The sequence below is a fragment of the Bos indicus genome, chromosome 6, assembly GCF_029378745.1.
Source record: "Bos indicus isolate NIAB-ARS_2022 breed Sahiwal x Tharparkar chromosome 6, NIAB-ARS_B.indTharparkar_mat_pri_1.0, whole genome shotgun sequence".
NCBI lineage: Eukaryota > Metazoa > Chordata > Mammalia > Artiodactyla > Bovidae > Bos > Bos indicus.
Genome location: NC_091765.1, coordinates 11,739,340 through 11,883,518, shown reverse-complemented (window position 1 = coordinate 11,883,518; position 144,179 = coordinate 11,739,340). Strand labels below are relative to the sequence as shown.

The 144,179-nt window shown below is 40.0% G+C and overlaps 2 protein-coding genes across 2 annotated transcripts; both read left to right on the top strand.

Moving 5' to 3' along the window:
- Positions 1–30,298: 30,298 nt before the first annotated feature.
- LOC139183575 (putative uncharacterized protein WWC2-AS2) lies at positions 30,299–32,134 on the top strand. The gene is made up of 2 exons (XM_070790988.1): positions 30,299–30,311; positions 31,554–32,134. The coding sequence occupies exons 1-2, from the start codon at positions 30,299–30,301 to the stop codon at positions 32,132–32,134; spliced, it is 594 nt and encodes a 197-aa protein (XP_070647089.1).
- On the top strand, positions 31,591–140,487 carry UGT8 (UDP glycosyltransferase 8). Its single transcript, XM_019962276.2, has 6 exons — positions 31,591–32,288; positions 65,935–66,758; positions 120,750–120,892; positions 123,333–123,409; positions 135,915–136,134; positions 137,869–140,487. The coding sequence occupies exons 2-6, from the start codon at positions 65,937–65,939 to the stop codon at positions 138,230–138,232; spliced, it is 1,626 nt and encodes a 541-aa protein (XP_019817835.1). The 5' UTR covers positions 31,591–32,288; positions 65,935–65,936; the 3' UTR covers positions 138,233–140,487.
- Positions 140,488–144,179: the final 3,692 nt, after the last annotated feature.

Genomic DNA, 144,179 nt, shown 5'->3' with positions numbered 1-144,179 from the left:
TGGGCGGGAAGACGGAGAGAGCAGAATGGAGACCAGAGGCTGCTTAGTGTCCAGTGAGCCACAGGCTGACCGTGTAAGAGTGTAAGATGAAATAAGGAATGTCATGGACACTTCTTAACTGTCATTGCTGCCACTGCTCCCACTTCTGCCTGTGCCTCCCTTGTCTCTACTTCTAGGAGCCTGACTATCTCCACTACTCTACTCAAATGCCATTCCTGCAAAAATTTCTGCCTTTTGCACCATCACTGGCATTTTGGAATTACCTCAAGCTATGAAGAGAACCAGAATCAACTTATAGGTGATGCAAATCCCCATAATTATTATCATTTTGCTTCCATTCTCTGCTATGTACATTCTTTATAAATGCAAAGTTCTTTCCCATCATGGTGGAAATGTGAGCCCATTGTCACTAAGGTCACATTAAATACAGACCCAGCATTTGTTGCCGCTTTCTAAATGTTGAATAGTAATGAGAAGAGATTAGTAGGAGGAGGAACAAGAAAGTATTTAAAATAGATCCCAACTGGTTCCAGCTGCAATAGAATGTTATCAAAATATAAAACTGAAAATATTTCTAGGAAATTATAGGCCGTTTAAACTCATTAGATAGTTTTAACTGAAATCCTTTAAATCTACACAGCAAAAAAGTATTTTCCAGATGTCCTTTATACTGATACAGAGAATGTAAAATATGCTTCCCTTACAATTTGGATTTTTAAACATTTATTTATGCTTATTTTAAAATGTGACGTTTCATTCGTTGTTTTAGCTATTTAGTCAGGTGAAAGCTGCCTAATGAATAGCAGATGGTACAGGAAAATATATATATATACATTTTAATTTTAGCTTTATCTGAAGTCCATTGTTCATTTCAGGCTGCCTTACTGAGAGTCCTTGCACTAAACGCCTCTGGTTGCATTCCATTCAAGACAAAGGCATGTTTTAGGGATGTACCTCTCACAAAGAGGTATTGATGGACCAGGAATCAGAGTTTGGACAAATGAACATTTCATTATAACACAGCCTAATTGTTAAAGCTCTTCTTATTGAAAAGAATAAAAATTTCATTAGTCATCACAGTAGCTCACCACGAACTCCTCCTCTTTTTCTGACAATGCAGAGAAACAATGGCAGTTTTAAGCTTATCATTGAACATTTTGGAACAGTTGGTTCTTCCTTCCTTTTGCTCTAAATACACTAAGAAGTATTTTAGTAACAATTATGAAAAAATCTTTGGTAATAATTTTAAGCTAAATTTTAATACATGGAATTGTGGGGAAAAAAAATCTCACGGATCACAGGCAAATGCAATTTAAGATAAGAGCAGCCTGATTTTTCATTTTAGGGCCTAAGGATTGTTTTATGGGTTTATTAAAGATTCATAGGGCCATCCTAAAGCTCAAAGAAGGGATAAAGACAAAAGTGCTTTAGAAGCGGTAAAGGTTTTATAGGTCTAAGGGAGTAAAATTTGCATTGGCAATTCTCATCTCTATTCAGCTTTCAATTTCAGTATCTTTTCAGCTTCTTCAGAAAAGATACATACTGATCATTGCCCTAAGTGTAAAACCTGAAACAAGGAAGGGCCAAGATACAATGAAGATCACAATCTGGCACTCAGAATTCCTGTCATTAATTAGATGGTAATGTTGAGGATGCCATGTAAATTGTTGGGAACTCCGGGTGTCCTAGAGGTGAAATGTTGTGGGCAGACTAGATGAAGAACACAAATGTAGAACAACCACTACCCTCACCCCTGAACACATATTGCTAATTGATCATGTAAGTGATTCTGGCTAAGACAGAATGCGGTCTTAGAGCAGTACTCAACAGTATGCCAATCAAAGCTGGCTTTCTGAGTTGAAGCCTATTGGACAGGCAAGAACTAGAGAATCTCTTGGGGTTTCCTTCTGCAGGTCTAAGAGCCTATGGTTGTCACCGTGATTGTAGATCAATTGTGTTATCCATTCTCATCTTTATTGCTCCTCCTCCTTCATCTCCTGCCTCTCTCTCTCACTCAGCTTGCTCTGGCACACTGGAGGCATGTCTTTGTCTCACAAACTCTGCAGTGACTGTACCCTCTGCCTAGAATACTCTACTCTTACCTGTCCCCATGCTCACTCTGTTATCTTCCCCATGTCTTCACTAATCTCAGCTTCTCAGTGGTGTACAAAGGGTTGGCAAACTATCATCCGTGGGCCAAATCTGGCCTCCTGCCTGTGTGTGTGTGGCCCACAAAGTAAGAATAGCACTTAGATTTGTATTTAAAAACATATAAGTCAGAAGAAGAATTATGTTCTATGGCACATGGAAATCACATGATATTCAAATTTCAGGGCTCATGAATAAAGTTTTATTGAAACACAGGCTGCTTTTGTGCTAAAATGGTCAAGTTAGATGGTTATGGCAGCGACCATGTGGCCCTGAAAGTCTAAAGTATTTAATATCTGCTCATTTACAGAACAAGTTTGCCCACCCCTGAGGATAAGCTTAACATTTTGTTAATTACTGGAAGCACTCACTGGCAATCCTGATGCCTTCGCCTTCTCAATTTTTAAAAATAACATTTATCACATTGTACCATACACTGTCTTTGTAAATTATGTATATTGTATCTCTATAAGAGCACAAATTCCACTAAGTCAGAGAATTTTGTCCACTTTATTTTCTGATATATCCCCAGTGCCCTGAACAATGTCTGATACACAGCAAATATTCAATAAAAATATTTCTGGAATGAATGAATTATATGGAAGATACCTGCAATTAAGCAGAAACATATTAAATGGAGTAAGAAGATTTCAGGGGAAGATGATATTTCAGGGTTGTTCGTTGCTAAATTGTGTCCAATTCCTTGCACACCTGGCTTCCCTGTCCATCACCAACTCCCTGAGTTTGCTGAAACTCATGTCCATTGTGTCAATGATGCCATCCAACCATCTCATCCTCTGTCACTCCATTTTCTTCCTGCTCTCAATCTTTCCCAACATCAGGGTCTTTTCCAATGAGCCAACTTTATTTTAGTGTTAAAAGGTACTAAGGATTCGGACAGCATGTCTCCTGAATGAAAGAACTCTGTGTACAGTAGCCTGGATGTAACACAGAGCCCATGAGGTTGAGAGAATCTGGAGAATCCATAGAGTCCAGGTTGTGAAAGACTTGGAATGTCTGATTAAGATGCTTGGATATGATCTTATAAAAAATTGGATATTTCAGAAATATCTATCTGATGATTGCTATATACAGCATGAGTTGGAGTGGATAAGATATATGTGAGAATTGTAATAGCCTGGGCTCAGATTTCTAACACTGGACAGAGGTAGATGGAGTGAAAGAGAAAGGATGCAGAGCGTAAGGGAGGAGGAACCATTGGTACCTTCAATAACATGAGTCTTGATGAAAACACGTCATTGTCAAAAGTTGAAAGGCAGCAGAAAAGAGAAAGCATTAAAAAATAAAAACCAGTCTGCTTCAGTTCTTTGTAGTTTATTGAATAAATATGAATACAGTTCCCAGTTTAAGACTTCTGTAGATTTTCTGCCTCAGAGAAGGCATATGTGATGGTAAACCTGACAAACTAAACCAATTAGACTGAGCGACTTCACATTCACTTTTCACTTTCATGCACTGGAGAAGGCGATGGCACCCCACTCCAGTACTCTTGCCTGGAAAATCCCATGGACGGAGGAGCCTGCTGGGCTCCAGTCCATGGGGTCGCTAAGAGTCGGACACGACTGAGTGACTTCACTTTCACTTTTCACTTTCATGCATTGGAGAAGGAAATGGCAACCCACTCCAGTGTTCTTGCCTGGAGAATCCCAGGGACGGGGGAGCCTGGTGGGCTGCCGTCTATGGAGTTGCACAGAGTTGGACACGATGGAAACGACTTAGCAGCAGCAGTAGCAGAGTTAGATTAGTAGTACTTCAGAAGTCAGAATAGGTTTCACTCAGCTAGATTTTAAGTCACCTGTGCCATCTATGTTGAATAGAGACAATAAATCCAAATGTCCATGATAGTGCCTAAACGTTTTTTTGTGAAAGTAGTAGCATGATATAATTCTAAGTGAAAGACAAGAAAAAAATATCATATACAATTTGATTCTATTTACATAAAATTTTATACATATTTAGGATGGACTTTCCCAGGTGGCTCAGTGGTAAAAGAATCTGCTTGCCAATGCAGAAGAATCAGGTTTGATCCCTGGGTTGGGAAGATCCCTTGGTGTAGGAAATGGCAACTCACTCCAGTATTCTTGCTTGGAAAATTCCATGGATGCAGGAGGCTGGGCTACATTAGGAGTGGGCTACAGTCAGTCCATAGGTGAAAAAGAGTCAAACATGACTGAGCAACTGAGCCCACACAAGATGGGATTTTAGTCTGTATATTCTTCTCCATATTTTCTGTATTATTTGACTTTTTGCAATGACAATATTATTTTTTACAATCATAACAAAATTATTTTTATGTTAAACTATTAAAAATGACAGGCTAGATGTATAGCAAAAATCTCCATAGATTTGTTTATATATTAAGAACAGATTCATGCTACAAAGTACTTATTTGCTATGAAGACTATTAGGAATTAGTCAGCAAAGTCTGAGATAGTAGTTAATGTTCAAATAAACTGTCTGTCAAGTATATTTGAATTTCTTTTAGTCTAATAAGAACAGGCAATTGACTGATTGAACTAAGATTATGAATTTTGGAAACTAGACCTGTGTCCAATGCCAAAGAATCATTTGTTGCTTAAGTTTTAAAAATGGATTATGGTAATCCTTTCTTAAATGGTTATTTAAGTGAATTGATATGATAAAGAATACAAAATACCTATCTAATGAGTAGCTGTTCCAAAAATGATAGTTATTATTCTTGAAAAATGGGTAAGTACTAAGGTAAAATAAGAGTTTGAGAATCAAGCCACATTTACTTAACCCATTACTCAATTTGTTCCACTTAATGTCATGAACTGTGTCAAGCACTGGCATAAAAATGTAACAGCAAGAGCCTGCCTGCTCTCTCTTTAAGGTATGACCAATAAGGTGTTTAATAAGGTGTTACAGATGCTATGACTCAAGTTCCTACGGAGCAGAAAATTTAAACCAGGCTACCTCCCCAGTGAAAGTTAAGCATATAAAGTCATGTGCTTTTGTGTGCCCCGAGGCTTTTCACTGAAAATATATGTAAAAGCACTTTTATTTGGAAGCTGTTCTTTTATTCATCCATTCATTCAACAGTTACATGTTCAGCATCTTCCATTTTCATACATTCTTCTTGGAGCTGGCCCTATATAAACAAAGACAAACCAGATTTCTTCTCCTATAAAGTTCCAATCTTATGAAGGCAGAAAAATAAACTAGGCAAAAATAGACACAATAAACTCAGTTAATACTAGAAAGAAAATCAAACATGGTGGAATGTTGGACTAGGGTAATTTAGCTTAGATGATTGAGCAAGGCTTCTCTGAGCAAGGGGTATCTGACCTGAGACTTGAAAGATGAAGCTTCCATCATGTAGAGAGAGAATCTTTGGCAGAAGGGAATTATAGTTTCAGGAAATGGCTAGTACAAATCACGTAAGGCAGGAGCAAATTTAGCCAGTTTTATAAACAGGAGTGTTTAAAACTATGGTTGAAGAAACAGGGGAAGGAGGAGGAAGCTGTGAAGTCAAAGAAGTGATCTCTTCATCACTTGAATATGAGCTTCTCTAAGTAGGAGAAAGGGCTTCCCAGAACACTACTGGTAAAGAACCTGCCTGCCAACACAGGAGACATGGGTTCGATCCCTGGGTTAGAGATATCCCAGAGAAGGGAATGGCAACCCACTCCAGTATTCTTGCCTGGAGAATCCCATGAACAAGGGAGCCTGGTAGGCTATAGTCCATAGGGTCCCAAAGAGTTGGACATGACTGAAGAGACTTAGCATGCATGCATGGATGTAGCAGAAAGTTACAGAGAATGCTGATGTCTTGAAATGCAAGAAATTAATTCAATATTCTAGTACACAAGATCATCAACTCTACCTTACTATGTAAATAATTTATTCAGTCAACTAATATTTGACTGTGTGGATCACAATAAACTGTGGAAAATTCTTAAAGAGATGGGAATACCAGACCACCTGACCTGCCTCCTGAGAAATCTGTATGCAGGTCAAGAAGCAATAGTTAGAACTGGACATGGAACAACAGACTGGTTCCAAATCAGGATATGAGTATGTCAAGGCTGTATATTGTCACCCTGCTTATTTAATTTATATGCAGAGTACATCATGTGAAATGCTGGGCTGGATGAAGCACAAGCTGGAATCAAGATTGCCAGGAGAAATATCAATAACCTCAGATATGCACATGACACCACCCTTATGGCAGAAAGTGAAGAGGAACTAAAGAGCCTCTTGATGAAAGTGAAAGAGGAGAGTGAAAAAGTTGGCTTAAAGCTCAACATTCAGAAAACGAAGATCATGGCATCTGGTCCCATCATTTTATTGCAAATAGATGGGGAAACAATGTAAACAGTGAGAGACTTTATTTTTTTGGACTCCAAAATCACTGCAGATGGTGACTGCAGCCATGAAATTAAAAGACACTTGCTCCTTGGAAGAAAAGCTATGCCCAACCTAGACAACATATTGAAAAGCAGAGACATTATTTTACCAAAAAAGGTCTATCTAGTCAAAGCTATGGTTTTTCCAGTTGTCATATATGGATGTGAGAGTTGGTCTATAAAGAAAGATGAGCGTGGAAGAATTGATGCTTTTGAACTGTGGCATTGGAGAAGAATCTCGAGAGTCCCTTGGACTGCAAGGAGATCCAACTTGTCAATCCTAAAGGAAATGAGTCCTTCATATTTATTGGAAGGACTGATGCTGACGCTGAAACTCCAATAATTTGGCCACCTGATGTGAAGAACCGACTCATTGGAAAAGAACCTGATGCTGGGAAAGATTGAAGGCGGGAGGAGAAGGTGACGGCAGAGGATGAGATGGTTAGATGGAATCAACGATGCAATGGACATGAGTTTGAGTAAATTTCGGGAGTTGCTGATAGACAGGGAGGCCTGGCGTGCTGCAGTCCATGGGGTCGCAAAGAGTCGGACACGACTGAGTGACTGAACTGAACTGAATCGAATATAAAGCCTTCAAGAAATTTAACCCATACAAAAGCTTTTTCATGGGCTGCAGTAGATAAAATCGTTGATGGTACAACAAGGTCATATTTTTAATAAAGACACCTATGTCCTAAGTAATGACTCTTTTAGATCTATCTATTTTTTCAACTTGAAATCATCTATCCTCCTGCAATTGTCAGGCACTTGTCATATATTAGTATAAATAGGGCTGGTGTTTGGGTAAATTGGACAAGAGAAAGATTTTAAGATTTAATCCTAGTTAAAATCCTAAGATTTTAACATGTAATCCTAATGTACTTTCTGTCAGAAGTTAATGTCTCCTGCAGATAGGGAGGGGTCATTTCTTGCTGTGTGAATCTGGAATTTTTATGGTTGGCATTTGAGTGAGGTTAGGTGGGTAGTATTTAGACATAAAATACAATGGTGCTGAGGGACACCAGAAGGCATTCTAGGAAACAACATGGATAAAGGCATAGAGATTTGTTTAGATAATAATAGTATGCTATTTTAAATTCCTCTTATAAAACACCTTGAGTTCTAAAATTCAAGAGATCATTGTGAAACCTTAACTTGACCTTGTCACATTTGTCTCCCACTTTTCTTTGCAAGAAATTATGTGTGTGTGTCAACAGGAATTCTGTGAGCTACACCACAGATCTTCTACATGCATTGAGCAGTAAGGAGAGATGAGGTGGAAGGGCCATTCCTCCTAACTTCACTGTATAGTCATGCTGGGTCTTGTAATAAACAGTAAAATGAAGGAGGAAAGGCCAGAAGGTGATGCTCATCAGCTATGCGGTTCCACAAGGACGGGTGATCACCAAGGCTACGAGTTGTTTGGGCAGCCCAGTGCCCACCAGGTCTGGTATAGTGATGTTAAAACTTCAGCTCAGCCCTCCTTCTTAATTTGCTTAAATTTAACACCCAAACAAGATCAAACCAGTCAATCCTAAAGGAAAGCAAACCTGAATATTCATTGGAAAGACTGATGCTGAAGCTGAAGCTCTAATGTTTTGGCCACCTGAGTCAAAGACGGCCAAAGTGGGCTGATGCAAAGAGCTGACTCATTGGAAAAGACCTTGATACTGGGAAAGATTGAAGGCAAAAAAGAGAATGAGATGCTTAGATAACATCATTGAATCAATGGACATAAGTTTGAGCAAACTCTGGGAGACAATGGAGGGCAGAGGAGCCTTTGCACAAAAAGTGGGTCCAAACCAACAGATTACCAATTACAATAGAGTCTGACTGCCATGGGGTCTATCCTACTGTGTGGTCTGTAATGACTCCATTCTGCCACATTTTTTAACTTAAACTAATGAAAAACTTTCCTTCCTAAAGCATCTTATGCTGTTACCTGGGTTTCATTTGATGAGAACACACCTGTGACACAAACTCAAATGTGAACACTCAAATTACAGATTGTCTTCCAAAAGTTACAGAATGCACTCAAATTAATTTTGATTTCACATAGAGAATTCTAGAACGTCAAAGAGTACATACCAGTTGGAGAAATTCTGACCTAAATGAAAAACAGGCCATTTCCATGAACACATACCCTGTTCATGCAGTGTTAACATCACAGCAGCTACAGTAGAATTAAGATGAGGGAGACATAAGGAAACAAGGGCCAAAAGAAAATGAAATCTCTTTAAAGGCTACGATACAGTTTAATAAACTGCTCATGTAATTATCTTCCTGACTCAGGCCTTGTTCTTACCCCTAAAAGACTAAAGGGAATGGAAAGATGGAAAATCTATTGAAAAGTCACTATACAGAGGCTTATTGAATCACAGTCAAAGCTCCATCTTCCTAAGAGAATATTGCTTGTTTTTTACTCCTCAGAGGTGAATGAGGAAGAGTGTTAGATCTCCCCAGATTGTGCTTGTTTTTTACTCCTCAGAGGTGAATGAGGAAGAGTGTTAGATCTCCCCAGATTGCTAGAGTTTAGAGTGTTTAATAACAGCTAGTCTAAAGGTGCATGATTTAGAGGAGAACACAGACAGCATCTGGGGCATTTAAGAGTTCTGGGATTCCACTCAGGAGATACGGAAACCAGGCATTAGTAGTGTTGACTTGACGCAAATCAGTTCATTTTTTTGTTCATCATTTTCCTTTCCTTTCAAACAGAGCAGCTAGACTACACCGAGGTTTCTGCAGTGCAGCTCAGAGTTGAGGTCTTATGGCTCTATGAGATGGTTGTATAACATGATGGAGGAAACCATAGTCAAGGTTTCATGGACTCGAGCCATGGTGCTACCCTGGTGTCTGTTTTGTAGGATATCATTGAGATGTTTTAATAAATAATCTTCTGCCTGGTTGGTTACAGTTTAAGACATATTCTCTGTTCTGCTATACTCAGAGGGACATACATTGTGTTCCAGTTTATGTTTCTGGAAGGTAGGGTGGAACTTTCCTTCTTGGGAACAAGTTGCTCCACTCTGACTTTTAAAAGGATTGATAGAAATCAACGTTAAGTTATCCAGGAAAAGCAATTTCAACACCATACCCTAAAACACATTTAAGGAAATAATATTTCATCACATTAGTCAAGAAACAATCAATCTTATTAAGGTCCTGACTTGTCATCTGTGTATTTAGTCCTTATTTCACAATGTAAGGGTGATAATGCTACAGTGTGTGTGTTTAAAGCAGTCATCAATTGCAACTAAAGGCAGGCATGTTGAACTAAGAAATGGCAGAATCAATTCCAAAAAGAAAGACTTTATGTATATTATGAACTGTATATTATAAAGTTAGTCATTTGTGGATGGCTATTTCTTTAAATAACTTGAAATATATCCTTGTATATCAAATTTAATAACTTCCAAACTTTGTCTTCATAAGAACCACCTGTAGCTTTTGCGAAAAAATACTGATTCTTGGTCACCATCCCTGACTTCTGGGATCATTCTCTAATCACTCCAACCTTGGTTGCACATTGAAATCACTGGAGAGCTTTACAAAATACTCATGCCTGTGAAATAAGCCAGACAGAGGAAGGCAAATACCATCTAATCTCACTTATATGTGGATTCTAAACAAACAAATGAAAAATAACTCATAGATACAAAGAACAGATTGGCAGTTATCTAAGTTCAGAAGTAGGGAGTGAGTTGAAATGGTGAAGCAGGTCAAAAGGTACAAACTTCCAGTTATAAAATCAATAAGTCATGAGGATGGATGGTATGGCATGGTGACTATAGTTAATAGTACCATATTGTATTCTTGCCTGGGAAATCACATGGACAGAGGAGCCTGGTGGGCTATAGTCCATGAGGTCACAAAAGAGTTGGATGCAACTTAGCGACTAAACAACAAAACAGCAAATCACATATTAAAATTTTCTGAGAGTAAACCTTAAAAGTTCTCTTCACAAGGAAACCAGCGTTTGTTAACTATGCACGTTGATGGTTGTTAAGTAGACTTATTGTGGTGATCATTTCATAAGAACAACAACAAATATTGAATCATTGTGTTGTCCACATGAAACTGACATCAATTATATTCCAAGAACAAATACTCAGGCTTGGACGAAGCCCTAGAGATTTTGTGTGACCTGGATATCTGGATTTTAAAATATTCCCCCAGGTGATTCTATGGAGCAGGAGAAATTGGGAACCGCTGCCCTAGGAGATAAAGCTAGGAAGGATCTGCTTCACTAAGTTCCCTAATCATCAGGTAAGTGTGTAGAACTTCAGATGATCATCTTCCCAAGATGTTTTCAGAACCCAGGTGGATTTACTTTACATTGTGTTCCAGGTCCTGAATCCATATCACACTTTTCTAGCTTACTCTCATTCCAGTGCACCTAGCTAACATTTGAAGCAATGACTCTTTTGCATCAGCAATTCTCAACTAGTAGTTGTTCTTAAAAATGTAGTGAGCCACACTCCAGACCTTTTTCTTTTTTAAAATTATTTTATTTTAATTGGAGGCTAATTACTTTACAATATTGTGGTAGTTTCTGCCATACATTCACATGAATCATCCATGGGTGTACATGTGTCCTCTGATCCCCAAACCCCTCCCATCTCCCTCCCCATCAAATCCCTCTGGGTTGTCCCAGTGCACCAGCTTTGAGAACCTTGTTTCATGCATCAAACTTGGACTGGTCATCTATTTCATATATGGTAATAAACATGTTTCAATGCTATTCTCTCAGGTCATCCAACCCTTGCCTTCTCCCACAGAGTCCAAAAGTCTGTTCTTTATATCTGTGTCTCTTTTGCTGTGTCACATATAGGGTCATCTTTACCATCTTTCTAAATTCCATATATATGTGTTAGTATGCTGTATTGGTGTTTTTCTTTCTGACTTACTTACTTCACTTTATATAATAGGCTCCAGTTTTATCCACCTCATCAGAACTGACTCAAATATGATCTTTTTAATAGCTGAGTAATATTCATACTGTATATGTACCACAACTTTCTTATCCATTCATCTGTCAATGGACATCTAGTTTGCTTCCATGTCCTAGCTGTTGTAACATTGGGGTACATATGTCTCTTTCAGTTCTGGTTTCCTCAGTGTGTATGCCCAGCAGTGGGATTGCTGAATCATAAGGCAGTTCTATTTCCAGTTTTTTAAGGAATCTCCACACTGTTCTCCATAGTGGCTGTACTAGTTTGCATTCCTACCAACAGTGTAAGAGGGTTCCCTTTTCTCCACACCCTCTCCAGCATTCATTGCTTGTAGACTTTTGGATAGCAGCTATTCTGATGGGTATTAGATGGTACCTCATTGTGGTTTTGATTTGCATTACTCTGATAATGAGTGATGTTGAGCATCTTTTCATGTGTTTGTTAGCCATCTGTATGTCTTCTTTGGAAAAAATGTCAGTTTAGTTCTTTGGCCCATTTCTTTCATTGGGTCATTTATTTTTCTGGTATTGAGCTGCTTATATATTTTTGAGATTAATTCTTTGCTAATTGCTTCATTTGCTATTCAGTTCAGTTCAGTTCAGTTGCTCAGTTGTGTCCAACTCTTTGTGACTCCATGAATTGCAGCACGCCAGGCCTCCCTGTCCATCACCAACTCCCGGAGTTCACTCAGACTCACGTCCATCGAGTCAGTGATGCCATCCAGCCATCTCATCCTCTGTTGTCCCCTTCTCCTCTTGCCCCCAATCCCTTCCAGCATCAGAGTCTTTTCCAAGGAGTCAACTCTTCGCGTGAGGTGGCCAAAGTACTGGAGTTTCAGCTTTAGCATCATCCTTCCAAAGAAGTCCCAGGGCTGATCTCCTTCAGAATGGACTGGTTGGATCTCCTTGCAGTCCAAGGGACTCTCAAGAGTCTTCTCCAACACCACAGTTCAAAAGCATCAATTCTTCGGCACTCAGCCTTCTTCACAGTCCAACTCTCACATCCATACATGACCACAGGAAAAACCATAGCCTTGACTAGACGGACCTTTGTTGGCAAAGTAATCCCATTCTGAAGGCTGTCTTTTCACCTTGCTTAAAGTTTCCTTTGTCCTGCAAAAGCTTTTAAGTTTAATTAGGTCCCATTTGTTTATTTTTGTTTTTATTTCCATTACTCTGAAAGGTGGATCATAGAGGATCTTGCTGTGATTTATGTCAGAGTGTTCTGCCTATGTTTTCCTTTAGGAGTTTTATAGTTTCTGGTCTTACATTTAGATCTTTAATCCATTCTGAGTTTATTTTTGTGTATGGTGTTAGAAAGTGTTCTAGTTTCATTCTTTTACAGGTGGTTGACCAGTTTTACCAGAGCCACTTGTTAGAGATTGTCTTTTCTCCATTGTATATTCTTGCCTCCTTTGTCAAAGATAAAGTGTTCATAGGTGCATGGATTTATCTCCGGGCTTTCTATTTTGTTCCATTGATCTATATTCCTGTCTTTGAGCCAGTACTGTACTGTCTTGATGACTGCAGCTTTGTAGTATAGTCTGAAGTCAGGCAGGTTGATTCCTCTGGTTCCATTATTCTTTCTCAAGATTGCTTTGGCTATTCGAGGTTTTTTTGTGATTCCGTATGAAGTGTGAAATTATTTGTTCTAGTTCTGTGGAAAGTACCATTGGAAGCTTGATAAGGATTGCATTGAATCTATAGATTGCTTTGGGTAGTATACCCATTTTCACTAGATTGATTCTTCTGATCCATGAACATGGTATATTTCTCCATCTATTTGTGTCATCTTTGATTTCTTTAATCAGTGTTTTATATATAGGTCTTTTGTTTATTTAGTAAATTTATTCCTAAGTATTTTATTCTTTTCATTGCAATGGTGAATGGGATTGTTTCCTTAATTTCTCTTTCTGTTTTCTCATTGTTTTAGTGTATATGAATGCAAGGGATTTCTGTGTATTCATTTTACATCCTGCAACTTTACTGTATTTATTGATTAACTTTAGTAATTTTCTGGTGATGTCTTTAGGGTTTTCTATATAGAGAATCATGTCATCTGCAAACAGTGAGAGTTTTACTTCTTTTTTCCCCAACCTAGATTACTTTTATATCATTTTCTTTTCTGATTGCTGTGGCTAAAACTTCCAAAACTATGTTGAATAGCAGTGATGAGAGTGGGCACCTTTGTCTTGATCCTGACTTTAGAGGAAATGCTTTTAATTTTTCACCATTGAGGATAATGTTTGCTGTGGGTTTATCATATGTGCCTTTTATTATGTTGAGGTATGTTCCTTCTATGCCTGCTTTCTGGAGAACTTTTAGCATAAATGGGTGCTGAATTTCATCAAAGGCTTTCTTTGCATCTATTGAGATAATAATATGGTTTTAGCTTTCAATTTGTTAATGTGGTGTATCACATTGATTGATTTGTTAATATTGAAGAATCCTTGCAACCCTAGGATAAAGCCCATTTGGTCATGATGTATGACCAGTTAGACCTCATTGATATCTATAGGACATTTCACCCCCCAAAAATGAATTTCATCTTTTTCTCCAGGGTATGTGGAACATTCTCCAGGAGAGATAACATCCTGGGCCATAAATCTAGCCTTGGTAAATTCAAAAAAATTGAAATCATTTCAAGCATCTTTTCTAATCTCAATGCAGTAAGATTAGATGTCAACTACAGGAAAAAAAAAAAAAAAAAACTATTAAAAATACAAACATATGGAGGCTAAACAACACACTTCTGAATAACTGACAGATCATGGTAGAAATCCAAACGTGCACAGAAACAAAAGAAAATGAAGACACGACAACCCAAAATGATGGGACTCAGTGAAAGCAGTGCTCAGGGGAAGGTTCACAGCACTACAGGCCTACCTCAAGAAACAAGAGAAAAGTCAAATAAATAACCTAACTTTACGCCTAAAGCAACTAGAAAAAGAATACAGGAGGAACCCCAGTTAGTAGAAGGGAAGACATCATAAAAATGGGAGCAGAAATAATTGAAAAAGAAACAAAGGAGACTACAGCAAAAATCAACAAAACTAAGAGCTGGTTCTTTGAGAAGATAAATAAAACAGACACACCATTAGCCAGACTCATCAAGAAAAAAAGGGAGAAGAATCAAATTAACAAAATTAGAAATGAAAATGGAGAAATCACAACAGACAACACAGAAATACAAAGGATCATAAGAGACTACTATCAGCAACTATATGCCAATAAAATGGACAACTTGGAAGAAAGAGATGAATTCTTAGAAAAGTATAACTTTCTAAAAGGGAACCAGGAAGAAATAGAAGATCATAACAGACCCATAACAAGCACAGAAATCGAAACTGTAATAAAAAATCTTCCAACAAACCAAAGCCCAGGACCAGATGGCTTCATAGGTGAATTCTACCAAAAATTTAGAGAAGAGCTAACACCTAACCTACTCAAACTCTTTCAGAAAATTGCAGAGGAAGGTAAACTCCAAAAATCATTCTCTGAGGCCACCATAATACCGAAACCAGACAAAGATGACACAAAAAAAGAAAACTTTAGGCCAGTATCACTGATGAACATAGACGCAAAAGTCCTCAACAAAATTCTAGCAAACAGAATCCAACAACATATTAAAAAGATCATACATCATGACCAAGTGGGCTTTCACCCCAGACCTTTTGCATGAATCTGGAAAATTGCAGTTCAAAAATCTATACACTAACAACTCAGAAATTTGCATTTCTAAGCCTCCTGGGTGATGTCTGGGTATAGCAAAAGTTGCAGACTATAGGATTAAAACTTGCTTGGCATGGGATAGCAAAGAGTCAGACACAACTTAGCAACTGAGCATGCCCACATGGCATGGAGAACAGGAGAAGACAATGAGTTATGGGAGCACAAGAGGCAAATAATACCCTGCTCTCATTTCCTCTAGTCACAGCATCTTTCCCACAGTCCAACTCAGCCACTCTCTAGTAACACTAAAGAAAGCTTTTCAAAGCATTTGGTGTGTGGGTTGTGAGAACTGTACATATTTACAGTGAAAGGTAAATATGACTCAAGAGGCAATGAAATTGCACCTTATAAACAGAGTACATCATGTGAAATCCTGGGCTGGATGAACCACAATCTGGAATCAAGATTGTCTGGAGAAATATCAGCAATCTCACATATGTAGATGATACCAATCTAATGGCAGAAAGTGAAGAGAAACTAAAGAGCCTCTTGATAAGGGCAAAAGACAAAAGTGAAAAATATGACTTTAAACTCAACATACAAAAAACCAAGATCATGGCATCTGGTCCCATCACTTCATGGCAAACAAAAGGGGAAAAAGTGGGAGCAGTGACAGATTTTGTTTTCTTGGGTGCCAAAATCACTGCAGTGTCTTCAGCCACGAAATTAAAAAAACATTTGCTCCTTAAAAGAAAAGCTATGACAAACTTAGATACCATATTAAAAAGAAGAGACATCACTTTGCTGACAAAGGTCCAAATAGTCAAAGCTAGGGTTTTTTCCAGTAATTATGTATGGATGTGAGAGTTGGACCATAAAGAAGGCAGAGTGCTGAAAGCCAGTACTTTGGCCACCTGATGCAAAGAGCCAACTTTAAAAAGATGCTGATGTTGGGAAAGACTGAGGGGAAAAGGAGAAGGGGTCAGCTAAGGATGAGATGGTTAGATAGTATCCCCATCACTGTCTCAATGGACATGAATTTGAGCAAAATCTGGGAGATAGTGGAGGACAGAGGAGCCTGGTGGGCTACAGCCTAAGGGGTCCCAGAGTCGGACACAACTTAGTGACTGAAAACAACCTGGCAAATATGCTTAACTATGTATTTGCTTGGACACTTAGGTTTTGGAACATGGCCTAAAATTAGGGAAAGTAAGGATGTCAGTGGGCTTCCCTGGTAAAGTAGGCTTAGCAGTAAAGAATCCGCCTGCCTATGCAGGAGATGCAGGTTCGATTCCTGGAGAAGAAAATGGTATCCCACTTCAATATTCTTGCCTGAGAAATACCATGGATGGAGGAGCCTGGCAGGCTACAGTCCATGGGGTCGTAAAAAGTCACACAGGACTTAGTGACTAAACAACAGCAAACAAGGGTTATCAACACATTGTCACTTTGTAGCTCCTTAATCTTGCAAAGTTTCTGTGTAATACAAACTTGATTGAGATAATAAATTCATTTCCTAGAAAAAAATCTAAAAGTTTTGATTCTTTACCATCCAGTTGTACATTAAGAGGTATTTTATTATTTCCACCAAAGACCTCCCTCAAAAAACACTCAGAAATAAGCAACCTAAAGTTACATACTTTTCATAGAGTACCCACTTGTTTAACCTCAGTTTACCCTGCCAGAATGTGGGCAGTGCAGGAACTGTATATTCAGTCTAGTTCCTGACCATCACTTAATAACTGTACATATGACCTTGTACGGGTCAAGTTTCAGTCAGGACAGAAGCTTGAATGTTACATAAGGGTAAAGTTGTTATTTAAGTTACAGGAAGTAGAATTCTAAATTTCTTAGAGGTTGCAAGTACTGTAAGCATCCCTCATCTCTAATACATACTTGGGAGGAAAAGAGACAAAGTTATTGAAATTTAGAACCACAGACGGAGAAGGCAATGGCAACCCACTCCAGTACTCTTGCCTGGAAAATCCCATGGACAGAAGAACCTGGTAGGCTGCATTCCATGGGGTCGCTAGGAGTCGGACACAACTGAACGACTTCACTTTCATTTTTCACTTTCATGCATTGGAGAAGGAAATGGCAACCCATTCCAGTGTTCTTGCCTGGAGAATCCCAGGGACGGGGAGCCTGGTGGGCTGCCATCTATGGGGTCGCACAGAGTTGGATATGACTGAAGCGACTTAGCAGCAGCAGCAGCAGCAGCAGAACCATAGAAGAAAGGACCTCATGAGCATGGGACCAGGATCTCTGAGGAGAGGGGCTTAATGAATCTAGTTCTATTAGAGTTGGACAATTACAAACTGGATTTTCATGCAGATAGAGAATGTACTTCTGATGGAGTGAGAAACCTTCAAGGCAAAAGAGCCTCTTAATGAAGTTAAAGAGGAGAGAGAAAAAGCTGGCTTAAAACTCAACATTCAGAAAACTAAGATCATGGCATCCGATCTCTTCACTTCATGGCAAATAGATGGGGAAACAATGGGAACACTGATAGACTTTATTTTCTTGGGCTCCAAATCACTGCAGATGGTGACTGCAGCCATGAAATTAAAAAAACGCTTGCTCCTTAGAAGAAAAGCTATGACCACCCTAAACAGCATATTAAAAAGCAGAGACATTACTTTGCCGACAAAGGTCTGTCTAGTCTAAGCTATGGTTTTTCCAATAGTCATTTATGGATGTGAGAGTTGGGCCATAAAGAAAACTGAGTACCGAAGAATTGATGCTTTTGAACTGTGGTGTTGGAGAAGACTCTTGAGAGTCCCTTGGACTGCAAGAAGATCAAATCTGTCAATCCTAACGGAAATCAGTCCTTAATATTCATTGGAAGGACTGATGCTGAAGCTGAAGCTCCAATACTTTGGCCACCTGATGCGAAGGACTGATTCATTTGAAAAGACCCTAATGCTGGGCAAAATTGAAGGGAGGAGGAGCAGAGGATGACAGAGGATGAGGTGGTTGGATGGCATCACCGACTCAATGGATATGAGTTTGAGCAAACTCCGGGAGGTGGTGATGGACAGGGAGGCCTGGCGTGCTTCAGTCCATGGGGTCTCAGAGTCGGACACAACTGTGTGACTGAACTGAACTGAAAGTCCATAGCACATACAAGCAGACAAGAAGCCTGTAGGAATCCCACAGAAAACAGGAAAACACATTCCCCTTCCTCCAACTTTCCAGTCACCCTCACACACCCTTCTTGGCAGAGATTAACATAGATCCAGACAGAGATACAAAAACATTCTCAGGTTCTCAGCCTGAGAATCACAAAGCACAGGGAACAAAGATCAAGAGATAAGTTAATAACTGGTGAAAGAAGCATAATGATAGGCTGGGCTCCCTGGGTAATATATCAACTTCTCACCAGCCATCTGTTTTACATATGGTAGAGTATGTATGTCTATGCTGCTTTCTCCATTCATCCCACTCTCATCCCCTACTGTGTCCGTAAGTTTATTCTCTATATCAATGTCTCCATTCCTTCCCTGCAAATATGACCTAGAGGGGAGGGGTGGGGGGAGGGCAGGGAAGCTCAGGAGAGAAGTGATAAATGTATAATTATGGCTGAATTGCCTTGTTGTATGGCAGAAACCAACACAACATTGTAAAACAATTTTCCTCCAATTAAAGAATAAATTAAAAAAAAAAAAAAAGCACAACATTAAGTGTTGCATGGTAGATGAGAGGAGACAGGTAGGTTGCCCTAATTTGGTTCCTGGCCCCATCACTTAAAAGCTATGTGATCTTTGGTTCCTTACACTTGATGGATTAATTTGCCCTAGGTATAAAACAGGAACAGTGTTAACATCTAGGAACTGTTGTGAGAAGTGAATTCAATAATGAGGTTAACTGCTTATCATACAAGCACAGATGAGTATGTGACAAACGTTAGCTATTATGAATTTTATTTGTATTATACAGCAAGATATATAATGGTATATTCCAAGTAAAAACTTCTGATGTACACTACAGATTAGTGGTTTTCAATGGTTTATGAGTCTTCAATACCTGGGAAAGCTTGTGTTTGTAGTAACATACCTGGAAATTGGACTTCCCTTGTGGCTCTTGGCAAACAATCTGCTTGCAATGCAGGAGATACAGGATATGCAGATTCTTTCTGTGAGTTGGGAAGATCCCCTGGAGGAGGGCATGGCAAACCACTCCAGTATTCTTGCTGGAAAAATTCCATGGACAGAGGAGCCTAGCAGACTACAGTCCATGGGGTCACAAAGAGTTAGGCACAACTGAAGTGACTGAGTATACATGCACCTGGAAATTAATACGCATATTTCAAGAAGTAAGATTCTGAATATGTATCTACTGTCATTCATTAATTTGTAACCTTCCCATTATGTGCCATGTCCCCGTCATTGTAGCATTTATAGTTTAGCAGATGACAGAGACAGCTGAACAATTACAATAAAGTAGCATAAAGGCCAGGAGAGGGGAAGTATAGGGATATGACAGAGATGGGTAATGAACCTCAATAAAGTCTCAGAGGATGTTCTCTAAGCAAGAGAAACCTGAGGCCCGAGTAGGTTAGCTAGGCAAAGTTTTCAGGGAACATGGCAATCCATGTACTTTATAAAGTTAAAAATAAAGAACTTACAAGCAAAAGGTTTCACACCAATGGAAAAGCTAGCATTTGGAATATAATGAGATTTTCAGATTGCACAGTGAAAATGTTTAATCCTGTATCTTGAAAGGTTTAAGACAATGCCATATATTTTATTCAGTCTTTCTAGAGAATTTAGTGCCGTGCTGAGTAAATAAAGCTCAATATGTATTTGTTAGAAAGTACAGTTCTATGGTTTTGTACTGTTATGGCTCAGGGTCTGTCTGGTGAGATTAGTACCCACCCTGATAGCTCAGCTGGCAAATCTGCCTGCAATGGAGGAGACCCTGTTTCAGGGTTGGGAAGGTCCGCTGGAGAAGAGATAGGCTACCCACAACAGTATTCTTAAGTTTCCCTGGTGGCTCAGCTGGTAAAGAATCCATGTGTAATGCAGGAGATCTGGGTTCAATCTCTGGGTTGGGAAGGTCCCATGGAGAAGCGAAAGGCTCCAGTATTCTAGCCTGGAGAATTCCATGGACTGTATAGACACGACTAAGTGACTTGCGCTTTTACTTTTCCATTGGGGCCTTGAATTATTAACTGAGTATCTTGACATACTAGAACAGAATTACAAACTGGGGAAGGAAGTGGACTGTATTCTGTTAATCCATTTAATAATAATCCAGTTCATATCTCTGTTATGTATATGCATACATTATTCTTTCAGAATTCTATTATATATGAAAAAGTGAAAGTGTTAGTTGCTCAGTTGTATCTGACTCTTTGCGACCGCATGGCCCATAGCCCACCAGGCTCCTCTGTCCATGGAATTGTCCAGGCAAGAATACTGGAATGTGTTGCCTTACCTTTCTCCAGGAGATCTTCCCAACCCCGGGATGGAACCCAGGTCTCTTGCATTGCAGGCGGATTCTTTACTGTCTGAGCCATCTATGTATGGATAGCTGTGTATTTCTACTTACAACAGTGATACAGTGATGCAGCCAAGGCTGTTGCATCACATTTTTTTCCTTCTTGGTCCCTGGTTTTGATTGCACATCCATCGTGTGACAGAGATCAAAGCACTGTTGCTATGAACATCTTGGTGGAGTTATTGTCTCAATGTGAAATGACCCTAGACATCCTGACTTCTTTTTACAGTCAAAACAACACCTTGATTATAAAAGATAATTTTTTGTTTTTAGTTTTCATGTATGATGTTATTTGTTGTACAATATCATTAGCCATAAAACCTAGATCTCTTAGTTCCCTTGCAGATACGCCTTTAATGATCTCTTATGCTCTCAGCTAATAGTCATACCTTGTGCTAGACCATTATTTCTTTACAAAATACATGTGATGTTTATCATCAACTACCTCTAAGAATTCTACAAATGATTAGTGAAACAATGATTTCAAATCTGTCTAGTATTCTCTGGTGGAAAAGTACCTTGCATGAAATTAGTATTAAATAGAAGAATGCATCCATATACAAATGAGAAATAATGATAATCCTTACATTTTGTGTACTCAAACTTTATTTAGAGTCATCAGACTATTTTTATAATACTCTCTATCAATAGGGAAAGGATAATGAAATATAGATGTCTCTATATATGTGTGTATGTGTGTTTTGAGGAGAAACTCACTCTAGGGAGAATAATTGGAAAACACAGAGATTCTTGATGCCTTAATTTCAGTACAGAGTATGTCCTTACATGCAAAATGACCCTAATTATAGGATACACAAAATAACCATACACTGTTCAATAATCAAATGAGGAAAAAAAGACTGAGAAAGGGAAAGTTATTTTTACAAAGTCACACAAATAGATGGCCAAGAGAACATACTTTTTCCCCTTCCAGATTAAATCAATAAATAATAAGCATGTGCCAAGCATCCTTTTTGAGAAATGTAGGAGTAAAGAACAGTTCCTCAGGAATATACAATTTAGTATGGTTTCCAGCTCTTCATACATTTATATGGTATTAAATGTATTGTGTTAAGCAATTTGAAGAAAGGCATGAACCGGTGGTGGGGAGTGGGGGGGGCGGTCCTTGTGATAAAAATACATCATTTTGACACATCCAGAGCAATGTGTTATATATATATACACACACACATACATATATTCCTGCAGATGATACCACTGTAATGTTAGAAAGTGAAGAGAAACTGAAGAGCCTATTGATAAGGGTGAAAGAGGAGAGTGAAAAACTTGACTTAAAACTCAACATTCAAAAAACTAAGTTCATGGCATACGGTCCCATCACTTCATGGCAAATAGATAGGGAAAATGTGAAAGAAGTGACAGATATTATTTTCTTGGGCTCTAAAGTCACTGTGGATAGTGACTGCAGCCATAAAATTAAAAGACACTTATCCTTGGAATAAAAGCTATGGCAAACCTAGACAGTGTATTAAAAGCAGCAATATCACTTTGCAGACAAAGTCTGTATGGTCAAAGCTATGGTGTTTCCAGTAGTCATGTATAGATGCGAGAGCTGGACCATAAAGAAGGCTGAGCACCGAAGAATTAATGCTTTTGGACTGTGGTGCTGGAGAAGACTCTTGTAGAGTCCTTTGGACAGCAAGGAGATCAAGCCAGTCAATCCTAAAGGACATAAATTCAGCTTTATACATATGAATAAGGTTTGCCTGGTGGCTCAGCAGTGAAAAGAACCTGCCTGAAATGCAGGACATGCAGGTCTGATCCCTCAGTAGAGAAGATCCCCAGGAGAAGGAAATGGCATCTTACTCTGGTATTCTTGCCTGGGAAATCCCATGGACAGAGGAGCCTGGAGGGCTACAGTCCACGGGGTCGTGAAGAGTTGGACATGACATCAACTAAACCACCATGACAACATATGATTAAAATGAACATCAGCACAACTTTGTGCAATATACTTAAAGATTATTAGTTTTCACATATGAATATTCTATGTCCATTCTTTCAGATGGACTTTAGAATAATTTTCTTGAGTGCCAACACTCTTAAAAAAAGGATAATATGCATCTGTTGTAATTAGCTACAATTATTATATTGTTACTATTTCATTTTAATTACAGAATTCAAATCAAGGTTAATTCTAAGATATTTCATAGAAACTTATAATCACAATTTATGATAATTTCAAAGCTTCTATTCTCTCTAAAATTACTAGAACTATACAAATGCGTACAATCAAATTGCCTCAGTTTTCTCATCTGTACTATAAAACAGTGAAATAATCGATTAATTCTGAATCCAGCTGGTGATCAAAATACAATTGGAGGTACTTCCTTGATGGTCCAATGGTTAAGACTTCACCTTCCAATGAAGTGGGTGCCGGTTTGACCCCTAGTCAGCTGAGATCCAATGCCTCGTGGCCAAAAATCCAAAACACAAAACAGAAACAATATTGTAAAAAATTCAATAGAGGCTTTAAAAATGATTCACATCAAAATTAAATCTTTAAAATAATAAAATTGGAATCTTTTTAAGTTTTCTTATTTTTTATCTAATGTCCTTTTTCTGTTTCAGGACTCTATCCAGCATACATTACATTTAAACATCATATTTCCATAGGCTCCTCTCTTCTATAGTAGTTTCTTAGGTTATTTTTTCCAAGACCTTTACAGTTTTGAGAAATGCCAAGTATGTTGTAGAATGTCCCTCTATTGGAGGTTACTTCATGATCCTTACTAATGTGTTATTCCTGATTAAACTGGGGTTATAAGCTTTGAAAATAAGACTGAAGATTTTCTAAAATATACATTTCTGTATTTATTTATAATTGTGTGGATCATGCATGAGAATTTTTCAAAACCTCTTCAGGATTCAATCACTGCTTAAGTTGTCTCTTCTCTCAGGTGCTATTTGCTCTGTTTAGTAACAATCAGACACCAGTTAAGGATTAAGATCTGAGAATCTATTTTCTTCAGCTTTTGGAAAACTCTACAGTTCAGTTCAGTTCAGTCACTCAGTCGCGTCCGACTCTTTGCAACTCCATGAATTGCAGCATGCCAGGCCTCCCTGTCCATCACCAACTCCTGGAGTTCACTCAGACTCAACGTCCATCGAGTCAGTGACGCCATCCAGCCATCTCTTCCTCTGTCGTCCCCTTCTCCTCCTGCCCCCAATCCCTCCCAGCATCAGAGTCTTTTCCAATGAGTCAACTCTTCTCATGAGGTGGCCAAAGTACTGGAAAACTCTTAGCTATATTATGTCTTATTTCTTTTTATAGTTCCTCCTTTCTTTTCTTCTGAAACTCCACTTACAGGTAAAATTGAGTTAATATATCCTCCCGGTCTCTTCATGTTGGCATGCACGTTATGTGTGTCTGTTTTTTCTCCTCCATCCTGAATTTCTCAGAACAATCTTTAGATTTACTAATCGCTCTTCACAAATGTGTAGAATTTATTCCTCACAATGAACTTTCAAGATTTCTTTTCCTTTCTCATTTTCAAACTTTTTTTGAGATATTTTTGCCTTATAAATTTGAAATGAATTTGTAATTTTGATTTTAAAAGCTTTGTCAAGTAATTCCATTAATATAATTTACAAAGAATCCGTGCTTGGAGCACTGAGGTTTTTGTTTGCTTTTCTTAGAGTTCTTCCTGTGACTTTAGTATACATTTTATCTTGACTGGAGAAGGACAGCTTTTTCCCTTGGCCTGGCCTTTCTGCTCTAAGTTTTCAGGTGCCTGTGACTGCCTTCACCTGGCACTCTTGAACCACCAATCCAGAACCAAGTTTGATAACAGCACTTTAAGGTTCTTGCTCTAGGGAGATATTGGGGGTACAAGCTTTATGCAACTAGAGTTAGTGAGCAGCTTGATTTGATTCCTAGTTTGGAGTCCACACCCCCTTTAGCTACTGTTTTCTATGTAGCCGGGTTTTTAGCCTTTCATTCAGATTCCATTCACATGGGTGGGAGTCCTGGCCTCGCCCTTAGTTTCTCTTCCCGAATGGAGTACTGAACTAGTTATCTATTGCTGGATCACACATTATCACAAACTCAGCAGACTGAAACAAGATACACTTACTATCTAACAGTCGTGGGTCACAGGAATGTGAGGACCGATTACCTGGGTCTTATGACCAGGGATTCTCAAGGCTACACACCAGGCGTTGGCCAGGTAGCCTTTTGGCTGGGAAAGAAGACTTTAAAGTGCATTCAAAAGCAACTATACTCCAGTTAAAATAATCTAAAATAAATAAATAGGTAAAATCAGTTTCTTTAGACTGCGTTAAAACAAAGGGGGAGCATTAGGTTGTTTGCAGAGTTCATTCCTCCACAGCCTTATGACTGAGGACCCTGGCTTCTTGCTGGCTGCTGGTTGGAAGCCACTCTTAGGTCCGTGAAGCTGCCTTCAGCTGTTTGCCACAAGGATTTCCTCCACATGGCCCATTATTTCATCAAGCTTGCAGGCAGGGTCTCTCCTCTCAAGAAGGACCTTCTACTTCTTTTAAGAGTTTTCCCCTGATACCTTTAAAGTCATACACACAGAGAATAATATCCCTTTTGATTAATTCAACATCACCGGATTTGGGACCTTAACTACATTTAAAAAATCCCTTTACCTTTGCCATTTATGGGCTTGCCTTGTGGCTCAGCTGGTAAAGAACCTGCCTGCAATGCAGGAGACCTGGGTTCAATCCCTGGGTTTGGAAGATCCCCTGGAGAAGGGAAAGGCTACCCACTCCAGTATTCTGGCCTGGAGAATTCCCTGGACTGTACAGTCCATGGGGTCACAAAGAGTTGGACATGACTGAGCACCTTTCACTTTCACTTTCTTTGCCATATTATAGGGACCAGAAGCAAGTCAAGGTCCCACCCATACACGAAGGGAAAGAATTACAGACAGCATGTCAGGAGGTGAGAATCATGGGTCACCCTGGAGTCTATTTACTACAAGCACCTTCAGCTCCCAAACCACCATTGATGTCCGGTCCCAGAAGACACAACTCTTGGCCCCAGCTTGGCTCTCTGCTTTGCATTTCTGTTCTTTCACTAGCTCAGGAAGATGTTTTCCTTGTTCCTTACTTCTTCTATGTCTATCAAGTATTTTATCCTTTTATATTCTATCAAGTGTTAAGTTTTTGTTTGTTACAGAGAGGTTTTGCAAAAGCATAACCATACAAAGCCAACTTACCCCATCAAAAATGTCTACGTTATCAGGGTTAGGACAGGTTTTTGAAACCTTGGTGTGTTTTAATGGTAAAGGACATGCAAGCAACCTAGATGTCCATCAGCAGATGAATGGATAAGAAAGCTGTGGTACATATTCACAATGGAGTATTACTCAGCCATTAAAAAGAATACATTTGAATCAGTTATTATGAGGTGGGTGAAACTGGAGCCTATTATACAGAGTGAAGTAAGCCAGAAAGAAAAACACGAATACAGTATACTAATGCATATACATGGAATTTAGAAAGATGGTAACGATAACCCTGTATGGGAGACAGCAAAAGAGACACAGATGTATAGAACAGTCTTTTGGACTCTGTGGGAGAGGGGGGGGACGGGATGGTTTGGGAGAATGGCATTGAAACATGTATAATATCATATAAGAAACGAATCACCAGTCCAGGTTCGATGCACGATACTGGATGCTTGGGGCTGGTGCACTAGGATGACCCAGAGGGATGGTACAGGGAGGGAGGTGGGAAGGGGGTTCAGGATGGGGAACACATGCACACTCGTGGCAGATTCATGTTGATGTATGGCAAAACCAATACAATATTGTAAAGTAAAAAAAAAAAAAGACGTATTTAACTAAATGGCTTGGGGAAGATGGCTAAAGAAGAGGATTATTTTTAGTGTGAAAGGATAGGGAATTGGTCAATACAACTGGGGGCATTTAAAACTTTGCCATCACATTTTAAAAACAATTTTAAAAGTAGTCTATCTCTGCTTTACAGCAACAGCCTCAATTTCTAATTATACTCTGGAAAGACCCACACAATCTTCATATCTTCACCCTATAGAAATAGCACTGTCAATGACTAGGTTTTTCCCTACCTGTCTTTGTAAGGGATACTTCATCAGACAATTTATTACACCATAGTTCTTTATGACACAAAAGTAAGGGAGGCAATGAATGAAAAATAAGGCAAGAAAAGAGATACTCAGAACAGGATTCCAACCATAAAATAAAATACACACGATAATTTAATGATTTGAACACTAGGGGCAAAGTCCTTAGTGTTTCTTGTTTTTCATTGATACAGAAACCCTCTTTCTTTGCAGACCTTGGGAGAGTTACACTTAGGGCTGACACTTATGAACAAAAATATACTTAATAGTTTCACCTGAGAGTTAAAGCCTGACCTGAGAAAGTGACAATTTAAACACTGTGATTTTAAGATAACCGTATGAAATAAAGGTCACAAAATATTGTTTATATCAATCTGCCAGGGCAAGTCCGCTATTTCTTTTCTGAAAATAATTGGTTCTTTATGTTAAAAGGCAGAGGATATAATCCTTAAAAAAATGTGGATTCTGGGGTTCTTTAACCTTCTCAATAAATGCAAGTTGACTAGGCAGATAAGTTAATGTTTACTTTGGGAAGCTCACAGACTGTGGTACCAGGGGGATATATTTTAGACATATTCAGAATGGCTGTAAAAATTAATGCCTGCAAGATGAATGGGGAAGGAAGCTGCTGTGGCACAGGCTTAGCTTGGCTGTCATGTAGTACCACCTGATTCTCTCTCTTAAATCTTGGTTGGTATAACTGACAGAGACTCAATACAGGGCTCCACAGGACATGACTGAACGACTTCATTTTCACTTTTCACTTTTCACTTTCATGCATTGGAGAAGGAAGTGGCAACCCACTCCAGTGTTCTTGCCTGGAGAATCCCAGGGACGGGGGAGCCTGGTGGGCTGCCGTCTATGGGGTCACACAGAGTCGGACACGACAGAAGCGACTTAGCAGCAGCAGCAGCAGCACAATAGAGATACAGAATAGCAAACTTCCCAGTTCTGAAAGGCCAAAGGCCTTAAAAGAGATGTTCTGTCTCCATACGTTTTCCACAACTAACTTTGAACGGAGTTTATCATGAAGTGTTAGAAATTATTTTAAAAGATTTTAACTGACTGGTATAGATTAGAGAGGGTTTCCCTGGTGGCTCAGTAGTAAAGAACCCACCTGCCAATGCAGGAGCTGTGGGTTCTATCCCTGGATCAGGAGGATTCCCTGGAGAAGGAATGGCAACCCACTCCAGTATTCTTGCCTGGGGAATCCTATGGACAGAGTTCATGGGATCGCAAAAGAGTCAGATACAACTGAATGACTAAAACAACAATAAACATAGATGATAAAGCAAAGTCTTATTGAAGCCATTTTCTAATCATGAAAATAAATACTGCTTTAGAAAGACATAGAATAAACAATAAATAAGGACATACAGAATCAGTTACATGATGTCTATCTGCTGCTGTTGCTGCTAAGTCGCTTCAGTTGTGTCTGACTCTGTGCGACCCCATAGATGGCAGCCCACCAGGCTCCCCCGTCCCTGGGATTCTCCAGGCAAGAACACTGGAGTGGGTTGCCACTGCCTTCTCCGATGATGTCTATCATGTAACCAAAATTACTAAAAGTATAAGATTTTTTTTTGGCTTGTCCTTATATCAGATATTCCTTTAGACAATTTAAAGATATATTTTTTTATGAGAATAGAAGTTCCCCATCACTTCCACAGTTCTAGAAATCTCTCTTTGTTTCTTCAATCATTCTTTGTTACAATTTGACCCACAGATCAGCATTTTTTAAAGAAGCCTATAATGCATAATAAAACAGAATTAAGTTGAAAATTGCATGTATTAAGCTTATAAAAAATGTAAAAATGTACATATTTTAAAAATGGGATATGACACTAAGTAGAGTGTATAGTTAAACCTGAAAGCAGGAAGCAGATGTTTGCAAGAAAATAGGAGATGATGAGAAAGGAAAAAGGAAAGAGCCAAGAGGAGAAGGTGAAGATGTGGTAGTGTGCCTGTTTTTGTCATATGGACTCTGCATGATCTTCATTCTGTTTGCCCTCAGGCTTAGTGTTTTTACAGAGAGTCAGAGTCCATAGGAAATAGGAATTAAACAAAATAATGGCCACAGTTTTAAAGCAGATACACAGAAAATTAAGCCTCTCTCATCACTAGGTATGTTTGCAGTGTGATTGCATATTAGCAGCTGTTTGGGGGTGAAAGAGAGGCAGCAAGACAGACTGGGTTTACAGGTTTCTTGAATTCCGAGATTTCCCCAAATGGCCAGGCTGCCTTTATGTACTTCAATGTTTTCCCCGACCAAGTCTTAAAACTGTACTATGAGATAGTCTGAGTAGACATAGTGACTCAGGGCATGATCTTTGATTCAGAATTCAATTCCCAGTTTTGTCAATTTCCCTCTGTGAGCTTGCATGTTTGACTCTCCAACGTTCTACTACTCTACCTTCCACAAGGAAAATGATGTTATCTACCTCCAGGATTTTTATGAGGATTACATGAGATCAGTCTTGTTAACTTAGCATTGTGCCTGAAATTACACTTTAGAAACTCAAGTAGAAACCATAATAATCACTATTATTATTAATATTATGGAGTGCAGGATCAAATTAGGCCTAAAGAGTTTTTATGTACCTTCAGACTCTCTGAATTCCTCAGAGCTCTAAAATAGATAGTCACATTTCTTAGGAACTCAGCAGAGCTCAAACATCTAATTTGCAAAGTCAGTGATATTTTCACTCATATGATACCCCACTGTGATATATTCAGATATTTGAGACAATTAGCAAGGGAGTGTTGGAATGTATAGCCATGATTAAACTTATTCCCATTCTTTTATAGTCTACATTATATCATCTACATTACAAGGACAAATGATATAAAACTGTACCATTCATAACTGATTAAAATTCCATAGTTCATGGTTAATAATCACCAGGCTAAGCTAGCATCCTTCATAAGTTATTTTTTTTTGACTGTCCCAATAAAATCATATGGACCCAACTGGTTGAAGAATCATGAACATTAAAAAAAAAAATTAACAACTGAGTATACTGATACACTTTGTCTACTGAAATAATGAGGGAATTTTAATAACATACTTCAGGGTGGCTGGAACTTCCTTACTACAGATGTGCTATTCAACATTCTATAAACTAAAGCTAATGAGCAGAATTTCATGTGAATCTGGATGGGAACTTGGAAAATGGATTTATGAGACATATGCATTCATCCTTGAAGAGAAGTAGCAAATGCTTTCATCATTTACTTTATCCAGCCATTTAGTCAATAATATTAAGTGTTAAATGCTGGTAGATCCTTAAAAAGTATAGAAAGAGACTCACTGATTTTTTTGAATAATTTCAAGCTCCAAAAATGCAATTCAAGTATGTATACAATGACTGACTTAATATATTTTAAGTTATGGGATGTCCTTTGTGTGCAGAGATGTGAGAAACTCAACAATCTTTATATAAAGAGTGTTGTAGGCAATAGACAAAACAAAGAAACAACAAACATGGATATATCCTTACATACTAGAGCAACACATTTTCTTTCCAAAAGTCTGACAAAATGTTACTTGACGGTTAGTTTACATGACTTTATTAAGCAAAGGATTGTGACACAAATTCTTAAAAATTTTTCATACAATTGAGTATTTTTGCTTAATTTCTAGTACTTTTTTTAACCAAGAATTTACAAAAACATTATCCAAAAAGTAGCTTGCAACTGCTTGAACGATTACTTAAAGCTTGACAGTTGAGAGAGGGGAGCTTTTAAAGTAAATGCTTAAATTCTCTTATGTCAGATTGTTATCCGTGTTTACATTTTAGGCTTTTCTAATGAAATTAAATGGAAAATGATTATAGAGGTCAGTGATCTCCTTTGGTCAGGTACAAAGACTGAAAAAAATATCCCCTGTGTTTCTAATCTGCAAAGAAGGTAAACACATTCTTTTTTGAAATCCACGTTTAGAAGTCTATCAGTGAACTTTGGACTCTGGTACTTAAACATAGAAACATAAATCAAATGCTAATAGCAATGTATATTAGTTTGTTGGTTTTTTTTTTTTTCCCCTCCTTTTAATGTTAAGTAATACTATGCACAGTAAAACATAATTTCTGTTTTCTTTTCTAAGGGCACAAAATCCCAACCTATTTCTGAAATTCGGTTTGGAGCAAGCAAAGAACTGCTTGACTTGGTATTTTTTAAAATTCTCGTGTTTGGTGTTTAAACGTATAATGTTTATGTGCAGCGGCGGCATCTTAGCTTCTGCAGCTTACACCCCAAATGATTTGTAGCTTTTCTGAAAGCTATGTCGTATATATATATACATTGAATACATAGACAATCATGCTCAGAGGAAAAGCGAACAACTATTAGACTTTCCTAGTTCCCAGGAGGACAGCACTCTAAGATCAGACTCTTAAAGGTACTTGGGCTCTGATTGGGGAAGAGGGGAGGGAAGGTGAGGTACCACAGCAGTTCTGGGTATGCAAAGCTGCTTCCTGGCTTTCTTGCCTGGACGCCAACTTGGCGAAGATCTGCTTCTGGCAAACACAGATCAGTCAGGATAAAGTCGCCACAGACTCAACCAAGCAAAGCATAAATGGCTCTTTTCAGCACGAGTCTGTGAGGAGGGATGTTCCTCAGCCCAGCAACCCCATTTCCTTCCTCCAAGATTCCCAACTCGCCTTTTCTAAACCCTTTCTGACTTACAAGGCAGGTGGCTGATCATCTAAGCACCGCCCCCCCCGACCCCCGCCTTTTCTTCACTTATCTCCTTCACCTCCTAGCCAAAGTTCAACTTTTTCGTGGGTTCGGAAAGGAGGCAGACTAGCAGGCTGGGAAGTCAGGGCAGGCGCGCTCCCACCACACCACCAGATTCGAGAGGCGCTGGTGCGACGGAAAAAGGCGGGCAGGGGACCAGTCGGGAGGTGGCAACGAGGGCACAGGGCACGCCTCGCAGGGGAACGGGGGCGGGGCCACGTGCCAGTCCCAGGGTTCCCAGCTCCAGCACCGGAGGGCTCGCGCGCCCCAGCCCGCCCGCCGCGCCACCCGCCCGCTAGGAGCCCGGTCGTAGGACTCTGCGCTTCGCTCAGCCCGCGAGCGCGCGGCACGAAAGCGCGTCGGCATCCATGCCCCGGCCGCGGGAGCAGGAGGCGCTCGCAGCTCCAGGCGTGTAATGCGAGGCTGAGCGCGTGGCGGCCCGCGTCGTGCCCTGCGGAGCCAGGCGCGGGAGGTGAGGGGCGCACTTCAGCTCAGCTCGCAGCGCGCGGGGCGGGGCGCGGCTGCTGGCGGGGCCCGGCCGCTTGCGGGGAGCCGCGGAGGAGCAGGCGCTCTGCGGCCCCGAGGCAGGTCACGGTTAAAGCTTTGCCATCAATTCCGAGTCCAGAAAGTCCGTCCTAAGCTAACACGCTAACTCTGCAGCCTCCCTCACAACCCCAAGCCACCGAAGGCGGCGACACCTGATCCAGCACACAAACACGGGTCCCTTCTGTCCCCGGATACAATTACGCGGCGGAGACACACTCAAACTCACGCGCAGCAGCCAAGAGCCGAGGTAAGCGGAGGGACCACGCGGTTCCAGCGAGGGGAAGGGGGGCGGGTAGGCGAGAGGAGAGGGGCGTTGTTTGATCCCGGAGGTGAGTACTGGGCGAATGACTGCGATCCTCGGGTGGGGGTTAGGGATCCGAAAGTGCAGTTGCGGTTGGGCTGAGGGAGTTAAATGTTGGGGGTGGGTGGGAAGGAAGACCGTGAGCTGGGGCGGAGGGGTGTGAAGGAGATCTTTCTAAGCTGCCCCAGTCGCGCCTGTGCGCCCTTCCCTCCCATATGGCTCTCGATTGAGGGTCCTCTCGCGTTCGCGCGTGCAGCCTGAGAGGGCATAACGCGGCGCGGATCTGGCCAAGGACTTTGCACTTGACCCTGGAGGGATGGGCACCGCGGAACCCCGAGGCCATAGCCCGCTGCCAGCCAGGGATGGGGGCCCTGGGAGGTGCTTCTTCGGAAACTCTCCAACTCTCCTCGACTTCGTCCTCTCCTTGAGGGGGAACTAGACCTGGGTGCGTTGAGGAAGGGCATGGCTGGGGGCACCCACACAGGGACCTTTCAGTGCCAGCAAGCCTGTGCAACCCTGGGGAATGCACAGTAGTGGCAGGGTCTCCGCGCGGATGCGGGGACCATATGGCGTGCCCTTGCTAGGGAAGCATGTGCGGGTGAGAGAGGAATCGAGAGAAAGGACGCGCTGCCGAAAGTAGGGCGCCTTCCATGGACCGGAGGAGCGGCGAGGGGGCCTGGGATATGCAGTTCGGAGTTGTACCGGGCAAACCGCGTAGGGGCGCAAGCCGTGCGACCCGGCAGAAGGACGGTCACGGGTGGCGAGGGGTTTATTCAGTCTGTATATGTAAATTCACTGCTTTAATAGAGAGTTTATGAAGTTGAGTACCGGAACGTGCCGCTCTGCAGCACTTCCTTAAGAAAGGACCACCTCTGTGCCTGTACCGCTGGTTCCCATCACCTCAAAGCAACTCTGGGGGCCAGGAGGGAAGAAAGTGAGAGAACTTCTGAAAGTCTGCAGACTAACTCAGTCGACTGGGTTGTGTTAACTAGTCATCCTCAAGGGGAAGAGGGCGTATCACAGGAGTGAGGAGTGGGTAGCATTTTCAACTAGGCATGACCCAAGAGTCACCTCTATTATGAATCAGTGATAGAGGCAGCCTTTTATTTCAGGTGGCTTCTATCCAGAAAAGGTAGAAAAAACGCTACTCTAAACCTTCCGTTTCCCCTCAGGCTGTCATCTTGTATAATGAGTTTTTCAAGATTAATGACATGAAGATGTGGTGGTTTGGCTAAATGCCAAGAGTGCTGTTGTTTCTATATCTGATAATTTCGTGTTCAAAGAAAAATGTCTCCACTCAGAATTGGTGTAATTGGTGTGCTTTATTTCCACTTATTCCCAGAAAAAAAAAAAAAGCCACTTGAAAAAAGGAGGGAAAGTGCTTTTTAAATGGTATTGTAATAGTATTAGAAGTAATCGCATTTTATTCCCTGGAGATTTTTAAATTAATTGTAGAGTCATGCACATCAATATTGTATAGTGAGGGAATCTGCACTTTGAATTCATTGAATCCGATCATAAATCAGTCTATGTTTTTTTCTGTCTCAGAGAAACAGTGGACTAGTTTTCTCCTATAGAAACTTATCTCCAGGCAGTTTGAGGTTTGCTTTTGGAATGTCTCTGTTCAACTATTCTAGATAATTCCAGAAAAAAACACTGGAGTATTATTTGTTTTGCCTGCCACCCACAAGGTAAAATTTTGTGGTTTACTGCTATAGGAGTGTTTAAAAACTACAATAAAGCATAATGCCCTGACATTTAGTAATAGCCTGATAGTATATTAGTAGCTTGGGTGTAATTGAGTGAAAACTGTACTTGTGACTTTCTCTTGATGATACTGCTATAGATAATACTACTATAGAGATCAAACTCTTATATCTAAACTTTCCGGAGCTCTATGCTTATGGTGTTAATGCCTGGAGCACATATTAGAATAAGTAAACCAATGCAGTAGGTAAAAATACTTATAACAGACTTTATCTTTTGTAAAGTCTTTTTTTGTATGTAAAGAGTTTGATAGTTCACATTTGATTTAAATTACTTAAAACATTTCATGGTATCTTATAAATAACCATCAGCTTAATTACTATGTAAATATAGATGGCCAAGGCACAAAATAACCACACTTTCAATTCTTAGACTCCTTTTCAAGGTTATTATGTACCTGTTTATCAGATAATATTGACTTGATGCTGTTTAATTCACATTAAGTTTCCAAAGTACACTGAGAGTAAGACACTTTGGATTGTTTTTGCAATATATAGTGAAACCGCATTTATTTGACACCATCTGGGTTGTTGCTTATTTCAGTCAGTTCAGTTCAGTCACTCAGTCGTGTCCGACTCTTTGTGCCCCATGAATCGCAGCACGCCAGGCCTCCTTGTCCATCACCAACTCCTGAAGTTCATTCAAACTCAAGTCCATTGAGTCGGTGATGCCATCCAGCCATCTCATCCTCTGTCGTCCCCTTCTCCTCCTGCCCCCAATCCCTCCCAGCATCAGAGTCTTTTCCAATGAGTCAACTCTTCGCATGAGGTGGCCAAAGTACTGGAGTTTCAGCTTTAGCATCATTCCTTCCAAAGAACACCCAGGACTGATCTCCTTTAGAATGGACTGGTTGGATCTCCTTTACATAAGCACATTTTCTAAATAGCTGACCCCTCACACCATTCATTACTGAAACTTTAAAAATTTAGCTATTAAAACAAGCAATGTCTAAATGTTCCCCTCTTAGTTGGTCCCCAGGATGTAAGCTAAATTTTTTGTTGGATTGTCTTTATGAACATGAATTCATAAAGAATTGAATAGTGTTATATTTCTTGAGGTGTATAGAGCTGTTTTTGTTTATGGTAAATGGTCTCAGCCTGCCCAGTTGAAATACTAGAATGGAGACATAAGTACTATTCTCTTTCTCTCTCTCTCTTTTTTTTTTTTCTTGTGGTTTTTCTGGGTCCTCTTTCTGTTATCAGCTATCACTTTCTACTGCTGTCAGACTGTAAGCGGGTCCTGCTGCTGTATCTGTTGTCTTTTTTTTGGCTTCTGAAATGATGTGGGCTATTGCTCTAGTATAAAGCCTGTGTAATTTGTGACAGATAGATGCTGTTCTCATCCTTTGTTTCTGGGCTGTATAGTGAGCTCAGTTGCTGAGGTTCCTAGATGGGTAGCTTCTATATAAGTGGTTTTAAAGTGTTTTTAAAGTGTTTTTTTAAATAGAAAATTTGTATATGAGATCTTTAGAAGGGTGTCTTAATTTCAGACATTCAGTCTTCTGGAAGATCTTTGCTTTTCTGAGAAATCAAAGCAACCCTTTAATAAAAGAGTTTACTTTTCTGATGGTAGCCCCAGGTTATCTTTGTGTAAGGATACATATATGATGATATTTTACATCCTACTTCCTGCCACTGAAATTGACTAGCTGTTCACAATGTTGACAATATTTTTCTTCTCTGAAAGCCACGAATAGTGTGATTTGATAATCCTGGTTCCCATACTTGAAGCTAGGTGAATCATTTCAATACTGTTTTGCATACCCATGTACAGAGGGGCTACATAATCAAATGAATTTGAATAAAGTTGTTTTAGTTAGTCTTGAAAACAGTGGTAATCATATCTTCCTAAAGTATTTTACAAACATCCTTCTTTTTTCAATAAATACTTATTACTTTCAATAAATGCTTATTAAATACATACTATGCATTGGGCACTGTGGTCTTGTACACTGGGGATATTGCAGACATAAAGACCATGGGAGGACTCTGGGTTTAAGAGGATTAGATAGACAGAAAACAAGTTAGTTTCAATATAGTTTTAATATAGTACTGTTTGTTCTGAGAGTGCTGTGATAGACATACTCAGAGTGCCCTAAATAGGCATTTGGATGTGGCCAGTTCCACGTGGGGACAGACACTAGAGAGGCTTCATAGGGAAGGTAACAGCAGAGGTTAACCAGACACAGTAATCAGAAGGTAACCAGTTAAGGGCAAGATCATGGAAGACTGTCATCCTAAGATGCATAGACCATTTTCTCTTCAGTGTTGTTTTAAACTAAAGAGTGATGAGAAGACAGCTCTCGCAGCTGTCTAGCAGGATTGATCTGAGTTGGGAGACAGGAATAACAAGTCAGAAGGTATTGAGGTGATCTTGTTAAGAGAAGTTGAGGACCTTACACCAATATGGTGGCAGTGAGATGAAGAAAAGGGCTTGGTCACACAGATGTTAAGGTGGTAGAATCTCTTGGATTAGATGACTGGTTAGCTGGTGGGTGGTATGGGAGGACAGGATAGATACTTTAATGGAGAAGCAGGTTCGAGGACCAAGGATGGTAGAGTTGTTTTGGAAATGTAGAATAAGAAGTGCTTATAGAAAATCCAGCTGGAAATGAGTGTCCAATGGATCATTGCACAGAAGTTCTGAGCTGAGAGGTCTGGGCTGCATTTGTTGTTGTTCAGTCACTCAGCCATGTCTGACTCTGCGAACCCATGGACTGCAGCACACCAGGCTTCCCTGTCCTTCTCCATCTCCTGGAGTTTGCTCAAACTCATGTCCATTGAGTCAGTGATGCCATGCAACCATTTCGTCCTCTGTCGTCCCCTTCTCCTCCAGCCTTCAATCTTTCCTAGCATCAGGGTCTTTTCTAATGAGTCAGCTCTTCATATCAGGTGGCCAAAGTATTGGAGCTTCAGCTTCAGTATAAGTCCTTCTAGTGAATATTCAGGATTGATTTCCTTTAGGATTGACTGGTTTGATCTCCTTGCAGTCCAAGGGACTCTCAAGAGTCTTCTGGCTGGATAGGTAGGTACGTAAATGGGTGAATGAGTAGGTGGACTTCTTTAGCCATTTTCAACATATAGGTTGTTGCCAAAAAAAGGAAGTCAGTGGATCTTCTAGGGCAGGTTCAGAGAGTAAGAGGGAATTAGAGGCCTGGGGAGATCCTACAATTTAAGAGTTGGTAGAAATACAGGGAGTAGTAAAGAAAGAGAAGGTAAAATGCAAGTTGGGAGGATAATTACTGGAGAGTTGTTTTTAGCAACTGAAGGAAGAATTTCAAGATATGAGAAGCTGAATACTAAGATGGGGGGTATTAGACAGTCCTGGTTCTGCCCCTGACTATCTCTGTGAGCTAGAATTCAGAGCTTAGTTCCCTTTCCTCATTTACATAATGAAGATCAAAGTGTGACTTCCCAGGGCTACTGTGAGGATCAAATGAGGTAAATCAAGCTCAGTGACTGGAAGGTTACTGGTTTGTGTTCAATAAGTGCTAGCTGATTTTATGGAAACCTCAGTCACATCGGACTCTTGGCGATCCCATGGACTGTGGCCCGCCAGGTTCCTTTGTCCATGAAATTTTCCAGGCAAGAATACTGGAGTGGGCTGCGGTTCCCTTCTCCAGGGAATCGTCCTGACCCGGGAATCGAACCCAGGTCTCCTGCATTGCAGGCGGGTTGTTTACTGTCTGAGCCAGCAGGGAAGCCCTTTGTGGAAGCAGAACTTGGATTCTGTAGATACTGTTGCTTTTAGCAGTCCTCCTTTTCAGGGTTTAGGGAGGTTGATTAAAAGATCTATTAAGAGGGGCTTCCCTGGTGGCTCAGATGGTAAAAAATCTGCCTGCAGTGCCGGAAACCAGGGTTCAGTCCCTGGGTTGGGAGATCCGCTGGAGAAGGGCCTGGCAACCCAGTCCAGTATTCTTGCCTGGAGAGTCCCATGGACAGAGGAGCCTGGGGGGCCACAGCCCTGGCCTCACAGAGTCAGACACGGCTGAGTGAATACTCTTTCACTTTAAGATGGAAACTTTATTTTGTTTATAGCCTTTGGGGAAGAAGCCAGTACAATAGGGGCAATTGAAAATTTTGAAGGGAGAAGAGAGAACTTTGGAACCTGTTCCTGAAGGGGCGTGGGTGGGGTTGGGTCAGGAGCTCTGGAGAGGATTTAGTGTCTTCAGGGAAGGGCATGCTCCCACCAGCCTGGAGGGTCCAGAGCAACTTGGCTGCTTTTTAAAAGCCTCTGGTAATCAAATCATAAACATTTTTAACATTTTATTTAAAGTTTCTTGATATTTAAGTGAATTTAAGTGAGTTCTAATTTCTCAGGTAATCCAATAAGGCCAAAGATTATTCATTTTAAAAGACTCTGAAAACAAAAACAAAAAAGATAGGTGTTATTAAAGCAACAAAATATAATTTAATGCTTGTTTCAGATGGCACTTCCATGTCAAATGGTGTCTTAAAAATCAACATTGTGGAAAGCAGGTATTAACCTGTGTAGTAGAGGAGGGACTGATTCATAGATTTCTTAAAAAATTGAGCTGACCATAGTAATATTTTAAAATATCTCCTTTTTTCCTCAGGATTTTCTCTATTTGGTTGAAATAGTGCTGTATATTGGAAACATCTGAAATTAGGTTTCTACTTTAATATGTATATGGATTTTTTTGCCATGCATTTAGTGGGTATTTTGAAAAAATATTTACATATGTGAACTGGTTTGGGAGCCAATCAACAATAACATAGTGCATACTGTTTACCAAGTGGTAGTTAGGCATATTGGTGGTTAATTAATTAATTATTATTCTTTTTTAGTTCAAATTAAGAAGTCTGTTTCAAAACATACTTATCAACATTTACTCCTTATCATTTGTTTATATAGCATGAAGAATAGTACATAGTTTTGGGACAGCCAATAAATGTTTTTTGAGTAAAATGAAATTAAATATTCAGTATTTTTAAGATGAACTGAAGTTCATTATGTATGTAGTTTTTAACCTGTGATGACCTTCTTTCCCTGAAGTTCTTTACCCACATTTTTGTTATCGGGACCTCTGTGTTTTGGAGTTGAGTTTTGGTCTGTTGTGCTAACTCCCTCTCAGTGTATGGTCCCACTCTTGCAAACCATAGTGGCCTATGTAGGTGATTTTCAAAGACTTCTGAAAGTTCCATATTGTATATTCACAAACTCAGCTTTGGACTCTATATTGTCCCATTCAGGACTCCCTTACAGAGATGACAGATGCCACAGTAAAATTGACTTAGACATGAGGTCAGCATTTAGGGGTTCAGAGCCCAGATGAAAACGGAACTTTTGGGTTTGTGAATGGCAGGGTGTGTAGGACAGCCAGCTCAGTTCTCAGTCTCTGGCAATAAGCAGTAAAACATTTGAATTAGGTAGAAAGAACATGTAGTTAGGAACGTTTCAGAGATACTGTGTATTTTGCTAATAACTCTCTTCTGTTTGTCTGAATTTTTAATAATGGAAACAATCACTGTATTGGAGGTATAATTTCCCTTGACTTGATTGAGATAACAGAAATGCACCTAGAGGTATTGCCTTTCACTAAATAAATTTATATTGTAACTGCTTTGGTAAGTATTTGCCTCATTTGAGAATATTATGAATACAGACATATGTGTAAAATCACTTCACACTTTTCAGTTAGGTTTTAAAGAAATTTAATACTTGAAACATTTTCAAGACACCAAGTTATACTTTTTTAGCTGTATGTTGGCCATAACTTGCTTTAATAATAACCATGGGGCTGATTTTACTCCACGTGAGATATTTTAGCTTAAACAAAATGTTCTCTTGGATTAAGAAAAATTTTAAGCAGTAGAATCATGTGCAGATATGCCTTGATTTTTATAATATGTTCCTGAAAAGTTATATAAAATTTAGTTTTTATAAATTGAATCATATTTGTAGAATTTAAAAGTTTCAAAACACTTCAAAGTAAGGCAGAATTTAAACTTTAAAATATAGGTGATGGGTATACAGATTTTTTTTATATTAATCTTTATACCTTTCTGTATGTTTGAAATAGTTGACAGTCCAAAAAAATATGGACAATGATTTTAAAGCATATCATATTTAAAATGTACCCATTTAAAACAATCTCAGATTCCTTGATGGTTCAGTGGTAAAGAATCTGCCTGCCAATGAGGGAGATGCAGGATTTATGGGTTCGATCCCTGGGTTGGGAAGATCCCCTGAAATAGGAAATACAATCCAGTATTCTTGCCGTGAAAATCCCATGGAGAGAGGAGCCTGGTAGGTTACAGTCTGTGGGGTCACAAACAGTTGGATACAACCGAGCTACTAACACACACACACACACACACCAAGCAATCTCAAAGTACTTCTCTCTCTAAAAAAAAAATCTCATTCTGATTAATCTGTTTTGCAAACTCAGACTTTCCTAATGGACTTAAGCAAACACACACAACAGCAACAAACCGCAAGGACACTTCTGTACCACACAGTAAATGATATAGTCACATCCAGCATCTTAAACTTGTAAGATAAAGGCTTAATCTGTTTCTCAATCATAACCACATTGTAATATCCCTTGTTCAGAAGAAAATGCATAGACAGGGATTTTTTTTTAAAAAAAAACTAGCACTAGAGTGAGCCCTTCAGTGATGTTGCCTTCCTGCATTGAGACAGCTGCCCTGAGACTGGGTGGATGGCACAGATCCCTAGCTGTGGCTGCTTCTTCTGAAGGCCATGTGCTTTTCATAGCCTTTGCATTTGTGCTGTGAACCTCTGGTTCATTTGTACTGTCATCCAATTGGAAGAGCTGGACTTAGAAGAAAACTAGTCAGACAGGTTTGCCTGTCTATTTACAAACGGGCGGGGGGAGCTGGGGGTGGCAGCAAAATTTGTGCGTAAAGTTAAGGGTGAAGCTATTTTAAGGAATATTAATGCTAATCACTGTTTTTTCCTGGTTTTGAAAACACTTCAGTGGCATTTGTGAGAATATATTAATACCTTATTGGAGCTAAAGTGATCAGAAGACAAACTGGAAGGAGAAGTAGATAAGAAACAGGGAATTAGGATGGAGAGTGGGAAAGGAGACTATATGGGAGGGGAAGGAAAAAAAAAAAAGCAGAAGAGAATGAGTGCTTCAGTGGCCTGTGTGGGCTTTGTGTGAACCTGGAGCACCGTAGCAGGAGACTATAGTATTGATCTGAGCATGAGTTTAATAAAATCCAGTGCCTGTGATCCTCCACATTCAGAAGAAGGAACACTACTGGCTCAGGGCTGAGGTGTACTAGGAACATTGGTGGCCAAATGTAGCTACCATCTCGGACACTCCCTTTATGTTGCAAATACTCAGTTCCTTTGAGCAGCAGTAAAATCTTAAGCATTGCCTGTCCAGTAGTGTTAGTCACACAGTCGTGTCCGACTGTTTGCGACCCCATGGACTGTAGCCCACCAGGCTCATCTGTCCATGGAATTTTCCAGGCAAAAATACTGGAGTGGATTGCCATTCCCGTCTCCGGGGTATCCTTACACAGGGATCGAACCTGGGTCTCTGGCATTGCAGGCAGATTCTTTACCACTGTGCCGTGTGGGGAAGCCTGTCCAGTAGGTCATCACATCTTCCAAACCGTGGAGACACAGCGCTCTGAGGTCACCAGGACAGGTGTAATGTTTGGACCTGGGCTCCTGGCCCTTCGTTTTCACCTGGCAATGCTGGCTCTCAGAGCTCCCTGTTATCGGGCTCCCCTCTGACCCCCCTCTCTACTTCCTCCTGTCCCCCGGCACGGTTCTGTTCACTGGGTTCCCTTTGTCTCTCTAGGCGTTTGCTTCAGGATATCCCCTATCTGAATAGCTCTGCTTTTTTCCCTCTGGGCTTGCAAACTGTCATCCTTCATGGTTTCGATACTCAAGTCCCAACTCAGACTATTGTGTCCCAGTTTCTATTACTTTCCTTTGCCTTTCATTTCTGTATTTGGCTGTGATAGTTGAACACTTGGTTATGTTAATTCTCCCTCTGAGAAGAGTATGTGCAGTTCGAGGGTGGACTTTCACTCTGGGTGTCCCCATAAGGCCTTGGACAAACATACTAATCAGAGATAAGATATTTAAACATGGTTGAATGATACCTCCTGTAACTCAGAACAGGAAAGGAGGTAAATTCCCTAAAACGCTGTGTGTATATTGATACTTTTTTCCTGTTTTTTTTTTTTTAAAAACCACATCATTCAAACTAGAAACATTCTCTTTCTTTGTAAATGAATCGTCCTGCATAGACTGCTGTATCATTTAGTTATGACAGCAAAAAAAAAAAGGTTTGGTCTGTAGAAAGATCATATTATAGGTCTTTGAACTCTTTATTATAAAATATGTAATGGTTTGGTAGATTTTTTTAAAATTTTTTAAAATAGTTTTATTGAGATATGGTTCATACATCATCCAATTCACCCACTTAAAGTATACAGTTAGATGGATTTTTTATATATATATTTTTTATTTTATTATAAATTTATTTATTTTAATTGGAGGCTAATTGCCCTACAATATTGTATTGGTTTTGCCATAATCAACATGAATCCACCACGAATGTGCACGTGTTCCCCATCCTGAACCCCCCTCCCACCTCCCTCCCGGTACCATCCCTCTGGGTCATCCCAGTGCACCAGCCCCAAGCACCCTGTATCATGCATCGAAGCTGGACTGGCGATTCGTTTCATATATGATATTATACATGTTTAAATGCCATTCTCCCAAATCATCCCACCCTCGCCCTCTCCCACAGAGTCCAAAAGACTGTTCTATACATCGTGGAGATTTTTCTTTTAAAATTTACCCAGGGCTTCTAATGGATGGAAGTACATTCACAGCTAATTTTAGGAAAGACTAATAAGAGGAAATAATGACACAGATAATTAAGTGTATTTAGTTTTTAATTTGTATTTATGTTTGAATATGGACTTCCCTCGTGGCTCAGATGGTAAAGAATCTTCCTGTAATGCAGGAGACCCAGATTCGATCCTTGGGTCAGGAAGATCCTCTGGAGGTGGAAATGGCAACCTATTCCAGTCTTCTTTCCTGGGAAATCCCATAGACAGAGGAGCCTGGTGGGCTGTGGTCCATGGGTCACAAAGTGTCAGACATGACCGAGTCAGACATGTCTGATGTCAAGAAACAGTAGTTGGAGAAAATGATTACACATATTAGGAAGCTCTAACTTGAGGCAATCAAATCATCCTCTCTCCCTGACCCCCTGATAAGACCTTCAGTTAACCAGAAGCACAGGATGAGTTCTTTTCCCTCATACCAAATTTTCTGGTTCATAGTGTCTCCTCTTGCATGTCATTATGGGCAGGGCTGTAGGAATAGCAATAGGAATAAGACTAGATCTTAAGAAATCTCAGCAACAACAAAAAAGGAAATTGACCGGGTAGGTAAGACTGTTAACAAGAACTGATGCCTGACTCTGTTATTTGCCAGTTTTAAATAATTCATGTGAGCTTTAAGAAGTAATTTTGTTTTGATCAGTTAGACTTTATCTGAACATATAGGCTTCCCTTTGTGGTTCAGCTGGTAAAGAATCCGCCTGCAATGTGGGAGACCTGGGTTCGATCCCTGGGTTGGGAAGATTCCCTGGAGAAGGGGAAGGCTACTCACTCCAGTGTTCTGGCCTGGAGAATTCCATGGATTGTGCAAAGAGTTGGAGACTGAGTGACTTTCACTTTCACTGAGCGTATGCCTGAGAATAGAATGTACTTTTTGTTCAAATTTCTAAATAATGAAAACCATGCAGAAACGAGGTCCTCTGGCTGTCCTGCATCTTCTTTTTGCTGTCCCACTCTTTCTTTCTGTCCGCTTACATCGTCTTCCTTTGTGAAGATGATGTCCCTGCCTTTGTGGTGAGCTCAGAAGAGTGATCCCAGTGATCGGCTTACACATTGTCAGGTAAGGATGCAGATAGAGGTGTGTGTGGAGAGGGGAGGGCGGTGGAGTCTGCCCATTTCTAGAGTAGGATCTGGTCATTTTAGTCAAATCATCCTGTGTACCAGTTGCCCAGCCTCTGTATAAGCCCAGATGCTTTATGCTTTCTCATCAGTATTTTTACCAGTAAAGATCACTCAGCTTGCCATTTTGATACTAAGCAAATGCAGCCCTATTCCTATATCCCTACTCTGCTCACAAGGGCATGGAAAGGGAGAGACATTTTGAACCAGACATATTGAATTCCAGGAGGTTTGTGAGATGAGCATCTGTAACAGAGAAGAATTGATCCAACCATTCATTCACAAGCAGCCTATTATGTGTTAGATGTCTTCTGCCTTAGAGCCAAAATACACAGTGGTTTTTAAAAATCTAGTATAACATTGAAAGGCTTTTTGAATATTGCTGATTTGCTTCGTGTACCCCAGAATTTAAAAAAAAAAAAGCCTATTATCTGACATGTGGCAGTGGCAACTTCAGAGAGTCTTTTTATGGTACAGGTAAGAGATAGTGAATTAGGACCCAGGAAACCTGAGTGCTAGTTCCGACTCTGCCAATGAGTAACTAGGAACTAGCCAAGTGATGCTTGGCAACCACTGCCTGAAACCTTGTTCTTTCTCTACAAATGAAAGGGTTTAGACTCAGTTATCTTTAGTTTTGAAATTAGGACTTTGATTTATTTTATAAAATATGAAATACATATTTAAAAAACATATTTGGCATCATTTCATAACAAATGTATTAAGTACCAATGTTTAAGCATATTTATATTATGTTTTCAAGACTGTTAACAATGGCAGTGATATACAAAAGCCTTCTCTGGCCTTGCTTCATTCTGTTGAACATCAGGTTTAATCCTAGATGCTTAGAAGCCACAAAACTACGTTTTCACTTGTTAACAAGTGAGTCTCAGAGAATGCATTCTGTCTTTCTGTAGAACCTACCAAAATCTTCCTCTTCTGGGGACTAATACAACTTTGCAGTTTTATCTGATACTCCATAACAAACTTCTCTTTCTGACTTCACTAGCATTTTATGAGACTACAGTTGGGAAATGTGTTATTTGCTCATTCTCCAGGACTTTCAAGGAATTAAATAGGGAAATATCCAGAGTTATTTTAAATTTGTTTTTGGTTATATTTGGTCAGACATTTTTTATTTGAAAACATGTTAAAAATATCACATAAGGATTTTTCTTTTGATTCTTAATAATGTTAATGTAGATAATGTTTACAATTTAAACTAATTTAAACTAGTGATATAAAGGAAGGGTATTATTAATAAGTAGGAGAAAAAAAATCTCATGATCTTTTGTGAACCTAGTACATTTCTGAAACTTTAAGATTCTCTAGGTGATGGTGTATTGAAAAGCTCTCTTCCCCCACGTATGATTTTGTCCCATTGTGGCAGGATATGAAAACTTGATCTGAATTTCCTCCGCATTGACTGTGGTATTCTGCTAATTAAAGTCCCAATGAATGAGAGCTAATAAAAGCCCTAATGAAACATTTTAAAACATGAATCAAACGTCAGTTTTTTTTAAGAAAGCAAATGCCTACCGGAACTTAAAGCCTCACACAGAACCAGTTGTATGATGTATGAAACTTCTCATTTGTTTAAGGATGAGATCAGCGTCAGAACAAAGAGTTTCCTTATTGTTGGTTGAGTGTTGAGCGCATGGTACAAGAACATGGAGATACCTGTGCCAGCCTAGCAGCAAAAGAAACCCACGCTGCATCTGTGTGTGTGTGTAAAATCACAAACTTTTCCCTCTATTAATGATTCTCAAAATGATCTTCGGACTAGTAGAAACATCACCTGAAAATTTGTTAGGTGTGCATCCCAGATCTCTGGGAACAAACAGTGGACAGGCCTGTAAGTCTGTCCATTTACAGCAAGCTCGTCAAATGATTCTGCTGCTTGCTGAAGTGTGAGAGCTGCTGATCTGTGATAATAAATGTAATCATTTCCAGTTTTCTCATGTAATGAAAAATTTCTAGTCATTTTAGGGACAAAAGAAAAATCCAATATGAATTTCAAAATGTTTTCCTGCTTAACACTTCCTGGCTAGTTTTTATAACCTAAATTCATGATACTGTATTTTATATACTAACTGGTTATTTAGGAATATTCAAGTATTCTTGGTTCTGCCAGCACACACATATACATACACATACACACACACACAAGCTCCTCAGTTTATTAAAAGACACCACCAGAAAGTGGGTTGGTGGGAATGTAAATTGATATAGCCGCTATGGAGACCAGTATGGAAATTCCTTAAAAAAACAAGGAATAAATCTACCATATGACACACCAATCCCTCTACTAGGCTTATACCCTAAGTGAAACCATAATTGAAAAAGACACATGTACCCCAATGTTCATTGCAGCACTATTTACAATAGCTAGGACATGGAAGCAACCTAGATGTCCATTGACAGATGAATGGATAAAGAAGTTGTGGAACATATACACAATGCAATATTACTCAGCTATAAACAGGGGTGCATTTGAGTCAGTTCTGATGAGGTAGATAAACCTAGAGCCTATTATACAGAGTGAAGTAAGTCAGAAAGAGAAAAGTATCTTATATTAATGCATATGTGTGGAATCTGGAAAGATGGTACTGATGAACCTATTTGCAAGGCAACGGTGGCAACGCAGACATAGAGCACACGCTTGTGGCCACAATAGGTGAAGGAGAGGGTGGGACGAATTGAGAGCGTATCACTGAAACATATGTACTACCATATTTGGTACTACCAAACATTTGTACTACCATAGATAGCTGGTGGGAATTTGCTCTATGACACAGGGAGCTCAAAGCTGGTGCTCTGTGACAGTCTAGAGGTGTGGGATGGGGTGTGAGGTGGGAGGGAGTTTCAGAAGGGAGGGGACATGTGTATACCCATGACTGATTCCTCCTGATACATGGCAGAAACTGACACAAGATTATAAAGCAATTTTTTTCCAATTAAAAGTTAATTAAAAAAAAGAAAGTGGGTTGGATTAGTTTACTTTTGTGTATTTTACTATGATTTTGTGTAAATGTAACCTAGTGGCTTTCAGTAGCATAATCCCCTGGGGAGCATTAAAAAGAAAACAAAAAATGCTAAGACCTAGGTAGGCCCCATCTTCAGAAATTCTGACTGATGTAGGATGGGGGTGGCAGGTTTTCGGGTGTCTCTGGTTTTCCTGGGCTCCCCTGTGACTATAATGTGCGTTCACAGTTGAGAGACACTGGAGGGTCGCCCTGTGCTGGAAGATTGGCTCCCTGCCACACATATCAGTTCCTTAAAAGAAATGTATATTAGGTTGCTGCTGCTGCTGCGTTGCTTCAGTCGTGTCCGACTCTGTGCGACCCCAGAGACGGCAGCCCACCAGGCTCTCCCTTCCCTGGGATTCTCAAGGCAAGAACACTGGAGTGGGTTGCCATTTCCTTCTCCAATGCATGAAAGTGAAGTCACTCAGTCTTGTCCAACTCTTAGTCACCCCATGGACTGCAGCCTACCAGGCTCCTCTTGTCCTTTAATTGTTTTAAGCAAATTGTCTTTTGTGTGTGATTAACAAATAATTTGTTTTCCAGGAGGTTATTGGTGGTGTTGACTCACTGACCGCTTTATTGACCGTGTTTTATGACTCTCCATTCTGCCTCTTGGCTTCACTCTACATTCTCGCTTGCTCACCGTGCACTGCGCATACCTGTAGCATCTTGTGTCACCAGAGAGCTTGTCAGAGATAAATCATCTGGGGCCCCACACCAGACGTGCTGAATCATAATTGCATTTTAACAGTATCCCTATGAAATTTATCTCCACAGTAAAGATTCTCTAGAACATAAAGTTTAAAGTCAGGGTAAATTGCATTTTTCTTTGTTTTTTCCTCAGCATCCATTGATCTGGCCTTAACTATTTTTATGATTCAAATCATTTCAATCTCATTAAACCTATTCTTAACCTCATTTTTCAATAAGCTTTAGACTATAAGTGGTTTTCCAGACCATCTAATTTAATATCCTCACTGGCAGGTGAAGAAAATTAGGTGCAGAGAAATTAAATGACATGGCCTAAATTACCAAGACTATGGATTTGGGCATCCATAGTTGCTTATCGTCGGAGAAGGTGATGGCACCCCACTCCAGTACTTTTGCCTGGAAAATCCCTTGGATAGAGGAGCCTGGTGGGCTGCAGTCCATGGCATTGCTAGAGTCAGACACGACTGAGCGACTTCACTTTCACTTTTCACTTTCATGCATTGGAGAAGGAAATGGCAACCCACTCCAGTGTTCTTGCCTGGAGAATCCCAGGGACGGGGGAGCCTGGTGGGCTGCCGTCTCTGGGGTCGCACAGAGTCGGACACGACTGAAGCAACTTAGCAGCAGCAGTTGCTTGCCCTGTGTGTGTGTATGTGTTTTCCTTTAATTGTAGGGACATCATGATAGGGTCACTTACAACAATTTTACTATCATAATATAAACAACTTGAAATGTGGACTACCTGAAAAGACAATCAGGTTACTCAAATATGACACATATTCAAAACACCAAAATTTTAAATACACGTTGACATTTATTTAAATTATATATCTAAAGCGGCATTGACATACTTTACTAATAAACTAATATTTCAGATTATAATTTGTGTAATTTAGTGGTGATGGGAAAGTAGAATATGTGATATTAAACTTAATGAAAACTGAAAGGTAATCATGTCCTTATAAATTACTAAAACTGTATCCATGCGTTCCTGAGATATTGCAGGCACTTTATCACAAGACATTTAAAATATTTGGGGAGTGTTTATTTGTTTATTCTGGGTTCTTCAGGATCAGGGGATGGGCCTTGTTCTTTTTCACATCCCCAGGACAGTTGAGCTTTATCAGATCTTTAGATTTCACCACACATCCACTTCATCACTTGTGTATCTCTCATTGCAGATAAGGATTAAGTGTGAGATCCTTGTCTCTCAAACTGATGGTTAAATTCATCAAAAACCCCAGCTGCTTCTTACAAGTGCAGATTTGGGGATTTCCCCCAGACTTCATAATAGCCTGTGTGTTGAAAAGACTGGAATCTGCATTTTTAGTTAGCACAGTAGGTGTTTCATTTGGATGCACACATTTGAGAATCGTTTCATTAGGGGATTACATTTTGTTTAATATAGTTAAATTTAATTGCTACCATTGAGCATTGAATACATATATTGTACTAGGTACTGACTGCCATGTCTGTTAGTATCCGTATTATCCTGTTTTTCTTTTCTCTCTATTTTCTTGTTCTTTTAAATCTTAGTTTCTCACCTGATGATTTCAGACAAGGATCCCAGGTGCCTCTGGGCCAGCTCTCACTGATAAGCGAACAGCATTGGGCTTCTCATTACAGCTTCCCCACCTGTACTCTAGGTGTCTGGAAAGAGATAACTGCAGGTGCTGGCAGTGTAGAAAGTGGTAAGTGCAGCTAGCTTGGAGTGCTGTAACAGCAACGAGAACCATAAAGACCACAAAAACATTCCTTATAACTTCTCCTTCAAGAGGAGGTTTTTCCTGTACCCTTGTGTTGCTCATCAGAGTCCCAAGGGCAGAATTGATTTGTTTGAATGGTATTTCTAATGTTTTATTTCCTTGAGTAGTTTGCATTTCTGTAGTTGAGCTGTGCATATCCAGACAAATCAGTTCAGTTCAGTCGCTCAGTCTTGCCCGACTCTTTGCGACACCATGAACCGCAGCACGCCAGGCCTCCCTGTCCATCACCAACTCCCGAGTCCACCCAAACCCATGTCCATCAAGTTGGTGATGCCATCCAACCATTTTATCCTCTGTTGTCCCCTTCTTCTCCTGCCTTCAATCTTTCCCAACATCAGGGTCTTTTCAAATGAGTCAGCTCTTCGCATCAGGTGACCAAAGTATTGGAGTCTCAGCTTCAACCTCAGTCCTTCCAATAAACACCCAGGACTGATATCCTTTAGGATGGACTGGTTGGATCTCCTTGCAGTCCAAGGAAGTCTCAAGTCTCCAACACCACAGTTCAAAAGCATCAATTCTTCTGCGCTCAGCTTTCTTTATAGTCCAACTCTCACATCCATACATTACTACTGGAAAAACTATAGCCTTGACTAGATGAACCTTTGTTGACAAAGTAATGTCTCTGCTTTTAAATATGGTATCTAGGTTGGTCATAACTTTCCTTCCAAGGAGTAAGCGTCTTTTAATTTCATGGCTGCAGTCACCATCTGCAATGATTTTGGAGCCCAGAAAAATAAAGTCAGCCACTGTTTCCACTATTTCCACATCTCTTTGCCATAAAGTGATGGGACCGGATGCCATGATCTTCGTTTTCTGAATGTTGAGCTTTAAGCCAGCTTTTTCACTCTCCTCTTTCACGTTCATCAAGAGGCTCTTTAGTTCGTCTTTGCTTTCTGCCATAAGGGTGGTATCTGCATATCTGAGATTACCGATATTTCTGCCAGCAATCTTGATTCCAGCTTGTGCTTCTTCCAGCCCAGTGTTTCTTGTGATGTACTCTGCATATAAGTTAAATAAGCTGGGTGACATTATACAGTCTTGACGTACTCCTTTTCCTATTTGGAACCAGTCTGTAATATATGGTCATAATTGGCTTCAGAACACAAGATATTGTTTACATATGAGAGTGAAATGTTTAAACCTGGGCTCTTTAACAACTCTATAGCAATAAAGCTGAATATTCCCCCAGTTTGTCCACAGTCACAATATGTTTTTTCAGCTTCGCTTTCTTCCTGTCTTCGAATGGTGGGGTGAAAGTGGATTAAAAATGGATATGAAGCTCTGCAATATACTAGGTAATTTCTTGTCTCAGTCTTATTCTCCTCATCTGTAAATGGGAACAACTATTTATGTCCTTATCTCAGTATAAAAAGAGATAACGCTCATAAAGCCTGTGATGCAGAGAAGGTACATAGTACACAGTACAACTCTCTTTACGACCTGCTATTTACTGAGAGTTTTATGTTACGGTATAGATTTCCAGCTGTGGCATGACCAGCTCCTTCTGGTTTGCCCAGGACATTCCCAGTTTTAGCGCTGAAAGCCCCGCATCCTGGAAATGCCCTCGGTTCTGGGGTGGTTGGTCACCCTACTGCTGGAAACAGTCTGCGAATGACAGTTTCAGAAAAGTATCAGGAGTTTGCTCATGGATGATGGTTACAGTGGCAGAGCAGACAGGGCTGATACTCTGGGGGCACAGTGCTAAGTGTCTTTGTTCTGACACGTTTCCTGGTTTGTGCTTCTATCCTGTGGTCCAAGATGTTAATCATTACCAAGTCCTCATTCCATCGGGCAGAAAGACCAAAAGTGAAAGCTCTCAGGGTGTAAATGAGAAATTGCACATACCACCCTGCTTCTGTCCCATCCTGTTTACTAGAACTAACTTTTGTGGCTAAACTAGCTCCTAGAGAGGCTGGGAAATGGCTTTAGTCTTTTTTGGCTGAGCCAAGCTAAAGTAGAGGATTCCATTACCAGGAAAAAGAAGAAAAATATATGCCACGACTGTCTCTTATATGCCTATTTATGGCATCCAGTTTCCTTTCATATTGTGATTATTTAATAAATGGTCATTTGCTTGGCCATTTACAACATTGCTGTGAATGTATAGGAAGTTAACAAACAACATGAAAAAAGACCTCTAGAGTTAAGGAACGGAGAAGGCAATGGCACCCCACTCCGGTACTCTTGCCTGGAAAATCCCATGGACGGAGGAGCCTGGTGGGCTGCAGTCCATGGGGTCGCTAAGAGTCGGACACGACTGAGCGACTTCACTTTCACTTTTCACATTCATGCATTGGAGAAGGAAATGGCAACCCACTCCAGTGTTCTTGCCTGGAGAATCCCAGGGACGGGGGAGCCTGGTGGGCTGCCGTCTATGGGGTCGCACAGAGTCGGACACAACTGAAGCGACTTAGCAGTAGCAGTAGCAGCAGAGTTAAGGAAAAGCTCTAATGAAATCTATTCTTTGACTTGATAACTTTTTCCAATTGCAGTACCCATTAGCCCAGAAATTCTCTCCATAATTGAAGTGGGTAGCTAACTACAGTGCCTCGGGCAAAGCTTTTGATTTAGAATTTTGTTCAGGAATAAGGCAATAAATATAACTACAAGTTCATTCATTTCAGATTAAAGGACAAAAAAGAGTCCATTGCTGAAGGTGTATGTGGTCCAACTATGTATCCTGGTTCAGAATCACAGTCACAGTCCTTCATTTAATAAATCTTTATTGAGCGCCACATGGCCAGGCCATAGGAATAAAACAGTTATAAACCTCTACTACAATTTCTATCCTTTTGGAACTTAAATTATGCTACAGGAAAATAGATTTTTAAAATAAATTTGCATTTATTTAAAAGCCCTATTAATGATCCCCAATTAGTTTTTACTTTGCTGGATTTATTTTTCTTATTTTTGTTTTACTGGATGGCATTTTCCGAGGCTTAACTTGTAGAAGGTGCTTAGAAAAGAATGAAATTACTCGACAGTATTTCATGTAGTACCAAGATCAACCTGTGGTGGCAGTCATGATTGATACATTTTCTCTTCTTATTGCCATCCACATAATCCTCAATGCCAAGGAAACTTAAAAGCATGAAGAAATTCTGCTATGCAGCTTGCTAGACTATATGACGGAGAAGGCAGTGGCACCCCACTCCAGTACTCTTGCCTGGAAAATCCCACGGATGGAGGAGCCTGGTAGGCTGCAGTCCATGGGGTCACTAAGAGTCGGACACGACTGAGCGACTTCACTTTCACTTTTCATTTTCATGCACTGGAGAAGGAAGTGGCAACCCACTCCAGTGTTCTTGCCTGGAGAATCCCAGGGACGGGGGAGCCTGGTCGGCTGCCGTCTCTGGGGTCGCAGAGAGTCGGACACTACTGATGCGACTTAGCAGCAGTAGCAGTAGCAGACTATATGATCTGTGTTGACGACTAAATCACTCTGTTTTTCTAAATAGCCCAATTCACTACGTACAGACATGATCTTAAATTTCCCATTAGCCCTTGTTTTTCCGTTATCATGAAAAGATTTTGATTAGTTCTTGTTTAGAATGTTAGACTATGAATTGTTGAGCTGCTGGGATGGTAGGCTGTCAAAACCTGAGTTCTAATTTTGTTTTGTATTTTTCATATTTTTTTTCCTATATAGTTCATTCTCATGTATGTTTAGTTCAGAGTTATTAATGATCTAACTTCAAATAGAAAAAAAAAAACTAGAAATGATTCTTTCAAGTGGTGGTCAAATGTTAGGCACCCTCCTTTTTTCTTTTTAAATAATTGGATGGAAATAGAAAGGTTGCTGGAGGTCTAGCATAGTGTTATGCTCTGATATTTGAGAAAATGGGAGCAATATGGGTTCATAAAGTCTATTGTTTATCTTTTAAAATCTCAGTGGTATGATGGGATGTTCTTGTGTTAAGTTTCTGCCTTTGTTAACCATTGTTGCTTAGGAGCAGGAACAAAAGAGCTATTAATAATTAATTTTTTCTGGTGCTCTTAAGGGGTTTACAAACGTGGGGTCTTGCAGGGATCATTTTTGCAAATGAGTGTTTTGTAGAGGCAACATATAGGAGAATTCCATGGGCAGAGGAGCCTGATGGGCTACAGTCCATGGGGTCACAAAGAGTTGGACACAACTGAGCAACTAACACACACACACACACACACACAAATAGGTACACCCAGATATTCTTGTTTTGCCCAAATTAATTCATAATTAAATGTTGAATGGTTTTCATATGGTAAGGGGTGGGCACACTTATTAAGACTAGCACTGTTTCTTATCTTGAATATGGCCCTAGAAATAATTTTTTATATAAAAAATTTTATATAAAAAAGGAAGGGTGGACTGATAAGCAACAAGAAATTTGTTTTGTTGTGTTCAGTTGCTAAGTCATGTCCAACTCTTTGTGACCCCATGGACTGCAGCACACCAGACTCCTCTTCACTCTTTCCAAGAGTTTGCTCAAACTCATGTCCATTGGGGCTTCCCTCATGGCTCAGATGGTAAAGAATTTGCGTGTAGTGTGGGATACCTGGGTTCCATCCCAGGGTTGGGGATTGAGAATTTGTTTAAAGACTTTGAATTTGGGATTTTTGTCAGTATTCTGGCAGTGCAGTACAGTCAAGTAATAGTTGCATCTCAGAAGCCAAGAGAGAATTTGGAGCAGGAAGGCAGTGGCACCCCACTCCAGCACTCTTGCCTGGAAAATCCCACGGATGGAGGAGCCTGGTGGGCCGCAGTCCATGGGGTCGCTAAGAATTGGATACGACTGAGCGACTTCACTTTCACTTTTCACTTTCATGCATTGGAGAAAGAAATGGCAACCCACTCCAGTGTTCTTGCCTGGAGAATCCCAGGGACGGGGTAGCCTCATGGGCTGCCGTCTATGGGGTCACACAGAGTCAGACACAACTGAAGTGACTTAGCAGCAGCAGAGGCTCAGTAGTATCTCACGTGAAAGAAAAGCCCAGTCAGGTAAGTACTGGGAAAGAAAGGTATTTCAGTGAATATTAGGAGATATTTTGGCTTCCCTGGTGGTGCAGTGATAAAGAATCCGCCTGCCAATCCAGAAGACATGGGAGATGAGGTTTCTATCCCTGGTTTGGGAGGATTCCCTGGAGGAGGAAATGGCAACCCACTCCAGTATTCTTGTTTGAAAAATTTCACAGACAGAGGAGCCTGGCAGACTACAGTCCATGGAGTCACAAAGAATTGGACACAGCTGAGCAACTGAGTACACATATAGGAGATATTTAGTGCTCTTGACAATGAGTGTTCAGGCAGAGTTGTGGTGGAGTCAATGGCAGACTATAATCATTTGGGAAATAAGTGGGGTCCAATAAACAGAGACTGATGTTTTAAGACACTTGACTCCAAGGGGAAAATGAGAATAAGACATGCTCAAGTGGCATGTACGTTGAATGAGTGTGTTATAAATATTATGTATTTTTGGCAGAAACCTTCAGAAGTCTGGAAATATATAACTAGGAAAGTAAGATAAAATCACTCAATCTGACAATCCAAATTTACTGCTGATAAGAGTTTTGATATTTACTTTGTTGTTACTATAATCGTTTTGAAAGTGAAAGTAAAAGTGGTTGTTGCTCAGTTGTGTCTAATTCTTTCTGATCCCGTGGACCTCATTGGCCACCGAGCTCCTCTGTCCATGGAATTCTCCGGGCAAGAATACTAGGGTAGGTTACCATTCTGTTCTCCAGGGGATCTCCCAACCTAGGAATCAAACCCAGGTCTCCTGCACTGCAGGCAGATCCTTTACCTTCTGAGTCACCAGGGAAGCCCTATAATCATTTTATGTATACATATATATGTGTATGTGTGTATGCGCTCAGTCGTGTCCAACTCCTTGTGACCCCATGGACTGTAGCATGCCTGGTTCCTCTGTCCATGGTATTTTCTAGGCAAGAATACGCAAGTGGGTTCCCATTTCCTATTCCGGGGGATCTTCCCAACCCAAGGATAGAACCTCTGTCTCTTGCATCTCCTGCATTGGCAGACAGATTCTTTACCACTGCAACACCTGGAAAGTCCATATATATATATATATCAGATCAGATCAGATCAGTTGCTCAGTCGTGTCTGACTCTTTGCGACCCCATGAATCGCAGCATGCCAGGCCTCCCTGTCCATCACCAACTCCCAGAGTTCACTGAGACTCACGTCCATTGAGTCAGTGATGCCATCCAGCCATCTCATCCTCTGTCGTCCCCTTCTCCTCCTGCCCCCATTCCCTCCCAGCATCAGAGTCTTTTCCAAGGAGTCAGCTCTTCACATGAGGTGGCCAAAGTACTGGAGTTTCAGCTTTAGCATCATTCCTTCCAAAGAAATCCCAGGGCTGATCTCCTTCAGAATGGACTGGTTGGTTCTCCTTGCAGTCCAAGGAACTCTCAAGAGTCTTCTCCAACACCACAGTTCAAAGGCATCAATTCTTCGGCACTCAGCCTTCTTCACAGTCCAACTCTCACATCCATACATGACCATAGGAAAAACCATAGCCTTGACTAGACGAACCTTTGTTGGCAAAGTAATGTCTCTGCTTTTGAATATGCTATCTAGGTTGGTCATAACTTTCCTTCCAAGGAGTAAGCATCTTTTAATTTCATGGCTGCAGGGACCATCTGTAGTGATTTTGGAGCCCAGAAAAATAAAGTCTGACACTGTTTCCACTGTTTCCCTATCTGTTTCCCATGAAGTGGTGGGACAGGATGCCATGATCTTCGTTTTCTGAATGTTGAGCTTTAAGCCAACTTTTTCACTCTCCACTTTCACTTTCATCAAGAGGCTTTTGAGTTCCTCTTCACTTTCTGCCATAAGGGTGGTGTCATCTGCATATCTGAGGTTATTGATATTTCTCCTGGCAATCTTGATTCCAGCTTGTGTTTCTTCCAGTCCAGCCTTTCTCACGATGTACTCTGCATATAAGTTAAATATATATACATAACATTCTGTTTCTTGCTTTCTTATGTTATAAGCATTTTCTCAAATTAGAATTGTTTTTAAAAGCATGGTTTTTGATGGTGCTAGAGTTTTCCATAGTAAAATATGCTATACTTTTTTTTCAAATTAATTGATTTTTAATTGAAGGATATTTGCTTTACAAAATTGTGATGGTTTCTTCCATAAGTCAACATGAATCAGCCATAGATATGTATATGTCTCCTCCCTCTTGAACCTCCCTCCAACCTCCCACCCCATACCATCCCTCTATAAAATGCACTATACTTTGATCAATCCTTTACTGCTGGCTTCTTAGTGGTTTCTGGCTGTTAGCTGTCAGAAGTGAATGCAGAGAATATCTTTGTAGATACGTGTTGGCAATTCTGATTTCGGATCGTTTCATAAATGTAAAATAATGGCCAATTGTTTTTCAGAACATTTGTGCCTATTTAAATTTTTACATGGTGCTAGTATTACAGGATTGGAAAAGGTCAGTTTTCATTCCAATCCCAAAGAAAGGCAGTGCCAAAGAAAGCTCAAACTACCGCACAATTGCACTCATCTCACATGCTAGTAAAGTAATGCTCAACATCCTCCAAGCCAGTCTTCAATAGTACGTGAACCCTGAACTTCCAGATGTTCAAGCTGGTTTTGGAAAAGGCAGAGGAACCAGAGATTAAATTGCTTACATCTGTTGGATCATCGAAAAAGCAAGAGAGCTCCAGAAAAATATCTCAGTTCAGTTCAGTCGCTCAGTCGTGTCCGACTCTTTGCGACCCCATGAATCATAGCACGCCAGGCCTCCCTGTCCATCACCAAATTCCGGAGTTCACTCAAACTCAACGTCCATCGAGTCGGTGATGCCATCCAGCCATCTCATCCTTGGTCGTCCCCTTCTCCTCCTGCTCCCTCCCAGCATCAGAGTCTTTTCCAATGAGTCAACTCTTTGCATGAGGTGGCCAAAGTATTGGAGGTTCAGCTTCAGCATCAGTCCTTCCAATGAACACCCAGGACTGATCTCCTTTAGAATGGACTCGTTGGATCTCCTTGAAGTCCAAGGAACTCCCAAGAGTCTTCTCCAACACCACAGTTCAAAAGCATCAATTCTTCATCACTCAGGTTTATAGTCCAACTCTTACATTCATACATGACCACTGGAAAAACCAGAGCGTTGACGAGACAGACCTTTGTTGGCAAAGTAATGTCTCTGCTTTCCAATATGCTGTCTAGATTGGTAGTTATTGATATTTTACTTCTGCTTTATTGACTATGCCAAAGTGTTTGACTGTGTGGATCACAATAAACTGTGGAAAATTCTGAAAGAGATGGGAATACCAGATCACCTGACCTGCCCCTTGGGAAATCTGTATGCAGGTCAGGAAGCAACAGTTAGAACTGGACATGGAACAACTGACTGGTTCCAAATAGGAAAAGGAGTACGTCAAGGCTGTATATTGTCACCCTGCTTATTTAACTTATATGCAGAGTATATCATGAAAAATGCTGGGCTGGAAAAAGCACAAGCTGGAATCAAGATTGCCGGGAGAAATATCAGTAACCTCAGATATGCAGATGACACCACCCCTATGGCAGAAAGTGAAGAGGGACTAAAGAGCCTCTTGATGAAAGTGAAAGAGGAGAGTGAAAAAGTTGGCTTAAAACTCAACATTCAGAAAACAAAGATCATGGCATCTGGTCCCATCACTTCATGGGAAATAGATGGGGAAACAGTGGAAACAGTGGCATACTTTATTTTTGGGGGGCTCCAAAATCACTGCAGATGGTGACTGCAGCCATGAAATTAAAAGATGCTTACTCCTTGGAAGGAAGTTATGACCAACCTAGACAGCATATTAAAAAGCAGAGACATTACTTTGCCAACAAAGGTCCGTCTCATCAACGCTCTGGTTTTTCCAGTGGTCATGTATGGATGTGAGAGTTGGACTATAAAGCTGAGTGCCGAAGAATTGATGCTTTTGAACTGTGGTGTTGGAGAAGACTCTTGAGAGTCCCTTGGACTGCAAGGAGATCTAACCAGTCCATCCTAAAGGAAATCAGTCCTGAATATTCATTGGAAGGACTGATGCTGAAGCTGAAACTCCAATACTTTGGCCACCTCATGCGAAGAAGTGACTCATTTGAAAAGACCCTGATGCTGGGAAAGATTGAAGGCAGGAGGAGAAGGGGACAACAGAGGATGAGATGGTTGGGTGGCATCACCAACTCAATGGACATGAGTTTGAGTAGACTCTGGGAGTTGGCTATGGACAGGGAGGCCTGGCATGCTGCAGTCCACAGGGTTCCAAAGAGTAGGACACAACTGAGCGTCTGAACTGAACTGAGTAGTAAAGGATCTGCCTGACAATGCAGGAGACATGGGTTCAGTCCTGGGTTGAGAAGATCCCCTGGAGAAGGAAATGGCAACCCACTCCAGTATTCTTTCCTGGGAAATTCCATGGACAGAGGAGCCTGGGATGCTACAGTTCATAAGGTCACAAAGAATTGGACACGACTGAAGCGACTGAGCATGAAGCACATTTTTGCCGACTTCATTAAACTGCTTTGTACCTTTGCGGAGACTGAGCCTTATCATTAAAAATGACATCCTTGCTATTTTCATGAAGGAAAAAGTCTCATTTTTTTCAGTCATTCAGCAAGTTTTGAGCTCCTTAAGACTAACTGGGAGGTTGAGTCCAGACTGCACGTGGCAGGGTGGCATGTCTAGTGCCTGATGCTGCCTCTGGGGTCCACGGGTGAGGAGCCCTCTGCCACCACCACACGCCAACGTTAGGAGGGCTTTACCCTTAGTCATCAGTTCTAACTCCTCTTTAGGCAGATGATCCAGTTTTCCTGGAGAGCTGGTCTTCATCTTTACTGTGGGGGGTAAATGCAACAGCCCCTGCTTTTCCCTGGGAGCGCGTCCCCTTCATCTCTTGCTCCTGGAGTGTCCTCTGAAGCTCTCAGCCATCTGGAAGCAATTTTCATCTCTACTGCAGCTTCCTCTGTGTGTTTTGGGCTGCCATTTCTTTCATTCTTTTGTATCCCTCAATAAGCATTTGTCAGATTACTGACACAGTGTCCAAACTCCATTCCGCTGTTGACTGGTGTCTTGCCCACACCTCACTTCTTCATGTCAGTTCTCAGAGATTTGGGGTATTTGTTCCCTTTAATAGACTTTACTGTAATTCCAAAGGAGCTTTAGGAAGAAAGGACTAGAGACCCCTGTGTTCAGTTAGCCATCCTGGACTGGAAACTTCTGCTCCAGATGTTCTAAACATTCCAAAAATAGTTAGTGATTATGTAATAAAATCTAATGATAGTGATTTTTTTTCCTTTGCTTTATACTCAAAATTATCTTTTTCCTTCCAGAGATCATTTAAGGCTCAACACTCTTAATGACTTTATTAGAAAAAAAATTTCTTTTGACAATCATCAGTCTGATTTACTTTGGGGAAAGTCTAAGGTAAAATTTTTAGTGATTTTCTTTTTCTAATATTATATAATATTATATATATAATATATATATATAATATCCAGTTTATAATACTTCACATTGAGTGAGTTCTTTCCTCATTTACTTGTGGTACTTCCTTCATCTCATGCTATATTCAAGAAATTCTTACAGACTACCATTGATTTGCATTAAGATTCTTGGACGAGCTCCATAGTGTGTTTTTTTTTTTTTTTTAATTGAAGTATAGTTGATATACAATGTTGTATTAATTTCTGCTGTACAGAAAGATTCAGTTTATATATATATATATATATATATATACACACACACACACACACACACACACATTCTTTTTCATATTCTTTTCCACTGTGGTTTATCTCAGGATATTAAATATAATTTCCTGTGCTATACAGTAGAACCTTTTTTATCATTCAGTATATAATAGCTTACATCTGCTAACCCCAGCCTCCCACTCCATCCCTCTCCCACTACCCCTCCCCTTGGGGACCACAGATCTGTTCTATATGTCTGTGAGTCTGTTTCTGCTTTGTAGGTAGGTTCCTTGGTATCACAGTTTAAATTCTACGTACGAATGATATCATATGGTATTTGTCTTTCTGATTTACTTCATTTAGTATGATAATGTCTAGTTATATCCATGTTGCTGCAAATGTCATTATTTTGTGTTTCTCTTATGGCTGAGTACTATTGCATTGTGTAATTGTGTATGTATGTACTACCTATGTGTGTGTGTATATATATACACATATGTAGTGTACGCATATATGTATGCCTCATAGTATTATGAGGCATGAGGGTGGACTGACCCTGAAGGAGAGGCCCAGATAGTGTTTTAATTACAAAATTTTTACCTTTCTGTCCCAAGTTGTTACTGTTTCATTTTCAGAAGTGAAATCTCCCTTCTAGCCTGTTGTAACAAGTAAACATGGATATAGTTTGGTCAAATTCCAGACAAAACAAAACCATCCACTGGAATTTTGAGATGAATTTATTCAATCTATTTATCATATGGAAAGGATTGGCTTTTTTAGAATATTGTATTCCATTAAAATAATGTGGTATTGCTATACACTTAATATTCTTTTCATGTATATCTTCAGGGAAAGACTTGCCTTACTTAGAATAGCCAATGTATATGTTTTTTAGTTAATTTTAAAGGTATTTTATGTACTTTGTTGTTACTGTGAATGGGATCTTTCTTATCACATTATTTAAAAATGACACTCCTTATTTTTATTAAGAGAAGAGCAATGTGACCAATGTAGAAAAAGTTAAGTTAAAATCTCTTATAATTTGTACTCTCCAGAAAAAAACCCTGACCTTTGGTGTATATCATTCCTGTGTATAATATTTATATGTATGTGTCTTATATAAAGTGACACTTGACATGATGGGCTTCCCCGATGGCTCAGCAGTAAAGAATTGGCCTGCGATGCAAGAGACTTGGGTTTGATCCCTGAGTCAGGAAGATCCCCTGGAGGAAGAATGGCAACCCACTCCATTGTTCTTGCCTGGAGAATCCCATGGACGGATAAGCCTGGTAGGCTGCAGTCCTTGGGTCGCGCAGAGTCAGACACGACTGAAGTGACTTAGCAGCAGCAGCAGCATATAATTGGAATCATACCATATGTAGCCTTTTCAAATAGGTTTCTTTCATTTAGTAAATATACATTTTAATTTCCTCCTTCTATTTTCATGGCTTGATAGTTCATTTCTTTTTAGTGGTGAATCATATTCCACCATAGCGAAGTACCACAGTCTTTTTTTATTTATTCAACTGACTTTAGGTGGTGTGCTTGGTTACTCCCAAGTTTTGGCAATTATAAATAAAGCTGTTATAAACATTCATGTGCAGATTTTTGTGCAGACATCTGTTTTCATTTTTTTTCTGTAAATGCCAAGGAGCACAAATTCTGGGTCACATGGTAAGAGTATGTTTATAGAAACCATCGATTTGTCTTCCAAAGTGTCTGTACGATTTTGCACCTCCGCCAGCAATGTATGAAAGTTCCTGTTGCTCCATACCCTCTCCAGCATTTGGTGTTGTCAATGTTCTGGATATTGACCACTTTAATAGATGTGTAGTGGTATCATTATTTTTTTTTATTGCAGTATAGTTGCTTTTTTAAATATAATTTTATTTATTTATTTATTTTTGGCAGTGCTGGGTGTTCGTTGCTGCATGGACTTTGCTCTAGTTGTGGTGAGCGGCGCTGCTCTCCAGCTGTGGTGTGCGGGCTTCTTATCGGGATCGCCTCTCTTGTTGGGGAGCACGGGCTGTTAGGGCTTCAGTCATTGTGGCTCCTGGGCTCCGGAGCACGGGCTCAATAGTTGTGACACATGGCCTTAGTTGTTCTGATCTTCTCGGACCAGGGTTGACCCCACGTCTCCTGCATTGGCAGGCAGATTCTTTACCGCTGAGTCACCAAGGAAGTCCTCATTATTGTTTTGGTTTGGATTGCCCTCACGACGTATGATGTGGAGCATCTTCTCATTTGTTTACTTCATACCTGTATTTTCTTTGGTGAGATGTCCATTAAGATCTTTAGCCCCTTTTAAATCAGGTTGTTTATTTTTTTTTGTTGAGATTTGAGTTCCTTCCTTACATATCTTGGTAGCAATCTTTATATATATATATATATATATTGCAAATGTTTCTTCCAATCTGTTGCTTATCTTTTCATTCTCTTGACATTATCTCTCTCAGAGAAGAAGATTTTAATATTAATGAAGTCCAACTATTCAGTTGATGCATTGTGATATTTCTGGACTAGCAAGGATCATACCATTTATTGGTAGTTGTGTTAGTCATTCTGTTATCCATAACGGTGGTATTTATGAGATTAAAGTGCTGTTGTAATCCTTCATAATTACCTTTGTATTTTAATAGTGAATAATGCACTTGTGCAAATGATGCTTCTTTGTTGGTAATCAGTTCTTTTTCCTGAAGACACATGATGACCTAGTAGACATTATTTTTAGAAGATATTTTATTGTATGAATATTGGCATTTCTGAATAGTTTTAAAATTTACATGTACAGAGTCTATGTACCTTTTCTAACCTCATTTTGTTATACGACAGCCACTGGTGGCTGAGATGGTCAATTATCTGCCTGCAATGCAGGAGACCTAGGTTCAATTTCTGGGTCAGAAAGATCCCCTGGAGAAGGGAATGGCTACCCACTCGAGTATTCTTGCCTGGAAAATCCCATGGACAGAGGAGCCTGCTGGGCTACAATCCATGAGGTTGCAGAATCGGATATGACTAAGTGACTAACACACATACACATGCAGTACAATACTAGTTTAGAAGTTCCTCAGTCACACTAATCACGTTGGAATTGCTCACTGCTGCTGCTGCTAAGTCATTTCAGTCGTGTCCGACTCTGTGCGACCCCATAGACGGCAGCCCACCAGGGTCCCCTGTCCCTGGGATTCTCCAGGCAGGAACACTGGAGTGGGTTGCCATTTCCTTCTCCAATGCATGAAAGTGAAAAGTGAAAGTGAAGTCGCTCAGTTGTGTCCGACTCCTAGCGACCCCATGGACTGCAGCCTATCAGGCTCCTCCGTCCATGGGATTTTCCAGGCAAGAGTACTGGAGTGGGGTGCCATCGCCTTCTCCGGGAATTGCTCACTAGAGGCTCCCATACTGGATGGTAAGGAGATAGACCATTTTCATCATCACAGGTAGTTCTGTTGGACAGTGTGGTTCTAGAACATAAGCAGTTGTGATTAAACAGTCATTTTGCATGATTTCTTTTTACTTTGCAGTAATTACTAAAATACTAAAAGAAAAAATTAGGAAATGCAGTGAAAGTATTTGTTTCCCTACTGTTATCTTTTGTTTCTTAGTGATTTATGTTCAAGTAATAGTTATGACTACAGCTGAAGGAGTTAAGTATGCTCACCATCTGCTCAGCTAAATGCGAAATACAATTGGCAGAGCAGTTGCCTAACATTGGTCCATCATGATGTTGGTCTTCTTGGACATGCCAGTAGTAATAGGCTCTATTAGTCACAGCAGTGGGCAGTTCAGCCGATATAACTTTTCTGCATAGATCTCATTCTTATAACTTGTCTATTTAAAATTCCTAATTTTTATCCTCTTTTGGCAAGGGCAGAAGGCTGGGCTTCACTGGTGGTTCAGAAAGTAAAGAATCTGCCTGCAATACAGGAAAACCGGGTTTGATCCCTGGGTCGGGAAAAGAAGCTGGAGAAGGAAATGGCAACCCACTCCAGTATTCTTGCCTGGGAAAGACCATGGACAGAGGAGCCTGACGGCCTACAGTCCATGGGTCACAAGAGTTGGACATGACTTAGCAACTAAACCCCCACCACCATTGGTAGAAGGCTACACCAGAGAGACACATTTGGAGAGACAATACAGGAGAATAAAGGCCTGGAAGGTTTGCTCTAAGATTGGCTATTTAATTTTCTTCTTTCATTGACATTGTAATTATAGAATAAACTTCATTGCTATAGAAACAGTGTTTGCTCCAAATTATTTTTTTAAAGGCTCACATTAATTCAGGCAACATTTAACATAGGCTTTCATATGTTTATAACACATATTACTTCAGTTTACTGTTATAGTAATGATAACTTAATGATATAGTATCATTTGGAATTGGTTTGAAAAGCATCTGGAAATATATTTTATAGTTTAATCTTGGTATTGGAAAAATCTATCGTTTGCCTGCTATTAACGTCTTTTTTTTAGGTTTCTTGCAGTGTTTGAATGTTGAGAAGGTATAGTTGTTTAAACTCTGTTTAGATGGCGGGAATTTGTACAAACAGGATGGGTAATATATGATGGGTAAACACAGATATTGGTTTGGTGATTGCATGTAAATCTATTTTGAGTTGTTCTTTGAAGTAGAAAAGTCCAGTTCTCATGGGTAGTTATTGTTTAGGTCTTTCCCTATTTGGAGGCTAATTTAGAATCTAAATGTAAATTATATTGGGAAGATAGGGTGAGTTTCCATATGCAGTGGCCCGCATAGGTATTTCTAAAAAAATGGTAGAAGGTGATTCTAACTATTGTCTATACTTAAGTAAAGCAGAAGAGTAGAGGAAACATGAGCCATTCTGTGCACTTGTCCTTTGCACCTGAATTGCAAGTACAACTCAGAGAGGACAGTCAAGGACACAGTCACTCAGCAGCCCTCTTGTTCACAAGTATTTACTGAGATTCAGTTAACCCTCTTGAACTTTTGTATTAAAGGTTTCTCTTTTAGATAATGCCCTGAAATGAGTCAGCAAATTGATATAAATTACATAAACAGAGTTGGCCAGGATACTTAAGGGTATTTAGATAAAGGAGAAAGTCACGTTAAAAGTCATTTTTTTCTCTTGTGGAAAAACTTATTTTCTATAGAATTACTACTTGAAAGGATGATTTTCTGATACATAATCTTTCTTTTGTTGTACTTGGGGAATGTTGCTGCTGTGATAAAATGATTTTAAAAGAGACATACATGCTGATATACCCCAAAATAAGAAGTCTTGGCTCCTCCTCCTGGGATTAACATTGATGTTCAATTAAAAGATATACAAAGGTTTCATAGATGGCTTATAGCTCTTATTCAATGAAGAGAGTTTTTTTTTCAAATTCAATCTTACAGGTTTCATTTCAAATTAGAAAAAAAAAACGAGTTCTCTATTGTTGTTCCAAAGCTGATACATTTTAAATCTATTTCAGTTTATGGCAGTCTTACTGTCAATTCTATATTTTAAGAGACGCGTTTCAGAAATGAAGAGACAGAACATATACTGGGATAATTTTTTAAAGCCATCCTTAGGCAAAGTACTGGATCATCAGATCCTGTGAGAAAGCATCTTTGTGATAGTTTTGAATGGTGAGGATTGCTGTCTGTTTTAAGCAGTTTTCTGGTTGTCATTTCAGCTATGAAGTCTTACACTCCGTATTTCATGCTCCTGTGGAGTGCTGTTGGGATAGCCAGGGCTGCCAAAATCATCATCGTGCCGCCAATTATGTTCGAAAGCCATATGTACATTTTCAAGACACTAGCCTCGGCCTTGCATGAGAGAGGCCACCACACAGTGTTCCTCCTCTCTGAAGGCAGAGACATCGCGCCATCTAATCACTACAGCCTCCAGCGCTACCCAGGGATCTTCAACAGTACCACCTCGGATGCTTTCCTGCAGTCCAAAATGCGGAATATTTTCTCTGGGAGATTGACAGCAATCGAACTGCTTGACATACTGGATCACTATACCAAGAACTGTGACATGATGGTTGGCAACCACGCCCTGATTCAGGGTCTAAAACAGGAGAACTTTGACCTGCTGCTGGTGGACCCTAATGACATGTGTGGATTTTTGATAGCTCATCTCTTGGGGGTTAAATATGCTGTATTTTCAACCGGCCTTTGGTATCCTGCTGAAGTGGGCGCTCCTGCACCCTTGGCTTACGTCCCAGAGTTTAACTCACTCCTCACAGACCACATGAACCTGCTGCAAAGGATGAAAAACACCGGCGTTTACCTCATTTCCAGAATAGGGATCAGCTTTCTGGTTCTTCCCAAATATGAAAGGATCATGCAGAAATACAACCTGCTGCCGGAGAAGTCCATGTACGACTTGGTCTACGGGTCCAGCTTGTGGATGCTGTGTACAGATGTAGCCCTGGAGTTCCCGAGACCCACCCTGCCTAATGTTGTTTATGTAGGAGGAATCCTAACCAAACCGGCCAGCCCACTACCAGAAGTAAGGTTTGCTGAACTCCTTGGTGATCTTTTCTTAATATAAATGTCAGTTTGCCAGTTTGGATTTTTAGAAGACAGAGGATTGGGTATTGTTGGATAATAGATGCTATTCTAAAAAGTGGTTAAGAAACAGAACCTGCCAAGGCCCTTTTATTTGTGGGTACCCCACTCCTCTGGAACGCATTCCTGCTTTGAATGAGCATTTCCGTAACACCAGGAGGCCACTGTGCCATATGGTCAGTAGACTCTCTGAGAAGTAGATTTTTGATTAAGTTACAACTCTGAGAGGAATGGAGTTAGAGAGTTCATTTTAATGAGTGTAAGTGATTTCACTTTTAAGTAAACATAGAGTTCCTTCTGATCTCCCCCAGAAAGCACAAACACAAGTCTCTACGTCCAGGTTAGGTCCTGGGAACTCAAATAAGAACAATGTTAGTAGTGGCTCTTCTTTCAGCAGTCATGACCACTAAACAGTTTATGTCCAGCAATGAAAATGAGGTAGTAACTTCCATCAGACTAGGATGCTGATTTTAAGTTAGTAAAACTATTTAAAGAAATCATGTCTCACTGTGATTTCATGTCAGGATGGAAGTAATTACATTTTAACAAAACCTGTTTACTCTCCGAGTCAAACCTGATTTCTTCTTTCTGGCTGAGCTGTCAGCAAATACACTTGTGTTCTATACTTCATCCTAGTTTGCCCCCCCCCCCCCCTTTTTTTTTTCAATTAGGTATCTCAAAACCTGTAGGAGCCATATTGCATATCTGTTGTTGTGGGGGGAATTTCCAGCCTCAGGTTGACTCTGGATTTAAACTCAACCTCTGATGGCATTTATCAGAAGTGTAGGGCCTGTTCTGTGGTTTTCTCTACCACAACTGTTTCTACTCTTAAAATTCTTGAAGCAGCCACTCACAACAACAGTCAAAGTGTTCGTTTCCAACTCTGGTCACTACATTAAAGAAATCTGCCAGAGTCTTGAGGAAGAGTCAGTCTAGATTTTCTCCTATAGGTGTCACATAAGCACAATCTCCGGCAGAATTTTCTCTTGGGGAAATAAGGTGATTGGGATATAGCCTGTAGATTTCTCTCATGCCTGCATTAGAAGCACATTTAATAAATAACACTTTGATATATTTCATGGAACATGAAGAGATAGAACTTGCCAGATCTTTGACCTATAAACCCTAGATTGCCGCTTTTGAAGACAGTGAGAGAGAGCAGTTGTTCTTTCTGACGCCAGCTGTAAAGAATAAAGGTTAATCTCAGGCTGTCTCAGCCATTATCAAGCCCACTTGGAAAATTTAATTAGTCTCTCTCAGAGTCACTGTGTGATGTATTACCCCTTTCCTAAAAGTATCTAAAATCAAACTTCAGAAATAGCTTATAAAAGTCCCGGAACCAAGTTTATCTCTACCTGAACTGAGCCATTCCTAATGTCGGGCATATCGGCCCTGCTCCCTTCAAGTCCTCATCTTTTCCCAACCAGAGCACTGCCATTTTGCCCGTTCCTTTGAATTTTTGTTTGAATACTGTCTCCCCTCTTTATATGGAAGAAGGAATTAGTGACGTTCATTTTTCCTGTATTATAGCAGCTTGAACTGTAAGTACAGAACACTATTGTATGCTTAGTAAAATAGCGTGGGTCCTTATGGCTTCATTACAGTAGTCCCTCCTTATCTGTAGCTCAGTTATCCTCGATCAACCATAATATGAAAATATTAATTGGAAAATTCCATAAATCAACAATGTGTAAGTTTTAAATTGTACGTTGTTTTGAGTAGTGAAGTATGATATCTTATATGGTCCAACGCAGCCCTGCTCCATTCTGCCCTGAATCCCCATCCATCCACGTGGTCTGCTTCTGACCTCCAGCCAACGGCATCATCATGGCTCTGTGATCCAGCATCACCTTGAGCAGATGATCCTCCTGCTGTCGCCTAACTCTGTATCGTAACGCCTGTGTCATTGACCTTACTCCGTCTGGTCATGTCTTATCTCATGTCATCACACGAAGGGAGAGTAGAGCCCAATAAGATATTGAGAGAAACCACATTCACATAATGTCTATTGCAGTGTATTGTGATCTATTTTATTTTTAGTTATTATTGTTGATACCCTACTGTGCCTGATTTGTAAATTAAGCTTCATCACAGGTATGTATGTGTAGGAAAGAGCATGGTATATATAGGGTTCAGTATTATTTAAGATTTCGAGCATCCCCCGGGGGTCTTGGAACATATGTCACGTGGATAAACTGGGTTACTCTATACTTTGTTTTACTTTAAAAGCATCTTTTGCATGGTTTTTGGAACTTCCTATAATGTTATTATCCAGGATGTTTTCTGACTTGCCATGATTTCTAGTTTGGCACCAGTTTGACCCAATTTGTGGGCTTCCCTGTTCTTTTTTTCCTCTCTGGGCTTTTTGTAATTATTCTTTTGAATATGTGCTCCTTATTTACAATTACTGCTTTGGCTCCGACAGGTGTCACACTCAGAAATATACACATCTGGCATGAGTATGTGTTAGGTATGTGAACCTAGATAAGTATATTTTGTGTGTGTGTGCTCAGTCATGTCTGACTTTCTGCATCCTGTTGGACTATGGCCCACCAGACTCCTCTATTGCTGGGATTCTCCAGGCAAGAATATTGGAATGGGTTGCCGTTTCCTCCTCCAGGAGATCTTTCCAACCCAGGGGTCGAACCCGCATCTCCTGTGTCTCCTGCATTCGGGCAGGTTCTTTACCCACTGAACCATCAGGGATAAGTATATTATTATCATTGAAAATCTGTGAGGTTATAAAGTGTGAAGGGCCGTTTTCACTTCAGTGTTCCATTTACAAAGTTCTTCGATAGGGAGAATTTTGAAGAATGGTGGGTCTTATTTGTTCATATTTTCCCTACCCTTGTGAGGTTTTATATGCTTTGGAACACGTGCATTTCTATTGAGATTTCTCTAGTAGATTTGTTTGATACAATACACTGTACCTCAGCGTTGTAAAAGTTAATGAGTTTCTCAAATGCCTGTATTATTTACAGGTCACAGTTGTGACAGTAAGATAATAGAGCCCACAAATGGCCTCTTAGAACACATGATTCACTAATAACACCTTAATTGTTAACTGCCTTGGTGTCTTACCCTGGCAGTGCCTTAAGTTTTCCAGATGTCTGGAAATGATTTGACAGTGAGACTTCTTTTCATAGCCTGGGATAAAAAGGTAGAGAAAATGTCTAAAAGACATGTTTTCAGAGGCTTTCACAACGTTTGAGCCTAAAGAAACTCTAGAGAGCGTCTAGTTCAGCTCCACTTTTCCACCTCAAAATACCGGAAGTGACCCATTCACTTGTCACATATGAGATTAAAAGGATTTGAGTGTCTCATCCAGGCCACACAGTTTGTGGCACAGCCAGGTGAAACACGGATCGTGTTCCTATGAATTAGATATTTTGTCAAGATGCGTGCACTCTCGTTACTCATTTTACTCATTTACACATTTATAGCATATTCAAGGAACTTCCCTGTAGCTTGTACCGGTAAGAATCTCCTTGCAATGCAGGAGACCTGGGTTCAATCTGTGGGTCGGGAAGTTCCTCTGGAGAAGGGAATGGCAACCCCCTCCAGTATTCTTGCCTTGAGAAGCCCATGGACAGAGGAGCCTGGTGGGCTACAGTCCTCGGGCTTGCAAAGAGTTGGATATGACTGGGCAACTAAGCACAACATATTCAAAACTATGCAGAGACAATTTCACTCATCTTTATTTGATAGCTCAAAGATTGTGAGGACTTAATATGATAGTCAAGTCACATCATTTTTACCCCTCCTTGGAGGAAGAAATGGCAACCCTCTCCAGTATTCTTGCCTAGGAAAACCAATGGACAGAGAAGCCTGGCAGGCTACAGTCCATGGATTGCAAAGAGTCGTGCCTGACTGAGAGACTAACACTTGTGTTTCAGAGATTTAATGATAGAAATCAGCCAGAATCCAGATCCTTTTGATTACAAAATGTTGTCTTGGTGTAGAGTGAAGAAATGGTCTACACTGATAATCGAATGATTTCTAAATGCATGTACCTGACTCCTCATGCTATTTACTACCGACTGCCTACAATAGGAGTAATGACTTTTAGAGGAAGAGGTTTAGATTGGACTGTATCCATATTGCAGCTTATCTGTATCATTACAGTGTGGTAGAGAACAGGAACAATTTTTTTTTAAAAGTTTACTTCCACCAGGAAGGAAGTCTGTAAATAGTCCCCCATTTGACTAGATCCTTCAAGTATTAAATGTGGATGAAGTAAATAATAACATCTAGTAGGGGGTGACTATAGCTTTTAGTAGGTTGACTAGGAGGTAATAATAATAATACTCCCAAAGAATAGTACATTTACTTAGGGAGTCTTTTGATTATTAAAATTCACATGTTCGAGGTGATAAATTTTAGGTGATTTCCCATTGGCAGAAAGTGGTCTAGTCCTGCTACGCTGCTGATCTCTGCCACTTTTCAGCTTCTACAGCCCTGAACTATCGTTGCACCTAACAGATTGTATCTTAATTATTGGTTTTTCACATGGTTTTCTCCCCTACTATGGTGTGGATGCCTTAAAGGGTAGACAATAAGGTGGATAACCTTTGTACCCTGAGTGCCTGGAAAATGGTAGTCATTCAATAACTGTTTAAAATTAAATGCATCAAATAGAAATCGTTGCCAAAAAATAGGTGATTCAGTGAGTATAACAATATTGTTAATATTATAATCATTATTTGTTTATTCCAAATTTATGTTCAGATGCCATTGCAGCCATTAAGTAACCTAACATTCCAAGTTCTTACAGTGAATTAGGATAGCTACTTAATGATATGGTATTGAGAAAAGATGATCATCTCACTGCTCATTACCCAGTTGGTGAGCTAAATGGTCCCTAGTGTGTTCCAGATATGAAATAGGGCCAGTAGTGCTCAGGCACTATTGCTGTGTTAAGATGGCTTGGGAGGGTATGACCCTCATCTGGTTGGACTGCTACTGCTGCTGCTGCTAAGTCGCTTCAGTCGTGTCCGACTCTGTGTGACCCCATAGACAGCAGCCCACCAGGCTCCCCTGTCCCTGGGATTCTCCAGGCAAGAACACTGGAGTGGGTTGCCATTTCCTTCTCCAATGCATGAAAGTGAAAAGTGAAAGTGAAATCACTTAGTCGTGTCCAACTCCAGCGACCCCATGGACTACAGCCTACCAGGCTCCTCCATCCATGGGATTTTCCAAGCAAAAGTACTGGAGTGGGGTGCCATTGCCTTCTCCAGGGGCTTTATTGCCAGGCTAGGGGTGTGAAAGGCATTTTCATTGCACCATTTGTACAGACATTTTTTTAAATTAGGGAAACAGTCCTGGGGAGAGATACAGATAAGATAAAAAGATGAACAGAGATAAGAAAGAGCCAGAGCCCAAGGACTGGGTCATGAGATCCTCACTGTTGTTCATTTTGTCATTTGCCAGAACTCCCTCACAGAGAAAGGTTTGGTGGCGGCGGGGGGTTGTGGGGGGAAGAGACATTGTGCAACAGATTCATTAGATTAACCCACTTGTGAACAGATCAGCTTATGAGAAGAAGAATAAAACTGAGGAGCAAAACAGTGGCTTTTTACATGTAGTTTTCATTGAGTAACCTAGAAGCCTTTCCTTATTATTACATATGGAAATGGAAAGCTGACTTCCCCTAGAGTGAATGAATGTCTAGGCTGAGTTATGTATGGGACCACAGTTACTGGGGCTAACAGACTGATCCAGGGTTGCAGCAAATATGGGAAATTATGGTGATGGACAGGGAAGCCTGGTGTGCTGAAGTCCATGGGTCACAAAGAGTCAGACACGACTGAGCGACTGAACTGAACTGAAGGCTATTTAAATAGTTGCTTATAAATTATTTCTTGAAGTATAAAGCTAGAGATAGGATTATAACTATTGTATTATATTGATTAAATTGTCTTCTTTTAAGTAAGTATAATTTAATCTATATGTTTTATAGTTGGTTCTTAATTTTGGATACCATCACCTACAAATAATTTTTTAGGGTGTCTTTATTCATGTGCTATATTGGTAGCTATGCAGGGATCAGAAGATTGAGAACTATAACATTTGCAAGAGATGAATGATTTAATTTCAACTACTAATTCTTAGCTGAAAGATTCACCACAACATGATAGTTGGGCATAAATAATAGATTCCCTGTGGGATTTTATAGGCTTCCTAGGTGGCTCAGTGGTAAAGAATTTACCTGCCAAATACTGGAGATGCAGAAGACACAGGTTCAGTCCCTGGGTTGGGAAGATCCCCTGGAGGAGAAAATGGCAACCTGCTCTAGTATCCTTGCCTGGAAAAATCCCATGAGAAGAGGAGCCTGGTGGGTTATATAGTCCATAGATTCGCAAGAGTCGGACAGGACTGAGTGAAAGAGCCATGGTACTTCATTAATGTAAAATGTTGCAGATATTTCTTGCAGAAGTTTTGTAGGTGGATCATATATTTTGTCTTTATTTTGTAGTGAGAAAGCAGATTACCTAAGTGAATCTATCCAGGAAGTAAATTGGGCAGTGTTGCAACTATCAACAAGTTACTGTTTACTTCACGGATAGGGAGGTTTTCTAAGCAGCGCTGTAGTTTTGAATAGCTTATCAGTTGCTTCTGTAAGCATTATAGGCTTGGAAGAGTTTTCTGATACTTTTAGAGAGTATATAATTGAAAGTGCAGTCTGACATAATTTTTAAACGCCTTTCTTCCTCTGCTATTGAGTATTTAAGCTTTAAGATGCCCAGTAGAGTTATTCATTTAGATGTTAGACAGTGGTGATGTCAAGGAAAATGTATTTTAACTGATCATATTTACAAATAGTAATTCTCACAATTAAATAGTTGTTCCGGTTTTTTTAGAAAAATCTTTTTCACAAATACTCTCATTCCAAGCCAAACAGTTCTAGTTTGGAAATGCAAATCGCTACTGTCCATGAGTTTGTCATTTTTTTCAGTTTGTCCATGAGTTTGAGTGCAGATTTTGACATAAAGGACCGAGTGAGCCTGAGCTTCTGAAGAAGTGGTGGCTCTGGAGACAAGCCACCCATTTCATAGTTTTGTTTACGGAATTTTTTATACCAAAATGTCCAGGGGCTGTGGCAAAGTAGCCAGATGGAAAAACATGGGCTTTTTCAGCCAAATGGCCCTGGGCTTTAATCTTGGCCTTAATAAGACTTGGAGAGGGAGGGTGTCAGCCTCCTTAAAGTGAGGATGGCAGTGCCTACTTCAGAGGGTTTCGGGGAATGAGAGCCGTGGCAATGCCTGGTGGGAATAGTTCTTGTTCTTATTATTGTTCCAATAACTCTCGTTACTGAAGATGAGCTCTGGTTACTAAATCACCCTCACCTGCTATCTTCCACCTGGCAAACAGAAGAATGGTTTCAGAGGGGGAGGAAGTGTCTATGGCATCACCCCTACTCACTTCAGGGGTTGGCCCTTGGTCCTTCTCCTTCCATCTTGGGGACGTTTATTTCCCTTTCCTTCATCCTCTTTCTCACTGAAGTAGAAGGACAAGAGCAAGTGAACTATATGGGGATTGGACATCTGAGCCCTAAGAAATGAGCAGAAGCTGACAGGTGTGTCCTGTTCAGGGAGTGCCCTCCTGGTGCTTCCAGATGCTGGCTTCTTTAGGCTCAGTGATGTTATCTGTGGGTTTTCAGTCCTTTAAATGGAGGGGCAGTGACGCCAGCCCTGTTCTGCAGGCTCCATCCTTGTTCCTTTTCCTCCTCTGTCCTTCTCATTCCTGTCGGACCTAAGGAGACACTCTGAACAAATAAATACCTGCCTCCTAGCCAAAGATTCTACCCAGATTCTCCTCCACACTCCGACCCTGATGCACTAGATTATTAGATAACCCTGTACTGGTGGCTCAGATGGTAAAGAATCTGCCTGCAATTCAGGAGACCCAGGTACGATCCCTGGTTTGGGAAGATCCCCTGGAGAAGGGAATGGCTACCCACTCCTGTATTCTTGCCTGGGAAATTCCATGGAGGAACCTTGCAGGTTACAGTCCATGGGGTCACAAAAAGTCAGACATGAACTTCAAAAAAAAAAAAAAGTTTGAAATTTTCTTCTAAGATCTGCGGTGCAGACTCTGCAGTCAACTTCAGTGTTTATCCTTACTTGTGCCTAGATCTCTTTAAGCTGTGCAAGTTGTTGCTTCTGTCTGATTCTTTCACTCTCCACAGTATAGTTCATATCAGAATCCCATTACATTCTTGTTAAAACACGTATTGGAGGGCTAGTTAGGAGGCCTGAGATGGGCCTTACTCATGTGTAACAAGTTCCTAGGTCATGATGAGGCTGCTGTTGCTGGTCTAAGGACTAACCACACTACGGGAACCACTGACCTAGATTCAGATGATCTGCACGAATTATACATTTTAATTACAGCCTGTAATGTATTTTATCTGAGAATAATCTTTTCCTCATCATTATAGGGTTTTTTCTCTTCTAGAAAATTACTTTCAGTATAAATGGTACCACCATAAATGTATATATGTATGTAGATTTCAAGGACTAGGAGAGCCATGGATTCCATTGTATATCTGGAGAACTCATTACCTTATAATTTTGTTTTGTGAAATTATGATGACGCTGTTGATGTATCAGCCCTTTCTGTAGGAAGCAGGTCTAAATAGAACATCCATGTGCAGCCATGTTAATAGTAGGTAAGGTCTTCAGAACTAATATCCTTTAACTCTACTCCCTATTTTCCTTCATCTCCACCACTTTTTTTTTTAATAACACTCTAAAAATATTTTATCTCAGGTTAATATACAGCATTGGATCAAAGCAGGCTGTGATTTTAAAGTCATATTACATAAATGCCCTTTTCTAAAATTCTAAGAAGTCATGTGCCAGCTTTTATGTCCAATCCTTTGTCCAAAATCTAGTAACAAGCAGAGTGTTAGCGTTCTGTAAATGCTCACTACCCATCAAAATTTTTTTGTATTTATAAGATGTCAATATATCTCTTATAAATAAAACAAAGTGAGGGTTTGGGTTTTAGAGTCAGTCTTTGTATTAGCTTGCTTATTCAGAAAATGCAGCTGACCATTGACAACACACGGGTTGGGATGTTGACCCTCTGTGCCCTCAAAATCCACATGTAATTTATAGTAATATCTGTGTACACAGTTCTTCTTTATTCAAAGTTCCTCATTTGTGGATTCAACTGACCATGGATCATGTACTATGGTACTATTTAGTATTGAAAAAAATCAGTGTATAAGTGGATCCATGTAGTTCAAACCCATGTTGTTCAAGAGAAACCTGTATTTTTTACACTGTGACAACCACTTTTATCTTTTTAATTTGAAGGCATCTCTCTTATAAATCAGCAAACCCTGAGCATGCACATAAGCCAAAACTGGTCCCTGCCTGATAAACCCAGTGTTGTCCTGGGCCATGAGTGGCTTTATAATGGGTATTTTTGTAGCAGGCAAACAGGACAGATAGCCAAAGAGAGATAGGCATTGAAGTAGTGGGGTGGACTTTTTCAGGTACTTCTTAACCCAGAATACATTTTTATTCCCCTGAAATCAGAGTCTAGAAAGCTGCTCCTCACCCCGTGCGGATAAAGCGTCATTTCACCGAGCAGGGAAAAGTGTGGCAAGGGCTCTCACAGTGCTTGTACTCAGTGGTAGGAACTGGGCACCCAAGGAGAGATGATAAAACTGTACAGACCAGGACCCTGCGTGCTGGTGCTGGAAGGCCTGTTCTTTAGATCCTGATAATGAAGCAGTTGCAGCCCAAGAGACCTTCTGCACAATTAAAACCCAGCTGTGCTGCCAGCGCACGCTGCCTGGACCAGCACGGCATACACATTCCTCCACCGTTGTCTTTCGGCTTTCTGTCAAGGTGTATTTTTGTAAAGCAGCATTTATCGCTGTTGTAGGAATCACGGTTAGTGGGAGAGTCAAGATTTCTGTTTCTATCAGTATAAATGCAGTCAGTTAATTAGCCTTTTAACAGAGCATTTGTTTTAGAAAGTGCTGTGAGAGAGAGAGAGAGAGGCATGAGACAGAGAAAGCATGTCTGCTTTTTTCCTTAAAATGTTTGTCCACCTGAAAGAGCAGAGTACCTATTAAAATGGTCATTTTCTTAGATTATTTCATATGGATGACTTTTTGTCAGAGTGACTTTTGGAAGAGTTACGGTGTTCAAACGCAAGAGGGGAAAACTTAATGTCATGAATAGTTTCCCTCAATGTGCTTCTCTCTTTTTCCTCCTAGATGTATGATACAGTAAGAATAAACCTGGCAAAGTGAGCTGACCTTATTTTATACTTCTTTGAATATAGTAACTACTTAATAATTGTCTGTTGCTTTGAATTGCTTTATGCTCAATTAGATCTAGAGAAAAGTCCTTTTGATAGTATCTGAAAAGATTTCAGCTGCATAGATCTCTAAGAAAATCACTAGGTTCTGAAAAACTGAAGACCTTTCAGAAAGAGTAGTGGAAGAAACTCTCTGAGAACAGGTTTCCCAGTTTAGTCATCATTTATATCCCACCCACTTTCATACCTAGTTCTGCAGCACTTTGTAAAGCATAGGCCCTTATACATATATTTTGAATTAATATAATTTCAAGTTGTAAAAGCTTGTGCATTTGCCCAGGTTATTTAGCAAAACTGGGATAAAATGTTTTTAAATGGTAAATTCCCAGAGCTTTTATCAGTAAAAAGCAGCTCACATGGCTTGATAAATATTATTAAAATCCTGAGGCTAATAGTTAATTTCCTTGCCTAGCATTGTTAGCCCAGTGTGAGGAACAGTTAAACTAACTTAAGGTTTTCTTTTCAGTGGAAAGTCCATTGAGAACTTCTCCTTGTGTGTGACAGGGCAAACGTTTTGCAAAACACAAAGGGATGGCCACTCATAGAAAGGATAGATAGCTCTCTAGTTATATATTCAGGGCATGTTTTTTGAGTGCCCAGTATGTGCCTGGCACCAGGTTAGCAATGTTAAGTGCAAATCATACTTTCTTCATTTGTGCTTGTTGTTCAGTCGCTAAGTCGTGTCCAGCTCTTTGCAGCCCCATGGACTGCAACACGCCAGGCTTCCCGGTCCTTCACTGTCTCCCTGAGTTAGCTCAAACTCATACCCATTGAATCAGTGACGCCATCCAACCATCTCATCCTCTGTCGCCCCCTTCTCCTCCTGCCCTCCATTTTTCCCAGCATCAGAGTCTTTTCCAATGAGATGGCCCCTTGCATCAGGTGGCCAACATGTTGAAGCTTCATTTTAAGCCTCAGTCCTTCCAATGAATATTTCAGGGTTGATTTCCTTTAGGATTGACTGGTTTGATCTTGCTAGCCAAGGGACTCTCAAGAGTCTTCTCCAACACCACAGTTCAAAGGCATCTAGTCTTTGGCACTCAGCCTTCTTTACGGTCCAGTTCTCATGTCTGTACATGACTATGGGAAAACCATAGCTTTGACTATATGGATTTTTGTCGGCAAAGTGATGTCTCTGCTTTTTAATACACTGTCTAGGTTTGTCGTACTTTTCTTCCAAGGAGCAAGCATCTTTTAATTTCATGCCTGCAGTCACTGTCCATAGTGGTTTTGGAGGCCAAAAAAATAAAATCTGCCACTGTTTCCATTTTATTCCCCATCTATTTGGCATGAAGTTATGGTACTGAATGCCATGGATGTAATTTTTTGAATGTTGAGTTTTAAGCCAACTTTTTCCACTCTCCTCTTTTACCTTCATCAAGCGCTGCTTATAGTCTAAGAGGAGAAATGACTAGAAAAGAGGTAGATGGATAATAAGATGCACAATTTTGATGCTGAACTACCAGCAAGGAAACCAGTGGGGCGCAATGATAGAGAACAGGAGTCTTCTCGGGTGACTGGGTAGGATCTCAGGAGAAGGTGAAGCCACAGGGCGGAAAGCTTTCCCGGCAGGGTACCCACCTGTCCCCAGGTAGGGAGACACTTGCACTTTGAAAGATCAGTGAAGCTGAAGCGCTGAAGGCCTGAGACTTGGGCAGGTGGTTCAGCTGGGTTTGGAGAGGTGAGCAAAGAGCCTGTCACTACAAGGGGTATAGATTTCACTGAATAGTCAAAGTGTTAGTTGCTCAGTTGTTTCTGACTCTTTGCGACCCCATGGACTGTAGCCCACCAGGGTCCTCCGTCCATGGGATGCTCCAGGCAAGAATACTGGAGTGGGTTGCCATGCTCTCCTCCAGGGCATCTTCTTAACCTAGGGATCAAACCTGGGTCTCCTGCATTGGCAGGCGGATTCTTTACCGTCTGAGCCAGTGGATTTCACCAAATGAGTTAAAACCTGATGGGGTTTGCATTTAGAAAGACTCCCTCTGGTTGCTTTGTGAAGATAGTATTATAGAAGAGAAAGCGAGAAGCTGGGAGGACCAGTTGAGTGCATGTTGCTGAAGCTCAGGAAGGAGATGGGTTGATGAATGTGGATGTGGTGAGAGAGAGATGATTCCAAATGCACTGGGAGGTAGAATTAACTAAGGTCCAATCTGGGGAGTGGGGACACTTTCAAACAGCCAGGTTTCCTGCTTAAATAACCAGGAGGGGGCATTTGCTGGATGGAAAGACTAGGGAATGAACAGATTTTTGAGGGAAAACACATTGTTCAGTTTGGGACATACTGAATTTGAGAAACCTGTGTATCTCTGAAGATGGATTTGATAGGAAAGGCCAGACTTGCTATTCAAATGTGGGGATGATCTTCAAGAAGACTGTACCGAAGCGGTGGGAAAAAATGAGGTTACTAACAGAGAGGTGTAGAAAGAGAAGAGGACTTAGGTTTGAGTCCCCGGGCCTCAACCATGTAGAGGTTGGTTAAAGGCAGAGGAACCTCCAGGAACTCTGAGAAGTGTCAGCACCTGAGATGTGAAGCATAACCAGGAAAAAGGCATGTTTTAGGATCCAAGGAATGGGTGTTTCTGGAAGCGAAGTCCATCAGTTATCATTGCTACCAAATCAGGTGTTCCCATGTGTTAGTTGGAGGCATATAAACGTGGTCGTATATATCACTGGACAGCTTTAGTTGTTGCTAAGTAGGTAATTGCTTAATCAATATACAAGAACCTATGATCTCTTTGGGGCTTCCCCAGTGGCTCAGTAGTAAAGAATCCGCCTGCCAATGCAGGAGATGTGGGTTCAGTCCCTGGGTCGGAAAGATCCTCTGGAGAAGGAAATGGCAACCCACTCCAGTATCCTTTCCTGTGAAATCCCACGGACAGAGGAGCCTGGAGGGTTACAGTCCATGGGGTCGCAAAGAGTCAGACAAAACTTAGTGACTAAACAACAACAATAATAAGTAGATAATAGCAGCAAAGTACTTTTTGTACTCATCTTTAACAATCAGCCTCACATCTGCTACTTCAGTCCACCGGTACAGTTGAAAGGGCACTCCTCGGAATCAGACGAATATATACAGTTGACCCTTGAACAACAGGAGTTTGAACTGGGTGGCTCCTCTTATGGCCTGATGTGGAGGAATCAGAATTACAGAGAGCTAACTATAAATTATACTGGTCTTATCAACAGCCGGGATGTTTGGCATCCCTAGCCTCTGGGTCAGAGGTCAGCTGAATATTCAGCATCCAGCTAGGCCCTGGGGAGATCACGTTCTCATTGTGGGCTCCCCTTCCTTTATCACCAAGCTGTGGGTAGGTGAGTGGGTGAGGGCTGAACTGGTCTTTAAAGTCTCCTTCCACTTCAGTGATGGTGGGAAATAGAACATTTTCAGCACCATACATACATTAAAATCCAGACTTTTATTCTTAACTTAAAACTTTTTATTTTTGATGCAATTAATGTTGACAGAATCAAAGTCAAGCAGACCTCTCTGTAGGTGTATTTTAAGTCGTAGTTCATTAAAGTGGAGGCTTGCAGAGAATGGATGAGGCATAGCTACAGAAGAGGATTGAATTTACAATTTACATATGGTGAACCTTTGATTTTTTGGTAAATCATAAAGAATAGTTATTAAGAGAAATAATTTTTGTGTTTCTCAACACTGATTAAATTTTTAAAATTAAAAAACTGATAAAATTCAAATCATCATTTGGTTTTATTTTGTATAATACACAAGGTGCATTTTTCCCTTGGGAATATAATTGAATTACCACTTTTATTGAAGAATACTTTCCCGAACTGGAATCTTAAGGAGAATTGTAGAACGCCTCAAACAATGCACATAATTTTTTTCCTGGCTTCAAAGATTATATCTTTTAGCTTTTTCATGATAATTTGTGAATGGATTTTGTAAAATATTCTTCTCAAAGGCAAAAACTGAAATCATAGGAAAATGCTGAAGGCCTTTGCAACTTGATTTCATTTTGGTAAAGTTCATACTTAGTTGAATATTATGTAGAGTAGTAAAATGAGGGAATTTGGCCATTTTGCTGCCAAAACTTAGACGCATGAAAACTTGGGTTAGTTATATGTAGACATACATATAAGATTAATAATCAGTCATCTGAAGCACAAACTTATTTTCTGTTAAAAATGCCTCACCAAATAAGTTTTTATTTCTTTTACAACTTAGTTGATTTTTTAAAAAGTAACTTACTTCATGACTGAAACTTCAAATGAAGCTTATTTAATGGATCTTTACAGATTAAAAGGGTAGAAATTTATGCTGAAATGCAGTTTGGATCACTTTTCTCTTATAGAAAAGTCTCCATTGTTGTAAACTCTTTTAGAAAAGTGTTAGATGTTATGAGGACTAAAGTTGGGTAAAGATAAAAAGTGAAGTTATTTATCTATTAGTTTATTATGTGCAACTCATTTTTAGTTGAATGCTGAAAAGTTCATTTTTTTTCAAAAAATATATGGGCTTCCTATGATAATTTTTGAATATAGATAGTTTATCCCTCTAGGCTTGCTTAGGAATAAAATATTTTTTAAACTATGAAGATTTAATGGAAATCATATATAGTATGTTGTTTATGGATTAAATCAAGCCAGCTACCTAGCCTAGGCTTGTTTTTTTTTCCTAGTCCAAATAGCGTTTTAACAGAGATGAAAAATATTACATAGCTATTAGCTTTATGCACATCTTGTACATAATCAGTGCCTTTATTGATAACTTTACTTCTTTAAGCTGAATAGGGCCTCAAAAGTTTTATATCCAGTATTTGAGTACTTTTGTTTTTCTCTTTAAAAATCAGTATTAGGCACTACTGGTTACTACCAGCTGAAGCCTCACACAGCTGTGCGTTTAGCATTTAATCACACTAAGAATTGCTAATTAGAACATCACACTGGACAAAGCAAACCCAGTGGAGTTGAGACAATACCATTTTTGTTTGAGAAACATAAATAAATGATCTTTACGAAGTAGTCTTTTCATTAATAAGAATTTGTGCCGGGTTTGGAAAGTAGGTGATCTTTAGCAAAATGTTTTAACCCACTGGGAATGCTTTATCAATATCACCCTTTCTCAGTAACCTCGGTAGAATATGGCCAGCCTTAGTCAGGACTGTCAAGCTTACATATGGCTTTTCAATTCCTCTTTCAGTTTTTCACTTTGCTTACTCTGTTCCCTTTCAGCAGCAGCCTCAACTTGACATCCACCCCACACTAAAGACACAGACCTTCTCCTGTGCTCCCCTTTGCCCTTTTGCCTTAATTTGAATCTCACTGCAGCCCCTTCGGTCAGCCTTACTCAGGCTTGGGTTGCCCAGTGCTCCCAAATCCCCTTCTCCGTTTCTTTGTAAAAGCCACCTTGTTTGCAGACCTTAGGTGCAGTTAGTTAGCTGTAGTGTAGAGGGAGAAGGCAATGGCACCCCACTCCAGTACTCTTACCTGGAAAATCCCATGGATGGAGGAGCCTAGTAGGCTGCAGTCCATGGGGTCACTAAGAGTCGAATAAGACTCAGTGACTTCACTGTCACTTTTCACTTTCATGCATTGGAGAAGGAAATGGCAACCCACTCCAGTGTTCTTGCCTGGAGAATCCCAGGGATGGGGGAGCCTGGTGGGCTGCCGACTATGGGGTCGCACAGAGTAGGACACGACTGAAGCGACTTAGCGGCAGCAGCAGCAGAGGAGGACTAATTTATTCAGTGCTGTGTTAATGGCTGATAACAATTTAACCTATTACCTTTCTAGGAGTAGTGAATATTTTATACTGAAATCAAAGGTCTAGTGACAGTAAGGCATACGTCAGAAGAATCAATATCAACAGCATAATTAGTTTGGTTAGGAAAAGGGGAAGATAATGGTTCCAGAAAAATGAGAGAGTACACTCTGGGTGTCCCTAATACCAGTTCTTATTACCCACTCCCATGAATGATTATACTCTCAAAGGGTCTAACTTACCCTGGCAATGCAGCAATTTTAGCTTTTTATGAAATCAGATCTCACAGTCCTTATGAGTGACTGTGAGGAATGTTGTGGGGTCTGACATGGTGCTTATATAATGGGTGCTTAACACTCTTGCAGATTCCACGGATTAAATAAGCCAGACAAATAATATGTGGAGAAGTTAAGATGTGCAGAAAATATTTAAATGCATTGAAAATGTTTAAATGGCACAGATTTTGTGGAAAACACTTCCTGGTTTACAGTTATGCCTTTGGGAAAGTACTGAAGTAGTGATTTTCTGAAGTTCAACAAATACCAGCTTCTTAGTTTTTTGTGGTTGTTTGCTTTGAGCTGGTGTAGACTAGCGCCACTCCAGTAATTCACATTATTAAACCTATGTCCTTGTAGTAACAGAAGACTTCTGGGATTCGAGAGACTGAAGTGTCTCATGTCTGCCACTTACTCACTTTGTCATCTTGGGACTTGTCACCCAAACTTGCCAGTTGCACTTATCTTGTTTGTAAAAGGAGGGGGATAATAATGTTTTTGTCTGTATCAAAAAATGTTCATTGAAGATCTGTTGAAATGGTATTTGTTTTCTACAAATGACAGAGTATTATATAAAAGATAATTGAGATATTACGTAGGAACTATACATTATGAATTAAAAAAAGTATATATTAAGATGAGCTGAATTTTTCAGAGAACATTTATTGGAGACCCAAAGATCAGAGTTTTAGTGCCATTTCTCCTACCAACTTCAATAACAAACAGGCTTTTTTTCTGGCAGTATTGCTTATCTGGATGAGAACCAGGAGCTAAAATCTCAGTCAAAAAGACATTTGGGAAGCCACTATAAATGCCAAAATGTCCAGGAACTAAAATTCATGTATTCGACTCACAGTAGATGCCCTTAGACTTTCTTCCTTCACAGTGATTTCATTCTAATTATATACCTTTGAAACAGCTTAGTTATTTTATTTCTAAGACTCTGGAAGATTAAAAAAGCAAGTAAGTTTTTCATGTTGGCATGCCAAAAATCATGAAAAGTAACAATTAAATAATCTGATAGAAAAAGGATACCCTTCCAGAATAACTAGAAGAAAAATATAAATAACTCCAAGAGCATAGCCCCCTTGGGCTATTTAGTGTTGCAGACCCAGGACGTCACTCTGTTATAGTGACGCAAAAACATAATTGAGCTCATATGTTATAGAAGTCGCCGTATAAGCAAAGAATAAGTGTCCCTAGCACCTTTTATGAGTCCATCCATCAACAATATGCTTTAGCTATCATGTAAATGAAAATACTCAGAAAGATGCAAATTCACAACAGGCTTCAGATAGTTTGTATTTTAACTTAGGTTAAGGGATCCAGAACTACTTCATCAAGGTAGGCCCAGTGTATTCATTTGCAAGGGCTTCCGAGGTGGCAGTAGTGGTAAAGAACCTGCCTGCCAATGTAGGAAATGAAGAGAGTGGGTTCGATCCCTGTCTTGGGAAGATCCCCCGGAGGAGGGCATGGCAACCCACTCCAGCATTCTTGCCTGGAGAATCCAATGAACAGAGGAACCTGGCGGGCTACAGTCCAGTGAGGTCTCACAGAGTCAGACACAACTAAAGCAACTTAGCATGCCCATTCATTTGCAAAATGAAGAGCCTGGACTCTTTAAAATTAACTAATCTTTAAAATTACAGGCTAAAATATGTAGCTTCATATATCTCTTCTGTAAGAATAATATTGTGCATTTTAAAATAGCCACATTTCTTGAAATCAATTTTTCCACAGAATATATCTGATAAAAGACAGGATGACATGCAGTACTTGCTTTATTCATGTAAAACCACTAAAAAAGCATTTATCTTTAAGGTCTTAGCACTTAGAAATTAAGTTATAAATATTCATTTATTTAACAAATATACATGAAGCACTTTCTTAAATCCAGAGACCTTGTCAGCTCCTGGGAATAGAAGATTTAGCAAAGTGAGCTTGTACCCTCAGGGCACTTAAGTGCCATGGGAAGACAGATACTAAACTTCTAAACACCTTAAATGACATTTGGAAGTGCTTTGATGGAAAACATGGGTAGGGACCCAAAGAGTGTTGCATTAGAACCTAGGAAAGGCAGATAGTGTCCATTAAGAGCTTTTTAATTGGAAGTGCCAAGGATAGTCCACTGACTTTTAATAAGACCCTCAGGGAACCCAGAACTAAGGCTTTTTCTAAGGAGTAGCAAATCTGGGGGCATTCATTTCTCCTTCCCTCCTTCCCTCCCTTCTTCCTTCCTTCTGTCCCTCTTTTCCCCTCTGCCATTCTTTCCATAGTGATTTATTGAAGGTCACCGTGTGTGAGGCACATTTTAAAACTCATCTCATTTGGCAGGGAACAAGGACCTCCTCCTAACACCACTGTGGCTGACATTTTAGGTCACTCTGATCTTTGGTTCATGCTGAGTGTTCTCTGCTGATTGGAAAGTTACTCAGTCCCACTAGCTGCTCATTTGCCATTTTTTGGTTTCACTAAGCTTTACAGGTTGGCTGCCACCAGCACAGCCATGCTCGGGTCCAACTGCCATTCTTCGACATCTCTCATTGCAGAAGATTTTCCTAAACTCCCATCCCAAGCTCACCCAGGATTTCTAGGGCTCATAGACTTGCCTAACCTGATGGGCATCTCAGCTGAGAACACTCTTCATCCCTATAAAAGAAAAAGCCCAGTGCTTCATACCTGTGCCCTTGGTTTGCTCACTCACTTACTGAGCAATATTTGCTGAGCTCCTTCCTTGTGCAGGGTACTCCATTAGATGCTAAGGGTTCAGAGTGAAATAACAGAGTCCCTAAATCTCCAAAGGGTCTTACATGTAATCTCTCAGTTTTATTGCCTGTTGGGATTTCCATGCTGGTTCCACTTGTGAAAGAAAGCCCTAAGTGGAAGTGAAGGACAGCAGTTTCTAGCTCTCTGCCAACTTCCGTATCAGATCAGATCAGATCAGTCGCTCAGTCGTGTCCGACTCTTTGCGACCCCATGAATCGCAGCACGCCAGGCCTCCCTGTCCATCACCATCGCCTGGAGTTCACTGAGACTCACGTCCATCGAGTCAGTGATGCCATCCAGCCATCTCATCCTCTGTCGTCTCCTTCTCCTCTTGCCCCCAATCCCTCCCAGCATCAGAGTCTTTTCCAAGGAGTCAACTCTTCGCATGAGGTGACCAAAGTGCTGGAGTTTCAGCTTTAGCATCATTTCTTCCAAATAAATCCCAGGGCTGATCTCCTTCAGAATGGACTGGTTGGATCTCCTTGCAGTCCAAGGGACTCTCAAGAGTCTTCTCCAACACCACAGTTCAAAAGCATCAATTCTTCAGTGATCAGCCTTCTTCACAGTCCAACTCTCACATCCATACATGACCACAGGAAAAACCATAGCCTTGACTAGACGAACCTTTGTTGGCAAAGTAATGTCTCTGCTTTTCAATATGCTATTTAGGTTGGTCATAACTTTCCTTCCAAGGAGTAAGCGTCTTTCATCATTCATCGGTTCTGTCTGCAGATATTTATTGAGTTAGATGTTATTCTAAATGCCGTAGGCAAGTAGTGTGTGAACCATGGCCTGCGTTAAAGGAAACTGGAGGAAGCTGATCCCTAAACCTGACCTTCTGCGCATTCTGATGTCCTGGCTTTCTTGTTGAACGAGGACTTTCAGATCCCTGTCATGCCAAGGTGTATAGCCAGAAAGTAGTGCCAGGAAAGGCTGCCTGCCTCTTGTTAATATGAAGTGAAGAATGTAGTCTTTACCATCTCTTTGCTTTGCCTTTTTAATTTAATTTTTTCTTTCTTTCTTTCTTTTTTTTACTTTACAATATTGTATTGGTTTTGCCATACATCAACATGCATCCATCACTTATTTATTTTAATTGGAGGCTAATTACTTTACAATATTGTATTGGTTTTGCCATACTTCAACATGAATTTTATTGTCCCTTGACTTTCCCCATAAGATCCAAGTACCCTTCTTTTTGGAAACCATCTTGATAGAACCTGATGTAAGGAGTCCACCAGTACTGGAATGGACACAGGCTTTAAGGCTAGGCAAATCTATGTTTTAATCATGGATTCCCTATTGCTAGCCTTAGGTTATTGGGCAGGTTATTTCATTTCTCTGGACCTCAGCTTTTTTATCCATGACATAGGAAGAATAATCCCATCGTGAAAATAAGCATGATAAGTTGTCAGTACCTGGCACATGTAGACTTGTTTTTCCCCGGTTGCCTAGCATTGTCTTCCTTCCTTCAGGGAAGGAAGGGGCTCACAGGGAAGCACTGAGCTGAAGGGAGGTCAGAGGAGCTTCACTGGGTGCATGAAACACATTGTTGACTCTGCTTTCTTGTGGCATTTGCTGCACTTTGGTTTCCACTGTTTTGATCTCATAGATTGATCATTTTCATGGAAAGAGATATTAGAAAATTTCCTAAGAGTTTTCCTTAGAAGAGAAACTTTCCTCAGGTGTCTACATCTGTAACATTCTTCAGGATGAATACATTTATAGTTATTTACTCTAGTAGCTGCTAGCTGCCATCCAAAATAAATTAGAAAATAGTTTTCAAAATAATTTTAAAGTTAAAGTAATTATTTATTATATAAATATATTTATCTATACAATATCTTAGAGTCATATATTTTTTATTATATTTAATTCACAGATATATTTTAGAAAATATCACCAAAAGAACAGGATATTTTTACCTTAAAAATGAAGCCCTGATGTTTTCTGGCACTTTAATCATTGTTGTCAATCTTAGAGTAATTTCTGTGGAGAAATTCTGGTAAATGTTTGACTGTCACTGTGTTCAAACATGACAGGCAAAATTCTAAATTTAAAAGCTAAGTTCATAGCCTTTTAGAGAGCTAAGGATGAAGTTTGAAATAAAAATTTGCAATGAATAATTGTCAGCTGATAATCAGTTACTAAAAAAGGAGCCACAAAACCCCACTGTTACTGGGATTATATTTATGGGTAATAATGTTTCTTTAAAATACAGCATCATTTTTAGTTTATTCCTTCCCTTTCTTCTGACCATGTAAGAAATCTTTCCCTCTTTGTTCAATCTCACTTTATTTCTCTTGCTATAAACAAACTTGAATTTGGATTATATTAAATTTTGGTCTGGTGACTTCTCCATGACCCAGTCATGGATTCCAATTCATATGAGTGATGAGAAAGCTATGTCTTATCTAAAATATTCAGTATAGAAAATTTTCATAATATAATGTTAGTTAAAAAGAAGAAAAAAATAATATTTGGTGTGTACAAACCTCAGTGGATATTGTTGTTGTGGCTGTTTAGTCACTAAGTTGTGTCTGACTCTTTGTGACCCTGTCGACTGTAGCCTGCAAGGCTCCTCTGTCCACGGGATTCTCCAGGCAAGAATACTGCAGTGGGTTGCCATTTCCTTCTCTGGAGGATCATCCCAACCCAAGTATAGGACTCAAGTCTACTCACTGGCCAGCAGATTCTTTAGCACTGAGCCCCCAGGGAAGCCCCCAGTGGAGGTTAGTTACAGCTTTATTCACGTGTTCCGCCCTAAGTCGTGTCCGACTCTTTGTGACCTTATGGGCTGCAGCACTCGAGGCTTCCCTGTCCTTCACTGTTTCCCAGAGTTTGCTCACACTCGTGCCCATTGAGTCCATGCTGCCACCCAACCTTCTCACTGCGTGTTGCCCCCTTCTCCTGCCCTCAGTCTTTCCCAGCATCAAGGTCTTTCCTAATGAGTCAGCTCTTCACATCAGGTGGCCAGATTATTGGATCCTCAGCTTCAGTATCAGTCCTTCCAATGAATATTCAGGGTTGATTTCCTTTAGTACTGACTGGTTTGATCTCCTTGCTGGCCATTTATATGTTTGGTGTTACAATGAGAGGCAGACCTCAAGTGTTTTGACAGTATTTACTGATTTATAAAATGAGAGATTAATCACTGTAGTAAATTCATAGAAAATGAGAGAGGAGGATGGAGAAAAAAAATTATTACCTTTTTTAAAGACAGTTTCATGATACAGCATGCTCGGGGCTGGTGCACTGGGATGACCCAGAGGGATGGTATGGGGAGGGAAGAGGGAGGGGGGTTCAGGATGGGGAACACGTGTACACCCATGGCGGATTCATGTTGATGTATGGCAAAACCAATACAATATTGTAAAGTAATTAGCCTCCAATTAAAATAAATAAATTTATATTAAAAAAAAAAGAAAACAGCAAAAAAAAAAAAAAGAGCAGTTTTAGGTTCACAGCAAAATTGAGAATTTGCATAAGCCCCTTGCTCTCTCATTATCAACGTCCCCCACCAGAGCAGCGCATCTGTATCAACTGGTGAACCTGTGTCACCTCAACACGTCATAGTCACACACAGTCCACAGTTCACACTGGGGTTTACTCTTGGTGCTGCACGTTCTGTGGGTGTTGACAAATGTGTAATGAAGTGTGTTCATCACTGTAGTGTTACACGGAATCGTTTCTCTGCCCTGAATCCTATGCTTTCCACCTAGTCTCCCCACCAAGCCCTAGTGACCACTGATCATTTTTTACTGTCTCCATCATTTTGCCTTTTCCAGAATGGCAAATAGTTGGAATCATGTAGTATGTAGTCTTTTCAAATTGGCTTCTTTCACTTGAGAATATTTACTTAATATTCTTTTATGTCTTTTCATGACTTGACGGCTAATTTCTTTTTTAATGCTGTGTAATATTCCCTTGTCTGGATGTATCACCATTTGTTTATCCACTTACCTAGGAAAGACAGCTTGTTTGATTCCAAGTTTGGGAATTACAATTAAGCTGCTATAAATGCTTATATGCAGATTTTTGTGTGGTTATAAGTTTTCAGCTCTTTTAGGTAAATAGCAAGGAGTTGAGTTGCTGGTTTCAGTTGTAGGAATATTTTAAGTTTTATAAGAAACTGCGAAACTGTCTTCCGAAGTGGCTGTACCATTTTGCATCCTCACCAGCAATGAATTTGAGTTCCTTTTGTCCCACATCCTTGTCAGTGTCTGGCTTTTGGTAAGGGCTTCCGTGGTGGCTCAGATGGTAAAGAATCTGCTTGCAATGTGACAGACCTGTGTTTGATCTCTGGGCTGGGAAGATGCCCTGGAGGAGGCTTGTGATAAGCATGTAGTGGTATCTCATAGTTTAATTTGTAGTTCCTCGATAGTGTAACGTGGAGCATCTTTTCATACCCTTCTTTGCTATCTGTATATCTTCTTTAGTAGGGTATCTGTTCAGGTCTTTGTCGCATTTTAAAATCACATTGTTCATTGTATTACTGAGTTTTAAGAATTCTTTGCATATTTTGGATAACAGTTCTTTATCAGATGTGTCTTTTCCTTTTTCTCTTAGGCTGCAGCTTGTCTTCTCATTCTCTTGAAATTGTTTTTCATAGAGCTGTAAGGTTTTAATTTTAAATGAAGTCCAGCTTATCAGTTCTGTCTTTCATGGTTCATATTTTTGTTGTTGTATCTAAAAAGTCATCAATATACCAAAATATTGTCTAGGTTTTCTAGGTTTTCTCCTATATTATCATCTAGGAGTGTTTTTTATTATTATTATTTCTTTGCTTTACATTTATGCTTGTGATCCATTTTTTAATTAATTCTTGCCAATGGTGTAAGGTCTGTATCTAGATTCGTCTTGTTGGATGTGGATATACAGCTGCTCCAGCACCATTTGTTAAAGAGCAAGTCTTTGCTCCATTGTAGTGGCTCTGCTCCTCTGTCAAAGAACAGTTTGTGAGTCTATTTTTGGGTTGTCTGTTCTGTCACACTGACCTATTGGCCTATTCTTTCGCCAATACCATACTGTCTTGATTACTATAGCTTTTAAAGTAAGTCTTGGGAACTTACTTTAGTAAGCTCCCAGTAACTGGGAAGCCAGGTTTCCAATTTTGTTCCTCTTCTTAATATTATTAATATGTTGGCTATTCTGGGTCTTTTATCAGAACAAGGACTAGGTGGCACCAGTGGTAAAGAATCCGTCTGCAAAGCAGGAGACTTGGATTCGATCTCTGGGTTGGGAAGATGCCCTAGAGAAGGAAATGGCAGCCCACTCCAGTACTGCCTGGAAAAATCCCATGGACAGAGGAGGCTGCCAGGCTACACTCCATGGAGTTGCGAAGAGGCAGACACAGCTGAGCAACTAAACAGCAGCAACAGCAGCATAAGCTTTAGGATCAGTTTGCTGCTGTCCACAAGAGAACTTGCTGGAATTTTGGTTGGATTTCACTGAATCTGGATTAAGTTGGGAATAGCTAACATTTTGAAAATATTGAGTCTATCTGTCTGTGAACATGTAGTATCGCTCTATTTCTTTAGTTTTTTGATTTCATTCATCAGAGGTGAGCACTTTTTTCTCATTTAGATCTTGTATATATTTTGTTAAATTTATACCAAAGAACTTTTTGGAGATGCTAATTGAAAAATATTGTGTTTTTAATTTCAAATTCCACTTGTTCATTGCTGGTATAGGGGAAAGTGACTGACTTTTGTGTATTACCTTTGTATCCTGAAACCTTGATATAGTTACTTATTAGTTCCAAGGAGTTTTTATTTTATTGTTGTTACTGACTCTTTTGGATTTTATAATCATGATGTCATCTATGAACAGTTTTATTTCTTGCTTCCCAATCAGTATGATTATTTCCTTTTCTTATCTTAGCACACTGCATTCCCATACAATGTGAAAAGAGATGAGGGGAGACATCCTTGCCTTGTTCCTGATCTTAGTTGGAAAGCTTCTTGTTTCTTTCAATTAAGTATGATATTAACTGTATGGAGTTTTATAGCTATTCTTTTTCAAGTTGAGAAGGTACTTCTCTATTTACTTCTCTATTTCTAATTTTATCATGAATGGCTGTTCAGTTCAGTTCAGTCTCTCAGTCGTGTCCGACTCTTTGCGACCCCATGAATTGCAGCATACCAGGCCTCCCTGTCCATCACCAACTCCCGGAGTTCACTCAGACCCACGTCCATCGAGTCAGTGATGCCATCCAGCCATCTCATCCTCTGTCGTCCCCTTCTCCTCCTGCCCCCAATCCTTCCCAGCATCAGGGTCTTTTCCAAAGAGTCAACTCTTCGCATGAGGTGGCCAAAGTACTGGAGTTTCAGCTTTAGCATCAGTCCTTCCAAAGAACACCCAGGGCTGATCTCCTTTAGAATGAACCGGGCCATTTTATCAAATGTCTTTTAATGCATATATTGATATCCTCATTGTGATTTTTTTTTTATTTTAGCCTGTTGATGTGATGGATTATTTTATTTCGTAATCTTGAACTAGCCTTGCGTACCTGGAATCTTATTAGATTTTCGGAACCTAAAATAGATGCAGTTAAACTTGAAGAAATTATAGGGTCTCAATTTCTCCATTGCCTAAATCAATCTTTCCATCTTCATTTGCATTTGACAGTAAAAGGAAAAATTCATAGTCATTTTCCATCCGTCTGTCCACTGAAAGATATTACAACATGACCAGTAGTTTAAAAAGTGAATTTGAAATGTTACCAGATTAGATTTAATAGTTTTTCAGTGTATGGTAATTTCTATTAAAGGGAAATAAACATCAGTAAGAGTAGGAAATAGACTCATTATGTCTTATGAGGTAGGCTATATGAGGGTTACTGGTACCTTTACGCTGAGTAGTAGTCAATTGTTAACATGACCCCGTGGATTTAAGTAGAATTGTGAGATCAGGTACACCAATGGCTGGCAGAATATTCATGAACTTTTTCAAAACTTACTTTAACTTTGTTGGAATTTTTTAGGCCGTTTGTGTCTTCAAGATACTGGGACTTTGAGCCGGCACATATTTCGTCTGTATATAGGGGAAACTGTCTACCTTACAGTTAGGTTTTGCAGTTAAATAGGGCAAAAGAGTAAGTAAAGCACATTACTTAATGCCACAGTAAGGAAAATATTCTCTTGTAGTTTTAGTTAGAATTGTATCAATGTGTTCTTTTCAATATGAGATTCTTTAATTAAACCTATTCTTTTTACCAACTTATTAGACTATGAATATTTTGCTTCCTGAATCCACCCTTCTATTTTCAGTTGAATGAACAGCTGTAATGACTCACCCAGTATGGACAGCTGAATAAACTAGCACTCAAGTCAGTAAATAAAGCATCATTTTATTTAATTCTCTTTTCTTTTTCTCAAAGCTACTTTAGTTTGCAAGCAACAGAATCTAAGCTTGCTGTTTGACTTTCTGTTGGTGTAAGAGAAAAATGTATTTATTTAAAGAAAAACAAAAACTTATGCTGTTTTAAAGTCCCGGAAAAAAATAACTTATAGAAAAAATTAATAAAATGAAATTCTCTAAAGTCACTGTTTTTCCCCTTGCATTTAGAGAAATTATTTTTAATGAAAAATATAGTGCTTTTCTTTTGTATATTACATGTATGCCTCTGAGATGAGATGTGATCTCTGATAAGCATCATGCTTTAATCAGAATAAAATTAGAAGCAACGAGCCCTTTAAAGTGTTATTTTTCCTCCAAAATGGAAAATCAGTTTGAGGTGGGGGTGCTTAAAAGGAAAACAAAGAAGCTTGGGTTTCATTCTTTCTCTTTTATTGGTGTTTTGGTTTGTAAAATTTTGGCTTAAGATCCAAGGTAAAAACTGTGAAATGGCAGGACCCGGTACTTAAGATGCACAGTCACATTCTCTCTGACTTTTTGGTTTAAACATTAAGTTGTAAAAACAGTTTTGGATGCAAGATGATGGCAGTGGCATTGAAAGCAGCTTCTAGGCCATTAGGCACTTGTGTTCCAGAGGATGGAAACAAATACTGTAAACGTTAAGTTTAAATTTTAATAGTTACACAGTATTGGTGAGTGATAAAGCACCTGAGTAAGGTAGGTGACACCTAACTACAGTTGGTACAATTAGATGGGAAAACTCTTGGGGGCAAAAGAAAGTCCTAAGCCACATCATAACAGGTAGAAGTAGTTTTATGGTATTCCATTCGGTACTGATAAAAAGGTACTTGTAGGGCTTAGAAAAAAATGCTATCAGATTTTTCTGAGTGAGGTTAATATTTCTTGACCTTTGAATAGCTTCTTTGTGGCATTATTATAGAATAATGTACCATTTCAGAAACAGATCAGTCATTCAAATTTATTTCCTTCTGACAGCTCAGAATTTGGCCTACACACAATAGGCCCTCAGTGAATCTCCACTGGATGTGTGAATGCGTTTGTAACTTTTCTGTTAGTTATTTAGATGAAAACAACTAGTTGTTGAGACTTAACACATAATACATATGGGCTTTCCTGGTGCCTCAGATGGTTAAGAATCTGCCTGCAATGTAGGAGACTCAGGTTCAATCTCTGGGTCAGGAAGATCCCCTGGAGAAGGGAATGGCAGCCCACTCCAGTATTCTTGCTGGGGAATTCTATGGACAGTGGAGCCTGGTGGGCTACAGCCCATGAGGTCACAAACTGGAAATAATTTGAGCAACTAACACAACTAACACATATTTACATATTAATATTACTAATGTGGTAATTAGCTCATTAAAGTCATGTTCAGCTTCTACTGTAACTAAGTATTTATAAAACACCCAGTATATACAAGGCTTTGGAGAAGAAAGAGGCAACCCACTCCAGTATTCTTGCCTGGGAAATCCCGTAGACAGAGGAGCCTGGTGGGCTACAGATCATGGGGTCACAAAGAGTCAGACTTGACTGAGCAGCTGAACAGAATGCACAAGGCTCAGAGATACAGGCTTCCTAACCATCTTTAAGAACTGAAAGTGAAAAAGGAGACTTTGTGGGAGGAATTCAGACTGTATAGAGGAAAAAAACCTTTATGAGCAATTAAATTAAATTTAATGAGCAGTTAAATGAACAAGTCTATGAATTGGTCAAAATTATTAGGAAAACCATTGCAGAATTTCTTGAATGGGAATAAACATCAAGAATTTCACTACCAAGTTTGCTTGAAAATAATACCGGTTGACGTCACTTGATGTGGGCTTACTATGAAGAGGCATGGTGCTGAGTGACTTACAGGCACTATTTCATTTCATCTTCATGCTTATTACAGGACAGAACTGTGGGAGACACATGAAAACAAGCAGATAGCCCAGGTCATGCAGAGCATAACGTTCTTACTTACGATTACAGTTTCGTCAGTTCCGTGTCCCTGGTTTGCCAATTGGGGAAGTTTTCTACCATCAAAAAGCTAAAATATAATGAATTTAACTATTCTTCCAAAGTCCTTTGCCTATTCTATGCCGGGGCATTTAGAACAGAACATTTCTTGGTTTGATTCCCTTTATTTATCTTCATTATATAAGACAGGATATGAAAAGGAAGGGTATGCACTTCATATCTGTGGTGAGGAAGCAGGATGGTGTCATGAACATGAATGCTTAGTAGCATCACTTACACGTATCTTCAGGCACACAGATAACCTGTTTTGTATTCTTTAAACTTCTCAGTCAAATCAAATCCAAGGTAATACTTAGGTTGTATGTAACAATTTTGGGGCAATGTCTTCTTTTAATCTTTCCATTATGACACTAGAATGAGATTTGACTTATGTGTACTTTGAGTCCAATTTTGTCATGAAGTTCAGTTCACTTCAGTCCCTAAGTTGTGTCCAACTCTTTGCAACCCTGTGGACTGCAGCATGCCAGGCTTCCCTGTCCATCACCAACTTCCACAGTTTACTCAGACTCATGTCCATTGAGTTGTGATGCCATTCACCCATCTCATCCTCTGTCATCTCCTTCTTCTCCCTCCTTCAGTCTTTCCCAGCATCAGGGTCTTTTCCAATGAGTCTGTTCTTTGCATTAGGTGGCCAGAGTATTAGAGCTTCAGCTTCAGCATCAGTCCTTCCAATGAATATTCAGGACTCATTTAGTTTAGGATGGACTGGTTGGATCTCCTTGCAGACCAAGGGACTCTCAAGAGTCTTCTTCAACAACCACAATTCAAAAGCATCAATTCTTCAGCACTCAGCTTTCCTTATAGTCCAACTTTCACACCCATACATGGCTACTGGAAAAAACAACTTTGACTAGAAGGACCTTTGCCGGCAAAGTAACCTCTCTGCTTTTTAGTATGCTGTCTAGGTTGGTCATAGCTTTTCTTCCAAGGAGCAAGCATCTTTTAATTTCATGGCTGCAGTCACCATCTGCAGTGATTTTGGAGGCCAAGAAAGTAAAGTCTGTTACAGTTTCCTGGTTTCCCCATCTATTTACCATGCAGTGATGGGATCAGATGCCATGATCTAAGTTTTTTGAATGTTGAGTTTTAAACCAGCTCTTTCACTCTCCTGTTTCACTTTCATCAAGAGGCTTTTTAGTTCCTCTTTGCTTTCTGCCATAAGGGTGGTGTCATCTGCATATTTGAGGTTATTGATATTTCTCCTGGCAATCTTGATTCCAGCTTGTGCTTCTTTAGGCCCGGCATTTCACATGATGTACTCTGCATATAAGTTAAATAAGCAGGGTGACAATATACAGCCTTGATGTACTCCTTTTCCTGTTTGGAACCAGTCTGTTGTTCCCTTTCTGGTTTTAACTGTTGCTTCTTGACCTGCATACAGTTTTCTCAGGAGGCAGGTAAAGTGGTCTGATATTCCCATCTCTTTAAGAATTTTCCACAGTTGATTGTGATCCACACAGTCAAAGGCTTTGACATAGTCAATAAAGTAGAAGTAGATGTTTTCCTGGAACTCTCTTGCTTTTTCTATGATCCAGCAGATGTTGGCAATTTGATCTCTGGTTCCTCTGGCTTTTCTAAATCCAGCTTGAACATCTGCAAGTTCTTGGTTCACATTTGTTGGAGCCTCACTTGTAGAATTTTGAGCATTACTTTGCTAGCATGTGAGATGAGTGCAGTTGTGTGGTAGTTTGAACATTCTTTGGAATTGCCTTTCTTATGAAGAAGAAGCAGTTGGCACATTTTAAAAAGCTTCATTGTGCTTCAGGTGGATTAATACATATGCGTTAAAGCCAAAAAAAATTAAAGAAAAAAATAACTAAAAGTGAAAAATAAGAAACACGGTGTTTACCAGTAGCAAAATGAAAGTTGGGTTTTTTTTTTTTTTTTTTTTTTCATTTCCTGTTTTTCACTGCCTTCCAGTGCACCGCAAAAGGGAAGATAAAATGCCGTTTTGGAGGACATAGTACAGCATTGTATCTTTTCATTGAGCAAGTAAAAAAAATTCGTTGTGGATTCCCTGGATTAATAGCTTTGATTTATGTAACATTATTCTTCTGAGGAATTTAAAATAGTCTTTGCATTGTCTCATAGAATAAATGGCCATGCTATAATTTTATAATAGAGAGCACTGGAACTTAAGGCTGGGACTCAGTTCCCGCTTGCTTCTGATTTCCTGGCATTGGTTTATGCTTTCTTCAGTTTCTTTAGTTGTAAAATAGCTTAGTAGGACAACATGAGTTATAGCTGTTCAGAGTTTATGATGCTGGCATGGTTTGATTTTCAGGTGCAACTCCTGGTCACTGTGGTACTAGAGACTGATAATATAGTACAGGTAGAGCATTCTAGTTTTAAAGCAACCCAATGATCCAGAAATTAGCATTCTCTAGTAATTTGCACTGTACTATTTCTCAGACCTACGCCGGAGTCATGAGTTTGTGCACCTGGGTGATGCTGGGAAAGCATATGCAGTCAGCCAGAAGCATGGACATTTGTTTGAAGACTCCTATTTTGCATCCTTTTTCATAATTACATTACTTAAGAATTATATTTTAATTATACTTAAAGTTTAATGCAAAAGCAGAAAACAAATAAATAGACCCAGTGGAAGTTTATTTTTGTGTCGCAAAAAGGAACCTCTAGGTTGGCAACTGTGAGAAGTCAGCGGTTCTGACGGCAGCCCTTGCACTGTCGTCCTGGAGTGCAGCTCTGGTCCTCGTGGTCCAGACAGCTGCCGTATGCCAGCCATTGGCAGACCCATTACTTCCACATACATCTCATTGTCCAGAACATTGGCTGCTCACCTGTTCATGCTCAGCTTCAGCTAAGGCTGAAAAGTGTCCTCTTTGCTTGGGCTACAATATGTCCAGCTAAAAGCTGGGAATTGTTACTAAGGAAGTCGAGAAAATAGATATTGCTAGGCAACTAGCAGTCTCTCCTACACTTTTATACCTTCATTTGTTTTATTTTTTAAAAAGACTTTAATATTATTTGTGATTAAAATTAACATTCCAGGATGTTTTTATTTTATGGCTTTATGATGTGGGTATTCCTTCCTACACCTGGGTGTTTCCTCACTTTGAGAAGTACAGATTTATATGTGAGTATGTAAATTCAGTACACACTGACTTAAAGTGATATGTGGACTGTTAATTAAAAGCAGCGGTGTTTTGGACCAGTGGGTCTTGAGTTTGGTTGTTTTTGTTGTTTTTAACCTCACTGGGTTGGCATGCAGAGATCTTTCCCAGGCTGAGCTGGAGATTGCATTTGCCTTGAGGGATGTGCTTAGGGACCACTGGTTCCTCTTCTCCCAGGTGCTGAATTCTTCACTGTGACCCAGCTATGTGGTCATTTAGTTACCTCTGGAGTTGTATTATTTCCAAATGACTGGCAGTTGGCCAACCTTGGAATCCTTTTTCTTATCACCTTATCTACATCTTCTCCTGGAGCAGACTGCAATATTACAAATGACAATTGTTAGTAATATCCCCACATTCACATTTCTCTTATGTATGAGCGACTTTTTTCTTAAGGATGATATGCTTTGAAGCTGTCTGTATACAGCTACTACTTATAATTAAAATTAATTCACCCTTTTTTTCCTTAAGTTTGTTGTAATTTTTTAAAATTAATTAATTTATTTTAATTGGAGGCTAATTACTTTACAATATTTTTGTGGTTTTTGCCATACATTGACATGAATCAGCCATGGGTGTACAATTAATGTATGTATATTCTCATTTTTTGTCATACTTAGTGTAATACTATGACTGTGATTTCCAGTTCCATGAAAATAGTTTCTTTCTTGGTGTTTTTGTTTGGTTTGTTTTGTGACTTTTGGTTGTTGGTTTTTCATCTATTTTGAGGGTTATTCAGTTCGTCAGAATCAACTGTCAGGTAACAGGAATCCAGGATAAACTCATCATAATATGATTTGATTGATCCTGGAAGAACCTGATCTCTGCTTTACTCAGCATTTCTTCTGTACTTTTGTTCTCAGTTTGCCCAGCCTTAGACCTAGATGAGAGTGTTGAGATCTCTGCCAACAAACTTCCCTGAAGCTGTTAATTTGGAGGAAAAGGTTGTTTACTCCTTTTCTAATTTTTTATTCTAGTAGATAATCATCATACAAGTTTTCTTTTGGAGTCACATAGTGAACTAAATCATGTATATCAGGAAAACCTGTGAACAATTTGCCTTAAAAGATTTGGCAAATCTTTATTCTTTCCATTTTTTCTCAATTGAGAATGCTAGGAGAACCTACGTCTAAGAGTAGGATTACTTAACCCCTTTTCTTTAGTTTTGTTTTTCTTTTATAAGATAAAAGTATCACATCTTTTAATTTTATGAAAAATTTGAGACAGTTCCAAAATTATAAACAAGAACTGGATGATTTTCCATATATATGTCATTTCTGCTCTCTTGCTGAAATGCTGTTATGGTTTTCCTTTATGTCCCCTCTCTTACAAACATATTTCAGATTCATAAACTCTTTAAGATACTTACTTTTAAAATATACAGAGAGGTGATTTTTTTTTTTTAAACAGATACAGCAAGTCCGTCAGTCACTGATGTCCCAGAATAGGAGTACAGAAGGTAAATTTGTTGTCCCAAATTTCCCACTGGGAAATGATATCCATCACAGCTAGGTTCTTTCAGTATCTCCCAACTGTCTTGTAAATTAATAATTGATCCATAATATCTTTGAAGTATTGACGTCAACTTCAATTATCCTAAATTACCGCCTATAACAATAGCATTTTGTGAAAATCAGTAGATTTCAGAAAAAGATTTCTAAACGAACCTTAAGAATAAACCTATTTATTAGCCGATGGATGTTTGCATGGGTTTGATTTAGCAAAACAGTAATGAAAATATAATGTAATTCATCAGATAGATATATATTCAATGAATGTTTATTGAGTTTCGATGAGTTATGAGAAATACACTATTTTGGGTACTTTAATATTTAAGAAATTTATAGTCTGCTAAAGGATATGACATATATATACAAATAATTTTATAACAAGTTCAGATGTGGATGGTACCATACCAGAGATATAAAGCACTATTGAAGAATAGAAATAAAGAATAAATTCTTAAACTTGGCAAGATCCAAGATTGATGTAGAAGGTGACATTGTTCTGACCTTTAAAGATATGCTGAATTTGGATAAATGAAAATACCCTGATGCAGCAAAAACAGAAAACCCAGTTACCAGTGTGGGCAGGGTGGAAGAAGCTAAGAGAATGTGGAATGATCTGATGTGGTTCAATGTTAGAAGTGAGAAACAGATTGGCCTTGCATTGTCAATGACAATTTTAAGATTTTTCTTAATGGGTAAAGTTAAGAGAAAGTGAGAACTTGAGCCCTGAATGGAGAGTACTTGTATGATACTTTGAAAATATACTGGTTCAGGTTGGGCAGAAAACTTTTGAGAGGGCCCAGGTATTAGGATAAAAAGAAAATTGCTATGGTGAGAAAGGGAATTTGGAGTTGCTTGTTCAGAGATTTCCGCTGCAGGCTTTTCTAGAAGCCCAGTATTAACTGTATCAGTGGAAGGAATTCATGACATTGGTGAATTAGACAAACAGATCAATCCAAGTTTTTGTTCCACAGAATTGACCTGGGGGTGTGCTTCTGTCAGAGCAGTGCCTGGAGGGAGGCTGCGAGGCAGAGCAACCGCACTGAACATTCTCTTGATTTTCCTTCTTTGGTATAGCCTTTGCCAGGCCCAGCCAGGATTTTCATCTTATTCTGATCTTCCTGTTCTCTATCCAAGCAAAGGGTGAGATTTATTTTGTAAATTTGGAGAAGGCAATGGCAACCCACTCCAGCACTCTTGCCTGGAAAATCTCATGGACAGAGGAGCCTGGTGGGCTGCAGTCCGTGCGGTCGCAAAGAGTCGGACACGACTTCACTTTTACTTTCACTTTTCACTTTCATGCGCTGGAGAAGGAAATGGCAACCCACTCCAGTGTTCTTGTCTGGAGAATCCCAGGGACGGTGGAGCCTGGGTTGCCATCTATGGGGTCGCACAGAGTCGGACACGACTGAAGTGACTTAGCAGCAGCAGCAGAGTAGTACATGGAAGTACATGGAAGATTACACAGTCTAGCAGGCACTGTTACCATGCTCTGCATGCTTTTGCCCCAGGTAGAAATGGTTTCCCTGGGATGACTCACCTCCTCATCCAAGGATCAACGCACTGTTGCCCAGACCCTTCTGGGTCATTGGCTTTGTTGCATAGGGGGAGATGTACTTCCTGGTGAGTTATAGAAATAGATTATCTACAGGGGAGAGAGATGGAGGGAAAGAGGTGGGTCAGTTTTTAGTTTTCTATTCTATATAGTCTCTTAGCCCAACCTGACAGCAAAAGTAAACCAAAAACTTCTCCTGGCCATGTGTACCATTTATGATCTGCAAGGAAAGACACAGGAGTTAATGGAAACATCCACTAGATGCTACTTGCAGCTTATTGCATATGTTGGTTTTTGTCTAGCTTCTTATTTATTTCTTTAAGCATTTGGGAGGAGCTGACTCCAGTGCACTCTGATCCTGTCGTTGACCTGGAAGGATCTAACTGAATGATTTATGCTGAAACTGAAATGAACTAGACTGGTTTTAGCTAGTTTTTGCATTTACTGTTCTTTTATTAGGTTTATAATCTGGAAACGAATATCAGTATTAAAATAGAAAAAGGTAGATTTTTTTTTTTCGTTTACTTAGGAAGGGATTCTGTAGTTTCCAAGGAATTTTTTTGACATAGTATTTTATTGAACTATCAATGTATTTCCAATTGGTTTTGAAACTGTTCAGTTGCTCAGTGGTGTCCGACTCTTTGCATCCCCATGGACTGCAGCACACCGGGCTTCCCTGTCCATCACCAACTCCCAGAGTTTACTCAAACTCATGTCCATTGAGTCGGTGATGTCATCTAACCATCTCATTCTCTGTCGTCGTCTTCTCCTCCTGCCCTTAATCTTTCCCAGCATCAGGGTCTTTTCTAATGAGTTAGTTCTTCGTATCAGGTGGCAAAGTATTGGAGTTTCAGCTTCAGCATCAGTCCTTCCAGTGAATATTCAGGACTTATTTCCTTTAGGACGGACTGGTTGGATCTCCTTGCAGTCCAAGGGACTCTCAAGAGTTGGAAAACCAACACCACAGTTCAAAAGCATCAATTCTTTGGTGCTCAGCTTTCTTTATATTCCAACTCTCACATCCATACATGACTACTAGAAAAACCATAGCTTTGACTACACAGACCTTCGTTGGCAAAGTAATGTCTCTGCTTTTTAATATGCTGTCTAGGTTGGTCATAGCTTTTCTTCCATGGAGCAAGTGTCTTTTAATTTCATGGCTGCAGTCACCATCTGCAGTGATTCTGGAGCTCAAAAAAAGAAAGTCAGCCAGTTTCCACTGTTTTCCCATCTATTTGCCATGAAATGATGGGACCAGATGCCATGATCTTAGTCTTCTAAATGTTGATTTTTAAGCCAACATTTTCACTCTCCTATTCCACTTTCATCAAGAGGCTCTTTATTTCTTCTTCACTTTCTGCAATAAGGATGGTAGAATCTGCAGATCTGCATATCTGAGGTTATTGATATTTCTCCTGGCAATATTGATTCCAGCTTGTGCTTCATCCAGCCCAGTGTTTCTCATGATGTACACTGCATGTAAGTTAAATAAGCAGGGTGACAATATACAGCCTTGACATACTTCTTTCCCTATTCAGAACCAGTCTGTTGTTCCATGTCCAGTTCTAACTGTAGCTTCCTGACCTGCATACAGATTTCTCAAGAGGCAGGTCAGGTGGTCTGATATCCCCATCTCATTAAGAATTTTCCACAGTTGGTTGTGATCCACACAGTCAAAGGCTTTGGGATAGTCAATAAAACAGAGGTAGATGTTTTTCTGGAACTCGCTTGTTCCAGAACAGTCTGGCAATTTGATGTTGGCAATTTGATCTCTGGTTCCTCTGGTTTTTCTAAATCCAGCTTTAATATCTGGAAGTTCATGGTTCACATACTGTTGAAGCCTGGCTTGGAGAATTTTGGGCATTACTTTGCTAGTGTGTGAGATGAATGCAATTGTGCAGTAGTTTGAGCATTCTTCGGAGAAGGCAGTGGCACCCCACTCCACTACTCTTGCCTGGAAAATCCCATGGACGGAAGAGCCTGGTAGGCTGCAATCCATGGGGTGGTGAAGAGTCGGACACGACTAAGCGACTTCACTTTCACTTTGAGCATTCTTTGGTGTTGCCTTTCTTTGGGATTGGAATGAAAACCAACCTTTTCCAGTCCTGTGGCCACTGCTGAGTTTTCCAAATTTGCTGGCATATTGAGTGTAGCACTTTGACAACATATTCTTTTAGGATTTGGAATAGCTCAACTGGAATTCCATCACCTCCACTAGCTTTGTTTATGGTGGAGCTTCCTAAGGCCCACTTGACCTCTCATTCCAGGATGTCTGGCTCTAGGTGAGTGATCACACCATAGTGATTATCTAGGTTGTGAAGATATTTTCTGTACAGTTCTTCTGTGTATTTTTGCCACCTCTTCTTAATATCTTCTGCTTCTGTTAGGTGCATACCATTTCTGTCCTTTATTGTGCCCATCTTTGCATGAAATGTTCCCTGGGTATGTCAGATTTTCTTGACGTGATCTCTCATCTTTCCCATTCTACTGAAATTGTTAGCATACAGCTTTTCATTGCTTGTTGCCACACTCTTCCATTGGAAAGTCAACTCTAAAGTGAAGAGAAAACTGACTTATAATGTACATAAATTTAACATAATAGAATGTTTTGAAATTATTTCTTGAGTCTCCATTTCCCCAGCATGGAGGGAAGACATGGGGCAAAGGCCGTATTCATGTAATGATGAACACTATCGTGTAACGATAGTGAATGAAGTCCACGAATCTGCCCTGGACTGTGATGTTCTGGGCAGAGAACCATATCTTGCTCTTCTGTATTCTTGGCCCCTGTTACTTGGAGCATAGAAAGTGAACAGTAAGCGTTTACCTGTTATCGAATTATTGATGACATGAATATGCCTGCAGATTAGTTAAGGGCACTTCACCCAGTCCTATGTCAGTATCAACACACATCAAAAGGGAATGTGGCTGTAAGAATTATTTTGGAAAAATACAAGGTAAATATTTTTCTGTTGAACTATGGATGAGTACCACAAGTCCATGGCTCAGAATCAGGTTCTTTTATTATTACTGGGCCTCACCTTTATTCATTATCTCTTTTTCTTAGAAATACTTTTAGGTGGGTTGATAATCACAGAGTAGGTATTCAGTGATGGACAGTTAATTCCTATTCTCCCAGTCTTTTCTGAGAAAAAAAAAAATGCTATGCCAGGAACTTCATGTGGATCTCTTAGCCCTGTTTTTAGAATCTCCCTGTGACTCTTGAGAAGCTAACCAAATGAAGATCTGTTGAGACATTCCAGTTATTGGAGGTGTGAGGACAACCTTGATGACAGTTAAACAACCATTCATTTGGCCCCCAGGACCTGTAGATGAGGAATTCAGGAAGGACATAGTGGGAAGGGCTTTCCAGTGGTTCCGTTTTCTGCGGCCTTGGCTGGACACCTCGAAAACTAGAAGCTGGCATCATTGTAGGTACAGACAGTGACATGTTTGGCTGTTGGTCCTGGTGGGTGGCTGAGACCCTACTTGAGGCTGTTAGTTAGAACACCTACTTGCGGCCTCTCCATGTGATGGGGATTTATTATAGAATGGGGATTGGGTATCATGGTTGCATGTTGCAAGAGAGAAGCAGGTGGCATCTGTATGCTTTTTTTGACCTTCTACTATATCAGGTGATCAGGAGAGTCACAAGCTTGCCCAAGTTCAAGGGGTGTGGATACAGCCCCATTGTGATGGGGAGTATTGAGGTTTAGAAAGCACATGGGCTTCACGTTAGCACAATGGTAAAGAATCTGCCTGCCAATGCAGGAGACCCAAGAGACACGAGTTCAATCCTTGGGTTGGGAGGATCCCCTGGAATAGGAAATGGCAACCCACTCCAGTATACCTGCCTGCGAAATCCCATGGATAAAGGAGACTGACAGCTTACAGTCCATAGGGTCGCAAAGAGTTGGACATGACTAAAGCAATCTAGCACGCGTGCACCTGTTGATCAGGTACTGAAATTGATGGAGGGAAGTTTAAATTTAAAAATAAAAATGACTAGATTATCTAGAATTTTTGTCTTGTATTTCCCAGTGAGGCAGTTACAGTTTGTTAGTACTTTGGAGAGCAGTTAGGATTTATAATAAAATTTGATTGTAAAAGGAACAAAATTATCCCATCCTTCTCTTGCACAAGTAAATAATGAATACTCAGCTTCTAGGGAACTTTTTCCCGTTTCTTTTTGCTGTATGCTGTTTCACTTTTCTCTTGCCTTGAATATCAATCAGTTTTATCTTAATTCAGGTATATAGCAAAGACGTACTTGTCAGTGAGCCACCATGTCTATTTCTTTATGGTCCTAAGCTATATTTTGTGATAGCACAGGGAATTATACAGATATCTCATTCAGGAATTTATCAGTGGACAATCATTCTAAGACAAATAAAAATAGAGACTCCCTTTCTCAAACTTCCTTATTTTGTTTTATGTCATCTCCTTTTAGTGCAGGTGCTAGTTTTGCTCAACAGGAAGTCAGTGTGTTTTCCCTTCCTTATCAGCGCTGAATTCAGTGAGTTAGAGGTAAGCCCAGTTGCTTCTCAGCTTGAAGAGGGTCTGGAGAGCCTAGCAGGGACGCCCAGAGAATTAAAGCCAGCAGATTAAGAGGACTCATTCTGGAGTTGGAGTAGTGGTTATTCCAAGTCTTTGACTTGCTTTGGGATCCTCCCTGAAGGAACCAGATTGACTGTAGGGCCCAACTGCCTTCTTGTGGGGTTCCCCGGGTGGGGTGCTGTGGATTCTCTGCCTCCTGCTTACTGAACTAGGGGACCACATTCTGACTCGTGCTATGAGCAGAACTGTAACTAATTTATTCTGTCTGTATTAGAGACCCAGACTCTCTTTTGCTCACTTCTCTTTAAAGAGGCTGCTGGTCACCACTTGTCCGTAATGCTGATATGTTTCCCCTGAGGTCATCAAGTGCTCTCCAAAGCTGTATCTGCAGCCCTGTTTTCTTCCCCCAATTTTCTATTTCCTTCTGCTCTCTAGATAGCTCCACATGTATATGACACAGACATCTCAGATTCATTATGTTCAAATAAAAACTATTCTTCTTCTCCCTCGCCGCCAGATCTTATAGGTTTCTTATAGTTCTTATAGGTTTCTTTTCTCCCTTTATAGGTTTCTTCTTTTGGTGGATTATAATGTTATTCCAAGCCAGAAACTTGAAAATCATGCTAGCCCCACATTCTCCCAACCCCTCACTAAGTCTTTCCTTCTAATAAACACCCGTCTGCACCCACTCCTTCCTCTTTTCAGCTTTAGACCCTCACCTTGTCCCCTTCCAGTTTCCTCACCATTGTCTCCCATCTCCTCTGAAATGTCCTGGGATAATCTTCTCCTATATGAATCTCACTTTACAATAGCCATTTCCCACCTCTGCCTTCACACTAGGGGCTTCCCTGATGGTTCAGTTGGGAAATCTGCCTGCAAAGCAGGAGACGCTGGTTTGATTTGTGGGTTGGCAAGATCTGCTGGAGAAGGAATAGCCTGCCCACCCCAGTATTCCTGGCCTTCACACTAGACATGAATTTTGCCTCCTTCCTTGAGTCTTTGTGGCATCAGTCAGTTCAGTTTAGTCGCTCAGTCGTGTCCGAATCTTTGCAACACCATGGTCTGCAGCACACTAGGCTTCCCTGTCCATCACAAACTTCCAGAGTTTAACCAAACTCATGTCCATTGAGTTGGTGATGCCATCCAACCATCACATCCTCTGTCATCCCCTTCTCCTCCCGCCATCAATCTTTCCCAGCATCAGGCTCTTTTCCAGTGAGTCAGTTCTTCACATCAGGTAGCCAAAGGATTGGAGTTTCAGCTTCAGTATCAGTCCTTCCAATGAATATTCAGGACTGATTTCCTTTAGGATGGACTGGTTGGATCTCCTTTCTGTCCAAGGGATTCTCAAGAGTCCTCTTCAACACCACGTTTCAAAAGCATGATTCTTCGGTGCTCAGATTTCTTTATAGTCCCACCTCTCACATCCATACATGACTTTTTCACTCTCCTCTTTTACTTTCATCAAGAGGATCTTTAGTTATTCTTTACTTTCTGCCATACGGGTGGTGTCATCTGCATATCTGAGGTTATTGATATATCTCCTGGCAGTCTTGATTCCAGCTTGTGCTTCATTCAGCCCAGCGTTTCTCATGATGAATTCTGCATATAAGTTAAGTAAGCAGGGTGCCAATATACAGCCTTGATGTACTCCTTTCCCAATTTGGAGCCAGTCTGTTGTTCCGTGTCCAGTTCTAACTGTTGCTTCCTGACCTGCATACAGATTTCTCAAGAGGCAGGACAGGTGGTCTGATATTCCCATCTCTTTCAGAATTTTCCAGTTTATTGTGATCCATACAGTCAAAGGCTTTGGCATAGTCAATAAAGCAGAAATAGGTGTTTTTCTGGAACTCTCTTGCTTTTTCAATGATCCAGCAGATATTGGCAGTTTGATCTCTGGTTCCTCTGCCTTTTCTAAAACCAGCTTGAACATCTGGAAGTTCACAGTTCACATACTGTGAAGCCTGGCTTGGGAAATTTTAAGCATTACTTTGCTAGTGTGTGAGATGAGTGCAATTATACTATAGTTTGAGCATTCTTTGGCATTGCCTTTCTTTGGGATTGGAATTAAAACTGTGGCCAGTCCTGTGGCCACTGCTGAGTTTTTCAAATTTGCTGGCATATTGAGTGCAGCACGTTCACAGCATCATCTTTTAGGATTTGAAATTTCTTAACTGGAATTCCATCACCTCCACTTGCTTTATTTGTAGTGATGCTTCGTAAGGCCCACTTGACCTCGCATTCCAGGATGTCTGGCTCTAGGTGAGCGATCACACCATAGTGATTATCTAGGTTTGAAGATCTTTGATCTTTTTTGTATAGTTCTTTGTGTATTTTTGCCACCTCTTCTTAGTATCTTCTGCTTCTGCTAGGTCCATACCATTTCTGTCCTTTATTGTGCCCATCTTGGCATGAAATATTCCCTTGGTATCTCTAATTTTCTTGAAGAGATCGCTAGTCTTTCCCATTCTATTGTTTTCCTCTATTTCTTTGCATTGATCACTCAGGAAGGCTTTCTTATCTCTTCTTGATATTGTTTGAAATTCTGCACTCAAATGGGTATATCTTTCCTTTTCTCCTTTGCCTTTCATTTCTCTTCCTTTCATGCCTATTTGTTAGGCCTACTCAGAGAACCATTTTGCCTTTTTGCATTTCTTTTTCTTGAGGATGGTCATGATCCCTGCCTCCTGCACAATTTCACGAACCTCTGTCCATAGTTCATCAGGCACTCTATCGGATCTAATCCCTTGAATCTACTTGTCACTTCCACTGTATAACCGTAAGGGATTTGATTTAGGTCATATCTGAATGGTCTAGTGGTTTTCCCTACTTTCTTCAATTTCAGTCTGATTTTGGCAATAAGGAGTTCGTGATCTTTGTGGCATAGCATTATGATTATCACAAAGAAAGTTTCATTTTGTCTTTCCAAGAGAAGAAGGCAGACAGGTACACTGGCTGGCAAGCCCACCTTTATTTTCTCTAGGCAGGACATGTGGTTAGACTTGATTTTAAAAAACCCAACATTCTGTTAGCTCAAATTCTAGGGAATGGACAGTGTTACTGAATGAAAAATATAAAGCTATTTGTTGTTTATCCTTTGAAGGCTGTAGGTTACTACTGGCTTTCTTGATTTATTCAAAGACATAAGTAGTGAGCACCTACTATGTCTCACCACCCTGGAAGACAGACAGTCCTGTGCGTAAACTCACACACTACAGGGCGTGCGCTTTGTGTCCTGGGAGACAGCACATCTCACAGAAGAGATGACACAGAGTTACTCCAGTCATGTCTGACTCTTTGTGACCCCATGGGCTACAGCCCGCAAGCTCCTCTGTCCATGGGATTCTCCAGGCTGGAATACTGGAGTGGGTTGCCATGCCCTCCTCCAGGGGATCTTCCCGACCCAGGGATCAAACCCACGTCTCCTATGCCTCCTGCATTGGCAGGTGGATTCTTTACCACTGGTGCCACCTGGGAAGCGCATCCTTTGTCATGACTTTGACAAGTACCCGTGGGCTTAGGAGGAAGTGGCAAGCACCCCGTGGCAGGCTGTATCTGAGGAGTGAAGAGTAGATGAGGTGTGGAAGCCTGATGGAGGTGAGGGTAGAAAGTTAGGTTATGGCCATGTGGTTAAGAATGTAAACTGTCTAGAGAGGAATTTTTGGTCATAAATTTATTCTTTGCTATGTCTCAAATATCTGGAAGAATGCCAGGTATGGTATACAGCAGGTCCTCAATAATATTTACTGAATCCATGAATAGACTCTGAAACCCTCCTCACTTGCTGGGATACTATTTAATAATCAAATATTTGATAGCCTTGCACCCCACCCCTTTTTTTCCAGCAGAAATGTGAATATTTATTTGACAGCAGATTGTTTTGGAAAGAATGTTCCAGGATCTCAGATCTGAACACAATACTCACATGTGCAAGGAAAAGTATCTCCTCTTCCTGCGTCTTTATCCCCCTGCCCACATCCCCATCTTCCTTGTCTGTTGCAGATCAGCATGCTCAGATCTCTCTCATTTGCCCCAGACCTCTGCATTCTTAATTTCCTTTGGTAACATAAGAAAGATGTAGATGTCATTTTGGGGGACTGATTTTTTTTTTCAGGTGAGATTTTCATCTTTTAACATTCAGTCAAAAGTACGTGCAGTACTTTGCATAGTGCCCGAGTCCCTTGCCGTAATCGCATCCTGGGAACATCCTGACTGTGTGCGGTTTCTTGAAGGTCTTAAGAACTTTGAAAACTGAACTCTCTTCACAGTCAAATCAGGGTTTCAAATTTTGCTTACTTCTTTTCATTGTAACTGTAATGGCAAAAATTTAAAAGCCTTATGAGAAAGAAAAAAGATACTGCAGAATCTCAGTGGAAATGAGTGCACCCTTCTAGGTGCCTATTTCATTCTCCTGGATGTTCATTGTGTTAATGAAGGCATCTTCTGAGAGTTTTGTTTTTTTGTTTTTTAAATAGAACCATCACCTTGACATTGGTCACTGACATTGGTCATTCTTCAGGTTAGTTGTGACATAACCCCTTTGGATCATCTTAGAAATCATTTGAATATTCTGAAAAACTGAGAACTAGATATAAAACATTTTTGTGTTATTTCTCATTTATGTATTTGTTTTAATCAGGTTTATTCTGAAGAATAAACATGACGAAGAGAGTAATATCATTGAGAGAAAATATGTTCGTGCAAATGGCCTTTTTTCTTCCTTTTCTCAGCGTAGCTAATCATTTCAGTCCTCCCTCTGTATATTGTTTTTCAGACTTCCTGCTCTGGGAAAACGACCCTGTAATTTCTATGTGACAAAACACTTTTATGTATTGGATCTCATTTAATCTTTACAATGTCCCTATGAAGTATTATCAGAATTTGTAGAGAAGAGAGAGCTGGGTCTCAGAGAGAATGAGCACTTGATGGAGATTACATGGCAAACCATGGAATTGGAGGTTTAAACCAAATGCTTTCCCAGTTAACTCAGTGACAGCCATGATTGGTGCATTTCCATTTTGAATGGTGCCTTCTGTATTCTCAGTGGTATTTTTTGGTCATTTTTTTTGTTTACTACGTCTTGGTTAACTACCTTAGCAGTAGTCAAAGATCACGTTTGATGTCCCATGGTGTTTCTAAAACATTTTATATCAGAAATGGTCAGTATTATCTTATCTGTACTGGATTTTGCAGAAGGAATATTTCAATTCTGTGCAGCCCACCTGACCAAATCGGAACATTCTTTGTATCAGGCTCTTTAAAATGGGAAAAGAGAGCTATTGATACTGGTGTTGGAAACAAGAAGAGCGGTCCCAACACCCACCCCCCTCTTCTCCCGCCACCATCTCTGTGTGGGATTCTCTCACAGTCCAGGCATTCTTTGCCTCAGAACGCATGGGGCTGACAAAGGGTGCAGTGTTTCTGGTGTCTCCACTGCGCTGGCCCCCTCTCAAGGCCCCTATTTTGTGGGGAGAAGGGAGTAGGTTTGGGTCATAGGCTGCCGTCAGGACAGATCTGGTCCTCACCTCGGCAGCCCCATCTGTCCCCAGGCTCGAAACTGTGAAAGACTTCTCTGAGGAGGAGGGGGGTCTCTCCACATCCCGCATCCTACAGTGAAGCCAGGACAGGATAGAGGTGGGCCTGCATCATCCACCTTTTCACGATAGTCTTCTGTTGATTCTGAAGTGACTATCTTTTAAAGATCGACTTTTACATTTCTGAAACTGGGGTGTGTTTTACATATATACAATTAAGAGGTAGTTTCTCGTTGTTTTTGGATAGGAGGCCTGACGGTATAAAAAAAGGAGTCACTCAATGACTGCCTTCTCTAGAAGTCTCAGGATCTGCTTTCTGCTCCTTCTTTGAGTGTTCCATTGATCCACTGTCTTCATTTCTCGACATTCACCATGTCAGGACATTATGTAGAGTTATTGGACTTTTTACATTTTGGGAGCATTTGCTGCCTCAGTGTAATGCTGGTACTTCTCTTGTACACCCATCTGCAGTCTCACAGGGCCAGGCTGTGTACCCGCCCGTCCTGACCAGCGCTCCACCGAGGGAAGTGGAGAGGGGGAGGACAATATACTTTGCGTTGCCTTATTCTTCTGACAACCAAATCAAGGCACGTGGTGTATAATTACTCTAGGGAAAGGAATCTGGCCATACCAGAAAACACATCATGTGTAGCACTAATGGTCTTTATAAAAAAAAAAAGCAAATATGTAAATATATAGCACTTGAATATGATAAATATATTATCCATATTTCCCTATTATGCTACCCTTTTGCACATAAGACACCTTCCCTATTTAATGCTACAGGAAGATAACATGATTATTCTTATTGTAAGGTTGTCTTTTCAAAAGCTAATATATTGTATAATTATAGGAAAATATAAGTATGTATCTAAATTGGTTAAATTGCATAGATATGTAATTATTCATGGTAATATAGCTGGAGAAGGAAATGGAAACCCACTCCAGTATTGCCTAGAGCATCCCATGGACAGAGGAGCCTGGCAGGCTACAGTCCACGGGGTCGGGAGAGTTGGACACGACTTAGTGACTAAACCACCACACGGTAATATAGCGAGACCTGTGACTGTTGTTGCTTTTTTCTGCTCAGTATTTGACCTAGTACTGTCTGGATTTTGCTTTTACTTACATTGTGGAAATCACAGAGTGCTTCCCCCGAACAATAAGCAGGAAAAACCGTAGAGATAGGATGTGGGTTCGGGCCTGTGGTGATGCTTTGCAGAGCCCAGACATCTGTGCTCTGCTCCTGCCCTGCCATCTGGTAGAACAGCATAGACGCAGCGCTTGTCCCGCGTTTGCCAAGGCGCGTCAGTCACGTCCAACTTCCTGTGACTCTGTGGACCTTAGCCCACCAGGCTCCTCCGTCCATGTGTTCTCCAGGCAAGAATACTGGAGTGGGTTGCCATTTCTTCTTCCAGGGGATCTTCCTGACCCAAGGATTAAACCTGAGTCTCCTACATCTCCTGCGTTGGCAGGGGGATTCTTTACCGCTAGTGCCACCTGGGAAGCCGCTGCTGCTGCTGCTGCTAAGTCGCTTCAGTCGTGCCGAACTATGTGTGACCCCAGAGACAGCAGCCCACCAGGCTCCCCCGTCCCTGGGATTCTCCAGGCAAGAACACTGGAGTGGGTTGCCATTTCCTTCTCCAGTGCGTGAAAGTGAAAAATGAAAGTGAAGTCGCTCAGTCGTGTCCGACTACTAGCAACCCCATGGACTGCAGCCTACCGGGCTCCTCCGTCCATGGGATTTGCCAGGCAAGAGTACTGGAGTGGGTTGCCAGTGCCTTCTCTGTGGGAAGCCACAGTGCTGTTCAATTAAGTAGTACTGAATGCATTTCTAAACTCATATGATATGTGAAATGATGTGTTTATGCTGTGCATATATGCATAAATATCAATAACATCCATAAGAAAATGGTACTGCTAATAAATGGTGAAAGTTGCTCAGTCGTGTCTGACTCTTTGAGAACCCCATGGACTCCATGTGACAGTCCATGGAATTCTCCAGGCCAGAATACTGGAGAGAGTAGGCTTTCTCTTCTCCAGGGGATCTTTCCAACCCAGGGATTGAACCCAGGTCTCCTGCATTGTAGGTGGTGGATTCTTTACCAGCTGAGCCACAAGGGAATCCCAAGAATACTGGAGTGGGTAGCCTATTCCTTCTCCAGCAGATCTTCCTGACCCAGGAATCAAACTGGGGTCTCCTGCCTTGCATGCATTGATGTGTTAAAAAAGCAAAGTCCGTAAATGGAAAGTAGTGAGAAATTTAGTAGTGCAAATATTAAAATGTTTTGTACCAATAGGTACAGCTCCTTGACACAGGCACAGAAATGGATGGATAGCTCAGTGGAACAGAATAGAATTTAGAGAGAATTCTCTGGCAATCCAGTGGTTAAGATTTTGCACTCTCATTGCCGAGAGGATGGGTTCAATCCCTATCAGGGAACTAAGATCCCACAAGCCATGAGGCATGGCCAAAAAAAAAAAAAAATAGAATTTAGAAATTGACTGAGAGGGTGACATTTCAAATAAATGAGAATAAGATGAAATACCTATAAGTGTTGAAAAGGCTGGATATTTAGTTTAAATGGATCCCAGTCTCATTCTTTCCTCAAAAAAAGAAAAAAATGTCCAGATGAGGAAAGGCTAAAAATTAAAGAAACAATATAAAATGAAGTAGAACTATTTAAAAGATAATCTTAAAGTGGGAAATGTTTGCTAAGTAATTTGAGAATAAACTCAGAGACCACTTAGGAAAAGGCATTTATCCTTCTGGCCCCCCAAAAGAAAAAAAAATAGTTGACAGAAAATTATAAAGCAACAATACTTAAAGAGAAATGCCACATTCAGTTCTGAAGTTAAAGTGAATCAGGTGATACTGCATTGACAGCATCTGATAGACTGCTGGAGAACGAGAGATGAAAACCATTTGAATTTGCATTTCCCTGATTATCCATCTGAGGCTAAACAGCTTCTGTGTTATGCCGTTGGCTTTTCTTCTGTGAAATAGGTGTTTTCTCAAGTTGTTTGGCGTGGGGGTGTTCCTCATTATTTGTTGTAAGTATTTTTTTAAGTTTTTCATTCTGTTTTGAAGTATAGCCAGTTAACAAAGTTGTGATAGCTTCAGGTGTACAGCGGAGGGGCTCAGCCGTACGTATACACGTGTCCATTTGCCCCCAGACTCCCTCCTACCCAGGCTGCCGAATAACACTGGCAGAGTTCCCTGTACCGCACAGTGGGTTCTTGTGGGTTACCCATTTCCTCATTATTTTGTTCTATGTATTAATTCTTTATTTTGTGTGTTACAAATACTCTGCATCAACTTATGGTTCCATTGCTTTTTATTGATAAAACGTCTTCCATTCTCTAGATGTTTATTGTTCTGTGGTCGTATCTGTCGGTCTTTTCTTTATGACTTCTGGGGTGTGTGACTGGCTCAGGAAGGTCTTCCCCACCCAAATGCAATAAAATTATCTTTGGGGTTTTTCCAAGTACTTCATCTGTTTTAATTTAGTTTAGCTGTTTAATCCTTCTCTGATTTGTGCTAGCGGAAGGATCTAGCTCACTCTTTTTTCTGAACCCGTGGCTGGAGGCCTCATTTCTGTGCTGATGAAGATGCTGACTTCCTATCTGCAAGGCAGTCCATCTTGTCTGCCACCTCATGGCTCTCTCTGCTCCTAATACTGAAGACGTGCATTGTGATGCTCCTAGATTCTACAGTGCATTTTAATATCTTGAAGCATAAACTCTTGTTTTTTCAAAAGTTTTTTCACCTTTCTTATACATTTTCTTTTCTAGATAAATTGTAGGCTCAGATTTTTAAGTTCTATAACAATCCTTTTGGAATGTAGGCTGAGGATGCATTGAACTAAATTTTATAAAAAATTAGCATCTTAATAACATTGATGTTTCCTTCCCATCCCATGTTACATCTATTTGAATAGATTTTCTTTTTTGTCCTTCAGTAAAGTTTTCTTGTTTTTTTTTCTGTGGATCTTCTATATTTTATTAATAAGTTCACTCTAACTCTTAAATGTGTATTATCTTTGTTGCTATCTTGAGGGTTTTTTTTTTTTTTTTTTCAATCCAATTTTTTAAGTTAGTGTTTGCCACAGAGCCGGGGGATTCTAAAGTATCTATAATTTTAATAATGGTAAGTTTCTGGAATTGGGAGAATTTGTTTTACATTAATTACATTTATTATGAAGGGTGGAGAGGGCTTTGTGAAGAACTGTTATTAAAACAATTTACACTTTATAACCAATGGGGTCTTAAATTCTAGAAGATACAGTACATGTACATAGAATTGAGATGCTGCCTGGCCTCCTAGCTCTTTGGCAACCTAAGCACACCTTTCAGTGAAGTTTCAGTTCCAGAGTCTTCATCATGAGTTAAGCAAATTCTAGACCCCCTCGGCGTCTAGCTCCTGCATCTACTCATGTTACCTGAGGGTCGCTGAACCAGTCAAACCCCAAACCCAGCCGCTTCTGTGTACTTGTAGGACATCAGGCACACCAAACCTTTTCTGATGTACGCAGCAGATTGGAGATCTTGGGGAGGGATTCCGTCCCCTCGTGGCCAGGTGGCCCCTGCCCCTCCCTCTCTCTACCCCAGTCTCTCACTATCCTCTTACGCCTCCAGATCAGGACAGAGAGTTGGGAATTCACCTTGGGCCTCAGTCCCCACATTAAGCCAAGTACAGCGCATATACGTGCTAAATCGCTTCAGTTGGGTCTGACTCTTTGCAATCTCATGGACTGTAGTCGGCCAGGCTCCTCTGTCAGGATTCTCCAAGTAAGAATACTGGAGTGGGTTGCCACACCCTCCTCCAGGGGATCCTCCTGACCCAGGGATTGAACCTGTGTCTCTTAAGTTTCCTGTTTTGACGAGAGTATTCTGTACCACTAATGCCACCTGGAAATTGCAAGCCAAATGTGGTATTACCTTCTAAAAATGCTGAGTATTTCCCCTGGAGGGAGTGAACCATAATGAATAAAAGTTTTTCTAGTCTGTTACATACCAATAAAGACAATATATTTGAATATATTCTGTTTATGGCTAGTGACTATGATAGGAAAAGCTGGAAAAATAGGTTTATGATTTCATTGTGTATCAAGCAAAGCAGAGAACAACTGAAGAAGTATCTGTAATTCTCTATGTATCCATAGAGTCAGCTGAAACTTAAAGATATTCTAAGTTCTTGCGAGACAAAAATTAAATAATGTTATTCCCATCAGTTTAGTTGCTCAGTTGTGTCCAACTTTTTGCAACCCCATGGACTGCAGCATGCCTGGCTTCCCTGTCCATCACGAACTCCTGGAGATTGTTCAAACTCATGTCCATTGAGTCGGTGATGTCATCCAACCATCCCATCCTCTGTCGTCCCCTTCTCTTCCTGCCTTCAATCTTTCCCAGCATCAGGGTCTTTTCCAATGAGTCAGTTCTTCGCATCAGGTGGCCAAAGTATTGGAGTTTCAGCTTCAGCATCAGTCCTTCCAATGAATATTCAGGACTCATTTCCTTTAGGATTGACAGGTTGGATCTCCTTGCAGTCCAAGGAACTCTCAAGAGTCTTCTCTAACACCACAGTTCAAAAGCATCAATTCTTCCACACTCAGCTTTCTTTATAGTCCAACACTCACATCCATACATGACTGCTGGAAAAACCTAGATGGACTAGACGGACCTTTGTTGGCAAATTAATGTCTCTTCTTTTTAATATGCTGTTTAGGTTGGTCATAGCTTTTCTTTAAAGGAGCAAGTGTTTTTTAATTTCATGGCTGCAGTCACCATCTGCAGTGATTTTGGAGCCCCAAAAATAAAGTCTGTCACTGTTTCCATTGTTTCGCCATCTATTTGCCATGAAGTGATGAGACTGGATGCCATGATCTTAGTTTTCTGAATGTTGAGTTTTAAGCCAACTTTTTCACTCTCCTCTTCCACTTTCATCAAGAGGTTCTTTAATTCCTCTTTGCTTTCTGCCATAAGGGTGGTGTCATCTGTGTATCAGAAGTTCTTGATATTTCTCCTGGAAATCTTGATTCCAGCTTGTGCTTCATCCAGTGTGGCATTTCACATGATGTACTTTGCATATAAGTTAAATAAATAGGGTGGCAATATACAGCCTTGACATACTCCTTTCTAGTTCTAACTGTTGCTTCTTTACCTGCATACAGGTTTCTCAGGAGACAGGTACGGTGTTCTGGTAGTCCCACCTGTTTAAGAATTTTCCATAGTTTGTTGTGATCCACACAAACTGTTGTGATCCACCAATTTGTTGTTTGATCTACAGTCAAAGGCTTTGGTGTAGTCAATAAGTAGATGTTTTTCCGTAACTCTCTTGCTTTTTCTATGATCTCACAGATATTGACAATTTGATCTCTGGTTCCTCTGGTTTTTCTAAATCCAGTGTGAATATCTGGAAGTTCACAGTTCACGTACTGTTGAAGCCTGGCTTGGAGAATTTTGAACATTACTTTGTTAGTGTGTGAGATGAGTGAATTCCATGGACAGAGGAGCCTGGTGGGTACAGTACATGGGGTCACAAAGAGTTGGACACGACTGAGTGACTAACACTTCACTTCTCCTGATCATTCTTTGGCATTGCCTTTATTTGGGATTGGAATGAAAACTGACCTTTTCCAGTCTGTGGCCACTGCTGAGTTTTCCAAATTTGCTGGAATATTGAGTGCAACACTTTCATAGCATCATCTTTTAGGATATGAAATAGCTCAACTGGAGTTCCATCACTTCCACTATCTGTGTTCGTAGTTATCACACCATTGTGTGATATCTGGGTCATGAAGATCTTTTTTGTTTAGTTCTTCTGTGTATTCTTGCCATCTCTTAATACTTCCTGTTTCTGTTGGGTCCATACCATTTCTGTCCTTTATTGAGCCCATCTTTGCATGAAATGTTCCCTGGGTATCTCTAATTTTCTTGAAGAGATCTCTAGTCTTCCCCATTCTATTGTTTTCCTCTATTTTTTTGCATTATTTTTTCCTATAAGTTTTAGTATTTTTGAATGTAAACATTTTGTAAATAGCATTGGCCCTGAAATTTTTGGCTTTAGAGAATTGGATAGTTGGTGATAAATTATTTGAAGACAAACCATAGGGAGAAACCACCATATGTATTCAGATCATTCTACTGTGCTATGTTTATATCTGTTCTAAGTACACCTAGCTTAAGACTGTATATAAAATGAAAATTCTGAATCAGTTTGTTGTGTTTCTTACTTTGAATCTTCAAATTTCACTGTTAACTTTTTAGCACATGTGATCTTCTTGATAAATGTGGTAGCATGTACGTTAAAAGCATTAATCTACAGTTGATATCTTCTGTTTCTTTCATATATTCGTTAATGAGTAGAGTTGCCTGGAAAATGAGGTATTTTGATAAGATTTTCTTCCCTCCCAAATAATGATAGCCTATTTTACTCACTCAGTAGCTGGAATGATGTACTTCCTTTCCATCTTCATTCTTGGTCATATAATGACACTATTTACTAATTCATTTGGGGCATAAAATGTAGTCCTCTCTTCCCTGCTAAGAAAAAGTGTAATAGAGCCAGTTAACACAGATCTCATTAAGTGAGAGGTGGGAAAGACAGCAGAGAAAATCAAGACATAAAGAGGCCTAACATTCCATATAAATACTTCGTATTGAGCTGCATGGTGATGCCATTGTGATGGTACTCCATGCTGTACTTCTTACCTCTCGGCTGCAACTCAATTATGCCAGAAAGTGGTGTGCCATGAAAAAGCACAGACGACACAGTTGTCTCAATAACTTCTTCATCCTGAACCAGAGACCTCCCAGGTCTGCAAGCTGTAACTGAGACAGCTCACCCTGCCTGTTGTGACGACAACGTGGGACTGTCCCCTGTTTCCATGACTGTAATAGGGCATAGGTATTGCCAGTGGACAGTATACTTGTTTTCCTTACAGTAGAATTATGTGTTCTTCAAAGCACTGTGGCTTTATGAATTTTCATATGGGAAACTGAAGCTCAGTGCCTTTGATGAAAGACTTAGTCAGAGGGATGAGTTACCCCGAAAACAAGCTGGTGCTTACAGAATAAAATGCTGCCAGGTTCGTGTTCCTTAAAACAAACTGCTTTCATCTTTAGCACAAGTCAGTGATACTGGCGGAAGGGTGTTAATGTGTCTTCCTATGAAATGAGTAATTCCTGCAGTTTGACAGTTTCTTTAGTTAGTATCAGATTTGCTATGGCCCTGTATCTATTAGCTGTAGATGGACATGTTTGAGAATTTAGTGTTTTTCCACACAATGAGGGAAAGCTTCTGCTCGGAGATTTTCAGAACCCTGGGATGCCTCTCTATACAGTACATATGATTTCTGTTCTGTGTGAGTGGAAGTTGAAGAAATAATTAGAGAAACAGTAAAACTTGTTAGGCCTATGGTTCTGTGCCCCTATCAGCTAATTCCTTCTCTTTCTCAGTCATATAATACAGTACGCTTTTCAGAAATGCTTAGACCAAGATAAAATCAGCCTCAGTTCACATCAGTTCAGTTCAGTTGCTCAGTTGTGTCCGACTCTTTGCAACCCCATGGACTGCACCACACCAGGTTTCCCTATCTGTCACCAACTCCTGGAGCTTGCTCAAACTCATGTCCATCGAGTCGGTGTTGCCATCCACCCATCTCATCCTCTGTCATCCCCTTCTCCTCCTGCCTTCAATCTTACCCAGCTTTTCCAATGAGTCAGCTCTTTGCATCAGGTGGCCAGAGTATTGGAGCTTCTCCCTGGGTGGCTGTTGCGGTAGTAGTTTTTATTTTTGTCATATGTCTAATCTTTCAGGTATATCCTCATACAGATTTATCTCTAGCCATGTTTTAAACATAAGTTTCAATTTTTTAAAATTCTGTCTGAGATCTTAGGCCATTAATTACTGATATTTTGTTGTTGTTTATTAATCTTACCAAATTAACTATCTGTTCTCCTTATTTTAGTTAGCATCAGCAGGTGGAATATTTGAAAGGAAAATATTATATCCTCTTCAGGTTCTGATTGTTTAAGAAAATTATCTGAGTGCTTTTTAAAAACAGAGCTGTGATGACACTGATTATAAACTATATTACTCCTTCATAAAATTAACCGCCGTGTTTTGAATTGCAGGATCTCCAAAGGTGGGTAAATGGTGCTAATGAGCATGGCTTTGTCCTGGTGTCTTTTGGAGCTGGCGTCAAGTATCTGTCAGAAGACATTGCTACCAAACTGGCCGGAGCTCTGGGGAGATTGCCCCAAAAAGTGATTTGGAGGTAAAGTAATAATATAGATTGTTTCTTCACCACTGATTTTCTGTATCCTCTTGCTTAGTCCACGGGTATAAATAACCACAACACACTGATACCCTGGCAACATTAGCAAGATGCCCTGAGTTTTCATTTTGTTTCTTAATGTGTTGAAATCTAGGGATTAATTTATATAATACTCTTTAATATATAAATTAACATATTAATTTATATATTATTATTATATAATATTAAATATAAATTAAATTATATGATTATAATTTATATTTATAAATATAATAATGTACATAATACCCTTTAATATATATTAAATGTTAATATATAAAATTTACATAATTTATATAATGCTTTCATTTTGTTTCTTAGTGTGTTAAAATCTAGGGATTAATTTATACAATACTCTGTGATGGAGAGAGGCATCTAGTCTATAGCATAAAAAGAAGATACAGTGCATAGTGATGTGTCCTTATTGATGTGCATTTTTATGTTACTCTCATTTTTGTTGTTCAGTTGCTCAGTCATGTCCAACTCTCTGCAACCCCATGGACCCTTCCGTTATTTATGATCATTTAAAAACATATAGTTGCGTGCATTTCTGTGTGTGTGGGTTAGTCGCTCAGTTGTGCCCAACTCTTTGCACCCCCGTGGACTGCAGTCCACAAGGCTCCTCTGTCCATAGGATTGTCCAGACAAGAATAGTGGAGTGGGTTGCCATTCTTTTCTTCAAAGGATCTTCCTGACCCAGGGATTGAACCCAGGTCTCCTGCATTGCAGGCAGATACTGTCTGAGCCACCAGAGAAGCCATTTCTATATATTGCTTCAAATTAGTGTTGGAATGAGATTAAAAGCTGATAGATGAATGATTAAATAGGTAAAATGTTTCATGGAACCTTTGGGCTCCCACTTTGTTTATAAATGCTTTTGATTCCTTTCATCCCAGAGACCAGGCCTTAAAAAAGACAGTGACTTGCCAGTTAGTGCTGGTCAAAACAGACCCCTCTTCTTTTGGGAGGCACGGCCAACACCTGTCTGTCTCTGGAATTTTTTTTTTTTAATTATTTACCTATTTTTATTTTTGGTTTCGCTGGGTCTTCATTGCTGCTCTCCGGCATTCTCTAGTTGCAGCAAGCAGGGGCAACTCTTCATTGTGGTGTTCGGGCTTCTCATTGTGGGGGCTTCTGTTTTTGGGGAGTGCCCATGGGCTCTAGGGCACACGGGCTTCAGTAGTTGTGGCACTTGGGCTCAGTACATGTGGTTCCCAGGCTCAACAGCCAAAGGCTCAGCAGTTGTGTCGAATGGGCTTTGTTGTGCCGTAGCATGTAGAGTCTTCCTGGACCAGGGATTGAACCCATGTCCCCAACACTGGCAAGTGGATTCTTAATCCACTGAACCACTGGGGCAGTCTGGTCTCTGGAATTTCTAACCCAGTGTCTAAACTTGGCCCTGAGCACTTACTTAGTACGTATTTATTTAGTACCTGCCCCTACCATTGAGCGTTAGGGATACAGAAGTGAACAAGGTCAGCCCCATGGTGTCAAACCTTTACAAGTATGCTGTAAGGAATATGGTTTTCTCCCTTGTACAGACTGTGGGAGAATTAGTTCCCACTTCTGGTGCAGCTTGGATGGGAAAGAATCTGCCTGCAATATGGGAGAACCGGGTTCAATCCCTGGGTCAGGAAGATCCCCTGGAGAAGGACATGGCAACCTACTCCCCTATTCTTGCTTGGAGAATCCCATGGACAGAGGCTGCAATTGATGGGGTTAGAAAGAGTTGATACGACTGAGGGGCTAACACTTTTCCTTTTCTCCCGGCTAAGCTATGAAGTGGATGTTGGGTTTCCTATGTTAGGCTTAACCCAGATAGTGCCCCTTCTGTTAATTATCTGGGCTGGTTTGTATCAGCCTATTTCAGGCTCTTGCCTTTCTCTCAATTGATGAGCACTTTATGGTTTGTGTTTCAAAGACCCAGGCAGGAAACAGCCTGCATCTTTACCCTACAGTACCATCCCTGGGGCTCAGTCTGAGAGGAGTACTTCTTGCATTCTCCTAGTTCTCGAGCCTTTCCTCGGGTTCTGGGTGTCCAGATGGGAAGTGGGGACCGCCCACTGGTGGCCCTCCCTGCCTTCCTCTCTCACCTTCTGGATGCTGGTAGAAAGTTGACTTTCTAGCAGAGGTTCATGTGGTTGCTATTTTCCTCAGCTCTGTGAGAATCGCTGAAGGAACATGGATCTCAATATAATCCAGAATGTTTCATATTTGTCCCTCAATCAGTGAAAATGTGAAAAAGTAACTAAAATTTTTGTTGTTATTGAAGCATGGCTTCTCTCTTATCAACAAAAGATCATGTAACGTTTATTTTAAACCTGAAAGTTTAACCAGACAGTTCATACCAAGAGTTCAACTTTGATTCTTTGAAACATTCATTGTCTGGTGTACATTTCAGATTTTCTGGAACCAAACCAAAGAATCTGGGAAACAACACCAGGCTCATAGAATGGTTACCACAAAATGACCTGCTTGGTAAGTCAATGACCCATGGGTGCTTACTTGGCTTTTTGATTTTAATTGTGTAAATGTGAATTTTACACTTGACTAGCTTATATAGTATATGTGTGGTTTATAATAGAATCATTATATTATCTTGAGTGCTAAGTCCTAGATTTCAGACCAAGTCAGATCTTCAGTTATTGGCAAATCATTTTAAAGAGTAATCATTTAGGCCTAAAATGATGAGACCAGTCACAAATTTTGATTTTCTGAAAAATATACTTAAAACTGCATAAACTAGTAGGAGTAAAGCTATACCTAGTTAGACTGATCAGTTAAAAGTAGTCAAATTAAAAACAGTGAAAATTTAGATTTGTATTATACTTTTACTATAGCTGTATCTAAGAAACCAGAGAAAGTTGAAGTTACTCATTTGTTTGAAACCACAGTCAAGCAGAAAGCCAAAAAACAGTCAATTTATTTCAACTTTATTTGAATTGTCTGACTAAATTTACCCCTAAATCACTGGGAAATTTTGAATACTTTATTTCTTTCGATTTATTTATTTATTGGGGTTCTGATCCTCAACTCAAAATTAAAATGCAAATTATATGCATATCTCAAGATTTGAATATAAACAATTTAATTCTCTTTGATGAGCAGAGATAGTAAAATGTAAGTTGCTTTATTCATTAAATCTCTAGGAAAACATAATGCCATGTTATCCTTTAAGATATTACTTCCTAAGGAAGTTATAAAAAATGTTATTTTTTTGGCAATATCAACTCATTTATTTGTTCAATAGTACTAATCTTAACAGATTATGTGAAAGTAGGTGAAAGTTACATTCTTAAAAATAGACTTTTGGAGAGTATCTTTTAGAAGCTAAATGGACCCTCTAAAACCATGCAAATTGAATTTTGTAACTATTACAAATAGTTGTGAAAAGAAGAGAAGTGAAAAGCAAAGGAGAAAAGGAAAGATATAAGCATCTGAATGCAGAGTTCCAAAGAATAGCAAGAAGAGATAAGAAAGCCTTCCTCAGCGATCAATGCAAAGAAATAGAGGAAAACAAGAGAATGTGAAAGACTACAGATCTCTTCAAGAAAATTAGAGATACCAAGGGAACATTTCATGCAAAGATGGGCTCTATAAAGGACAGAAATGGTATGGACCTAACAGAAGCAGAAGATATTAAGAAGAGGTGGCAGGAATACACAGAAGAACTGTACAAAAAAGATCTTCATGACCCAGATAATCACGATGGTGTGATCATTCACCTAGAGCCAGACATCCTGGAATGTGAAGTCAGGTGGGCCTTAGAAAGCATCACTATGAACAAAGCTAGTGGAGGTGATGGAATTCCAGTTGAGCTATTTCAAATCCTGAAAGATGATGCTGTGAAAGTGCTGCACTCAATATGCCAGCAAATTTGGAAAACTCAGCAGTGGCCACAGGACTGGAAAAGGTCAGTTTTCATTCCAATCCCAAAGAAAGGCAATGCCAAAGAATGCTCAAACTACCACACAATTGCACTCATTTCACATGCTAGTAAAGTAATGCTCAAAATTCTCAAAACCAGGCTTCAGCAATACGTGAACTGTGAACTTCCAGATGTTCAAGCTGGTTTTAGAAAAGGCAGAGGAACCAGAGATCAAATTGCCAACATCCACTGGATCATTGAAAAAGCAAGAGAGTTCCAGAAAAACATCTATTTCTGCTTTATTGACTATGCCAAAGCCTTTGACTGTATGGATCACAATACACTGGAAAATTCTGAAAGAGATGGGAATACCAGACCACCTGACCTGCCTCTTCAGAAATCTGTATGCAGGTCAGGAGGCAACAGTTAGAACTGGACATGGAACAACAGACTGGTTCCAGATAGGAAAAGGAGTATGTCAAGGCTGTATATTGTCACCCTGCTTGTTTAACTTATATGCAGAGTACATCATGAGAAATGCTGGGCTGGAAGAAGCACAAGCTGGAATCAAGATTGCCAGGAGAAATATCAATAACCTCAGATATGCAGATGACACCACCCTTATGGCAGAAAAGTGAAGAGGAACTCAAAAGCCTGTTGATGAAAGTGAAAGAGGAGAGTGAAAATTTGGCCTAAAGCTCAACATTCAGAAAACGAAGATCATGGCATCTGGTCCCATCACTTCATGGGAAATAGATGGGGAAACAGTGGAAACAGTGTCAGACTTTATTTTTGGGGGCTCCAAAATCACTGCAGATGGTGACTGCAGCCATGAAATTAAAAGACGCTTACTCCTTGGAAGAAAAGTTATGAGCAAACTGGATAGCATATTGAAAAGCAGAGACATTACTTTGCCAACAAAGGTCTGTCTAGTCAAGGCTATGGTTTTTCCAGTGGTCTTGTATGGATGTGAGTTGGACTATGAAGAAAGCTGAGCATCAAAGAATTGATGCTTTTGAACTGTGGTGTTGGAGAAGACTCTTGAGAGTCCCTTGGACTGCAAGGAGATCCAACCAGTCCATTCTAAAGGAGATCAGTCCTGGGTGTTCTTTGGAAGGAATGATGCTAAAGCTGAAACTCCAGTACTTTGACCACCTCATGTGAAGCGTTGACTCATTGGAAAAGACTGTGATGCTGGGAGGGATTGGGGGCAGGAGGAGAAGGGGATGACAGAGGATGAGATGGCTGGATGGCATCACCGACTCGATGGACGTGAGTCTGAGTGAACTCCGGGAGTTGGTGATGGACAGGGAGGCCTGGCGTGCTGCAATTCATGGGGTTGCAAAGAGTTGGACACGACTGAGTGACTGAACTAAACTGAACTGAACTATAAAACAGTAAATATAAATAATTCCTTTTCATCTAATTTATTATAAATATTATTCTATAAATTATAAAAATTATGGGAAAAAAAGGCAATTTACCTTTTTTGATATTTGCATTTTTTTCTGTTTCTTATCTTTACTGTTATGATGTCAGATGCCGTAGAAAGTAGGAAGGAAGCAGGAAATTTAAATATCTCCACTTCTTGACCCTCAGCCATCTCACTGCAACAGCAGACAGTGCTATCTGGGATCATCGGAATTGGTTTCATGCCATTTTTTTCTCTGAGGCTATACAGCAGGGTGTAGCTGCTCCCAGAGGGCCTCCCAATTTTGCAGCTCCTCCAGGTTCCTCAGAATCTCAGCTCTCCGCCTTTACTGAGATTAGTATCCTTTTCAACTCCAGCAATGACCTCTGTGCATCCTCTGCTGGTTTCTGACTTTGTTCAGAAGATTCCTCCAGGAACAGAAGCAGGAACCAAATCAGGGTCCCCTCCTCTCTCAGTGCACTCCCCTTGCTCTCCACACACCAATCCTCTTTACTTTTTCACAGCTGGCCTTGCTGGTGGTCAGGTTTCACTCGAAGAAAAAGAGTTCTACTGCTGAAAAGAAAGTTTGAAATCCACTGCGAGGGCAGATTCCTTAGTTGGGCTGAGTTGAGAGGCCCCTTGTGGGTCAGGGCAAGAGACACAGTGACCAGCCTGCTAGATGTTGGGGGCAGAGAGTCCTGGAGCCCCACTGAGACCTAGGTTCATATGTGACGTGTGTTTATTTTAAATGCTCAAGAGGGAGGAGCTAAGATGGCAGAGGAATAGGACGGGGAGACCACTTTCTCCCCCACAAAGTCATCAAAAGAACATTTAAACGCCGAGTAAATTCCACAAAACAACTTATGAATGCCGGCAGAGGACATCAGGCACCCAGAAAAGCAACCCATTGTCTTCGAAAGGAGGTAGGAAAAAATATAAAAGACAAAGAGACAAAAGAGTGAGGGATGGAGCTCTGTCCCAGGAAAGGAGTCTTAAAAAGAGAGGTTTCCAAACACCAGGAAACACTCTCGCTGCCGAGTCTGTGCTGAGCTTTGGAAGCACAGAGGGCAACATAACAGGGAGGAAAAATAAATAAACAATTAAAACCCACAGATTAAGAGCCCAAGAGTAACTCCCCCAGAGGAGAAGCAGTGCAGACGCCTGCACCTGCCACTAGCAAGCGGGGGCTGGGTAGGGAGGCGCTGCGTGGGCTGCAACTCAGAGTAAGGATCTGGCCTTAATGCCCCGAGCGCTATCTGAGCGAACTAATTTGGGCTAGCAAACCAGACTGTGGGATAACTACCACGCAAAAAGCCAGCCCTAACCTAAGACACCTCCAGACCTGCGCACGGAACAAAGGACTGAACAGAGATAGCGGGCTGCAGACCATCCCCCTCCGGTGACAGGCAGCCAGAGCTGGAATGGGGCAATCGCAGTGCCAGAGAGACATTGTCTACAAAACTGTAAGCAGGCTTCTTTGCCAGCTAAGTCTTCTTGGGGTTCTGGACGGTCAACATCCGCCTGAGAAGGTGCGCCGGTTGTACACCCAGAAAACCAAGTGGTGGGGAGGCGATAAGTCGCAGCAGCTGCGCTCACCAAACACCTCAATCACCTGAGCTGCTCGGACCTGGGAAGGGCGCAAAATGCAGGCCCAACTAAGTCTGCGCCTCTGAGGACTACCCGAGTGCTTGAACCTGAGCGGCGTAGACCTGGGAGGTGCAAGCAGCCCAGGGCCGGCCACGGATGGTTCCCAGTGGAGCAACCTAGAGCCTGAGCAGTGTGGGCAGGGAGGCTACAGGCGCGTGAGCGGGGGCAGGCCCAGTATGGCTGAGGCAGTGCGAGCACACGCCAGTGTTATTTGTTTGCGATGTCCCTCCCTCCCCACAGCGCGACTGAATAAGTGAGCCTAAAAAAAAAAAAAAAAAAGTGTCCACCACCGCCCCCTTTGTATCAGGGCGGAAATCAGACACTGAAGAGACCAGCAAACAGAAGAAGCTATAACAGAGGGAACCGCCTTGGAAGCGATAGGCAATAGATTAAAACCCTGTCGCTAGTACCGACTACATAGGAAGGGGCCTATAGGTCTTGAGAAATATAAGCCAGACCAAGGAACTAGCCAAAAATGAACTGACCCCACAATACCCACAACACCACCAGAGAAAGTCCTAGATATATTTTTACGATCATTCATTCTTTCCTTTTTTTTTTAAATTTTTAAAAAAATTTTAAGTCCTCTATTACTCCTTTAATTTTCACTTTTATAACCTACTATTACTTTGAAAAAAAAAAAGACCCTATTTTTTTTAAAGCAAACTTCATATATATATATTTTATAATTTTTGTGACCTTGTTTTTTTTTTTTCTTTTTCTCTTTCTTTTTTTCTTCTTTTCTTTAACATTGTATTTTTGAAACTCCAAACTCTACTCTGGATTTTTAATTTTAGCTTTTTGGTATTTGTTATCAGTTTTGTACCTATATATTTTTTATAATTTTTGTGATTTTTTTTTTCTCTCTTTCTTTCTCTTCTTCTTTTCTTTAACACTGTATTTCTGAAATTCCAAACTCTACTCCAGATTTTTAATTTATGCTTTTTGGTATTTGTTATCAATTTTGTACCTATATTTTCTTTATAAATTTTGTGACTTTGTTTTTGTTTGTTTTTTTCCTCTTTCTTTTTCTTCTTCTTTTCTTTAACATTGTATTTTTGAAATTCCAAACTCTACTCTAGATTTTTAATTTTTGCTTTTAGGTATTTGTTACCAATTTTGTACCTTTAAGAACCCAATCTTCTGTACCCATTTTTTTACTTGGGAGTGAGATTACTGGACTCTCCTTTTCCTCCACCAGGTCGCCTGTGTCTCCTCCCTAACCCCTCTCTACTCTACCCAACTCTGTGAATTTCTGTGTGTTCCAGACAGTGGAGAACACTTAGGGAACTGATTACTGGCTGGATTTGTCTCCTTTTCATTTCCCCCTTTTTTCCTCCTGGCCACCTCTGTTTCCTTTCTCCCTCTTCTCTTCTCTGTATAACTCCGTGAACATCTCTGAGCGGTCCAGTTGTGGAGTGCACATAAGGAAGTGATTACTGGCTAGCCTGCTCTGTCCTCTATTGATTCCACCTCATCTCATTTGGGTCACCTCTAACTCCCTCCTCCCTCTTCTCTTCTCCATGTAACACTGTGAACCTCTCTGGGTGACCCTCACTGTGGAGAAACTTTTCATCTTTAACCTAGATGTTTTATCAATGGTGCTGTATAGAAGGAGAAGTTTTGAGACTACTGTAAAAATAAGACCGATAACTGGAAGCAGGAGGCTCAAGTCCAAACCCTGACTCCAGGGAACTCCTGACTCCAGGGAACATTAATTGACAGGTGCTCATCAAACGCCTCCATACCTACACTGAAACCAAGCACCACACAAGGGCCAACAAGTTCCAGGGCAAGACATACCAAGCAAATTCTCCAGCAACACAGGAACAGCCCAGAGCTCTAATACACAGGCTGCCCAAAGTTACTCCAAAACCATAGACATCTCATAACTCATTACTGGACACTTCATTGCACTCCAGAGAGAAGAAATACAGCTCCACCCACCAGAACACCGACACAAGCTTCCCTAACCAAGAAACCTTGACAAGCCACCTGTACAAACCCACACACAGTGAGGAAACACCATAATAAAGAGAACTCCACAAACTGCCAGAATACAGAAAGAACACCCCAAACTCAGCAATTTAAACAAGATGAAGAGACAGAGGAATACCCAGCAGGTAAAGGAACAGGATAAATACCCACCAAACCAAACAAATGAGGAAGAGATAGGGAATCTACCTGATAAAGAATTCCGAATAATGATAGTGAAATTGATCCAAAATCTTGAAATCAAAATGGAATCACAGATAAATAGCCCGGAGACAAGGATTGAGAAGATGCAAGAAAGGTTTAACAAGGACCTAGAAGAAATTAAAAAAGAGTCAATATATAATGAATAATGCAATAAATGAGATCAAAAACACTCTGGAGGCAACAGATAGTAGAATAACAGAGGCAGAAGATAGGATTAGTGAATTAGAAGATAGAATGGTAGAAATAAATGAATCAGAGAGGAAAAAAGAAAAACGATTTAAAAGAAATGAGGACAATCTCAGAGACCTCCAGGACAATATTAAATGCTACAACATTCGAATCATAGGAGTCCCAGAAGAAGAAGACAAAAAGAAAGACCATGAGAAAATACTTGAGGAGATAATAGTTGAAAATTTCCCTAAAATGGTGAAGGAAATAATCACTCAAGTCCAAGAAACCCAGAGAGTCCCAAACCGGATAAACCCAAGGCGAAACACCCCAAGACACATATTAATCAAATTAACAAAGTCAAACACAAAGAACAAATATTAAAAGCAGCAAGGGAAAAACAACAAATAACACACAAGGGAATTCCCATAAGGATAACAGCTGATCTTTCAATAGAAACTCTTCAAGCCAGGAGGAAATGGCAAGACATACCTAAAGTGATGAAAGAAAATAACCTACAGCCCAGATTATTGTACCCAACAAGGATCTCATTCAAATATGAAAGAGAAATCAAAAGCTTTACAGACAAGCAAAAGCTGAGAGAATTCAGCACCACCAAACCAGCTCTCCAACAAATACTAAAGGATATTCTCTAGACAGGAAATACAAAAAGGGTGTATAAATTCGAAACTAAAACAATAAAGTAAATGGCAACGGGATCATACTTATCAATAATTACCTTAAACGTAAATGGGTTGAATGCCCCAACCAGAAGACAAAGACTGGCTGAGTGGATAGAAAAACAAGACCCCTACATATGTTGTGTACAAGAGACCCACCTCAAAACAGGGGACACATACAGACTGAAAGTGAAAGGCTGGAAAAAGATTATCCATGCGAATAGGGACCAAAAGAAAGCAGGAGTAGCAATATTCATATCAGATAAAATAGACTTTAAAACAAAGGCTGTGAAAAGAGACAAAGAAGGTCACTACATAATGATCAAAGGATCAATCCAAGAAGAAGATATAACAATTATATATGCACCCAACATAGGAGCACCGCAATATGTAAGACAAATGCTAACAAGTATGAAAGGAGAAATTAACAATAACACAATAATAGTGGGAGACTTTAATACCCCACTTACACCTATGGATAGATCAACTAAACAGAAAATTAACAAGGAAACACAAACTTTAAACAATACAAAAGACCAGTTAGACCTAATTGATATCTATAGGACATTTCATCCCAAAACAATGAATTTCACCATTTTCTCAAGCGCACACGGAACCTTCTCCAGGATAAATCACATCCTGGGTCATAAATCTAGCCTTGGTAAATTCAAAAAAATTGAAATCATTCCAAGCATCTTTTCTGACCACAATGCAGTAAGATTAGATCTCAATTACAGGAGAAAAACTTAAAAATTCCAACATATGGAGGCTGAACAACACGCTGCTGAATAACCAACAAATCACAGAAGAAATAAAAAAAGAAATCAAAATTTGCATTGAAATAAGTGAAAATGAAAACACAACAACCCAAAACCTGTGGGACACTGTAAAAGCAGTCCTAAGGGGAAAGTTCATAGCAATACAGGCATACCTCAAGAAACAAGAAAAAAGTCAAATAAATAACCTAACTACACCTAAAGCAACTAGAAAAGGAAGAAATGAAGAACCCCAGGGTTAGTAGAAGGAAAGAAATCTTAAAACTTAGAGCAGAAATAAATGCAAAAGAAACAAAAGAGACCATAGCAAAAATCAACAAAGCCCAAAGCTTGTTCTTTGAAAGGATAAATAAAATTGACAAACCATTAGCCAGACTCATCAAGAACAAAGGGAGAAAAATCAAATGAATAAAATTAGAAATGAAAATGGAGAGATCACAACAGACAACACAGAAATACAAAGGATCATAAGAGACTACTATCAGCAATTATATGCCAATAAAATGGACAACGTGGAAGAAATGGACAAATTCTTAGAAAAGTACAACTTTCCAAAACTGGACCAGGAAGAAATAGAAAATCTTAACAGACCCATCACAAGCACGGAAATTGAAACTGTAATCAGAAATCTTCCAGCAAACAAAAGTCCAGGTCCAGACGGCTTCACAGCTGAATTCTACCAAAAATTTAGAGAAGAGCTAACACCTATCCTGCTCAAACTCTTCCAGAAAATTGCAGAGGAAGGTAAACTTCCAAACTCATTCTATGAGGCCACCATCACCCTAATACCAAAACCTGACAAAGATGCCACAAAAAAAGAAAACTACAGGCCAATATCACCGATGAACATAGATGCAAAAATCCTTAACAAAATTCTAGCAATCAGAATCCAACAACACATTAAAAAGATCATACACCATGACCAAGTGGGCTTTATCCCAGGATGCAAGGATTCTTCCATATCCGCAAATCAATCAATGTAATACACCACATTAACAAATTGAAAAATAAAAGCCATATGATTATCTCAATAGATGCAGAGAAAGCCTTTGACAAAATTCAACATCCATTTATGATAAAAACTCTCCAGAAAGCAGGAATAGAAGGAACATACCTCAACATAATAAAAGCTATATATGACAAACCCACAGCAAACATTATCCTCAATGGTGAAAAACTGAAAGCATTTCCTCTAAAGTCAGGAACAAGACAAGAGTGCCCACTTTCACCATTACTATTCAACATAGTTTTGGAAGTTTTGGCCACAGCAATCAGAACAGAAAAAGAAACAAAAGGAATCCAAATTGGAAAAGAAGAAGTAAAACTCTCACTGTTTGCAGATGACATGATCCTCTACATAGAAAACCCTAAAGACTCCACCAGAAAATTACTAGAACTAATCAATGATTATAGTGAAGTTGCAGGATATAAAATCAACACCCAGAAATCCCTTGCATTCCTATACACTAATAATGAGAAAATAGAGAGAAATTAAGGAAAGAATTCCATTCACCATTGCAACGGAAAGAATAAAATACTTAGGAATATATCTACCTAAAGAAACTAAAGACCTATATATAGAAGACTATAAAACACTGGTGAAAGAAATCAAAGAGGACACTAATAGATGGGGAAATATACCATGTTCGTGGATTGGAAGAATCAATATAGTGAAAATGAGTATACTACCCAAAGCAATTTATAGATTCAATGCAATCCCTATCAAGCTGCCAACAGTATTCTTCACAGAGCTAGAACAAATAATTTCACAATTTGTATGGAAATACAGAAAACCTCGAATAGCCAAAGCAATCTTGAGAAAGAAGAATGGAACTGGAGGAATCAATCTGCTTGACTTCAGGCTCTACTACAAAGCCACAGTCATCAAGACAGTATGGTACTGGCACAAAGACAGAAATATAGATCAATGGAACAAAATAGAAAGCCCAGAGATAAATCCATGCACCTATGGACACCTTATCTTTGACAAAGGAGGCAAGAATATACAATGGATTAAAGACAATCTCTTTAACAAGTGGTGCTGGGAAAACTGGTCAACCACTTGTAAAAGAATGAAATTAGAACACTTTCTAATACCATACACAAAAATAAACTCAAAATGGATTAAAGATCTAAACGTAAGACCAGAAAATATACAACTCCTAGAGGAGAACATAGGCAAAACACTCTCCGACATGCATCACAGCAGGATCCTCTATGACCCACCTCCCAGAATATTGGAAATAATAGCAAAAATAAACAAATGGGACCTAATTAAAATTAAAAGCTTCTGCACAACAAAGGAAAGTATAAGGAAGGTGAAAAGACAGCCTTCAAAATGGGAGAAAATAATAGCAAATGAAGCAACTGACAAACAACTAATCTCAAAAATATACAAGCAACTCCTACAGCTCAACTCCAGAAAAATAAATGACCCAATCAAAAAATGGGCCAAAGAACTAAATAAACAGTTCTCCAAAGAAGACATACAGATGGCTAACAAACACATGAAAAGATGCTCAACATCACTCATTATCAGAGAAATGCAAATCAAAACCACTATGAGGTTCCATTTCACACCAGTCAGAATGGCTGCGATCCAAAAGTCTGCAAGCAATAAATGCTGGAGAGGGTGTGGAGAAAAGGAAACTCTTACACTGTTGGTGGGAATGCAAACTAGTACAGCCACTATGGAGAACAGTGTGGAGATTCCTTAAAAAACTGGAAATAGAACTGCCTTATGATCCAGCAATCCCACTGCTGGGCATAGACAGCAAGGAAACCAGAATTGAAAGAGACACGTGTACCCCAATGTTCATCACAGCACTGTTTATAATAGCCAGGACATGGAAGCAACCTAGATGTCCATCAGCAAATGAATGGATAAGAAAGCCGTGGTAGATATACACAATGGAGTATTACTCAGCCATTAAAAAGAATACATTTGAATCAGTTCTAATGAGGCAGATGAAACTGGAGCCTATTATACAGAGTGAAGTAAGCCAGAAAGAAAAACACCAATACAGTAAACTAACGCATATATATGGAATTTAGAACGATGGTAACAATAACCCTGTATACGAGACGGCAAAAGAGACACTGATGTATAGAACAGTCTTTTGGACTCTGTGGGAGAGGGAGAGGGAGAGGGTGGGATGATTTGGGAGAATGGCATTGAAACATGTATAATATCATATATGAAACGAGTCGCCAGTCCAGGTTCGAAGCACGATACTGGATGCTTGGGGCTGGTGCACTGGGACGACGCACAGGGATGGTATGGGGAGGGAGGAGGGAGGAGGGTTCAGGATGGGGAACACGTGTATACCTGTGGCGGATTCATTTTGATATATGGTAAAACCAATACAATATTGTAAAGTTAAAAAATTAAATTAAAAAAAATGCTTGTGTTTTTGCAAGCTGTAATTTCTTTCTGGCCATCTAACACCCATCTCAAGTGCCATGGTTTTTTGTCTTACGTTTTTTATGCAAGTCTCTCTGCTCACAAGGAGATCTGGAGTTTGAAATACTTCACTAACTTTGATAAATTATCTCTTTTATCTCCAAGACAACCAGATGTTACATGATGTCCTATCTCTTAGAACTAATTTTTGTATTTACCTGTCCCTGCTTGTTTTTGTTCCTAAAATGTAGAATTGGACCCTAAGATTAAGAAGTGCAGGTGGTACAGACATGACTTGAATGTTGTGAAAACTGAGCACTGTGCAATGTTCCTCCTTGGATAAGCACAGAAACGTGTCTTGGACATCTGGAGTCCAGCCTCACATTTTTACTTTTTTTTACAGAGTGTGTTTGGCTTTAATATAGATAAATGTTTAAGTAGCCAGAAGTGGGTGTCTGCGTTTAGTAGAATGTGGTTATACTCTGGTATTTTTGGTCATTCCTTGTTTTCATTGACCTATTATTAATTACTGGCTATTTGAATGCAGTTGGTATTTGTGTTTTGGGAGAAGATATTTTAATATACTTCTTAAAACTATAAATGTTAACTACTGAAAATGGCTTTTACTTCATATATACACATCTGATAATTATGCTTATAATAAACATTGTAATTGGCACAGAGTAGGAATCAGTGAAACTGTGTCTTTAAAAATCTTATATCTGAAATGCATGTTTATTATAATGTCAACTCTTAAGAAATTTCTGGAAAACATCTTCCTAGAGTAATAGACAATATTCTAAGTGGTTTTCTTTTTTAATCCTTCTTTAGGGCATTCCAATATTAAAGCCTTCCTGAGCCATGGTGGTTTGAATAGTATTTTTGAAACTATGTATCATGGTGTGCCTGTGGTGGGAATCCCGCTCTTTGGAGACCATTATGATACTATGATCCGGGTACAGGCAAAAGGCATGGGGATACTGCTGGAATGGAAGACAGTGACTGAAGGAGAGCTGTATGAAGCGCTAGTGAAAGTTATCAATAACCCCAGGTAAGGTTTCAACTGCTATTAAAGCAGGCGAACTATATTTACCACAGCATATTGTCAATAGCTGAAAATTGCCAGTAAATCATCAATAAACTAAATATAGACATATCCTTTAGATTTCTGTGTGTAATGCCTTGTGCATGCTTCTGTCACTTGAAAAATAAAAATCGCAATCATTTGGCCAGCCATGTATTACCTCGAATAATATTCCACCACTGTTTGCCAAACTGGGGAAGAAACCACCATGGGAACCTTTGGGTCCCTAGAGTTTATCAATTTTTGTGTCCTTTATGTCACTTTAATGCTCATAAAACTTTATATCAGCATTTTCCTTATTTCCATTATAGAGAGGAGGCACTTAAAACTCAGAGAGCTTAAGTAATACACCCCTAATTATACAGCTTTGGAGTAGGGATTTGAACCAAGACTGTCTGATTTCAAAACAGGTGCTCTTGATACTGCCGGGTGCTGGGTTTCCCTAGCACTGGGCATCAATGAAATGCCAAGATATATTTACTCAGATGAATGACTTGGTCAGAATCTTTTATCTTGTTTCTTAAATTCTTGATGTGTCTTGAGTTAACCCAGTTCACAACTGAGCCTCAAATGGTCGGGAGTTGGCCTGCATAGTTTTAAAACAAAGCAAAGTTTTTCCATTTTTATGCAACATTTAATTGATCCTGCATTTCAAGTGGCATTAATGTCTGGAAATGTGTGAGCTTTTCCTCTTAATACCCAGGATATATAGCATAACACTGGATTGAGAAATATTGCCATATTCTAAGAACACACAATAAAGAAAAGCTCTTTCATATAAAATAATGTTTCTTTTATGTAAAAGACTGGATTCAAGTGCCCTGGGGTTCTTTATGCTCCCATATGTGGGCTCAGAGGCAGCCTTTATGCACTGACCCCTTAGAGGATCTAGGGTCTTGGTTGTAATTCTTGGCACTTGGAGCAGTATGTTTGATCATCCAAGGTGTCAGAGTAGGGGACCCCTTCATCTGTGTTCTATAGCTTTCCTTTTAAAACTGTGCTCAGATGCTCAGTCGTGTCCAACTCTTTGCAACCCCGTGGACTTAGCCCACCCAGCTCCTCTGTCCATGGTATTCTTCAGGCAAGAATACTGGAGTGGATTGCCATTCCTTCTCCAGGGGATCTTCCTGACCCAGGGATGGAACCCAGGTGTCTTGTGTCTCCCTGCTTTAGCAGGCATATTCCTTACCACTAGCACCATCTGGGAAGTCCTTTAAACGTATCAGTTCAGTTCAGTCGCTCAGTCATGTCCAACTATTTGTGACCTCATGGACTGCAGCACACCAGGCTTCCCTGCCAATCACCAACTCCCGCAGCCTGCTTAAACTCATGTTCATCGAGTTGGTGATGCCATCCAACCATCTCATCCTCTGCATCCCCTTCTCCTCCTGCCTTCAGTTTTGCCCAGCATCAGGGTCTTTTCCAATGAGTCAGTTCTTTGCATCAGGTGGCCAAAGTATTGGAGTACATCAAGGCTTTAAAAATATCAGATCAGATCAGATCAGTCTCTCAGTCGTGTCCGACTCTTTGCGACCCCATGAATCGCAGCACGCCAGGCCTCCCTGTCCATCACCAACTCCCGGAGTTCACTCAGACTCATGTCCACCGAGTCAGTGATGCCATCCAGCCATAAGTATAGTGTTTTTCAAAATGTGATGTTCTTGTGGAAAATGACATGTGTGCCTTGCCTCCACTCTGTAGCTACCGTCAGAGGGCTCAGAAGCTTTCAGAAATCCACAAGGATCAACCTGGTCACCCCGTCAACCGGACTGTCTATTGGATCGATTACATTCTCCGTCACGATGGAGCCCATCACCTACGTGCCGCCGTCCATCAGATCTCTTTCTGTCAGTATTTTTTACTGGATATTGTCTTCGTGCTTTTGCTTGGTGCTGCCTTGTTTTACTTCCTCTTGTCATGGGTGACAAAATTTATCTGCAGAAGAATCAGAAGTCTGTGGTCAAGCAATAAGCACAGCACAGTGAATGGACATTACCATAATGGAATCCTCAATGGCAAGTATAAAAGAAATGGCCACATTAAACACGAAAAGAAGGTGAAATGAGCCAACAGCCCACCTGGTAGTAACAAATCTATTCAGTCATTGAATTTTTATTGCTACAAGTTAGTCTAACAACTACTAAATTAAAAACATCAGTAAACAATTCTAACACTCCCTTTTCTGATCTTATTAATGAAATTCTGTGGAATTAAGACGGCTGTAAAAAGCACAAACCTAAAATGCAAAAATGTATTTTATTCGAATACTGATACAGGTAGTTTTGGCACTGCACCTTTTAGAAGCCTTAATTATTTAAATCAATTAAGTGACTGTGTCAGACTTTAGTTTTAAGTCTTGATATATGTGTGTCCCAGACGAGGAACGGTTTATTTTCTCTTAGAAAGGTTTGTCTGTGTGTGTATGTGTGTATGTCTATGTGTGTGTATGTTTCCTAAATGAGAGACTTTTAGCCAGCTGCTTGTTATATTTGTTGACAGTACAACACATCTAAGAATGAAATAGAAAGTTAGGATCCAAGTGTTTCTCTTCTAGAACTTAATATATGGGAACTCAGAAACAGTACCACGAAAGAACACTTTTTTTCCTTAAAAGTGAATGCAGAGGAAGAAAATGCAAAAGATAAATGGCACCTGTTTTTGTACTTTGGGGTTTTTAAATTTGTTTTCTTTTTTTTTTTTTTTTTAACAACTGGATTCTTCTGGAGGGGGAACGTACAATTAAGTAAATGTATAAATTGGTTGTCATAGTTTATTTTTATTTCCCCCCCTACCAATAATTTGCCTCTGGGAGAATTTTATAGTTTTTTTTCTATTTCATTTTAATGAATAACATTATCTTAGCTATATAATTCAGACAAAGCAACAAAGCTCTAATTTTTGTTCAAAGTACTGAAGACTACTGCTTATATAGCATCTTTAAACAGGGCCGTTGTTTGATGACTTTTCTGTAATGTAATTTTTGAATGTTCAGATGTGATATTTCCAAAGTTTTAACGAAAAAACCACCTTCTTCATCCCCTTTTGGTGTCTGGGTCACACAATCTCTTATATAGGTGCCAACATTTAATTCTTTTCATTAGATCTTTTGCTTTTCTCCATATTGGTACCTGCTTTGTCTGAGAGGTTTGAGATCTGGTTACCAAATCAAACTTGCCATGACATACAGAAGTGACAGAGAAATTGTCCCACTTGTTTGTGAAAAGGAGTTCCCACTTCCTCGTCACTCCCTTCACCTCGCTTCAGCCTGCTCTGACTCTTTGATCCTTGTGGCTGACATGGGATAGTGACAGTATTCATTTGAGAATGGGGTGCAAGTCACAGACATCATAAAATCAGGACCTCCCCACTGAACCGTATACTCACTGGCATCTAGGAGTTCATTCCATGTCATTCTGTTTACTTAGCATTTGCACTACACATGTTGAGTGTATGCTTTATTTATTTGTAGTTCGAAATCTTATGTCTGACAGCTGAAAGTAGAAAACTACAGCATTTTTACCTGACGACTTTCACTAACATGGGAAGAGTTGTGAAAATTCTAGAATGCTGTAAATCCTTGTCATACACTATGACATACGACTTCATCACACTCCCACCAGGAGCCACTCTCCTGTACTTAGAAATAATGTCACAAGTAGTTTTCTCATGTACAATGCAGGCAAATACATTGCTCTCTGAATACTTGAAGAAATGGTATTACATATATAAGCCTATTAGTTCTACCTTTTCACAATCTTGTAATATTGCCGTTAAAGGGAAAGAAAACGCAGGCTATGAGTGGTGGGATGGCAACAGGAATTAGAGTGTATGACTGAGCTGATTTTGCTTTTTTGGAATTGGATGAAGTTGACAGTAGGCATTCACCGGATGATTAAGCATAAGTTAATCTCCACTGTGATAAGAACTTAAACAATAAACATGATTTAAAAATAGAGAAATGTTGTTGGAATAAAATTTTTATTCAGATTTTATTTCACAATATTATGTATATCCATTATAAACATGTTTCTGAGACAGGTCTCCCATCTTTTATATGTGTATATGAGTGTGAAAACAGTGTGTTACATGTGAGAATGTTTTTTTTTATTATTATTAAACAGAGGGGTTTACCTTACAAATACATCAACATGGATCATAAAATTGTCCCATAATTAAGAATGTTAAGTGTAGGTATTTACTGATCATTGTTGTTGTTGTTGTTTTTTTTAGTAAGCTTATTGTTAGCCAGTTTTGGTAAATAGAGTGATTTTAAATTTTCCACACGGGCTAGATTCTCTAATAAAGTAAAGTTTTCATGAAGGTATTTATTCATTTATTTTTTTTAAAAAAACTTCTGCAAGTGTTGCTATAACTGGTCATCATCTTGTCAAATGCAAATAATAATTAAGACATTAATCATTCTTTATCTAGAGCCATAAGTTTCAATATCTCCCCACACAGACGTAGAAACAGAGCTTGGATGTCCAGGATTGGAGGGAAGCAATGTTTGGGTTAAAGCAGTGGTATATGATTAAGCTTGAAGAAAGCTGGAGATTATTTCTTGAGGATGTAGACACTTTGTATTACAATCTGGGGACATTCTCAGATTCCTGAGTACAAAGTTGGCATTTTCTGGTAAAGAGTCCACTGATGTTTATCAACTTAGATTTGAGTGTATTGTCCTTAAAAGAGTCTCCTCTGAACCTCTCCTGCCCAACCACATATTTACCGCCGCCCCCTCTCCATATTGTGATACGCAACACCCTTCTCCAGCTGTACTGGAATCCACCACACTGGATCCTCTTAAGGACTCCAGTTAAAAAACAAACCAACCAACAAACAAAAACCCTCTTCTGTGATCTGGTACCCATCCCTGCCGCCCTGCCCTGCTAGGAACCATAGTCGTGAGGTGCTGCTGAGACAAGACGGACCTCTTGGTTTTTTCCCACCCATATCCTTTTTCTGCCAAAGCTATGAGATTACTTATGCCCAGATGACCTGCTTCAGGGCCCTACTGCCAGCTTTGCCTGTTATTAGATACACAGGCCTGCCTGCTCAGTCGCTAAGTTGTGTCCGTGGACTGTAGCTCACCAGGCTCCTCTGTCCGTGGGATTTCTGAGGCAAGAATAGTGGAGTAGGTTGACATTTCCTCCTCCAGGGCATCTTCTGACCCAAAGATTAAACCTGCCTCTCTTGCGTCTTGTCTCCTGCATTGACAGGCAGATTTTTTACCACCTAGCCACCTGGGAAGCCGAATAATTAAGTATATTAGACATTATAATTAAACATTGTGGAACATAAAACTTGCAATGAAATTAACATGAAAAAAGTTCAGCTGCTTGTTGTAAAAATTTTGTGGACCATTGTTATTTATAAACGGTAAGTACTTCCTCTGAAATACACAACTGTAGTGAATTGAAAGAATATTTATCCACCAGAACTTAGGAGCTGCCGTGAAGGGGAAGGGGTAGAAATTGTTTGATATTCTGTGGTTGCTACCTTGTTCCAGACAATAAGCTGGATACCAAGAGAATTTATAGATGATAAGGACAGTCTCTCCTTCAAGAAGCTTGTGGTCTATTGGGAGACATGGGCATATAAGTAACTATAAATACTGGCACCTATAGTCAATATATGTGCAGGGTTCTGTGGGGACACTCAGAGGGCAAGAGTATGTGTCAAAAAAGCTTTTGTGTGCACTAGAGAGTTCACTCACTACTGTTTGTCTTATAATACAGTGTGTCCATGAATTGCTTCATCAGGAACATCCTCATGAATTTATTTAGTTTTTGAATCATGTGTTGGACTCAAGCTCTAATTGTCTGAGGGTCCTGACTTTGAAAGCTTACCCCAACATCTACTAATTTTAACTTTTTATTTCTTTTTTTTCTTTAACCATTTATCATTTCTTTATTATTATTATTTTTACTTTACAATATGGTATTGGTTTTGCGATACATCAACATGAATCCGCCACGGGTGTACACCTGTTCCCCATCCTGAACCCCTCTCCACCTCCCTCCCCATACCATCCCTCTGGGTCGTCCCAGGGCACCAGCCCCAAGCATCCTGTATCCTGCATCAAACCTGGACTGGCGATTAGTTTCTTATATGATATTATACGTGTTTCAATGCCTTTCTCCAAAATCATCCCACCCGCTCCCTCTCCCACAGAGTCCAAAAGACTGTTCTATACATCTGTGTCTCTTTTGCTCTCTTGCATACAGGGTTATTGTTACCGTTTTTCTTAATTCCATATATATGCGTTGGTATATTGTATTGATGTTTTTCTTTCTGGCTTACTTCACTCTGTATAATTGGCTCCAGTTTCATCCACCTCATTAGAACTGATTCAAATGTATTCTTTTTAATGACTGAGTAATACTCCATTGTGTATATGTACCACAGCTTTCTTATCCATTCATCTGCTGATTTCTTATTTGTGTGATAATGGTTACCTCATGGGCTTATCTTGAATACATATATCACAAACATACACACACACACACACACACACACACACACACATGCTCTGTTCTGCCCACTGTCAGATCAGATCAGATCAGATCAGATCAGTCGCTCAGTTGTGTCCGACTCTTTGCAACCCCATGAATCGCAGCACGCCAGGCCTCCCTGTCCATCACCAACTCCCGGAGTTCACTCAGACACATCCATCGAGTCAGTGATGCCATCCAGCCATCTCATCCTCTGTCATCCCCTTCTCTTGCCCCCAATCCCTCCTAGCATCAGAGTCTTTTCCAGTGAGTCAACTCTTCACATGAGGTGGCCAAAGTACTGGAGCTTCAGCTTTAGCATCATTCTTTCCAAAGAACACCCAGGGCTGATCTCCTTCAGAATGGACTGGTTGGATCTCCTTGAGTCCAAGGGACTCTCAAGAGTCTTCTCCAACTATACTAAATGTTTAAAACACTGTATGTTGAAAGCATTTAGCATAATGGCCAGCACAGATTGGGCCATCATATCCACAGTGTTAGTCATGGATATACTGAATAGCCCTGGAGAAGGACATGGAAACCCACTCCAGTGTTCTTGCCTGGAGAATTCCATGGACAGAGGAGCCTGGTGGGCTACAGTCCATGTGGTCACAAAGAGTTGGATATGACTGAGCAACTAACAGATACACACACACACACACACATACTGAATAGACGAACTTCTTTCATATTAGTGTGCCTTCAGTTTTTCAAAGTTATTGTTTAAGAAAAATGTTTTATTCATTCACCCACCAACTATTTATTAAGGCTTCTGTTCAGCCGCTGGTATTTCAGATGTGCATTTGGCCATCACAGTTACATCGTATCCTCTCTTTTCATAGCTCAACTCTGCACCAGATTCCAAAGTGCCACTGAAATGGAATGACTCCACTTTGACAAAACCAAAACGAGAAAACCAAATTGAAGTGACAAAACAACTTCAAGTCATCTGTTTTATTATTGAAAGCGTTATTTTTCATTCTAGTTTCTAATTCAGCTGGTGTGTAAATATAAAATCGCACTAGAGAATGCTTATTTGCAATCGATATTATCAAAAACAATTTGAAACAAAGCTTTTAAATCTTATATGACAAAGTTTAAGAATTATATGAATTTTATTAAAGAGCTTCTTTCTTACTTCTGAGAGAGCATGATTTTTAGCCAGCTATTTTTCCCAACAGAAGGTCTCACATATTTATTACTAAGCCAAAGCACTAATGTGTGTACATGTGTGTTAGTCGCTCAGTTGTGTCCGACTCTTTGCAGCCCCATGGACTGTAGCCCGCTAGGCTCCTCTGTCCACGGAATTCTCCAGGCAAGAACACTGGAGTGGGTTGTCGTTTTCCTCCTGCAGGGGATCTTCTGGACCCAGGGATTGAACCTGTATCTCCTGGTCTCCTGCATTGCATGCAGATTCTTTACTCACTGAGCCACCAAGAGAGCCCCCAGTTATAGTGTAAATCTACTGTAAGAAGTCTAGCACCAACATTAAATATCTCAGGTATTACAAAGAATTTT

Bases quoted from the DNA above. Each gene is read 5' to 3' on its own strand.
- UGT8 (XM_019962276.2), top strand. From the start codon at position 65,937: ATGAAGTCTTACACTCCGTATTTCATGCTCCTGTGGAGTGCTGTTGGG. The intron at 66,759-120,749 runs GTAAGGTTTGCT...TTTGAATTGCAG, and splicing joins CGGCCAGCCCACTACCAGAA to GATCTCCAAAGGTGGGTAAA. The intron at 120,893-123,332 runs GTAAAGTAATAA...TGTACATTTCAG, and splicing joins CCCCAAAAAGTGATTTGGAG to ATTTTCTGGAACCAAACCAA.